The sequence below is a fragment of the Anopheles cruzii genome, chromosome 2, assembly GCF_943734635.1.
Source record: "Anopheles cruzii chromosome 2, idAnoCruzAS_RS32_06, whole genome shotgun sequence".
Classification (NCBI taxonomy): Eukaryota; Metazoa; Arthropoda; class Insecta; order Diptera; family Culicidae; genus Anopheles; species Anopheles cruzii.
Window position 1 is genome coordinate 22,257,645 of NC_069144.1, and position 143,240 is coordinate 22,400,884.

At 47.3% G+C, this 143,240-nt stretch overlaps 6 protein-coding genes across 9 annotated transcripts; 3 read left to right on the forward strand and 3 right to left on the reverse strand.

Moving 5' to 3' along the window:
• Positions 1–5,487: 5,487 nt before the first annotated feature.
• Positions 5,488–7,239, reverse strand: LOC128267493 (uncharacterized). The gene is made up of 2 exons (XM_053004338.1): positions 7,042–7,239; positions 5,488–6,967 (listed from the first exon to the last, which is right to left on the reverse strand). Exons 1-2 carry the CDS (start codon positions 7,132–7,134, stop codon positions 5,999–6,001), a joined length of 1,062 nt encoding a protein of 353 aa, XP_052860298.1. The 5' UTR covers positions 7,135–7,239; the 3' UTR covers positions 5,488–5,998.
• A 527-nt stretch (positions 7,240–7,766) lies between these two features.
• Positions 7,767–17,176, forward strand: LOC128268078 (heat shock 70 kDa protein 4). 4 transcript variants are annotated; one of them, XM_053005089.1, is made up of 6 exons: positions 7,767–8,227; positions 12,202–12,873; positions 12,990–13,848; positions 14,534–14,635; positions 14,987–15,088; positions 15,162–17,176. In XM_053005089.1, the coding sequence occupies exons 1-6, from the start codon at positions 8,121–8,123 to the stop codon at positions 15,858–15,860; spliced, it is 2,541 nt and encodes an 846-aa protein (XP_052861049.1). In that variant the 5' UTR covers positions 7,767–8,120; the 3' UTR covers positions 15,861–17,176. The 4 variants fall into 4 exon arrangements, with proteins under 4 accessions (XP_052861049.1, XP_052861048.1, XP_052861050.1 ...); XM_053005088.1 differs by having other exon boundaries at positions 14,534–14,626; XM_053005090.1 differs by lacking the exon at positions 14,534–14,635.
• Positions 17,177–17,519: 343 nt separating this feature from the next.
• On the forward strand, positions 17,520–22,856 carry LOC128278672 (uncharacterized). The gene is made up of 4 exons (XM_053017403.1): positions 17,520–17,663; positions 17,763–17,931; positions 22,204–22,394; positions 22,851–22,856. The coding sequence occupies exons 1-4, from the start codon at positions 17,520–17,522 to the stop codon at positions 22,854–22,856; spliced, it is 510 nt and encodes a 169-aa protein (XP_052873363.1).
• An 18,206-nt stretch (positions 22,857–41,062) lies between these two features.
• LOC128278028 (trypsin-like) lies at positions 41,063–42,014 on the reverse strand. Its single transcript, XM_053016662.1, has 3 exons — positions 41,539–42,014; positions 41,371–41,477; positions 41,063–41,304 (listed from the first exon to the last, which is right to left on the reverse strand). Exons 1-3 carry the CDS (start codon positions 42,010–42,012, stop codon positions 41,112–41,114), a joined length of 774 nt encoding a protein of 257 aa, XP_052872622.1. The 5' UTR covers positions 42,013–42,014; the 3' UTR covers positions 41,063–41,111.
• Positions 42,015–47,133: 5,119 nt separating this feature from the next.
• On the forward strand, positions 47,134–70,595 carry LOC128278673 (mucin-5AC-like). Its single transcript, XM_053017404.1, has 10 exons — positions 47,134–47,217; positions 59,121–61,103; positions 61,420–61,512; positions 64,313–66,793; positions 67,242–67,424; positions 67,490–68,134; positions 68,205–68,426; positions 68,498–69,433; positions 69,499–69,636; positions 69,707–70,595. Exons 1-10 carry the CDS (start codon positions 47,134–47,136, stop codon positions 69,803–69,805), a joined length of 6,864 nt encoding a protein of 2,287 aa, XP_052873364.1. The 3' UTR covers positions 69,806–70,595.
• Positions 70,596–70,734: 139 nt separating this feature from the next.
• On the reverse strand, positions 70,735–94,586 carry LOC128267807 (CD151 antigen-like). Its single transcript, XM_053004732.1, has 5 exons — positions 94,213–94,586; positions 75,607–75,798; positions 71,712–71,885; positions 71,346–71,519; positions 70,735–71,219 (listed from the first exon to the last, which is right to left on the reverse strand). The coding sequence occupies exons 1-5, from the start codon at positions 94,531–94,533 to the stop codon at positions 71,076–71,078; spliced, it is 1,005 nt and encodes a 334-aa protein (XP_052860692.1). The 5' UTR covers positions 94,534–94,586; the 3' UTR covers positions 70,735–71,075.
• Positions 94,587–143,240: the final 48,654 nt, after the last annotated feature.

Genomic DNA, 143,240 nt, shown 5'->3' on the forward strand with positions numbered 1-143,240 from the left:
CAAAATATGTACGAATATGAACACATCCTGCATGTCTGGATTAATGCTGGATAATTTACGAAATGAATCAATCGCTGTTGGCGGACAGTACGTAAAATCAAGCAAACGCTTCATGCAAGTAAACCGTCATTAAGCGACGGCGATGCTGCAATAGGAACGATTTATTCTCACGCCACACATGTCCACAATGGGTTTTGCGTGAAGCCGCCCGCTATTAAGTATAATTTCTCATCGATTTTTCACCGTTCTCGTCACCAAAAACAGAAAAACGAAACACTCGAAAGGCAAAATTGTACCGCCAACCAAAAGCGAACCGGGTTTTGCGACCTCGATTTTTCCTAGCGGCGCCTCAGCCAAATATCAATCATAGGAGGAAAGAAAATAAAACAAAATCCTGAATCGGTTGCAAAACGGGAACGGAAATTCGGATATGCATATTTCGGCTCCGGATCGGGCGGCATTTATTTCCCGCCCGCGGCCGAGATGGCCATTAAAAACCGCATGTTGGAAAACGTGCCGCCACAGGGTGAAAAGCGGTCGCAAACGCATTTCCACCATTCTTCCCGTGCTTGCGGTTGGATAAAAGCGATAAAAGCATTTGGTAATTTTCGTCCCAACTCGTCACTCACGAAGATCGTCAATGATCTTCGGAGCGAAAGCGAAGTGAACGGATTTCCCTTTGGTCGCCCTGTGGTTGTGATTGTGTACGACATGAAATGTTATTTTTAAGGTTGGTGTCATAGTTTTTTTTATTGGTGCATTTCAATTTTGGTGCAATGCAATGGCATAAAAAGCCAAATTCGTATTTTTGTTAGTTGTGTTGGTGAAGAGGGTCGAAAAGGGTTGAAGACACATGACATCAGCTTAATGCACGCTTAATGCTTAGCACGTCAATGAAATCAAATTGATAAAGAGATAAAATTGATAAATAAAAAACTTAAATAAAGTTTAAGTCATTCGTCTTAGTGGCTTGTTAAATGTTTTGGTCTATTTTTCACCTACAATGGAATCGCCTACAAGGGAGCTCGATTATGGGTCATCGTCCGAAATACCGTCCGAGTTTTATTTTGTTTGGCCTATATTTACGAGTTGCGAACGGGGTGCATCCTTAAATTGCAAAATAACGGTACGGAATCGCCGAGTTTATCGAGCTTCTGGAGTTACAACCGCAGCAACAAGCCGTTGTGGTGATTATTTTCTTTCGCGTTTTATTGTTTTCTTCATTTTGATATTTTCAACTTTATTGAAATCACTTTCCCACACGAGGGCAAGCTACCATCGTATCGTATCTATAACCCGAACACAACGCAAAGGTATCCTTTAGCATGATCACCTACACTCAATAAAGTGTGTGTAACTTCTTGGAGATAGCGAACTGATCATAAAAGGCTCCGACACATTGGACTGTCGTTTCGCGTACCACCCACGATGGTGGAAACCGATGACGGCCCTATTTCTTCCTGTATTATGCCTCTAATTCTAATCGTCCGACTGAAGCGCACACTCCATAACATTGGCACGTGATCATCATTCGCACGCGTTCATTACCATCCTGTCGGGACGCAAGATCTGTCCGGTGGCTCTGGCGGCTCGGTGGGGCGACAAATCCATGCCCACCTCAATGCCAACAATTATCGGCTAATGGCCAAAGCCAACAGCTATCTGCAAGACCACGCGCCACCACCAATGCACGGCAGCTCATGTCGAGTGTCTCGCGCCGATTGATCGATTGATATTGCTTCCTCCGGGCAACATTGTTGTGCCACGTATGCTTTGATTTATTTAGTGTGCCTGCGGCGTTTCGGGCACCGAACACATCGCAAATCAATCAAATTTGCATGACCATCGAATATAAAGTAAGTGCCCATTCAATGGTAATGGCCGCGTCGTTCGATTTTCTACGTTTCTCTAATCCTCTGGCGGGGGCTGCTGACAACTATAACACCCAAACTGAGGTCAATTCGAATTAGAATATAATATATCTTTAAAATAAAATCAAATTGGTCCCACGTTGACCGTCGCACGATGCGCTTCTTTGGCAGGCACGAAGAGCCAAAGAACAAGACCAAACCAGGAAAGCAACAAACAAAACGAAAGTCAGTCGACAAAAAACGAAAACTATCCAGACGACAGCTTGCTGGCGGAGGTCTTCAAAAGGCTCCCAAAGTAGATTATGCTCAATTTAAATGGCGCCATCCAGACCATCCATTCTAGCGTTCGCCACACACGAAACCCCGAATCCAGTCGGCTAGCCCGGCGTTGCTGGTCGCTTGCTACCTTGCAGACATACGCTCCCGACGTCGGCCCACACTGTGTAGCGCACGGCCACGCGTTTTTAAATTTATTATCACGTTTCGCGCGCCCACAACATTAGCCACGCGAAATACGCGCGCCCCATAAACCATTTTGCCTTGAATCCAATTATAATAACGTTTACGTTAACATGTTAACATACCTAACCGTATGCAATCCCGGTTGCTGCAGCTGGATGACCCTCGCTGGACGGTTCGAGTTTTGGCCAAATCTTCGGTCGATTTATCACCATCTCCGTTTACAATTAGAAAACAATAGACTGAACAAACAAGCCGCTCTGGCGTCGGCGGCTCACGAATAAGCATAATTTGTGCAACAATCGCCCGGCCATTGGCACGATTCGCGAAATTTTGCCTACGTGCCATATCTTGGAAGGGAATCTTTCAGTTTTTTTCTTCGTTTCAATGCATTCTAAAAAATAAACACTTATGTTTTATTTATTAGTATAAATTTGACAATGGGCAACGGAGCCTAGTTGACAAAAAAATAAAGTTAAAAATTGGCTGACTTAAAGGCTTGGAATCCGGGATAATCCGGGCTGCCCGATTAGCTTTAAAGAAAATAGTGACCAAAATGAACAAAAGCAAAAATGTTGATCTATGATCTATTGAAATGTAGGAAGCATTTTTCAGTGACGGAATGAAAGAAATGATAATACATTTATGAGAAATGTGTTATTCTTAACGGTGGCGCTATGTTGATAATTACAGGATTTTGTAGGTTAAGATTTGTACTTCAATTCTCCACCCAATCATACTATTGGTTTTTGCTGTGCATGCGTGCATTATTTATCAGCAAGCTCTCGTATATTTCTCAGCCTGCAATTCTCCAAGATCGGCGCTGAGGGAAATCTTCGAATTGAATAATTTATGCCGGATGCATTGGCCGTTTTTAATAATCGCGTAGCCAAACTGTGCGAAAAGTGTAACCTTTCGAATTGTAAGTTTCTATACGATTTGGACATGCATTAGTCACCGGCATAATGCAATCAATCAATTGCACTGCACGCCGAAAACTGCCTCGAGCTCGTGCAGATGAAGAAGCTGTTCCAATCAGTGCCGAATGAAAGCTGTTTCAATCAATCGATCGGCTGCTTTAGATCCAAGATGCGACGTGCACTCCAATCTGCATCTGCACGCGTTTCCCACGGATTGCCGGCTAGACAAAATGGCCAAGAGTGATTGTTCTCCCGAATTTCATTTACATTTTGAATGAAGCTAAAGTGTGCACAATCTGTCATATACTGTTTTCGCAACCTTACCAACCCAGATCGATGCGGTTCTGCCACACGAGCTGAAACCGTTTCGCTTTGTTTCACTGTGACCCTGTGCCACGGCTCCACTGTCGGTCAGCCATCGTAGGATGATCCGATCGACGACGGCGAGGTGGTATCACCTTTCATGCCATAAATCAGGCACCACAGGACCCACCAATCTCTGACGTGACTGCGCACTCGTCCGAGGTGCAGTTTTACGTCTGATGACTTTAAATTGATCGAAAATATGAAAAGCATACATCATCGCAATCAGCGAGGTTGCAGTCTGGAACCGGGCAAAGGCAGGAAGCCACCGACCAACGCCCGCGCTGGCGTGTCAAGGTGATCGCGAGTTAATGTGATCGATTCCATGCCGAAGATTTGGCACCCCATAGTGGAGAAGATGGCCAACGTCCAAGGGCTACGCAATATCTTGAACTACTGATGTTTCCCTACAATGGTGGCGTACTGTTTGTTGCAAGGCAACGAAGATGTACATGATGATGGATATCTTTGGATACGGGATGATCAATGGAGTTGGACGTTCAGTACCGATAAACAAATGAATAAACCACACACACCCCGCGAGGGTAGTACTACCGACAGAGTGGAACACCTCACTTCCTGTTCATCGCGGCATTGCTTCCCAAGCAGCAGCAGCAGTCGGTCGATCACCGTCAATCGCCTTGACGGTAGAACCTGTGTCGGCCGAGAGTAGCCCAGTTGGACTACTTAACATGCAGGATGGGACAGAAACGAGATTTAACTTACCGGCAGCAAATGGAAGCTCCTGGTCCGTCCGATTCGTTCCACACCCCGGAGGGAGAGCATCCGACGGTACCGCCAACGATCACGGCATTAGCATAACATGTTTCGGATGATGATGGTGATGGGCTGCTGCTGCTGCAATCGTTGCCACGAGCAGGCGGTAGACGCAGAACTTAGACAGTTTTGTGCGAAACTGACAGGGTTCTTCCTTTCCCCTTGCGAAAGCGCCCCAAGGCAGCTCTCGGGTAGCTGATTTCGATTAATTGGAATCCAATAACTCAATTACCATTACCCGTCGTTGTGAAGCTCGGACGACCCTCGTTACTACTGTCTGTCTCGAGTAGGTGTATTAAGCCATTTTGAAATCGATACACTGGAGCCGAGCGGGGTAACTCTACCTACAGATGGTCTGAGGATGAGGCACGATCACCGAAAGGGCCGGACCGAGCGACCGCTCAAGGGTTGCAAAACGTGGCTACACTTCACGGTGTTCACCAATAATAAATTAAGGTATTTCTGGCAGTAATCGGAAAGTGGCGCGTAATGGAAGTTAATAGTATGTAACCAAGCACCGTTAGGCAATGCCAACCAGGCGGACGCAAGGAAACGAGGCTAATCAATGGATATCGTCAAGTCATAGCCATATGTGGCCGGCGTAAGTTATTGCCAACCAATTTCAATGGCATTACGCTAAAAGCTGGCCGAACAGCCCGTGTCTTGTGAGGCTTAATCTTTATAATAAAATATGTGACACGTTCAGCACATGTCGGCTTTGTTATTTTTGGTAGGTTCAATGAATTAATACACGAAACAATTCAACGGAAGGGCTGGGGTGTTTTGAGATTGAATTACATGCCGGACAAAGTGTTTGTTTTCGCTCATTTTATGTTTTTGCTCCAACAATCGGTTAGCAAAATGGATAGCGTTATATTTAAAGTTGAAAACGGATTAAGCTGCGTGAATTCTATTAAGCGTTGTGATATATATATTTTCTTTCAAGTTCCTTGATAGACAAGGCTGGTCTGGTTCGTTTATGAATGATCTTAATACATATGGAATAAAAGATTGGGTTAAATAAGTATTGTTCATATTTTAGGCTCTATTTGTAAGTTTTTTGGTTTGTGCAACTTGAAATTTAAAACAAAACCCCTTTCGTTTACGTATTAGAACGATGTTTATCTTGCGCAGGTCGTGATAGTGTATGCAAATTTTATGGATCAACGATCAAAACAAAGCCATTTAGAAACAATTGTTAACAAGTATTCTTCAAGTATAGGTTCTTTGGCCGACGCTACGAATTTAGGCCTATATAAAATCCGTTTAAATTACTACCTGCCAATGCCTTCAATTACTTGCTATTGGTATTATCTGAAACCTGCGCAGGGCCAATAAAACACTATTTCTTAGAAGACGGAGCGATTCCCGGAGATTTCACATTCGTTGAATAGCAATTTTCAATATTCAGCCAATACAGTACCGAATAAACAATACATAGACAGTATGCTCTTCTCTCTGCACCATCTTTGATATTGTCGAGTCGAAAATCCTTCTCGGTACCAACCGATCCGTCGCCATCATAAATTTTATAAAAAAAGTGCCAAAAAGAAAACCGGCTATCTCTGCTGTATCGCAGCGACGTAAAATAAACGTTGGCCATTGAGATTACTGTAGAAAATCTATCACTTCTTCTAATTCCCTCTCTCGTGCCTGCTGATGAGCCCATTTAGCTTCGGCTGACTTGACATTGTTCAAGCCCCATTTATCGTACGTTACTCGCTGACCGCAAGCAGTTTCAGAAGACCGATTTTTGGAAAAACGTAAATCGGATGCCCGTTGGAAGCTATGGGTACGGTTTCTCGGTGCGGGACAAGTTTTTCCTCCCTCGGGAAACGGCGGCTCACTCATGAACCGCTTCAGGCAACCTTGGTGATAGATGTGGCCGCAGAACATGCGCACCACGTATGCGTCGCTCTCATCTTGCGTGACGACTTGCGTAGGACAGACCGGTAAGCAGCAAGTTCGACAAACGGCACACTTTTCATCCGGTAAATCTCGCACGGCTTCGATGATAAACCCTAGCGTCCGCTGCAGGCTGGGCTTTACTTCAAATGTTTCGCTGAACTTCGACTGACGCAAAGGTGCCTCCACACACTGACGCGCGATCTCCCTGGCCTGCCCGTTGACGAACAGCACCAATGACTGCGGAAGATTGCAGTCATGCCCGTTCCATTGGATGCATTCGGCTGGATAGCCCTGGGGAACGATGAATTTGGCGCCGAAGTAGTACTGTCCACCACGGGCGACTAAGCAGATGGAGCAGGTCTTTTGCTTCAGTTTAAGATCGCCAGCATCCGGCAGCATCTGGCGAATGGTTTGAATTTCGTCCAGCACAATGCACAGTGGGTTTTCCGCCAAATATCCGTCGATAAACTGGAGCATCTTCATCAATTGGGGCCTCCCGAGAAAATCGTCGAGCCTGGTGTCGCATATCGCGACGAAACGTTCGAGAAAAACGCTCGGCATAGTTTTGCTTTTGAACTCGACCAACAATTTCCCCATCGGGTAGTTGTCCGGGAACCGAACGCAAACCGTTAGCTGCCGGCTTTTCGTCTGCCGGAGCTCAACGCGGACCTGCAGAGAGAAAAGAGTGGAGTGTGATTATTCAAAGCTCGATCAATGCACGATTTGGATCTGATCGGTCGAACCAGAGACGGCAGGCAGGTGACGAGTTTGGAGTTGGGCAACACATTTTCACACAGCCGGCCAACTTCGGCAACTTCGTCCTCCACTAGCCCCATGACTTTTCTTTCTTCTTTCTGCCACCGGACACAAACACGTAATGCATCAACGAGTGGTTATCGAAAAATGGGGCCTCAACACGACGGCTTAGACAGCTTTAGAATCTTTTTTTGTATCTTTGGAATGTAAATGTCTAAAAAACTGGATTGCGTTTTTCAACATTCAAACAACTTGTTGCTCAACTCCTTGATATTGATTCTAAAAGGTCTGAATCGAATTTCAATGCTCCAAACTTTTTTAACCAACCACCAAAACAATGTTTTGACGTTCTCGTAATCCCGATATTATTAATCAACTGTGGTAACGGTTGCACTGGTTTGGTTTGGCATGGTGAGGAACATTTTCATCGGGTCGCATTTCAAAAACAACTGTAGTGAGTTTAAGGAGCTTAAGACAGAGCCTAACTTATTGCATTTAATGTAATTAATTAGAGTAGAATTTACTACAAAGCTGGCACTGGCTAAAATTGGAACCAGATCATTCGACGAGTTTCTCGAAAGTGGCAACGCGCCGAACATTTGACAGATCGTTCGAGATTGTTCTGGCAACCTTCGGGAAACGTCAGCCGGTGAAGCACCGAACCAAAGTTTCGACAGATTCAACTTTTCATCCGTCGAGGCTTGACCGAATTGTGTTGTGCGTGAACAGTTAAACGTTGGTCAAAACTACTGTGTTTCCCGTGACCGCAGTGCGACAAAAAGTTCAATCGTCGAGCAAATATCCTGCTAAAGGTGTTTCTGGTGACGAAAGCGATAGCTGAGGTGCGTTTGCAGAAGAACGCGATTGAAGAAGAAAGCCCATTGGTTCGTGTAGCGCAGCTTTGCCCTGGAAGAGGAAGTGCTCAAGTTCTAAAGAGGGCCAGTGGCTGTGTCTGTGTGTGTGCACAGTGCGTTAGTGAGAATCGCGAATCATCGCCCGCTTGGTGGAGACTGAAAATCGAGCATTTCTGGTGCACGGACGGGAAAACGACGGCTAAAAGTACACAATGTCGGTGATCGGTATTGACTTTGGCAACGAGTCCTGCTATGTGGCGGTGGCAAAGGCCGGTGGTATCGAGACCATCGCCAATGACTACAGTTTGCGAGCCACACCGTAAGTACACGATGATGCGCATAGGTCGCAGTCCGGTAATGGAGTGTTCTGGAAAAAAATCTTGCCCTTCAAATGGACTGCTACCAAAGGAAAACATGAGTGCGTGTGTGACGGGTCGCCTAACACGCATTCCGTTGCGCGGAGCCTAAGCACATGTTTGGAGGTCTACATTTTGATTATGTAAAGTAACATGTTTGCACAAAGCTTCTTGGCCGTCTCGTAATTGTTACCATGCCGAGGCGGCGAACGGGCATCCGCAGTATCCGCAACCGCAGTATCCTTTTCCGCAATGGGTTCGTTGTTGCTTGACCCTTTTCGTGTAAGAACATATCTTTGCGCTCGTGTTTGACAGTTAGATTCCATCTGTCGGTTCGCCGCTCGCCGCTAACAGAAGGTGCGCCGATCCTGCAGCACATACCATAACCTGCAAATGTTCGAGAAGTTTCCTTGTGTGTGAAAATCGATTTTTCTTTCCTTTTCAATCCTGCGGAGCAAAAAAAGGACCCCCTTTCCTACCAGCTGACTGACTGACTGAGTGTCTCTGATTTTCTATTCCTCTCGCTCTTTTATTTTACTCTTGACTGTAAGCGCAAGAGGGCTTTTAGGAAGCGTAGCATAAGTTGCATTCCCGGTTGCTATGTTCGAGTCAGCTACGCTTACAAAAAGTCTAGTACTAGCATTATAGCTAAGTTCTAGCCAAAACAGCAACCCCTTCAAAAATGCTCCAGAGATCATCTTCTGACTGAGATCATAGATGAGAGCGTTTGTTCTTGTAATTAATGTAAATGCAAATAAAATGATGTTTTAAAGGTGTTGGGCCCACTAAAACAATCCCTTTCCTATTCTAAACCTCCGCATTTTGTCGCTTATCTTGACTTCAACTTACCTACAAGTTGATTAACTACTAACTCGAGCCACCCTTCGCTTACAAAGAATATCATTAAGCTATTACCGTAAACCATATAGAAGAGTGATAAAGTTTGCCAAATGGCCGATTTGATAAACAAAGATCCGGCTTCGAGTTTTTATGGTTTTGCTGTTTAATCAATGCACGGCTGCTTCTTGTTTACAATTTGCTTCTTCATAACCCTTCTCTTTGATATGTTCATTGAAAGGATTCATTATGAAAGTGGTTTAAGATAAACCTTAGCGAAGCACATTTTTGATAAATCATTTCTAGTCTTGCCGTGTTTCAAGGCTTCATATTTCTAAACAGACACGTCACCTGTTGATTAGCACGCGATACACTCGGGGGTGACCACGTAGTTGGTAAGTTTTCCTTCCAAACACTAACGCAGCGAGTGACTAGAGGAGCTGCCTTGTGTTCCTCCTCACCACGCGCATTCCAATTAGCGGATTCGTCTACGCAAAGAGAGCGCAAACATCACTTTATCTCACCCGGTATGGCCGGGGTGTCGATCCTTACATGATGCGTTTCTTTTTCGTCCAGCACACGATGCTGGTGTGTGATTCAATCCGTCCTTGACCACCGGTAGGGTTGCTAGAGGACTCAATCGCGCTTTGCGTATCCTTCTTGCCGGGGGGGACCTATTGATTGATGTGACTTATGCGCGTTCCGCTGCAACGTAACTTTCAGCCCTGCGAACCAGTCGATTTACATGCCGCAGGGTGCTGATCTAAGAAAGCCAGAGAGAGACAGGTGGTCTCAGGCGCGCCGCTCCGTATTCGATGGTGGTATGCTGTTTGGTATTTATGATCGTTGGGCGATAAGCCGAGAAAGGCCGTGGCAAGTTGTCCACAGACGCGTTGCTGCGGGACGTCTCAAACGATCCGTCTCGTGGTGTGTCTCGTTAACAGTTACAAGTTGGGATTAAATGGATGCCATTTTTTTCGAAAAAAAAACATCCCCTATTCCGTTCGGATCGGTCGTAAGATAATCTTTTCGTCGCTTGATGTTTGATACGCGGGGCTAACATGTGTATTGCAAGAGGAGCGCTTATGCTGGGTCACATGGATCAGTCAAACACGTTTTCGGTACGAGAAGCGATGAGAAGTTGCACTAGAGCAACACTGGTTTGTGGTACCATGGCGCAGCAGTATGGTACCACGATGGATTGTCCTTATAAGGCGCGAGTTTTGTTCGCCACAGCCACGCGAACCTTCACGAGCGCCATCAGCTTACTATCGGCGAAATGGGCAGATGTGCAATGTTTTATTTGCAAACTCGCGGTTTAGATACATTCCGAGCATTAGATTCGCTTTCTACGACACTGCAGCGATGCAAATGGTGCATTTGTCGTCATTCAAACTTATTTATATCTACACGTAATGCCGTTCTTACCGCCAAGCAGGACTAAATCTCTTTACTGACGCACTCTTTTCAAATTTCATTCACAGTTTTATATGTTTTTGGGAGCTATTTATTACTCTTTCCAACCTCTGCAGCGCACTGGTTAGCCAGACCTACCGGGACAGTCATGCGTGCCAAGGAAAGGGGTCTTTACGGTGTCTTCAAGACACTCGTCTAACGATCTTCCCTGGTATGCGAAGAAGATCGGCGATCGGCACTCGTTCGTCCTCTGTTTAGTGAAACTTATATTACCTCTCGTCACTTGCTAACATGTTGTGTCGGCTGAAGAGAGTGACCCCAACGGAAAACGAGGCTAGAGAATGGATAAAAAATGCCTCTGTGACCCAGCGATCAATTCGCCAGACCAGACGCCGCGGGTGCTGCGGGACGATCCTCGTTTACCTGTTAAGTTTATAATGTGTTTATGAGTTTGCTGCCATCGATTTACGGCACTGCACACCACACCGGTTCGCCTCCATCCGATGCGAATGGTGGTCACCTCAAAACACGGCAGAAAACGTCATCCGCGGGAAGGTGGTGAGGTGGCCAGCGTGGGGGTGTGTGTAGCGTTATTTTGGACCGTATTACTCACGGATCATTTTTAAGCGCACGGCTCGCAAACTAAGCGGTGCGCCCTGCTGTGACGACCTCTTTCACACACCAAACACGATTCTCTCCGGTTTCTTTGGCAGAGCTGTGGCCACCATCTCGGGTCCGAAGGTTTTCAAGGTACGCGGGTGGTCGCGCGAACTGTAAGATTTAGTTGTGATCGAGTATCCTGTCCGTTTTTGGAACACGCACGCACCGGTTGTCGGTCGCACTCCGTCTGTCTGTCGGTCTGTTTGTTATCTCATCGCTCCAGTAAGCGGATGAGTCAGTTTCACTTGTAGAGGACGATGAGCGTCCAGCAATACCAGCTATCAGCTGGGTAATTTTTATACAGATCGTCGCTTTAGAACCCCAACACACGCAGGTATTGCTACCCTACGGTGTCTGGCTCTTGATCAAAGCGAGCATTCGGACGGATATTTCAAGTTCTAGTGGCGCAAATGATGCGTCCATTTTTCAAATCTAACAACACCGTGTGAGTGTGTGTACTGCGGCGTTACCTTATTCGAGTATTGTAGTCCGATCCCGGCAATACGTTTGGGTAAACATAAAAGGTCATGGATGGTGTCCGTGGGAGGAAACAGAGTTGGTTATAGTCATTCGATGACGAGTTCCCTTGGGCCACGGTTTGTAGAACCTTTTAGGTGGGGCCGACTGAAGGGGGTTCTGGTTGTTCCAGCTATACAGTTCCAGATGATTGCGGTTACAATAATACGCTGGCCACCAGCACATGGTCTAATGCGCCTTTGAACGAACCGCTTACCGCAGGGTGGGCGTGACCTCGGCGATATCGAATTAGTAGTTGTTACATTTTCCAAAGGGGGTTTTACCGTTCAACTGTTATCCTGCTCCTTTTTTTATTTTGAGCCGATAATCAGCGACATGTCCGATATTTTCAAAACAGTATTTTCGGTAGCAATCGGTTCCACAATCAAGATTCCAATCCGAGCGTACGTGCGCACGCTGGAGAGATGCATTCGCTCCATTCACCTGCTGTTTGGTGCTCTGGACGATGTTTTTTCCGACTTTTCCTCACACATCTTTCTATTTTTAGCTCGTTTGTTGCGTTCGCCGGCCGCAACCGTGTGCTGGGTGTTGCCGCCAAAAATCAACAAGTCACAAACATGAACAACACGATTGGTGGCTTCAAGCGGCTGCTAGGTCGGAAGTTTGGCGATCCGGACGTGCAGGAGGAAGTACGTTCGCTGCCGTACCAGGTGGAGGCGACGGCGAACGGTGGCATCGGCATACGCGTCAACTACCTGGACGAGGAGCACGTGTTTACGCCGGAGCAGATCACGGCCATGCTGTTCACCAAGCTGAAGGAGGACGCGTTCAAGGAGCTGAAGACACAGATCAACGACTGCGTCATTACGGTGCCGTCGTACTTTACCAACGCCGAACGGCAGGCCCTGCTCGATGCGGCCAACATTTGCGGTCTCAACGTGCTGCGTTTGGTGAACGAAACGACGGCCACGGCACTCAGCTACGGCTTCTACAAGCAGGATCTGCCGGCGCCGGAAGAGAAGCCGCGCAACGTGGTGTTCGTCGACTGTGGCCACGCATCGCTGCAGGTGTCGGCGTGCTCCTTCCACAAGGGCGCCCTGAAGATGCTCGCCAGCTGCTCCGATTCCGTCGGTGGACGAGATTTTGACCTCATGCTGGCGATGCACTTCAACAAAGAGTTTTTGACAAAATACAAAATTGACGCTTCGTCGAAAAAACGGTAATGAGACAGGACGCGCCACGCGACCACCACCACCACTGTCCGCCGGGGCGGGGAGCTTGTTTTTCGACCATTTGATTACCACCATTTAAATAAACCCGTGTTTGCCTTTGCAGAGCTTTCTTGCGCCTGATGGCAGAGGCAGAGAAGTTGAAGAAAAACATGTCGGCCAACAGCACGAAGCTGCCGCTTAACATCGAGTGCTTCATGAACGAAATCGACGTCCATTCGTCGCTGCAGCGCTCGGACATGGAGGAACTGTGTGGCCACCTCTTCCAGCGGATCGAGAAAACGATGCGCAAGCTGCTGGTCGACTCGAAGCTAGCGCCGGAGGACATCCATTCCGTGGAGATTGTTGGTGGCAGCAGCCGCATTCCGGCCATCAAGCATTTGATCGAGCAAATCTTCGGTAAACAGGCCAGCACAACGCTCAACCAGGACGAGGCCGTTTCGCGAGGGGCAGCCCTACAGTGCGCCATCCTGTCGCCGGCCGTTCGCGTGCGCGAATTTAGCTGCACCGACGTGCAGGCGTACCCGGTGATGATCTCGTGGACTGACGCCGAAGGTCCGCACGAAATGAAGGTGTTCGAGCAGTACCACTCGGCCCCGTTCTGTCGGCTCCTGACGGTGCACCGTAAGGATCCGATGACGATCAACATGCACTACGAGGCGGACAGTGTTCCGTACCTGGACCCTTCGATTGGGTCCTACCACGTGAAGGGCATCAAGCCGGATGCGGCCGGCGAGTCGCAGGAGGTGAAGGTGAAGGTGCGAATCAACAGCAATGGCATCATTTTGATTTCGAGCGCCACGATGTACGAACGGAAGGAAAGCGAAGAACCCGTCTCACCGACGCCGGCGACCAATGGTGAACAGAAAGCTGGCGATGGTAGTGGCCCGCAGGCGGCTACACCTCCGTCACCACAGCCCGGCGACGATACTGGCAAAGTCGGAGAACCGATGGACATTCAGGAGGTACGTTGACGAACCGAGCGCCGGGGATTGGTGCTATACATTGCCAAGTTTTTCATGCCCATGTTCCCCAAGTCACATTGGTCCCTCGTTTTTTTTTGTAATATAAACTCGTTCCGGCGCAATGGCTTTCTTGTTTTTGGTTGCATTTTGTTACCCATTTTCATTCTAAAGCGCCCCCTGTCGAAAAGTATTTGTGTTTTGTGAAGTGTTTCTTGCTGAATCTGTAAAGAACGAGAAAACAGTCTGAAGTTTCTTACGGAAACTTGTTCGACTTTAAGTTCCTATAAAAAAAAAAAAACAAGACCTCGCATATTTGATTTCCATTTGCCCTGTGTACTCTGAGAGGCAGCTTCTGCTTCACGTATTTTGTTTTCTTCTGTATTATTCTGAAAACTGCGAACTTTCTATCCTCTCCACACTTTCTTTAACAAACATGATGCACAGTGCAGGCGATTTTTGCGTGTTGGCAGCCCTAGTTCTGGGCAGTCTTCGGACGTGTTTGTATCGTGCTTATGGTGTTGTTTCGTTAGAGTGCTCCCGCCTTACTTTTCTACATCCGTAATGCAATAGTCTGACCAAAACTCTGTTCTCTTCTCTTCTATGCCTATCTCTTCTTCCGCGCCCCTCTGTGTATCTGGCCGTTCGTCTGCTGCTTTCATCCCGGAAATTTTCCGTGTTTTTGTAGGGTAGCGATGATGAGCAACCTAAAAAAGATCCAAAATCGAACGAAAGTAGTGGAGAGGGTTGGACGCAGCGAGTCACCAGATGGTTCACATCGGTATGTGCTGTCTTGTTTCTTTCCTTCCAATTTGTTGTCGAACAGTTTTACACCATCTTTTACATTTCGTGCAAGAAACACACTGACCCTACTTCCCAGACAATAGCCAGGGTTGCGCGAAACAAATTTCAATACCAATCTAGATGAGAGTAAATGATAGAAGCATAGCATGAAACAATGTACGACATCTATTGTTTGCTCAGTTTGTTGCTAGCCTATACACAACCACTAATTGCTTGAGTTATGCTCCTCACTCAAACCTGATAGATATTTATTAACGATTGCAAAAACGAGGCGCGATCTTGCGATTCTGCTATTAATCTTTATTCTGCTCTTTCTTCTGCCTTTCGAATTTTGTAGGACAAAAAGAAGAAGGTTACAACAAAACAGGTGGAGCTGACCGTCGAGTCCCAAACACACGGTTATGGCACTTCGGAGTTGCACAAATATTTCGAGGAAGAAGTAAGCCATTTGTTTAGTCAGTAATTCGCTTTACGCAATCGATGCTCATACGATGATTTTGGTCCAAAAACAGATGAAAATGATCGCCAACGATCGCCAGGAAAAGGAGCGCATAGATGCCAGAAACGCCCTCGAAGAGGCGGTGTACGAGGTGCGGGAAAAGATTCAAGAGGAAGGGCTGTTGCACGCGTATATCGAGCCGAAGGATGCGTCCGACATTTGCCGCGAGCTGGAAGAAACCGAAAACTGGCTGTACGAGGAGGGTGAGTCGTGCGAGAAGGCGGTCTACAAGGAACGGTTGGAAAAGCTGCGCGCAAAGATGGAGCCGATGCGGGTCCGATATGAGGAGTACAGCGGCCAGGAGCAGGCGTTTAGCGAGCTCGGCCACAGCATTCAGCAGACACTGAAGGCGGTGGAGCTGTACCGTGCGAAAGAACCGAAGTACGATCATCTGACCGAGACCGAGATGATCAACATTACCGAGGCGGCTCAGAAGGCACAGAAGTGGTATGATGAGGCCCGATCAAAGCTGGTCGGAGTGCGCAAAACGCAGGATACGCCCGTTAAGCTTGCCGACATTCGTCACGAAACGCAAACGCTCACCGCGTGCACGAATTCGGTGCTGAACAGACCGAAACCGAAACCTCCAACTCCGCCGGCAGACCAGCAAAATGGAGGCAATGGAGGATCGGAACCGACGGCTGCCGGAGGTGAACAGCATGAATCGCATGGACCCAAACAAACGACAGAGGACTCCATGGACGTAGAATAATTTTCTTAAGCGCCAACAAACGCAAACCAGCACACACACACACACACACTCGTACGCTATTTTCCCCATCAACAAGAGCTCTTCTCGCAAGAGAGCCGTTCGCACCATAAGAGCACCAACTACATCCGGTCAAAGTTCGACCAGGTGTAGTACACTTTTCCGTTTCTGTGTTATGGAGCAACTCAATGTTATGTTTGTACTTGACAACTATCCATCCTACGCCAGCAAAGAGGAGAGTGTTGCAAACCAATATTCAACCCTCCTGGGCCGGGTGTGTGTTCCAGTATGTGCAAAACAATTTGACTTTGTTTCTCATCTGATTCTTGCGCTCAGAACCAGAGCCGCCGCCGCAGACTGGAGTAAAGAATGGTCTGTGACAACAAGGGAAAGATGTGGCTCATATTACGGATTTCCTTCCGTTCCTTTTTTCTATCCCATCTATTCATGCTACATCTCCAAATACCGATGTCTTGTTTCTCATGCTTATGTTCTTTTTAAAAGCTACTATTGGCAAGCGAGGCGAGCCACGTGCGATTGAGCTTTGCCGACAAATCTGTATTGTCTTCTTTTGATAACACTAGCCCTAATGTACGTTACATGCGTTTTCCCCCACGTCAGTTTGCAACTGGCTGTGTCTTTCACTCAGTAGCGAAAAGGAGAAGATGGTAGGACAAATATTATTACATACCGGGAGTAAATATCGAGAGCATTAGGTTGAGCTTTTATGCAAATGCGTTAACTAAACTTTTGCAGTCGAGCAAACGGCCGAAACAACTGCGCGAGGATAGTGGAAAGGTTTGAAGATCGTACCGATAAATATACGTTCCTTTGTAACCCCTCAAACGCAGATGCTATTTATCTTTAAACATACCGAATTGATACCGAGAATCGAACGATAAAATGTTGATATGAGTAGGTACGACTAATGGCCTCACTCGATCGGCACCAGCGCATTCGCACTATTTCAGTACATCACTTCCGAATCATGTGGACAGTGTACTGTTCGTCAGCTGCATTTGCATTATAGTGCAGCTTTTCAAATAAATGCCTTTGAAGAGATTGAAAACCGATCAATAACAGCTCACGGAACAACATTTTACGGAAACTTGAATATCAAAATCGCAAATGTCATATTCGCAATCATCATTCAGTGTAGACTGGCAAATAAGTCGATTGTCTGTTCACATTGAGATCAAGAAAATTGGTAAGATTTAGATTTGTGGTGCCGTGCCAGGTTGGTATAATGCAAAGAAAAAAGTCTCGAACGTCTTATAACGACGCCTTCATGTGCGATTTGGATGTATTGGAATAAAACAATTGTGAACACAAATAACAAATCCATAGCTGTTTTTTTATATTTACATTCCGCGCAGCAAGATACAAGTTCGACCAGCTGGATTTCTTTACCCTTTTCTGTTACAGGTTTGTTTTATTCAGGCTCCATTAACGCTGCTGCGTTACTCAACATACATAACATATCTCTATTTCACCGGGCCGTGCTATCGTTCTTTGACAGCACGGAACTGCTTTGGCATTTGGCGTTGGTTGCGTTTTGTGTGTGCATTGAATCCAAACAGTAATAATATTTGCTTTTGTTAACGTACGCGACTTGGGTGAGATTGTTTGCAAAGAAGCTACTGATTTTAACTAGTTCCCAAAATGTCAGCTGTGTCGCAAGTGAAAAAAAATCTTTTTGAGACATGCTGCCGGCTGTGTTTGGCCACTAGCAATGATCGCACCCTCATCGATGTGTTTACGGTCAACAATCTGAGCACGATCATTAGAGACATGTTTAACATCAATGTAAAGTATTCACGTAGCGTTTTATCATTTATCATCAATATCATTTGACGTTGAAAGTATTAACAGGCAAACTATACACCCCTCTTATGTCTTCACTAGATTACTCCCGTTGATAAGTGCACAACAAGAATCTGCACTACATGTTTGGCTGACACTTATGACTTCAACAGAAAAAACAATAAATATCTTCAGGAAAAGTCTCGTGTTCTCAAGAACTTTGAGTTGTTGAGTCGTAAACCAGGTGAAAACCTTGACATTCCAAGCACTTGTAAGACCGCTGGCTGTGTCGATAGTGGTATCACCGTAGAAAACATATCGCCCATCTCAGACCATGCCTACAGCTTGCAAGAATCTGCAGCAACTTCGAAACGGTTGGGCCAATATGATAAAAATGAAAAATCACGCAACGCCAACGTTCGCACGGACCAGTCGAACATTTCTTCAAAAACAAAGAAAACAACTAGTAAGTTGTTAGTGCCGGGCTTGAAGCAGTCATCGAAACAAGGAAGTCAGAGACCGACACAGGGTAGCAAAACCCCAGAAACAACCGAAAGGGCAAGACTGGCCAATCAAACAGCATTGAATGTGACCACCGAGCAAACCGATGTTGGGAAGAAAGTGGACAATCAAGCACACAGAAAAAGAAAGTCCACTAACGGCTCCGATGAATCGGAAAGCAGAACGAAGGTTGCCAAAGCGAGAACAAATATAGTGGCAAGGAGTGGTTCTAACACGCTATTGAGAGCAGCTGATGACTCAAATGCATCATCGATCTCGAATCGAGGATCCAACCATAAACATAACAAAGAACCAAAGTCCGCAGGTAAAGTGAAGCCTCTGGGAAACACTGCCACACCCGAACCCAGGAATATTGATAACAATAGTGTGACAATGAAGAATGCTGCAAGCAAAACAGATTCTAGTAAAACGATGCGAATTGCACACAAAAATCCAAAGGATACAGCAAATAAAGAGGTGAACGTCGGGAAGTCACCGTGCTCCTCTGTAAGTGCAGCTTTGGCCGATAAAAATGACCAAGAAAAGGAGTCATCAGTCCCCAACAAGCATCGTGCCAGTAGCAAGGTTTTGCAAACAAAAGGACAACAGGACCAAAGTCAAAACAAATTGCAAACTTCTACTTATCGCATACCACGCGTGAAACGGGTGGCCGATGTTTCAATGGAACAGATCGCTGGTTCAAACGTTAAAGCAGCAAACGAAAAAGAGCAACAAAGTATGACTAATTTAAAAACTGTGAGATTAGCTATTGCTCAGAATACGTCCAGTGCGCAACCAGAAAATCTTGATAGTAATATGAATACTCTTGTTGACGCCAACACTGCAACTCAAAAACCATCATCTAGTGACAAAGCATCGCCGGTTTCGGTTGAGAAGCCGTCGGCTGACGACCGGCAACCGTCTGTTGATCAAGGTAAAACGACATCCGAATCTATTGACATCCAATCGCTGGACATTACTGAGGCACAGAACGAAGTGGACCAACTCGGGCAACCGTCTAGCTTCTCTTCGGTTGATAAAAGTTCAGAAGCAACCGTGATAGAACCATCAAGCCCTGCCACAAAGTCTCCAAAAGGTGGCATAAAGCATCGTCGACACAGCACCTATGGTAGCATACGTGTGTCCACGAATCTGTTTGATGCTCCCCAAAAAAGTGTTGAGTTTGCCGCCATTCGGAATGATTTGATGATCCGAAAGCCGCCACCGGATGAACCTTCTACTCTTTCGAATGGTGCAGCAAACAATCGTCCGGATCCATCGACAATCGGTCTGCACCAGGACGATACCGTTGTATCCGTTTCGCCAATGCAAATCTCTGTACCAAACATGTCGGTTGTGCGACCGCCACCACCTCGCAGGAAAAGCGTTTGTTTCGGTATTAATAATCGGCCGATTTTGCCGAAGAATGCTTCGCTAAGCAGTGATCCAACCAGATTATTAGTTGTTCAGCAGTTGGTGAATAATGCTACAGCAAATTCAGTAAGGCCTCTTCAACAAGTTTCAGTCACGAGAGCGCTTCCTTCAGGGATGAACACATCTATGCCGCCAGGGATGGTGCTATCGGCCACGTCACCTGCTCCGCGAAACGTTATAGAGTCACCCATGGCTGAAGCGAATTTTTCAATGCATTCACCTCATCCACAAGCTTCTAGTACGGCAGGCCCTCCTTTAAGAACGTACGGCAGACAAGCGATAATTTTTCGAGCAGTGCCGTTAGTAACAGCGGGAATTGCAACGCCTTCACAGCCGACGGTTAATACGCAAATTAATTTAGTGAGATTCCCTCATCAACAAGTCTCTGCCGCGGGAGCTAGTGTTTTAAGAACATATAGACATATAGATACATCTATACCATCATCGACTGCTGTAACATTATCGCCACCCGTTGCCAGAATCATTACAGCATCACAGTTTGCACCAGGAGCGGATTCGGGAGCGAGTTTCTAGCTGTACCCGTCGGAAACGTGATGGCATCGCAGCTGGTGGTTAGCAGTAGAATTAACGCAGTAAGGCCTGCTTCTAATCAACAGGTTTCTTCCGTTTTGTGTCAGGAACAAACGAGGCGGTGACAATACAATAGATAATAGTATTTCTGTTAACAATCACATAGACGGAGTAGGCTCCCTTTTGTGTAGTGCCTCGTCGTGCTGGTTTGAAACTAAATACATTTTCGAACATCTCGTAACGACCACTTCGTGTGCGATGTTTATGTATTGGAATAAAGACTAGAAACTATAAAGACCAGAGTATGAAATATGTATTGCAAAATACACTAATTGGCATCTGCAAATTCAATCCCTTTGGCGCAATGTCGTGGTGGTAGCGAAGGGATTAGATACCTGTCCATCAACCTTCTACTAGATGTGGCGTTGGTGGGGTCCTGGTAAACTAGCCGGTATTCCGAAACTAATCAGGTCCTCATACAATGATACTCTGGCTGTGCTGACTTTGAAATTGATAAAGCCGCGGTGCGCGAAACTCAATCATCATTATAAGAATCTGTGGCATTGTGAAAATCCGACTAGTGGAAGACTTTTCTCTTCGGAATCCTCCCGGAACAACTATCTCATCAACGTATGAATTCCTGCAAAACGGGGGAAAAGAACGACGTCGATTTCATTCGGTTCGGTTGCTTATGCCTTACTTATTACGTATACCATATCTCTTTTTCACCGGGCCGCGCTGTCATTCTCTGACAGCAAGGAAGCATTGGAATTTGGCTTGGGTTGAGTTTCATTCGTGCATTGAATCCAAACAGTAATTTATGCTAATGTTAACGTACGCGACTTAGCTTAGATTGTTTGGAAAGAAGTTTCTGTTTTTAACTAGTTCAACAATGTCTGCTGTATCACAAGTGAGAAAAAATTGTTTTGAGGCATGCTGCCGGCTGTGTTTGTGCACCAGCGATGATCGCACCCTCATCGATGTGTTTACGGTCAACAATCTGAGCACGATCATTAGAGACATGTTCAACATCAATGTAAAGTATAGTGTTTTATCAATATCATTTGACGTTGAAAGTATTAACATGCAAACTATACACCCCTCTTATGTCTTCACTAGATTACTCCCGTTGATAAGTGCACAACAAGAATCTGCACTACATGTTTGGCTGACACTTATGACTTCAACAGAAAAAACAATAAATATCTTCAGGAAAAGTCTCGTGTTCTCAAGAACTTTGAGTTGTTGAGTCGTAAACCAGGTGAAAACCTTGACAGTCCAAGCACTTCTAAAACCGCTGGCTGTGTTGATAGTACCACCGTAGAAAACATATCACCAATCGCAGACCATGCCTGCAGCTGGCAAGAATCTACAGCAAGTTCGAAACGGTTGGGCCAACATGATAAAAATGAAAAATCACGCACCGCCAACGTCCGAACGGACCAGTCGAACATTTTTTCAAAAACGAAGAAATCAACTAGTAAGTTGTTAGTGCCGGGCTTGAAGCAGTCATCGAAACAAGGAAGTCAGAGACCGACACAGAGTAGCAAAAACCCAGAAACATCCGAAAGGCCACCACTGGCCAATCAAACAGCATTGATTGTGACCACCGAAAAACCCGATTTTGGGAAGAAAGTGCACAATCAAGCACACAGAAAAAGGAAGTCCACTAACGGCTCCGATGAAACCAGAACGAAGGCCAAAGCACGAGGAAGGACGACGACAGAGAGTAGTTCTGGCACACAACTGAACCGTGAAAGTGAAAACTCCGTATCTTTCTGCGTGCAAAGTTCAGGATCTGGATCACTTCAAAAAGATTCACCGCAAGTTATTCCAAAACTCAAAATAATTCGAGTAGTTGGCAATTATAGACAATATAGATCGTCGCCGTCCGTTGAGAATTTGTCGTCTGTTGCCAAAGATATGACGCCATCCGAATCCCTTTCTGCACATTCCATCGACAACACTCGGGAGCAGAACGAAACGTATGAGAGGGGGCATCCTTGTGCTGCTTCCGTGGATGATGGAGATTGTGATGTAATGGTAGAGTCACAATGCTCCATAACAAATTCTCCAGCCGTCGGCATAATGAATCGTCAACAGAGCACGTATGGTGTCATACGTGTGTGCAGGGATCTGTTCGAAAGTGTTGAGTTTGCAGCCATACGAAATGATTTGATGATCCGAAATCCGTTACCAGTTGATGACAATTCCGCTGTTTCGAATAATGGAGCTAACAGTCGTCCATCGGGTCCATCGCCAGCCATGGTAACGTTACCTCGACGGAAAAGCATTTGTTTCGGTATTAATAATCAGCCGACATTGACGCCAAACAATGTTCCACTAAGCAGTGATCCAGCCAGATTGTCAGCTGTTCCGGTAGTGTCATCGCAAATGGCGGTTAACGCTAGTGGGTGTTCAGTTGAGGCCGCACCTGATCAGCGAGCTTTTGCCACGGGAACCTTTGCTTTAGTGGCAAGGCAACCTCCACCCTATCAGATTTACTCCGATAGTGGCGAACCATTGCACTTGCCTAACTATCAGCTGATGCAAACTGGAGCAAATACGTTTACGATTCAACCGGATTCAACGACAACATCTGGACAGCAGAGCACATTTTTGGGAACACCACCTGCTGCATTCAATCAGCAGGATCCTAGACTCGGGTTTTCACTAAATTCTAGTTGATAATGATGATGAGACCCACCTCTCACCCCAACATAGGTCTGATAATTGATCTTAGCTAGTTCTGCGTTGCTCTCAATACTTCATAAAATTAATTACCTGATGATTGAAGTGGACATCAGTGCACTTCTAGCTGTGCTATGTTACCCATTTTTTATCAGTATTCTTAAAGTTTATATTGAATGTACAATGAACCTGAGAGTGCCTTTTGCTAACTGAACTCACACTTACCTGAAGCTATACAATGGCGTAACGATTCCAAAACTTGGTTTTAAAATACGTTAGGAATACATCAGAATGCATTATTATTAATTAATTTTTAAGAGTCCAACGATCATCGCTTAGAAATGCTGTTGCGTTTTATGTACCAATTATCTGTTCCTAAACAGAATTTGCCTTATTTTCGAATGCCATAAAATGAAGAATACTTAGAACCAACTCAATTTGTTTGCGGCCGGAATTGGTGCTGGGCTTACAACCCCATCCGTAAAACCAAATTGTGACAGGAAGCAACAGAAGATTAACATTGACTCTGTTGCAGGCCAACTCTTTTCGGCGGTTGTACCCGTATAAGAAGAAAAAGATAAAAGGAAATATATCAGTATACACGTTTGTTGGTTTGAAAATTATGTTAGCGAGTTATCTGTAGTCAGCCTTGCGTCATTATCAAACCTTTTCGCAGAAGCGCTACCAACGCCACGTAAGTAAAACATACTTGACAAGCCATAAAGTCACAGCGTTTTTACAATTTTTTAATCACAGACCTAGTGTTTTACTAGTGAGGGTTCGTAAACTTTATATAATAGCACCAAGAATCATATTTCTTAAAAAGCAAATTTTCATTGTGCCTCAGGACATAGTTTCTGGGCACCCTAGCAGTTTGTTCGAAATGTGCACTGAAGCGAAAGCTATGTTCCTCTAATGCATTGGGCCATAGTCAACATTGAACTTTAGCTCAGTGGGTTACTGGTGCTTGTTGACCGTCTTAGCCTTGCCTCCGGCCAGAACGGGGGTGTTCTGAAGCAAATGTTGCACAGGTCAAAATGCAACTGAAAGCAATTTGGACAAAATATTTCGGTATGTAGACGACAGGACGCAGCAATCGAAGGATGCATTATGTTGGAAAAAAACACTGATCCACACGCATCAGCCCACGTGGAGGTTTTGATGTTTTCGTGTCTCATTAGACTTAAATCCTTCAGCCACGACTGGTAAGTTATCTTCGCTTTGTGACCTTCTTTACATTTGACTATCAAAGTTTCGTTTAATTGTGTGGTTTTCTTATAAGTATACATTTTTGGAAGATTGAGCCAAACGAACGAACAGAAGGCTATATTGCAAACTATATTGCCGAGCAATGCTTGTTTTAAAGAAATAATACTGTTCTTACGCAGTCTTGCATTTTGTAACGCTCCAACGACGAGAATCTTTTTTGTCAAGTTGCTACCAGCTATAGATACCCTAACGTAAGCAGCTAGGGATGAGTTGGTTACTGTGAAAACTGAAGTTATCTATAAATTTCTCTAGCTCAAAGCTTATAACAATTCTTCTCGTTGTTGGTTCAACATGTTAACATCCCGAAAAATTAGTACCGTTTGTGGACAATCCGATTTTATTACAGAACCGATCGACGAAAGCAATACTTTTCTTTCGCGCTCTCCGTGCTTTTGCTGAACGGTAACTGATGGGGAAGGTGATTCAAAGCGTACGAAGGAAACCCGCGAAGCTTGTGACAAAAAAGCACCGTCGATTTCATCGCACGCGATCTCAGGCCAGTGGTGCCCGGCAGAGCGACCGGCCGAGAGCCGCAAGGCTGTTGCCGGACCCACCTGAGCCGGCGCCAGGCTTAGTAGCGCTCGTTCGTGGACCGATCGCGGTTAGTTGCACTTGACGACCAGCAGCATACGGACGTGGCTTACGTGGTACGGAGCGTCGACGTTAGATCCCTCGAAGATCCGGCGATCGCCACCGATCCCAGCGGGGCCGGATGGTTTTGCGTGGCGTAATTTGGCCAGAGGACCGTGTGATCATCCACAACCGTTGTGATGTGTCGATTGGCAATATTTTCCGTTTAGGCCACCGGTGGCGCCACCCTGTCATCGTCCACATGTCGATCGAAATCGACCAGTCTCCTCAAATGATCAAACCGAAAACGCAAACGAAACGAGAGTGTGTGTTTTGTGCAATGCTTTCCGCCCGATCGGGCGCCTAGCCGAAATCGGGTTCCGGTGATCGTCACGTTTGAATGTTTCGCACGGTCCATTCGCTGATGGCCGGCTAGTAAAAAAAAATAAAAAAAAAACGCAAAAGTGTAGCTAAGTGCATAGTGCTCTAAGTGTTGCCGGAAAAGTGGCATCGATTTCAATGTTTTGGTGTAGTAATTGATTGATCATAGTTTTCGCTTTGCTTTTGACATCCTAGGGTCGAGCGCATCCTGAGTGAAAGGATTTCTTTGCCGAGTGAGTGAAAGAAAGAAATCGCGTGCGGTATATCGAACGGAGGTTTCGAGGCATAAAAAAGTCAGCTGAAGGTCGGCAGGTTTCGCGCTGAAAGTGAACGGAGATCACGCCGTGCTGCACTGGGACACGTAAGTTTTTCTCCGGTGCACGCAATGATGCAGGGAAAATAGATCATCGTTGGGGTTAATTGAATCATTTTTTGTGCCATACGGTATCGAGCTGCAAAGGCAAACCAAGGTTTAGATCAATCGCTGTTGGATTGCTGTAATTACACCCAATGCTTTCGGGAAGGACGATAGTGATTCCGATAAAGTTTCTAATTTTGCAAAAAACCCTACGCCCTCGGTTGAAAAATAATTCCGATTAATGTCCATTTGGCCTGCATTGCTCCTAAACACGCATGATCGCCATGTTTTCGAGCATTCGTTTATAACCCAGGCTGTCTAGGATTGTTACAGATGGTGCGCGATTGTGAGTGAAATTTCGCCCCTTTTACGAGCTGAATGGACCATAGCTGAGCGGTGCATATTGAATAACCACTTCCTGATCGACAATCAGACGCGTTCGCGGTTACGGTGGCTGAGTCAGTCGCTGGGCAGTTGGACAGTGCTCGAAGCAAAGCTAGCCCTTATGCAGCAGGGACTGGTTCGATCCATTTTCCTGCACCGCCGCCGCTGGCCGCTGGACACTTCTGGTCGGGAGTTTCTCAAAAAATGAAACGTTGTGACAGGTTATCTCGGTGGCGTGTTATTAGATTAATTCATCGATCGACAAGTGCATCGAAGGTTTCCGATGGTTCGCGATACGGTCCGAGGGCTTGAGCCGGAGAAGCCCTGATTTAAACCGTCGCGACCGGTCCGAGGGCCCAATTACAAAGGTTACAATAATCACGTTTCGGGCCACCCTTCTCTTTGGTTAATTTAACATTCCGTGCTCACTGGCACCGGCCAGTAAGTAGTAACGTGAGCATTTTATGAATCCATGCTGCGTTGCGACTGCTGGTGGCGGTCGGGATCGTCAGGCAGCATTGCATATTTTTCGTAATAACTTTCGGTAACTTTGCTTTGTGCTTTCAGTTTGAATGGTTAAAATAACCGTGTCCGTGACAGGCTTTTAGAGCACTTCTCGGCTTCGCACGCCTGTGCGTGGCTTGGGTTTGAGTTTGAGAGTCCGAACTCTGGAGTCTCTATCGACTGACCAATATTAATATGGTTTAAGTGATTTGATTGCATAAAGCATGTGGCCCATTCACACGCCCATCGGTCAACGTCGATGCTAGAGGGAACCAGTTTTAATCCGGCCGGCCACTGCCCATTGCTGTTCTCTGACTTACTTTCTCACTGCCACCAACGGCCACTGTATCAAGGGGGCGCAAAAGACCCACGCTACGATAGTATCGGATTACCCCCGATACAACGGTGCCTTGTGAAAGACATCTCCAAGCTTTGCGTGTGCAAGTGAAGACTAGGAGAGAGTAATGAAATTCAAACTCATAGCATTTAGTTCAGGCTTCGTGGATTTAGTTTTTGTTCATCAAGATTCGCTAGCTACAAGCTTTACTTGTGTTCTGATGCTTCCTTGTTACAATCGATCACGCGAAGATGAATGGGGTTTTGAATTTAAATTTTGTTTTCTTGTTCAACGTTTTGATTTACTGTTGATTGACATTCTCGGCTCACTCATGCTGCTAGTGAACGTGCCTTTCAAGCATTCATTAACGTGGTTCGGGTCGTATCGGTATCCGAAAGTAAAAGTGCATTTCGCATTCGAACCCGAACCCTGGGGGTCGCCCCGGATACGGCGACTTGAATTCGGTGGAACGAAAGTAAAAATGTAAATAAGCGCCAAGCGGACCCACATCTTATTGAGTAACTCCACGCCATGTGAAACTGGTCCACTTTGGAAACTGGCCTTTGCCAAAAATGCTTATTTCGTTTCGATGGCGTATCACCGACCGACAGGAAAATGACTAACGCGTGTGGGTGCGTGGAAGAACCCACATCGATTTGGTGTCAATGGCTTTGTAGAGTGGGTTATAGAAATCGACACGAACTGCTCCGCCGGACAGTAACGTTCGACCACCGGTAGTGTGTTCGTGCCCGTGTGACCCGGCTTCGAACTTAACCCTCGTTTACTAGCACACACCGTACGTTTACACAAAAAGTGTACGGTTTTTTTGCGCCACGGCGCGTGTGTGGTTCAAGGGGAAACTCAATTTTATAATAGGACCAATAACACTTTTTTGTGTGTGAATAAATCGCTCGCTTTGAGTCAACGACTTGTCAGATTCGAAACCTCTCGACACGGTCCACTAAACGGTGCCGATCGCAACCGTCAGGTGCAAGCGAGATAGAAAGCGCAGCTTCGTCGAATGTCGATGAGCTGTTCGTAGGCGCCACCCAGCATTTGCCGGAGGTTCGTCGTCTAATCGGGAAGCGAAGTCTTTTGTTTTGCACGCCGGATTTTGACGCACCGGTCTTCTGCCGGTGTCGCCGTGTTTGTTTCGGTTAACATTTTGAAAGCTCTAAAATTTAAAGAAGGTGTTGGATATGAGGAAAAAGTTGAGCGGCCAGACAATGAAGCAGAATCTAATTTCAAATGCCTCAAAGCGGGCAAGCGTGTCTAATTTATTATTCTGCGCGATTTTGCGATGCGTCGTTAGCATCAGGAAGAAACTGGGCCATCTGACGCTGCGGAAGCATTGATGACACAGAGCAAAGGCCACGCCACCAAAAACACAAATGCATTCGAAAGGGTTTTGTTCGATGAAGTGACAAAAGTAGCTGTTTGAAAGGAAGGCTTGAAGTTTAGAGAAAAAAAACATAAATATCACACAAACAGGACTGGCGCAAATGGAAGATACTAAAACAAAATATGCAAATCACGCGAAATTTGGCTGCCACCATGATTACGAAACGCACAACCCGAACCCAAGAGGGTATGCCATGCTGTGGCATTAAAAAGCGATTTCTGTTTAAGATCTGTATGGGAAGTGATCGAATCATTTTTAACGGCAGATGAGCGTTGAAACAAAACGGGGCAAAGTTGTCTTATTCCGCTTCCTTTTAGGATTGCAGTTGTGTAATTTGTCACACAAAAAGTGTGGTATAATAGAAGCGTATCAAATGATGTAACTTGATTTGTCGTAAAACATACTTTCAATTTTATTCTGGGCTTTTCGCATTGTAGCAAAACTAACCAATAGAGGCACAAACTTGATTTACCATTAAAGATTTCAGTGCGTAGATCGTGAGCTGCAGGATTTAAACCATAAAGTTTATATTAACTTAACATTAGCATCGTTTTGAAAGTGTTTTGAGCCCTTAGGTTTTTGTCCTTTTTAATACAACCGCTGTTCCTTAGATTAGTTTGCAATCCCTTATCCAGTAACTTTCAAATTTTTAGAACTTTTGACCCGGTGAATAATCGGAGTTCGTTCTCAAAACTATGGGACGCACTCCCGGTTCGCTACGCTATCGTTGCAATGATTTTTTTGTACTCATCGTTGGAATGACTACACGACTCCATATGACTTGCAAGTCGCACGACTTATTACAGTGTGTCTTTAGTTGCAACTCCAAGTATTCTGCTTACCGTGTAAAAATCTTGTGCGTACGAAAACATCATCGATTAATTTTGGCCAGGTCAATATTTTCACAAGATTTGCACGAGTTTCTTTGCAATGTCGGCTACCCGACTACAAAACCCATACCGCCCAAGCGTGTTCGAAAATAAAACCATAAATCATGGCCACGGGAAATACTGTGAACCTTAGTGGCCTTAAATTGCATGATTCCATCGGACTGGGGTTTGCAAAAAGTGTCCAACCGGCTGACAATGTTATACACGCGCCGCACGGAGCAATGGACGGTGAAATTGGCGATGCCCACACATGGACCGGATCGTTATGGTGCACTATTAGCCAATAATCGGATGAGGTTTCGATTTTCCGTGTGCTCTGCGGACTTTGTAGCCGGACCGGATGCCCCGACAGCCCGGCGGTCCCTGTGACGGTCGTTACTGTTTGAGTTACAGTGTCACAAGTGAGTTGACGTTGCACACGTTTTGCAACGGCAGCTACTGTGGATTTCCTTTTCACCGTGTCACGCGTTCGCCATCCTTCACGGGCGCTCTTCTTTGTCTCCATCTGCGCCGTGACAGTTGTCTTTGATCACTCATTTCACTTCTGTTGTGCGATGAAAGTGAATGGAAAGGAGTCGTCTAGTGGCCACAGTATGGGGCCGATCAGCAGCAACACCGTAGTCGTTGTGTGTGATACTGGAACTGTAAAGTCTGCGAAGCCATGATCGCGCGAAAGTGGATGTGAGCGAATGGCTAATTTCTTCTTGAAATGAGCGGAAGTGGTGACAAATGAGCTGTCCTGCTCGCATACGCTTGTGGACCGAGCTTGTGGGCCGTATAAGTTTCTCCATTGTCGTCGACGAAAGTAACCAGCCCCTTCATTATTCCTATTTCACACCACAGATCAAATAAACCCGTAATCCAATTAACAGGCCGTCAGCCAGGGGCCGTCTAGAAGACCATAGCTGCCACGAGCGAACCGCTGTGGAAATTAATCACTCAAAGGAAAGTGTATGTCTGATTTTGAACCCGAATGGCGGGGCGACCATTGATCACTGGCACTCCAATGGACAGTTTATGCGTTTTCGCCCAGCATAACGCGTGTCGCGATAGTTAAATTGAAGTTATTTTCTGACACGAAACTTATGGGTAGAAGACTGTAATTTTCTGTGCCCTCGAATATGTGTCATAAACAAATCGCGCTCGTGAGTCGTTTTCTTTCTCGGCTTTTGGTCACAGTCACACAAGAAAAAAAAACCGTTTGGTCCATTTTCCAAATTCAAATGAGGACATTCGAACGGAAAATATTGCACCACCGACAATCACTGTGCGGTGGTTGTTGGCTCCAAGACGCGATCGCGGCACACGCACTTGAAAAAACCCGCAAAGGGATGACCTTAAGAAATTAGTTCTTTTCTCGGCCCGACCTCAGCCCGGTACGGTACCTTTCTCTTGGGCTTTTTCGGGTTCGTTACGACGCCGTAATTACCCACCGACCGACGGTAGTGGCTGTCGGTGTGGAAATGAAAACATCGCACGAAAACTGCCGGCACCTTGGCCGGCGTTGATTGAGTTAAAGGTCACGTGTGCGCGTCGCGACGCGTGGTAATGTGCGTTTTACGCAACCACTCGTGGCTCGCATCCTGAAAGTGCGTAGCACGGTGTTGTGTCGTTTGCATTCGCCGTTCGGAGGTGACGATATTAACACCTGGAAGGGTGTCCCGTCTTAAGCGCGGACTCATTGCCGCTGGATGAAAAATGGACCATTAAATGCCAGGTCCATTAGAGAGGGGCCGGCGTTCTGAAGCCTGAACGTTCGTGATGGAGGTGTTTAAAATTGAAAACCTTTAAAGATCAGCCGCTCGTCACCCATCGTGTGACCGATGACGTTGTCTTGTTGCCACCGAGAGTGGCCCCGAGTGGAGTTATTGATTAGTTTACTAATGTGGGAAAAAACCCCGATTCCGGATCCTTTTCCACAGATTGCCAGACACCTGACCTGACTGCCCGGCTGCTGCTGCTGCTACTACTGCTGTTGGTTGGCCACCAGGCGGCGGGCCTGCCGAGGAGCTACCGATGCGATGAAGTGGAGTAGTTTAGGAATAACGACCCTGCTGTCGTTATTTATCACAACCGGCTCACTGGCGGAGGTAAGTTGGACAGCCCTATTCTAGCCCTAAGACTCGTAATCGAAAGTTATAGTGCGCCTCAAAGGCACGAGCTCACAATGCGGTGTTATTTGCACTTTTGAGCGTATTTTCTTTCAAGTTTTTCCCTTGCCGTTTGTTCCTGCTTGAATGAGAGTATCAGTGGTAACAAATGGGGTCCCCCTCATAAGCGGACAACCGTTGACTGGTTGGTTTAAGGACCCAACCAAAGAGGTAGGCAAAAGTTCATTGTCGGATCCCGCCGGCGGATTTTCAATCAAGTTGTGAAAAGCAAACAGCTTGACCAACTCGGAACTCGTGAGCTTTAGATATCAATCAAAGTTAATTTCACCCGGCCAAAATGGCTCGAGCGAGCTCGCAGGCTGTCAATCATCTGTACCAGGCCCGGCGCATAGAAAACGCATCAACACACACACACGGGACAAATTGACACCCCACAAAAATTGAGGCCGTTCCTTTCAGGCGGTTGAGGTCGGGCCATTTGGAAAACCCACAACCGGGCTGCCAATAAAGTGTAACCAGTTCACTGGCGCGTGTGAACGTCGGCAAGGCTTTACAAACCCCGGCGTTAGTTTATGCTTTCCGTCGCCCCCCCCGGTCGCATGGCCTAGGCACCGGAGGGTTCCAATCTCGAACGGCCTTCGCTTTGGTCATCCTTTCGGTTGAGTGAGTCACGGCGGCCGGTAAGGCTCTCATATGGGCCAACTTAAATGCACCGGCCGATCAAAATTGGTTCCCTAATCGTACTTCGGTGTTTGAACGGTAAGATTTCAGAAGTAGTGGCCACCGGCCATCGATCGAAGCACTTTTCAGCATACTAATGAGCCAACTGGAGCCACGGGAGGCCCACCGGTCGGTCGGTAATTATAAACCGGGGACCGGAGTGCACACCCATCGGTGAAACATGGCACGGGCTGTCGATCTGTGTGGCTTCGGGGGTTGCATGGACATGGGGTCCATTCGCTGGCCGCAGGAAATATCCGGAGGTGTTACGTCGTTAAGCCGACGGGGCGGTACCGTGCGTGTTTGTGTGGCGGTAGAAAGTAAAAGTCTGTCCCGGGCCGTGGCGTGTATCGCGTGAAAGAACGAACGCTGAGGGGTCCTCGGTCAACATGTGGCCCCTTAGGCGCCAGTCCAGGGCAGCACCGATCGGAAGAACTTCTGGTCGAGGTGGCGGTGGAATTGATAGCTGATCGTCGCGAACGGTTTGTCCTCCAGCCCTGATCCGGATCTAATTGGCGAATCTCGTGCAACGTCAAACCAAGCTGGCCGGCAAAGTGGAAAGGGTCAACGCATTGCACGCAAGAATCAGATCTCGGAGCTGGGTCTTTTGCTTACTAACAACATGGCCTGGTGGCCGATCGGCCGGCCACGGTTAATAGAGTGCTATCACGCGCCGAAAGTACAATCACTGCCCGGTCACGATCGTGTGTGATCGTACGGCCGTGACGCTCGGAAGGAAAGGATTGTTTATGACGGTTAAATGGGTGGCTGGACCCACCGATCCAAAGCGTTGACCCACCGATTGCTAAATAGCTCCGTTTGGCTGCCCCACATAAGCCGCCGAAGAAAACGGCGGCAAAATCAAAACCACCCGAACTGAGCATAAATGAGAATACTATCGAAACCTGCTGGCTAGCATTAAAGTGACACGCCCTGAAATGAAATCTGGTTGAAGGGGAAAAAAATGAAGGGATTTAAAATGGAACCCATGTCCACAGGGTTGTTTGATTGATGATTTCTACCGTGGGCCGTTCAACTATTGTTTAACGCAGCCGCCGTTAAATGGGTGCAATTCTCAATTTCATCAGTAGGTCGTAGATAGAGATCGAATAATTTGGGCCACGCCAATGAACTGAATTCAGACAGCAGGAAAACTAACAGCATATTCCAAAAAATATCGAAACATAAAATCATGTATCTGAGTGAGGTGAACGACGAACCCAGATAGAGTAACAAACAGCTAATGTACACTAGTTAATGTATTTTTTGTTACCAATAATTATCACCTTTTTGTGTAATATTTGGACATAGGCTCGTTAAACTGTCACACAAAACATTCAGTAATTGACGAAAATAATCACCAAACTTGCTAATACTCGACTCGATTTTTCAGTATGCTCCCTTGAAGTTTATTGTACATTCAATTTGTTTTACTTTTCTCAGTTTTAGTCCATGTGCAGCAGAAACAGCAACATACAGTTGTATGTTGGCGGAGTTGGCGGAGCCTGGTGTGAAAAGTGAACCAATCTGGGTTAAAAATGTTCCCAAAAATCATTCACTCATGCTCCGGGCTGCATACTGATGTAAATTATGTCAGACGAGCACAGACCCGATTGAGATCGTCGAAACCAGACGCTCGGTGCCCCAAATCGGTTGATTTGAAACGCTGCAGCCTGAAGGGCTTCGAAAACAGGCTGCTTTTCGACAATGAACGATTGCCCTTACAGCATTAGGGCCCCCTCGCCTTTCGAGCGAGTTGCTGTTGTCAAGATAAACTGCCAACACGCGCGAAGCACCCGAAGCTTCGGGTGAAGGACTATTTTTCTTATGGCTCCTCCTCGTCAAGCTGCGTGCGATTGTGCAATACGCGTGCCTCCCCGCGAGCAACAGGCATTTGTTGTTACGGAAGGAAAACGAAAGTGGATGCTGGACTGGGCTGGGCTGGGGGCCGACCGGGCTTCCCAAAACCCTGCCTGCATTGAATGGCGGGCGGCCCGAAGCCGGAAGTGAAACGATGAAAAATGAACTTGTTTAAATTTAAACCGAAAACCGCAACCGCCATTTGTTGGGCCGCGGCGTAGCCGGAATGGCCGCGGAATAATGAAATGACTTTTCCCGCGAGTGCCGGATGAAAATCGGGAACGATAAGCGAGCGGGCGTGGGCGCCGTGTCCGGCGTAAGCTTTCCTAATGCGACATTTTTACGGAACACGGAATACTTGCCGAAAGTTTGCCGGTCTTTGGGTGCCCCGAACCCTTACCGGTCGCCGAGAGGGGGGGGACGATGGGTCTGTGGGGCTTCGAGGGGCAAAGTTACACAAAGTTACAGCAAAGTGGCAACTCGGAAAAATTGGATTATCCGCCAAACGTCCGGTGGCAACCTTCGCGTAATTTACTTCATCAATCTGTGCGACCGAGGGACGCTGCGGATGTTGATGATGATGGCGGTGGTGGTGTTTTCCCTTTTTTTTTTGTTTTCGGTTTCGTGCCGAGTTTGGCACACCATTTATGCGACACGGAGCAACGGCATGAATGTGCAATGTGTTTACTTGTTTGCCCCGTTGTTGTTTGGCTTGGCGGGCTGGCTGGCTGGCTGGCCGATAATCGAATTATGATACTTTCACCGGAAAACCGGAGCGAAAAAGGGGTCCACAGGGGCGCTCCGGGTAAAGGGAGGAAAAATTAAGAAATTAGGCAACAAACAGCAACACACGTAATCTGCGTGTGCGGCGTTGCGCTGTTATTGGTTTGCGTTGTGCTTCGTTTTCGCACCCGCGAGCATGGGAGCTTTGTAATGGGCTTGCCACTCGGCCAAGGAGTCTGCCCACACGGACGGGCGGTGGGTGGACTAATCGCGGTGGCACCTTACCGAGGAAAGTAATTAAACCGAAGATTGAAGTTTGCTTTTTCTCGCAAGTTCCCGACTGTCGGGCGGTGTTGGAATTGAACCAATGTTCTGCTGGCAGAGAGAATGCGTATGCTGAAGGGTACTGGGAGTGATACTCGTCCATTTGCCGCACAAGACAACGTCAGCTTCTTTGTGGTAATCAATCTTGCGCACCCTACGAATGATGAAGTTGGCTCGCGGGTGGTGAAGAAAACTCCATTTTCGATTAGATTGGGTACGCCCCGAATGACGACTTAGCGCAGATTTCCTATTTTTCCATTTGTTTCTAATGGAAACAAATCAGTCATCATGCTACAGATTGGGTTCCGTTGAGTAGAGCCTTTTCTGGTTGATGCTTCTGATGTCTAATATACAAAAAACAAGTGGAAAAGTGTATTACTATCGATGATTAACATGCTACAAAATACAAATACTAATATTGTATATACAAAACATTGACTTAGGTTGATGACTTTCAAGTATTGGAAGTAATTTGGACCGCGTTGTTCAATGACTACATTTGCTGAACATTTCCAAGGTAGAAATTGGACTAGGAACTCTTCAAATGCTCCCAAAAATGGCAGTTCAGTGTCACCAACGTTAATATCCGAACATCAGCCTAACTACCTATTGACATAAGCGATATCTACAATGTTATAGATCGACCGCAAAAATAATTAATGCATTGCTTTAGAAAAAAGCGTCAGCTCAGCCGTTCCGAGTTCCAGATTGTTGAGAGTGGCGTGTGCCAGTTTTGGGCTGTTGATTTGTGGTCTGCCAACCACCTACTTTGTATGATGCGGTTTTAATTCTTAAGGCTCTATTGAATTTTGACGCTTGAGTGAAGGCTGAGAAAAAAAACCGCAACAACCACAAGGCTCGGGCAACTCGTGGGCCCACCGACGACTTAGGGTCCCGCTCCGGGGTGCACCGACTCGCACCGAGTTGCGCCGCCTCTGAACTAATCACTTCCTGAAGACATTGGCACGTCCTATCCGTGCCATGGATAGGGCGGTTCGCTTCCTTCAGTGGTCGTGTTGGCTATGTCTTCATAACACTTGGAAAGGAGCCTGTTTCGGGAGGGAGTTAAGGGCGCCACCACCCAGACACGGAACCAACAACGGGTTTGCCCCTGTCCCCTCCCGCCAACGGTGCTTATCGAGCGGACATGCAAACTCATATCCTCCGCAAGTCTCCGTTGGGCCCTCAGCAGCATGGCCGCGCCACCGGTTTCCGAGATGGTTTCGAGCGTGCTGGAAAAAGTAAAAGGAAATCGGGAGAATGAAAGTGGCGTGAAAAACTCGAACCCCGACGATGGCGTCGATGACGGGAAGACGGCGGCGTACGGGGTTGCGCAACTGCGTATCGGGCCGGTGCATAACCGGCTGCGAGTGCATAATTGGTTTAATAGGCCTGTAGGTCTTATTAGGGCGCCGGCGCGCCACGCGGCCTTCCTGGCGGGTTCCCTTTATCTGATAAGGATCACCGGAGCAGCATGCAAATCGTAATCGCGCTGTAGTGCCAGCGGCTCCTGGCAGCGGGTCTATTGTAATTTCGCAGACGCAGAGCAATTAATTGAAAAACACGTAGACGCGGAGCAAGAATTTACTCCCCATGTGGTTAACACTAATCGGAGCAATTATGTGGAATTTAGAGGTGTTTGTGGCGTTCCTTGCCAAATTGCGGACAGCAAAATTGAACAAAACTAATCGAATGTTGTACTAAACACACATCAGCGCTGTTTACTGCATCGTTGAAGTACTTCGATGACGTCATTGTCATAAGATTTAAGGCTGTGCAGGCTTTGCTCAAGGCAGGATATTTGCAAAAAGTTTAACCTACGAACCTGGAACATAGAATTGCTGCGTGGTCGTCTCCAACCGGATATAATGACCCGTTACTAGTTCTCTGTCTGATGTATAATATTTTGTGGTCACTTCTTCACTTTAGTGCTTTTATACCTTCATAGTAACTGTTCCATTCATGTTACTGTTACTGTTTTATTCATGATTCTCTGTTACTGTTTTATTCTGATTCAGGTGTTCTGTTAATATACCGGTTACCAACTTCCTCGTTTTAGTCCTGTAAGTTGTCACTCAGTGTTTTTATTTTAATACCTTTCTTCATTGATGGTACCGAACTCCAGATTGAATGTCGTCAGTTTTTGTTCTTGCAATGCGATACATTTGCTTTGTTGTTTCTTTATTTTGAACTTCTTTAAAAGTCATCTTTCATTTTCACACCAAATCAGAATGCACATTCCGTAAACGAGTCGATGAAACAAGCGTAATTTATGATAAAACAATAAATATAAAAAAGAATTACAGAATCAATATCTACATTCCTTGGAATGTGCCGAGCACTGCCGAACAGGATAAGCCATCGAAACGGCAATATTTGTGTTCGATTCGAATGAACAAGTGCCGCTATTTGTAGCTGGCCAACGTCTTAGAGAAGGGACTGTTGGAAAGAGGTTACAAATTTGTTACTATTTAACATCTTAATCGTTAAACTTTCGCCAAAAAAGGTGGCCACGAAGGTGGTGGCGGGTTGGAAGCAGGCTTGTTACGAAAGCTTTCGGCAGGATTGTTCAGGGCTCCTAGCCGATGGAAGGATTCTCGCGGAACGCCCCGGTGGGATCATCAATCACGCTCGCCAGGGATGGAGGTCCGGATCCGGATTAGCAGATTTTACATTTCGGAGGTGTTTTAAGAATGCGCCACAAGGTTTCCCGGAAGGCATCGGATCATGGGCAGACCTTTTCGGTCCGGTGCCGAACAACACTGTCAGCTCCATCCCATCGATCCATCAATTAATCCGAACCGAAAAAAGCCAGCCAATGCGTTGCGTTAACGACTTCGGCAGTGACTCCGGGTCTTCTGGCGGTAGTGCCTACGTGCCTAGCGCGAGAAAAATTCATCCGTCATTAAATTTTCCACTCAATTTCCTGCTCAAGGGTGTCGATAGGGCCTCCGAGTGCAGCGTCCTGGTGTATACCCGGTACCCGGGAGCTCACCGAAAGAAATCGCCGCTGGAAGGAAGTTCAAAGGCCAAGACAGGGCAGGTTCTTCGTGGGTGGGGGCGGACGCTATGCTTCTACGACTCCGATGCTAATGATGTTGATGACGGTGTAAATTACGTCGTGCAGCGCCGTGGCAGGTATGCACTGGCCCTCGTAGCGATCGTGTCAATAGGCAGCGAACCAACAACGATAGTAATTGGACGGAAATGAACAATTGAATTAGCCGACTGACTGGCTGGCCGGGCGCTAAGCAAAAGGGTGTCAAGCATGGAGGCGCGAACATGGTTTCTGTTTGTTTTATCAATACTTTTGCTAACATTCCTTCGACTCATTCGACTGGAATCTTGCGCGAGCGACAGACACCGCATCTTTCGACGCAGTTCTTGGTACTGCTCGGTCTTCTGCTGGCCCCGCATAGATGCCGAGGGGATGTTGCCAGCTCGTACCGCCCTTACCGGCGCCCGGTGGAGCATGAATTGCAACGCACCAAGCGACCAACGACGCAACCTCGGCGGCGCGCTGGTGGGCCTTGGCTTTTGCAACTCCGCCTCGTGGACCCCGCGGGTGACAGAAGAGGTGATCAGTGTCGGTTCTCTTGGAAATGGGAACATCGCCGGCTAATTGTCCAGCGACGAATTGTGTCTCTGTGACAATATACGCGTATTCGAGGGCGCGTGTGGTGCGGGTGCCTTTGCCACACGCTCGACGTTCTAGTCGTTGGGCTCGTAATGGGTGTTTGCTCTTTCCTTTGCTAATACGCTCTTAACGGTTTTGTTAGTGTTTGGACATTTTTGTAAGAAAAACGAATTTAATGCTTGAAACAACGTTGATTGAATTAATAGTTCCTGCTATTAATAGAATTAATAATTAATTAATAGACCATTGGAAATTTGGAGTTTTCCTTTACAAATAAAATTTTGTGAACTGTTGAAATCTTAAATATCTTCTTAAGCTGGTATTTGGGGAATAATGTAGACCACCGATAAATGCAATCTCATTAGCTTTACTCATTCGCTGAACCCCAATAAGTTCAATTATAAGCTGGCTAATAATCAAACGTTCGCACTGACTGTGTTCGGGAACTAGGCATCCTTTGCGAATTAATAGTATCTAGGGCCTATAGATAGTTGAAACTAATTATGAGAATAACTAAAGCCCTTCCAATACTTGACCGCACCAGTGTTGTCCTCAACCGGCTTCCTGGATCAATTATTTTGAAAACTTGCAACAGAAGCTTACACGATTTGCCATGAGAGCCGACTGACTGGATGAATCAGAGCCAGCTCCCGCCCGATCGCATCCGATGTCTCCTGCTCGGGCTCTAATCTAATCAGCCATGCATAGGAGATTGCATTGGGGAGCATCATGCATTGGAGATAATTTACCATTTAGTGTTAAAAAAAACAATGGATGCAGCTGATCTAATTTGTGGTTGGGTTTTTTTATTATAGAAAAAAGAACTCGCGCATGAATGATTTCGAAATTATGTCAGCAAAACCCGTTGAGCCAATGTGTCACGTGTTTATATAATCGGAACCAAATGTATTGTCAGCTGACGCAATATGACGAGTAATGTGAATCGGACTAGGAAGAGTGACAGTGAAACAAAAACAAAAAAGGGGGTAAAAACAAAAACACCGCCGTGATGTATCCATGTTGCATGCAAAACGCACATTAACCCGACCACGCGGCTTTAACTTCTCGCGAACAAAGCAACAAAAACGAAAATAGTAACTTTACAGCAACAAGGGGGCAGGAAAAGAGCTAATCAAACATATTACTCAATATTCGACGAAACTAACGAACCACGAGCCACCGCCAGTTACGGCAGCAGCACCGCTGGTCGATGGTGGTCCTGAAACTGGAGGAGCATTACTCAAAGCGTAAATGCGATTGAAATCTCTCACATGAGCGCACATGAGCGTACGAATAAACCGCGATTAGCTCTTCGTACCGCCCGCCGCGTGTTTGAGTGAATGTTCCGTTTCGGCATGGAAATCGAAACCAAGGGAGGTTTTTTCAGTGGTTGGGACCCTAGCTATGCTCGTCCCGGCTCGTGCTGGAGCGCTGGTTGGATCGATGATACTCACGTGTCGATCGTTGAACCAAAGACAAAAAAGGAACGGCTCCACGGCAAACAACACTTGCGGTACATAAAAAATGTTGATTTATGATTAGTGAAACAAATGCGTGATATGCGTACGCTTGTTTAGCTTTCAGCAGAAGCATTCAAGTGGGCATGTAAATCTGGTGCACACAAAAACCAAACCGCAAAGGTCCCTACCCATGAGTCCCGGGCAATTGCTACGTGCGGGATGTTGTTAACCTATTTGAAAGTTTTATGTGCATAGTTTACATTTGTTTCGATAGTAACCGCCAGCGGCAGGTTCACTTACTCTGCACGGAGCAGTTTAGTGCTCATTAGTAAAAGTTATGAAATTTTTGTCCGAGTTGACAGTAGAATAAAATGAATTGCTATGCCGGTTCATGCAACTACGATCCAAATAACATTCCCTTTTTTCCCGAGCATGAGCATACAATAATCTGTTTTTGTTTGTGAACCCAGCCGGCCATTCTTCAGCCTAGCGACCGTGTGTGGCAGCTCGCAAACACCGAACTAAATAGATCTATCCTCAGTTATTAACCCTCTTACGGGGGGCAGGCCGCAGCGGTAAGTGGTTCGGGATAGAGTTGTTTTGGAGATTTAACGGTAAACGACAACTCGAATAATGACTTCAGTCTTTCGGGAGACTGTACCTTTCGACGCATCGAAATTGCCGCTTAACGCACTGGTTGCTCATATAATTATACCTCCAGCCGGGGCCGGGGGCTTTATGCAAACGGGGTTTGTTTATGTGCTTTGGTTAGTTGGCAGGAAGCATGTCGAAGCCAATGTTATGTCACAAACGAACGCAGCGGTTTTCGGTTAGTCCGCGATAATCGGAACGATATTTTTAATGCTCATAGCCTAGACGGGAGTCGAGTGTCTCCGAATAAAATCTATCTGGTGATTGTCTTATTTACAGTAACCCCAAGAATTAGTCTTCTAATAAATTGAAGCTGAAAGGGATTCGTCCGTTTGGTAAGATTGGTTGACAATTCGATGTGGCTTACAACATTTTGGCCGAAGCTGAATGGGGCCGATGGCGAGCACCTCCACAAATGTCGATTCAGGTCGAGTCAACATACCGGAGGCTGGCACTTTATTTGGAAGCATAATATTGAGCGCATCAGTAGAGATATCGAATGCGAAGGCTTAATATTCATTTCTGGTTGGAAAAACAACCAACCAAATGAAATGTACATATGTGCGCATTTTGATATGTACATTACGCAACTAGACTTTTGTTTGTAAGTAAGAGTAGAGGAATCTGGATAACCATCTTCCAGAGAGCAAACTGTTGGTTCTTTCCTTCACCAGCATATTTATTCCGTTACTGACATTCCTTGAAATGGGTTTTTACACTCCTGTGATGTTTGTAATAAAACTGCGGATAGACGGGTACCCAATACGTGCGAAAACATCAGGTAGCTCCCCTAAACACTGCAGGGTTCCCCACGACACTATTCCAACCTGCTTGCCATCAATTACCAAAGGACTGCCACTATCGGCGCTACATGGAGCACGCCCTAACTCACCGGCGCACAGCATACTAAAAAAAGCAAAAAACCGAAATTAATAGAAACTACTCCACTTCTTAGCTGGTCGAAATACGTACTCTGGGTAAATCATTGCATTATGCTTCCACAATGAAAGTTTACAAACTATTGTAGAAATGATAGGAATCTCGACACTTTGGAGAATATTTGGGATAACCCAATTTTCCTGCGAAAGAAAATAAGAAAAAATTAATGAACATGTTGCAGTAACGCACTATTTTTCTCACCGTGGAACCCCAGCCACTTAGAATTGCCCTAGTTCCTGGTTTTTGGAATGCACCGGTAGAATCTAGTGGAATCGGAGCTATGTTACGTCCGATCATGTCTGAAGTGGTGTGCAGCACACACACATCATTCTGCATTGTTCGTTCCTTATAATTCGGATGGTTTACAATCTGATCTACGTCGAACGTCACACCACCTTGCGTGTGGTCTGATGTTCCTCCTAGCAGGCGCACGGTACCTGGAGATGGCATCGGCCAGGTGCAGTGGGCAGCAGAAAGTGCCCATCGTGTGGCAATGATCGACGATCCGCAATAGTGTCCTCCATACCGTATTAGTGATAGCTGATATGGGTAGTTAACAATGCTCGCATTAGTTCCTCCGACGATTCTACGTACTCCTTTCCGGGTTCCAGGTTTTTCTATAGACCCTGCTGAGAGTGCGACGAAAACAAGAGCCAACACTGTGCACACTTTCATCTTTACGCCTTCGAGTGGAGAACACAACTTGGGCGTTGCCTATATAGTGCCAGCTTGGTCCGCGGTAACAACGTGTCGATGCCGGTGTACTAAAAAAGCGATAATTTTTTTTATTATGTCTGGTTACTCAATTGTTTCTGAGCACTCAGAAATGAGCTTTCATTAACGCCACATGCAGTTAGTACTTTCCACTAAATATGAGCTAATTATCTTGAGTACGATGCACACTACGCGTTATCTTTTGACCAACTTAAACGATCAGACGGCCTAGGTAAATCGCCTGTGGCGAATTTCCTAACTATAAAGTAGTTAAAAGAATACACATGCATCTTTGATGTTCAACTCTTCTGTCTACCCTGCTAAATATACAAATTATATAAAGTATTATACAAATGAACACTGAACACTAAATGAACACTGTCTAGTGCTTTATTTAAAGAAAATAATTGATTTGAGGTGCAAAGAAGTTCGAAAAGACCACTAGTCCTAATAAAAAAGACACTCCCACCATATTAGAATTAGCACAGCCACTGATTGGCAAATTGGTAGACCCACCTCCGTCACAGGCTAATGAAACGAAAATAATTGCATTTTTTGAACTCAAGAGGCTTATTAATTTCTTCCGACGAATTAGCGATTGCCGTCGACGGCCGGTGAAGCTAAAAATTACGGTAATTGATTGACGCGAAGCGGAGGGACAGGACCAGAACAAATCTACTACCGTCAATGATTTCTTTACTTAGGCTGCGGATCCTTAAACAACGAAGAAGGAAAAAAAACAAACGTTCAACGCTTCAGTCTGGGAAGCAGAGCGGACAAACAATCCGAATGGTGGCGCTGATTCCCGATCGATTCCGCTGGGAGGGGAGGCTTTTGGGGCTTTGATTGGCTAACGAGGTGCTCTGTTAGCCGGCCCACTAATATTGCATTCCAAATGAACAGCTGACTTATGCTGCCGACAGCGGATCCCTTGGGAGCAAAAAAAAAAACGGAAGGACAACATCGATTTGCAGGCGCCGGAGTTTTACATTCCCATTCTCCCGGCCGCCACATTCCGTTTTTGTCACTTTCGTTTTCAGCTACCAAGTAGGAACGGCTGGAACGGTTCACCCTAATGCGCTGTCTCGGGTCGGGTAGATTGGATTCCGTTGAATTAATTAAACTGAACTAATTTATGTTTGGCTTTAATTACGCTTCTGCTATCTCAGCGCCATTGATTTGCATTGCACCAGATACATGTGTCAACTGAAAGGATAATGCAGACAGAATTTGAATTAAGCTTGAAACGGAGGCCGTCAGATAAGGGATGATCCTTATTAGGTAGGTGATTTAATCATGCTCGTGATTACGGCTTAATTGGCCTTCTTATTGTGATTAAGCTTTGAAGTCGGCCGCTTAGCGTTGACAGTGTTTCGGAAGCGTTGCGGAAACTTGATAAACACGATCTGCCGTTTGTGTTCGTGTGACATTAATCAGTGTTGCAAATTATTGTGCCCCTAGGTGTATCACTAACTGAGTCGAACAAGGAGTTTCTAGGAGAGACATGCACATCTTACCTGATTCCTTTCGATTCTGTCAAGGATAGCAGTGTACCAAGTCACACCTCGGCGCTATGAAGCAAAACGAGTCCTGACCCTACACACATATTTGTTCTGGCACCGGTTGGCGAATCTTTCTGGCGCATTTTCTTGCGTATATTACGTTGTATACGTTCTGGGGAAACTTGTTTAAAACTGGAATCCTAACTGGTTTTAGATATTGAATAGCCACAATGTATTTAGTTGAAGATATAAGGAACCAGCGCTTAACATGTTTTTTTACTATTATTTTTGATCGATTTGACAAAACCGTGTTAGAAAATTCATCAAATGCGGCGTGGTCCTATGAAAAGTATATCCAGATACAACGTCACAGACACGATGGTGAAAGGCCTCATCCACTCCATTAACCAATAGCCAATAATTGAATCAATAAGCGAAAATATAGTTGTCACAAAACATGTTAACCCAAACACAAACGGCGCAATCGGCGCAGGAACCCCCCTCGGCCCGCTATCGACAGCATGGCCGTGGAAAATCCCGGCTTTCTAAATTAAATGCTCGAATCCGTCCGTGAAACGGCGAATTGCGCGATCGCTGTGTGACAGCGAAACGGAACTGAAGCGTGGAAATGGCCCGACTAATAGAAATGTATTTCATTTGTAGAGCTACTCGAGAATGCCTCATTTGACACTTCGTCCCATGCAATGGGTGTTTGGTCATTCCGGGTGTTTCCTTCCATCAGGCGTTGCAAGACTTGTTGATTCACTGCGGCTCTCGGGATGAAACGTCGATAGAAGTTAATGGTCCCAAGAAACCTCTTCATTTGTTTGGCAGTGGTAGGTCGTGGGAAATCTAGTATGTCTTGAACCTTGCTGGGTTTGGGCTTGATTCCCTCCGGCGTGATTAGGTGTCCTAAGAATTCGACATTTGTCTGACCGATTTGGCATTTAGACGGGTTGATGACAAGACCATTTTGGCGGAGGCGTTCGAAAACTGTACGGAGATGGAATTTGTGTTCTTCTACGTCTTCCGATGCTATGCAAAGGTCATCGATGTAGGGAAAGACGTAGGGAAGGTCGCTCAAAATGGCGTGTAGGTGCCTTTGAAGAGTTTGTGCGGCATTACGCAGACCAAAGGTCATGAATTTAAACTCGAAAAGTCCGAATGGAGTTGTTATTGCCGTCTTCGGTACATCTTCGGGTGCCACAGGTATCTGGTGATAGGCGCGTTGTAAATCTATGCAAGAGAAAATACGCTTGCCATGCAGGATGCTGGAGAAATCCTGTATATGAGGTACGGGATAACGGTCGGGTACCGTGATGGCGTTCAAGCTGCGGTAGTCGCCACACGGACGCCATTTTCCGTTTGATTTCTTCACAAGATGTAGCGGGCTGGCCCAGCAGCTCTTCGAGGGCTGACATATGCCTTGGTCGACAAGGAACTGGAATTCAGCCTTTGCCTCGTTGAGCTTGTCGATGGGTAGTCGGCGAGGGCGACAGAACACGGGTTGGCCAGTGGTGATGATCTGGTGGATCGTTCCTGCGTTGGAGGGCATGTGCTTCATATTGAGTATCGTTATGTCCTTGTATTCTGCGATAATCTCACCGAAGGGATGGTTCTGGTCGAAGGTTGATATTTTGGGTTCCGATGTGGTACTGATGTTATTGACCTCTAGTCGAGTGGTGTTGTCAATTAGTTTATTCCGTCTGAGGTCCACTAGCAGATCGTAATGTTTCAAAAAATCAGCTCCGATAATGGGAGAATTTACGTCTGCAATAACGAAAATCCACACAAACGACCTTCGCAGGCCGAGATTGACCGCGAGGCGCTTCGTGCCGTATGTTTGTATTCGTGTACCGTTTGCGGCAAACAGTTGGTGCGTTGCCGAAGGTGAGAGACGTTCTCGAGCTGTTGGTGGGATAACGGAGATGGCTGCTCCAGTATCGATAAGGTAACTGTTTGATGATGTGTTATCATGCACGTGTATTCGTTCTATGGGGTGCTTCGGAATGGTGTCGGTTTTGGGTTCGACATGGTTCAGGCTAGTGCTGGTTGCGGGTGCTGGATTTTTCAGGCTTTTGGTGGTTCTGGCTGTCGGATGATTTAATCCTTCTTCGGACGGGCGTATACTTCGGTGCTCCCATCGAAAAAAATGCACTTCACGTTGTGGTCATCTCCTTTTACTTTTTCGCATTTGCGGGCCTGTGCACCGTATCGGTAATGAAAGAAACAAATCCATCGTCGGGATGAACTTCGCGCCGATGAACTTTGCCTGGGTTGGCTGGATGAACGTCCGCGCGAGCGGCTTTGGTGTTGGTTTCTGCCGCGAAACCTTGTGGACAGTGCTTCATCCAGGCGTTGGGATAAGGCTTCTATCCGCTGCTCCAATGAAGATGGTTCCTGGTGTTGGTGGACAGCAGCGATTTGGTCCCGTGGAGCTTCCAAAATTTTGTCCGCTACTCGCGCTTGCTCGTCTAGGGTCGCGGCTGGCATTGCGGCTATTATTGAACGAGCCGTGTTTGGGAGTGCTCGTAGCCACAGGTTGTTCAAAACGTTGTCGGTGCAACCGGCTCCACCCATACGCCGCATCTCGGATAGAAGAATGCTAGGCTTTTGATCTCCCAAGGCCATTCCCGAGAGCAGGCTTGTCAAACGTTGGGTCTCCGATGGTCGGAAGTGATCCATGACGGCGGCTTTCAAAGTTTCGTAGCGATCTTTTGTCTTGGCTTCATTGCCTCTTGTTATCGCCGTAAGCACAAACTTTGCGCGCGAGCCGAGCGCCACGATCACCGCGTTGAATTTATACTTGTCGTTGACAATATTGTTAACGCAGAATGCCGCCTCAAGGCATATAAACCAAGTTTCGATATCGTCTGCATCAAATGCCGGGAAGTTGATTTTGGCTATGACCTGCTGGTTCTCTGCGGCTGGCACTTCGATTGCCGTTTTCACGTTGGTTGCTGGTTCCACATTGGTTGCCACTTTCACATCGGTTGATGACTCTTGGGTCGCCATTTCTTTAAAAACACGTGTTTTTTTTCGTCGCGTTCACGTTCACTGGCACAAAGGGTAATTCGCGTTTCGCGGGATCTCGGGCTTTTTTCACGATAGAGTACACCGTCAGGTGCGTTGAAGTTTACCGGTAAAAGGTAATGTAAATCGGGTAATTAACCGGGTAATATCGGGTAGTATCGGGTTATATCGGGGTCACCAGTTGTAGAGCTACTCGAGAACGAAGTGGTTGGTTTGGTGGTTATCACTCTACTGGTTTTATTATATTTATTCTAACGTGTATTTACATGTGTTTGTGTGGTCCGCCACACATTCGACACAGTGCGGCGCGGAATTAGTGGGAGTTTGTAGGAAAATTTCACAACCCCTTGAAGGCCTGTCAGTTAACGTTCGCTAGAATCCACTTTCGACAAAAGTTGTTGTGTCGTGCTTTCAATTGAAAATCGAATTTGCTAGAAGGGCAGCGGACAGGCGAGTGCCTTTTGGAGTTTTGAATCTCAATAGCTCAATGTAACTGATTACTGCTTTGTTAATAAAACAACGGTCTGGTCGGGGCAGAAATTGGGCAATGAATGGCCGGCGCATGTCGCATGAGGACAATTCGCCCGCGAAAAGAAACATCTCAACGAAAGTACCGCCAATTAGCGTTCCAGTAAGGGCACCATGCGGAGAGAGACACTTTATCCGCAGGAGCTTGGTCACAGCGCTTTTTGGCAACATTTCCAGGTGGCGACGAGGAAACTTATGGTCGGTTTTGCAACAGAACTGACGGTGGCCACCTTTCGCCGGCGGCAGCTGGTTGGGTAATCAACGAAAAGTGCATTCTCCGCTTCAGTTAGCATACCGAAAAATTACGTAGCATCGCGTAGCCCAATTCGTGACGCCCAATCGGTTGGCCCCAACGGCTTTTGATTGGGGTGCGCCTCCGGTTCCCGGGTGTTATTGATGGTGATTATCGATCGATTATAGTGTTTTAAGGCTGCTAGACCCGAAACACACCCCGGGCTGCACTCGAAGCACCCGACAGAGGGATAGCCGGCGTGGCGTGACGCTAAGACCTTGACATTTCTGGTCAGGAAGTGTAGCAATGCCACAGTGTCGGCGAAAATTCGCTGGCCACACATCGGTCAGCAACACCACGCAAGCAAGCCGGTTACACAAGGTAGAGTCCCATTCGAAAGTGAAAGGATCCCTGCCCGGAGGTTAATCAGCTTCCCTGATGCGACCGGGGCATCCCGGAGCCGCCGCTACCAGGCGCTCTTATTGAGACGATTAATCAAGGTATCAAGGTATATTGTTGACCGTGTTGACGATGGTGCAGGCGCACAAAAACGGCTCTCGGCTCTTGATATAAACTCCAGCCCAACCCGACGGAAGCTGATTTCGAGTGTGAATACACACCACTCACATCGAGAGCGACCACCGAGAGTGTTTCTGCCTTCGCTTTGCCGATACCGATCTGTCAGGTACCGTCGAGCGCAGAGTGATGCTCACCACCAGTCAAGGCTTTTCGGCCAAGCCGCACTAAGCCGCGTTTAGAGACGAAGCAGATCCCCGCAATTAGGTGGCGCTCGAGCGTGGAGCGAGCCCTATGGCCCTACACCGTGATAGGGATGCTAATCATGCATGTTAAGTGAATTACATAAATTAGAGAGGTCTCTCCGAGCGAGCCGCCGAGTTGCGAAACCAGAGGGCACTGGTGGTGCATTATGAATCGCTCTGTGCTCCAGGTGCATCAGAAACGGTTTTGCTACTTAGTAGTGCCCTCGTGGAGCCACTTCTCTACAGCCGGGTTTATAACCAGTCTTCAACGGCCATTTCCGTGGCCGTATGATTACGTTGAACAAGTGAAGGGCAGATCAGATCAGTCGCTGAGTTGCATGCTCTTGTTTTAAATATCTTCCTGGTCCCACACACACGCACACATGTCTGTTCTGACCAGCCAGTTGGCGAATCCTTCTGACCATTACCCCGGCGCGGGGGGTGATGCGGTATTAAATGCGATCTGGTGAAACTCGTTTTAAAAATAGAATGCCAAGGCCACAGGATTCAGGACCGAGTGCCAAAGGCTGCATTTATAGGAACGAGGATTTTTTTTCCCGTTAGCAAACGCATGCCATTTTGTAGGCCGGCTTTGTGGAGCGGATGCTGTTGGCATTTGAATTTAGGACACAGATCTGATAAACGTTACACGCAACGGTGACCCCGCTGTAATCCGGTTTTTGAACACCTATATTTCACGGGATCGACTTTTGGGACTTTTTGCAAATACCAACGGAAGACCTTTGCAAAGGCTAGTAGCACGAGGCTATAAAAATGCTATGATAATCGCTCAAGCACATTTCGATTATGGCAGATTAGAGGGTTCATGTTGCCCCCTTTTTTTGTGGAATTATTTTGTGGACTCGAAGCATTCAAATTGCTTGTAGTAAATCAAATGCCACAAGCGACCTGTTCACATTTCGCCAGCTGATTGCCCTGCGCGTGTATGAAATGTCGGCAGCCTATTGACATTTGGTCTTATAATATATAGCCAAGGGCACGGACACGACACACGAAGGTGCATCATGCGCAGACTTCCTCATAGGCCTGCCTCGACGAGACGACGTAGCAACGCTCAACGGCGGACCACTAATGGTCGTGTGGGAGAGACTAATGTCCCTGCCGCTTTTCTTCGCGCGCTGCAAAGCCATTGCAAGATTGAATGCGCCGCCCTATGCCGTCCGTAAACTTAGGTGGCCTTACGTCAGGGGCACCGCGCGGTAAAGGAACAACGAGGATTCTGCATCGGTTTATGGTTTTGGGGAGTAGCGCAAAAACACGTGGAAAACACCGCATTCGCGGTGGACTCCAGGACGTCCCGGGACCCGGTTCCAGAATCCCGGGCCCGCAAACCGAGTTTTTGGTGCAGTGATTTTTCATGCCACCGGCGAAGATAACCTCAAATTTGGAGGGCAACACTGCTGCCTGGGCCGCGCACACTAACCAAGGACGAGCGAGCTCGAGAGCGAGCTGGTGTAATGAGGATTTATTTACTAATTTATAATTTGAGATAATCCCCCCCCTGTTGTGTGTGTGTGTGTGTGTGGCGCAAAGTTGCAGAAACCCGGTAACGCAACATTTGCCGCGACTACCGCGCGAATTGCTTCGAAGTATTAGCCCAAAGTGGAGGTGACCACCGGCGCCTGTTTTATTATTTATCTTTTCCGTGCACCAATTAGGACTGAAATGGTAGCAAAAACCCCCCTAGCCGCATGTGTGTGTGTGTGTGTGGCAACCAACACCATCATCGGGCAGAGAAATGTGGGCCACTTTTCGTCATCGCGTTCCGTTCGCGTTACGTACACGTGGCCGCGCGCGCAAAAGTCATTCGCGTAAAATGGCGCGCGAGCGAAAGCAAAAAAAAACAGGCCAAACGAAGTGCGAAAATTAATGGACGGAAATAAAACTAAATAAAACTGGACTACAGGCTGGACAGCTGCACGCGAGGGTTCGGCTACGGCTGCCCTTCCGTCGCCTTCAGGAGGAAGTTTCTTTGCGCCCATCGTGTGTCACTGAAGTTAGTCCGGGAGTTGTTGGCTTTTTTTTTTGGTTTCGTTTGCAAACCTCCAACTTGCGTAACTGCGTCTTGAACTGATAAACTGGTTTACTCGGTCTCGCATCGGTTCGTGTCTAAACGGTCGTCGGTCCGGTTGGAGCAGCGATCCCCACACTGGGTCCAGTGCAGCAGGGAGAGAGAGCAGTAAAAACGAGATCAGACCACCGGGGAGGGACCCATAGGAGACCCGTACTGTAGGTCGCCTAGGTCGGGCTCACCAAAGGTCCTGTTTTCGGCGACCCCAACAAAAAAATCCGCGTCGCTCCCAGGCCCCGGTGGTGGTCAGTTGGTAGAACAAATACAAAAAGAAAGCCAAACCGAAACAATAACGCAACAAAAACCCATAGCACCCAGCGTACCCTGCAACTCTGCAGGAGATTGCAGCGTGGTAGCGTGCACCGAAAAAAAAAAGAAACACCCAAAGGCCCAAAAAAAGAGGAACTGGAACACGGCCTGCGGGATCCAAATTGCAACACTACAGTCACGCGTGCAACAATCGCGGTAATGTTGGGAAGCAATAGTCATGTGGGATTTCATGGGCCGTTTTGGGGCATTTTACGTAGGGTTTCCAATGAATTGAAGCCGGCATATTGGGGTCTTAAACTGTTAAATTCGCATCGCACAACAAGAACGTAGAACAGCGAATTCGTCAAGCCACACACACACACACAATGGACACGGGACACGGGACTGGTTCGGTTTCGGGTTCCAGGGTGCCAGGGTCCCGAGAAAATGTCAGTAATAATAAACATGATCCGGTTTAACAAACGCCCCGTAGCCGCAGTGTTTGGTGTTTTTTTTCGCCCTAGCCCATTCGGTCCATGCTGCGGCTCCGTGGCTGAGCTGGTGTGTTATGTTGCCGCAGTTATGATTCTCCGAGGGATTTTTCCCGAAAACTCCGGTGGCATTGGTTTTTTGGTTTCCCTTGGGGGTTGAAGCCCCCCGAACTTGTCACGCACTTCCACACACAAGCGTTTGCGACAATGTACGGGATTATGTTTTATGTTGGTCGTTGGTCTTTGTTTTACTTCTGTAGGTCGTGCGTCTAGGCTCGCGTATCTTTCCCATCGGGCACAGGCAGGCAGACACCAGGCGGACTGACTGCAGCAGAATGCGGCGACGTTCACTTTCGGTCTCGTTGCGCCGGTGGCCGGTGCGATGCGTTGCGGAACCAGTTCCGATCAAACGCGATCACGGTTATGCACATGCGGTTCGCTTCATTACCCACAGTGCCACTTTCATTTTCATCTCGCCGCAGTCTCGGGCGCAGTCGACGGGGCCGAAGCAGGTTTAGTTTTATTTAGTTTACTTTGAGCCACCGCATGAGCCAGTCCAGGCAGGGGCTTCGGGCAGTTTGGACCTTTCGAATCGACCCGAGCCGTGCGATCTCTGGGCAGCTTGATGCGTTGGTTTGGCTAGAAGTGCATATTAAAAGGCTGAAAGTATAAACGTGGAAGAGGGATTCGATTTAAAGTTTACGATAATCAGATATGATTGATGAACGAAATAGAGAGTTTCAAGGAGGGATTGGGAGACAAATTAAAGACTATAATAGTTTTTTAAATTCATAGCTTCACTGTTTAGTATCGTGTACACTGTTTTAGAAATTCAGAAACGTTTCCTTGATCGTTTCTGCAGGCCAATTGGTTTGATTTACTTTGACTCACGTTTGTTTTACTTAGTTTCTCACTTTCTTACCTTTTTGTAAACATTTCCTTATTATTGTCTCTTCCATTTATATCTTAGTTGATATTAACGATTCTTTCCTGGTTTGTGTATGACTTTATGTATTGACCTAATTATCTTTTTCAAAGTTTTTAATTTTTCTTTTACAACTTTAATATATTCCACAATTGCATTTTTGTTTACTTTATATATGTGTTTCACTGTAGTTTGTCACAGAAAAATGTTTGCTTTAAGAAGGACGGCTTAATATTCGATTCCCATAAACATCGATTTAACCTATGCCTTCACTCCTTTTTCAAGCTTCTTGTTTGCTCACTTTCTGAACCTTCTCATTGGAAAGCACTCAACTCGTCACTGAACGGGTCGGAACCACAAAATGTAAGACACATTTCGCATCGTTAGCACACAAACCCACCGAGTTACAATCAAAACTTAGCTAACCCTTTTCAAGGTAAATTAATTTACCCATTTGTTAGTCGTGACTGTTGTTACCTTTTCTACTTTCTTTCTTTCCGCCCCAAAAAAAGTAATCAATTATTCATGTTATTCGGCGATGGTCCGCGTCGGGGTTTTTTGGCAATCTCCGACTCTCGGCGTCATTCCTGCGTTTGGTCGGCCCTGTTCCCGTGTATTGGTACGCTCTTCGGGGGGGGGGGGCATCCCACTGAGTAAGACGCAGCCCCAGATGATGATGTGGTATTGTCCGGACACGCCATCTAGTGGTGGCCAACCGCCGACCGTCGAGATGTGCGATGTCCAAACAATTCTCCTCCGTTGATTATCTCCATTCGGAAGTCGACCGGCAGGGCCGACGATTGTCTTTTTTTTATTGCGTCTTCTTTTCAGCCAACGAGGCTCAAGATATTTGAGACTTTCTTCTTTTACACAATAGCCGCGAAACACGGCACGGCTGAGGTAACTCCGGTTGCTACCGTTGACTGACTAATCGACTCTTGCGAAGAGCGATCGCTTGTAGCCATTTTCGCGCCACACTTCCGGAGTCCGCGGAGATGACGATCGGTACCAACGCGCCGGCCTTAGTGCGGCCGGCGAGAAAATCCAAATTTCTCAGCGAACCTCTGTTTTACTTTCCGGGACCAGAAGCCGAGCAGTCGATTTCCCTGTCGACACCCTTACGCAACGCTCAACGCCCTAATGAAAAGTTACAAATTTGGCCAGCCGGCCCTAGCCGGCGTGGAAAACGCGGTACTGGCGAACGAAGGTTCACAGAGCTGGTAACACACCGGAATATCAAAACACCTTTTTTGGGAAAACAACCAGAGCACCTTCCGGGGAGCTGGATAGAGCACCCCAGCGAATTACACTGACCATGGTTAGTGCCGGGCCGGGCTCAAGTGTGGCCACTTTCGTCATAGCGCGTTGCGATTTGTCCGCTGGGCCGCTTATTTCTTTCACTCCGTCACGGAATTCCGTGAGCTATCCAGACAGCCGACTGGAGTTCACATCAAACGGTCGCCGGTGGACCCGGCGAGAGACAACATAATGTTTACGTTTCCGTAGCATAGCCGTGCATGTCACGCGTGTAATTAGTCCGACGCGGGCGCGCCCTTGTAATTGTGTGCTTCGTGAACCGCTCACGACGGGACGGGTTTTTGTGTGTGTGTTGGTGCAAACAGTGGCTTAGGGATCCTAGTTAGGGTTTCACTGGGGCCTTTGAGATGGTCCTCTAAAATTAAACATTCCCAACACTTGCCGGTAACAAGATATAAAAAGCTCTCGTAATTAGCGCCCTCCGTGTTTACAGACAGACTGGCCAAAAAGGGATTTCCAGCAGAATCTGTAAAGGAAGGTGGCAATTTTCACGTGGAAAAATTCAACGAAAAGTGGAACCTCAATACGTCGAGTTTCTAGCGCGGGGTATGTTTTAAGGATAAAAGGTCACATTCATCTCAAATTATACTTATCAGCATATTGATTGCGAAACGGCAATTTGTCATTAGAATAAAAATCGTTCATCACCTCTAGCCACAAACTGCTTTTGTATTGCTTACTTTCTTACTTACATATTTACTTACTTACTTACCTGTTCACTTTTTATGAATTTTCTATTAATAATAACAGTTATATCAAATGCATGAAGAGCAATATAGTACAGGTCATAATGTAAATCATAATTCATGTTCACTTGATACAACATTAAATCACGTACAAAACGTTGTCACTTTGCGTATCGACATCGCTCACAGCAAACCAGTCCCAGAGGGTAAACGGTGGATGTAGTAAGATCGCTCCCTTCGGCTTCGGCTGAAGACCCGCATGATTATGAGTTAACCTGTGCCAGCTTCCCGGCTTCGGAAAGGTTCCTTCGTTAGCTCCGATGCTATGCAAAAGGCTCTGCTTTGAAATAGAGTGGCGGGTCTTAGATACTCCATCGACCGCTAACGGGGCTGGTAGCACTTTCTAGCGGTCCCGGCCCAGCATTAACGGGGCAGCCTCCTGTGTCAGTGTGACGAGGGCGAAGCAATCGAGAATTAATGGTTACGGTGGTACGCCACGTACGTACACCTTCGCGTGATCTCCGTTTCGAACGGTACCGGGCATCTACCGCGGCGTGAAACTTGTTCGAAAAATTGTTCCAAAAGCGAAGAAAATTGCAGTATTATTACCGGCCACGTGTAGAGCGTATGATTACCGAGAAGCTGAGGCACACCGGGCCGGCGCAGGCAAATGGCTGGCGGCAGGTGTTTTGCGATCGTTTGAACGATCGGTAAAAAGATTTCACCGAAAGTGACTGGTTTTGTAAAAAAAAAATCCGGAAACAGATTGGAATCGCAATGAAGTAGAAAGTGCAGATTAATATCATTGAGACACGTACGTTTGAGGTACCAATAGTTGTGCAAAACATGACATGACTTCATACTGTGGGTTGCCAAAACGAAGGGCACGTCAGGAGGGTCATCAAACAAGAGGGCGGTAATTAATTATCGTAATGTGCTTCACAAACTCACGAACAAAAAAAATAGGCCCAAAAACCGTTTAATAATCCCGTTGGCGTTAACGAATCAAGGTCAGCAGTTATGTAACCAGCATCAGCGGCAGCAGCATGCCGGCGCGACTAGAAAGCCCCACGGGGGCCTCGATGTTGGGGGCGCAAACAGCCTGGCAAAAAAAAGTCGGAGCCAAATATAACACGTCGATGTGTAATGAGCATTTAATCTGAGCCCATCAAACACCTATGAAATGAAGCATTAACGCGGCATGTGATGGGTAACGGCTGGGCTCGAGAGCTGGGCCATTTTTCACGTGTTCCAAAACGTTCGTGAAGCTCCACCGTGCGGCCTCCACGGCCCTGGACGATGGATACTGGAATGTTGTCGATTTACATTTAACGCGTGGAACATTGATTTCTGATTTAATGCTGGGGTAAAATTTATGAGCAAGCACCGGTATGAGCTTTTTTAGACAGTTTGTTGGAAGGCACGAAAGTTGCCGTGCCATTCGAATTAATTTTGAAAAATGTACAAATATATTATTATTTTGAAAATGATTACAATTTAAGATGTAAATATCATAACTATAAAAGAGTGTTAAAAAATGCAAAACATTCAATCAATCTTTTGAAAAAATTATTAACACTTAGGCGTCGCTATAAGAGACGCACATTCCGTCTCATGAAGTGACGAAATTTGAAACCCTAACCTTTTCTTAACATTATACATTTGGTCAAAGTTTCGTTCACTTTTCGAGACGGATCTTTAGTCTGGTGTCAAACGACATTCTACTGTACCTTGATCCTGTCAAAAAGAAACCATGGTCGATTGTTTATGAATTTAATGTTTGCGTTGCTCGTGAGCTATGAATTTATAACAGCCCTATCTGCACCATCACTATTTCGGACACAGGATTAATGTGAAAAGTCCGTGAAGATATTACAACTCCATCAGTTTGCTTCTGGTGAATGCTATATTTTCCCGAACAAACATTTTCCAACTTCGGTGAATAGTCCAGAAGAGAAGGATATATTATCAAACTAGTTTCCTCTAAGTAACAAACTACATCATACTTAAAAAACAGTCACCTTTTTGAAACTCAAAATCGCTTTTCAGAATCGCCCCTTTTCAGGCCATGTAGTTGTTTGGCAGGCAACAACAAAACAACTGGCCCTCTCAAGATGTGTGGCCAACTTTTGATTTAAAAACCACACCAACAGGACCACAGCACAGTTTGTTGCGTACATGGTTTCGGTGGGCACGACCAGCACCCGGTCGGTGCGAGATTTAATTGTGAAACCACAAAACACACGATACAAAGTGTGGCCGAGTGGCCCCGCAGGCGCAGATTCGCCCGGTGCTGCACCATATCCGTGCCAATCCGTGCAGAACGCCGTGCCGACGGTGCACAGCAATAGCAACACGCTGTCGCTGCCGCTGCACGGACTCATGGGCACCTCGACACGATGCGTCATTTGATTGCAGTTGCTGTAAATTTCAATAATGGGCTCCCGGGAACACCGGCCGGGTATTAGCCGGCACCGCTTTGGCAAAAGACGGCTAAACGGTCTTAAGGTCCGGGGTCCGTTGGGCCGGGTGAGCCTGCCGAACACATATCGTCCTCCGCGCGTGTCATCCTCGTAGCCCGGCACCACAGAGTGGGGAAATAACCCGGGACCACTAATGAGTGCGAAAGTATGATTGTTTTTACGGCAAGTTGCCTTCGCTGTTGGGCAGGACCTTCGGAGCTCGAGTTCCTCGATCGAACGTCGCACGGAGCAGCCATGTTTTCGTTGCCAGAGCAAGGCCGAGAGCAAGTAACACACCGCTGGGCGGGGACCATTCTGAAAAGAGCATCCTTACGGAGTAGCCTAGCCTAGCCCATCGTCGCAATTGTCCTCGGCGTAGGCAGCGCCGAGATGATGCTTTCGAATTAGCATTTTCATACGGATGACCATCACCGGCCGAGCATAGTGCGATCAGGAAGCGCTCTGAAACACGTTCACTTTTACTTGCACTGGAGAAAGATGAGACCGGGAATCGGTCTTTGGGGTGTTCTGTGGACCGGCAAAACGGCTGGTTCCGGTTGGAACATCACACCGGCGGCACCGGGTAGAAGTGAAATTGAAATTAAACCATCGAAACCTGAGGCGCACCACATGGTCTTGGTGGCCGTGGCCGTGCGGTGTGGCCCTTGCAGAGGGCCGGAATACCGGAAGGACAGGTATCGTCGCCGTAGCTCGTGAGGTTTCTGCGTTTTGTATCTCGTGGTAATGCTATGAAATTACAGATAAAGCTGGCCAAAGCATGCTGCACCTTTGGAAATGGTCTGAAATACGATGCCGGTTCTTCGGCACTCTTTGGCGAACAGTTCGGCCGTTAACTCATTGCAAGACCGTTATGCAAGCCATTTTAATTAGAGGCGAGTGTAGTACAAAAAGAATGTTGAAACAACGAAAATTTAGCTTAAGCATTGTTAAACAAAGGCTGTTGAAGCCATCAAAACTTAGAGGTCCAAAATGGAAGACAACAGACCGATCATAATAATTTCAAGATGAAACGGAAGTAATGTACACAAGGTTTGACAATTTATAATTTTCAACAAGTTTGTATATGAAACATGAGCTGAAATTTACTTGTACTGTGCCTTACGTAATCGAAATGATTACAGGCTCCATTGCGGTAAAAGGAAATGCAAGCTCTTCTATTGAGCATCCGTTCCGTTAGGCAAATCGTATCATTCTGCCCGTATCTTCAGCCGAGATGTCAAAATATGCTTCCCAGCTCCTTTTCCAACCGAACGGCCATCGGCGGTCATGTTTACAGATCCATTTCGAACAAGATTAGGTTCGATTTGCAACATTCGTTATTCATAACTACGGCTTGCTCCAATTTGAATGTCCTTTAGCACACCGTTCCCTGCGGGACGAGTGGCTCAAACACCGATACCGTTCATACACGGTTAGTTGCTTCGCGGCGCGAAACGGATTATGCGCCCGTGCCGTGTGTGTGGTAATCCCGCAGCTCGCAGCTAGTTCCGGTGTTCAGGTGCACCGTGGAGAAAGTGGCCAGACTTATGGCCGTCGGTTGGAGTGAATGTGACACGTGACCGAACCGGGGCGCCCGCATACACGCAGAGGCCACAATCCTTCCCCACCGCGTAGAAGAATGCACCGGTGGTGGGCGGAGGGCGCAGTGCGAGCGCAGTCAATGCTCAGACACCGGTCGTTTGCACCGTTAGGCCCCCTTCGGTGCGAATGTTATTTTTTTATTATGTTGATGCGGTTTTGCGTTTTCCGTGGCGGGCACCGATGCAAAACCGATTGCATAGGTGGAAGGCCCCGCATACTGGACGTGTTTGTGGCGAACGTCAGCGAACTTTAAGGCGAACACCGACGAGGACACGTACAACGGGCCAACTTACACACAAACCGACCGGGTTTTCGTTACATTCTGGCGCTGAATGGGAAAATGGGAAATATTTTGCGCTACAGCTACGTTAAAGTAGTTGTTAAACAAACTCGACAGAGTATCTTGCCTGCCAAATTCGGGAGCGTTCGGTTTAAAAATGTTTATTCTTTTCTTTAGATTAGTTGAAATTCATTCAAACCGCAAGCATTCTTTCAAAAGGATCTTACTTCTACTGTTATATAGCGAATATGAAAAAAATTTATTATTTTAAGGAATGCGAGATTTGATTTTGGTTTTGTTTTGAGAATGTTTTTTGAGTTTTTATAAAACAGTAAAAGTTATATTTTGATAATACATAAACAAAATATTATAAAATATATTTTTTCTTTTACAAAGTTACAATTTTATGCAGTTCTAGTAGAGTTTATTAAATGATTATTATCAAGAAATTGCGTTTTAGTGCAATCGTGTTAGGTAGTATTTCTTTAAAGTTCGTTGTCGCAATCAGCTTCCTTCTGCTCTGCTTTCAATCAATCTGCTCTTCTATATTCTTTGAATTTCCCATGAAATCGTTTCCTTTATTTTTATTTCGTTTCTCCTTTATTTTTCTTCTGTTGTTTTTTCAATAAATAAATAATAGAGTTAAAAAACTCCCATTTCTTCAAGTCAGGCTCTCTCGTACACTATCTTTTAGCTTTGCGCTTAACAACACTTTGTACCCAGCTTTACTGGTTTTAAATTATACATTTACTGACTCAGTGGGATTGACAACAATTCTTAACGTAAAGTGTCAAGTTATACTAAGTACCTTTCCACTCGTTAGAAGTGTCGAGGTTTCTGTATTTGTTTAGGGACAACAATTGTGGCGACCACTTGATACACCTCTTTCTTTTCTTCCTCTCCGTGCAGCCCCAACGAGGGACGGTTCGGTTTTCGTCTCGACCACAGCTTAGCGATGCGTTGAGTTCGTCCGAGCTGCCGGCAGCCTCCGTGGCCACAGTTCGCAATGATCGATTGGTCCGACGTCGCACCACGACACCGCCGGACCCTTCGGCGGCACCGGAAACATCGGCAGCCAGCCCAACCCGCCGAGCCCCGTCGCGCGCCGTAAGACAACGGACGACAACGGCCGGCCGAAGGAACTTCGACAGTTCCGGCGAAGAGGACGACGACGGCGGGCAGCGGACGCCATTTGTTTTCAGTCCACGCTCGACGCAGCAAACGGCCAGCAGTTCGTCTCCGTCGCAGCGCTCGGAAGTGGTGGTCCGGAATTCGTTCGCAAGGCGCGACGATAAGAACGGCACCGCCGCACAGGACACTCGAAGTGGGCCGTCGAATGGCGCGAAGGTGACGCCGGCTGAAAGTGGTAATGGTTCGCCGAACCGGCGTCGTTCGAAGCAGCGGAACTTCCGTGAGGAACCGGCGACCACGGTTGCCACGGTCAGCACTTCATTTGCTGGTCGTGCCGGCAGAAAGTACAATCGATTAACGACCGAAGCGACAAAACTATCGAACGAAGTGCTAGACGATGCCGGGGCACGTGCCTCGGCGGAGACGGTACGTTCGAAGCCAGTCCTTCCACGAGCGTCCATAAAGCGCGTTCCGCAGCAACGCGATGAGGGTGCCTCGTCGGAAGAAAACTATCCCGAACCATTCAAGAAGCTACTTAAAGCGAAACTCAACAACGAAAAACTGCGCACCATGTACCCCAAGAACCTGGACGGAGGTGTGACGGAGAAACCGACCCGTGTTGCAGTGGCGCAGACTAGCAGCACCGCACCGCCGAAGGCAGAACCCACCGATAGGAGCTGGAGAAGTTCTTCCGCAGAAGCAACAGCTAAAAGTGCGGAGCGATTCAGCGGCGAGACTCCGCGGCAAGAGGTCCTGAAGAGCACACGCTACTCGTCGGAACGCGGTGTTTCAACAAAGTCATCAGAGTACACAGGCTCTCGGATAAGCAAAGAACAGTCCTCTTCTTCGGAAGCACTTTTGCAGAGTGGCCGCTCGTCGAAGGAGAGCATCGAATATGAAGCGTCCGGAGAGCGCCATTCGTCGTCGCGTCAACTGAGGACACGCGGTCGGTTCACCGAGACTAAACATGAGTCCGAGCTGAAGACCAAGAGTTTTGTGCGGGTTTCACAGGAGCAGCCACCGAAAGATCTACGATCCTCGAGGGAAAAACCCGACCGGACCTCGGGCTCGGCAGAACGGCTGCAGTCTGTGACAGTCGGTACGCCAAGACCGTCGTCTCGGGGGCGCGGGGTGCAGGTTCTGAGTACGACGACTGCTGGACCTACCACAACCGCCAAGCTGATCACTCCACGCCCAGTCCGGACGTACACAAGGCGCCAGAACACGCTCAGCTACCTGACCTCGACGACGACGGAACCGACCACGACCACGAGGAAACCTTTCTCACCAGCTCCTCGCAACAGCAGCAGCACCACCATTCGGAACGAAGTGGACACGGCAGCGTCGCAGGAGTTCGCCCAGCAAACCACACCGGTTCCGAGTGAGCAAAGCACAAGAGCGGCGTCGCGAGTGAAGGTAGACACGGCCACGCGCAAAACGACCCCAGAGCCACCGTCCGGGAACCACCGGGACGAGGGTCCGCGGAAGATATCGCTCCTGTACACCGATCCCTTGCAGTATCTGCGGAAAGCCACGCAAAGTCCTCCCATCGTCCCATCGACCACGTTCAAGCCATCGGGTGGCTCGGAGAGGGACCACAATTTGAGAGTCCAGACTCCAGTGACTCCATTGAAGCAACCGTTTCGAACCCAGCCGAGAAAGGCGTCAGCTGGCCGATCGAGCAGTGTTGCTGGACCGATTCCCAAAACGACTCCTACCGCGGTCCCGATACGGGCTAACAAAATCGCTTCCAATAATGTGGTAAGTTTGAAGGGCTATTAACTGGTATCGTTCCGCTTGTGGTGCTCGTTTTGCGAAAAGTTCCGGAATGCCCACCCTCCCGAATTTCAATTAAGCAGCTCTCTAGCCAGACCCGACCGACTATCTGTACCAATCGGGTGATTGCCGGACTCTTTAATCTGGTCTATCTAGAGTGTGGCCTTCTTCAATAAATTGTGTGCGCTTGCGAGGTCTATTGGAGCAATAACTTAATCTGGCAACGGTTAGAGCTGCATACGATGAGGACTAACGGGAATTTCGTCATAATTTCAATTTTTTCCCCCTGTTCTACTTCAAGCTCAAACGTCCGCTAACGTTTTCATCGAACCGTGGCAGCAAGAAGTCTGCCGTCTACACACCGACCATTCCATCGTTCACTACACCGTCTCCGGTAAGTACGGTAGTACGGCGGTGCTCGTAGTCCAGAACCCCGATCCGATCGAGCTGGCTCGTTTATTTGGCACTCCGTCGAGTGGGCCGAGCTCCCGAGAATCCCGAATCCCGAATATCCTGATCCCAGGTCCCCGAAAGTTACAAGCGGATTGCAATCGAACGCACACCATCTCGCTCCAGTTGCAATGGATAGTCAAACAACGGGTGGAACAATCTAGAGTCCGCATCCGTATTAACGGGAGGACGCCTAATCTGTCGCGGATCTGACGCACCAAAACACACCAGAAATTTGCACCTATTTCGGCGTGGAAAATATATCTATAAAGGGTCGCAGGTGTTTGAAGTGGTGTAGACTCTGGTCTGGGTCTCTATAGGTTCCTATTGGTACCACAACAGATTTTCGAGAGGATTGCTTTAGTGTTATGAGTTAGAACTCGAACAGTGCCGTTTTGCTAACAACTCACGGTAGGTCGTTTCCCCACGCACCTGTCTGACACCACTGCTGCTGCTGACGAGGCACCGAACGGAACCTAAACTGTGCTCTTTCTTTTCCCCTATATAAACTCGGCTCATGTGTGTTTGTTTTGCCTATCGGTGGGGTGCTATCGCTTCCGTGAAGGTACACCGAAACTACTGGAGACCAGCGTGGCTGGCGGCGCAAAAAGACGAGCCATCAAACAGTGATGAGTTATTTGCGGCTTTACGTCCGCCGGGTTTACTGTCGCGCTACGCACACGACGGCCCCGTAACGGCTGGTGCACCGCCAACTGGGACACCGCTTGCCGGAGTGGCTGGCAACGCTTCCGCAACGTTCACCGGGGATTGGCGTGCGGTTGCTCCGGCCCCAGCTTCGCCCCGGCAGGGTTTCACGGTAGAGATTTTAACAGGAGTAAACGCTGCCAGCGCCCAACACCGTTCCGGTATGACAACTCCCAGCCCAGCGCACGACTGGTGGGACCGTGTGGAATTTGGAGCACCGGCAGATGGCGCTACGGTTCCGATGCAATCTGCTGCAGATTTCGTTCCCGCCACGACGACAACAGCGATGATGACGACGACGAGTCAGCTGCTGCACCGGTCCAAACGCAGGCGATGCCGCGAGCAGCGACGAGCGAGGTTTACGAAAGTTCACAACCAAACGGTTCGGCGGTGGAGTTCTTTAAAGTGCTGCGCTTCAATCTCGGTCACCGCTGGCGCTGACGATGATAATGAGAACATTTTCAAAATTGATGCCCATTATCCACTAACCTGATTTGATGGGGATATGCAACAGCCAGCCTCAAGGGGAAGCACTGATACGCTCTAGCCAACACTCTATAGCTCACTCTCTCCCATAGCGGCGTCGTGGTCGGGAGGCACCAGGGATTCGTGAAGCAATGCATGGTGTGGTGTTGGCACATCCTTCTCCGAAGTGTGCAAACCGGTGGCAAGTGCAACTTTATCGTGTGCGCGACTCGCATAACTGCCATACGCTCGATTATGTTCACTTATTTTCAAATATTTATGTCCCGGCGAGCTGCCTCACGGAGACGGTCTTGGCAGAAACGCCATTTGGGCTCATAAAATTATCACGTTTCCGTTGCCTGTTTTTGTACTTCTAACAAGGGTCCAACAGGTCCCACTCACTCGCTTAACCTCTCGTTAATGGACTGCACTGGTTTGATATTGAAAGCTGCGGTAGTGCGGTGTTGGGATGAATGTGTGTAAACTAAAACAACGATGATTATTGTGTGCTAAAAGACTAAACTTCATTCGTCACCTATAGTCACCCACCCCTTTACACTCTACACCCTCTGACACTAACGTTTAGCCGTACAACAACTTACTTCATGACAGCAGACAGTGCTAGCTTCGCTAGCTTTTTCATATATACCGTTCCGTTTCTGTTTCTTCACGTTCTCTTTCAGCAGATTAATCCCCTAAGATTCATCCAGATTTTTGTGCGAAATCTTTGGTACAATCTAAAGCACGCCATTTTGTATCACGTCTCATCGGTATCGGCCAACTACTCGCTCTATAAATCCAGCTACTAGAATAAAGTCCATCCATCCAAGCATTAAAGCAGTTCGAGCGTTTTGTAATCCAATTAGCACGCACTAACTGGTGTGGCGTTAGAGAAAGCCTTAGTTTGATGTGTTCTAATACCGTAAACAATGTATGTACTAAAACAATGGGGTGTATACTAAATACAGGACGGTTTGTGGAAACCATTTCAGTCAGGTAAGAAGTAATCGAATGACGAATGGCAAAGGTAAGCGCAAACAGTAAGTAGTGTCTCTTCGTTGGGTGGTGTGAACTTTATTGGATTGTTGTTTACTGTAAGACTTAGATTGATTAGCGATAAGTTTTGGTACCTTGACCGGACGAACTCGTCACCAACCGCTGTTTGACTATCTATCCCGCTGGACTGTTCTGCTGAAATGTTCTCCTCAAGTTGTTGGAAGTACATCCGGGCGGTAGAACCGACGGATGACAGATTTGAGTGAAAATCCACTCCGCGATCGACGATGCTTACCACATTCCCCACATCCAGCTTTAATCCGGGTGTACTTCAAAACCGCATGCAACGAGCGACGGTCCTCTTGCGGAAGACCCTCTAGACTAAGCATTAACAAAACAAGCGTTACTGCCGCTAGGTGGACACCGCGATTCCTATTTGTACAGTTCCCCTTCCCAGCTCCTCTGACTGATGCCTTCTGTGAGCTTCTGACAGCTACCTCCTCTGAACCACACTCTCTGAAACCGTTGCGGATTTACGTTTGATACTCACTTTTAAAACCGTAACCCGTTAATTTCAGGTAAAGGTTACACCTGATGGCAATAGTTTGCCAAAGCCTGCTAACTCCAGCACAAAACTGCCAAGCCGCCTCGCAAGTCTATCTTCCCTCTCCTCTACCGCTGCACTAGCTAACGAACTCAGTCTCGACGGCGATGGCGTCGACGCCGCCGACGGTGCCGCCATCCGTCTCGGAGACCCGGAGCAGGCGGAGGATGACTACCGTGAGAACGAGGTGGAGCTGGACGAGGTGCAGTTAAGTCAGGCGGCCAAGGCGGCCATCGCCGTGAACGGCAGCTCCGGCGCGGAGACCCAGATAGATCCCATCTCGTCCGGGCTGACCCAGAGCCGCATCGAGGTCGAGCCGCCGAACCATCGGGACCAGGCCACATCCGGTGGTGCGGTCACCGTCTCGATCTTCAGCGCCCTCTCCGAGATCCTTTCGCAGCCAACCGAAAGTTTACAATTTTTGTCCTCCAGCACCGATGCACCCTCTTCGTCTTCAACAACAACGAGCACCTCTACCACTACTACTACTACCACCACCACCACCACAACCACTACGACTACTACACCACCACCTCCTCCACCTGTACCATCACCAGAATCGTCTCTCTTTAGTAGCAAGTCCAACGACAAGGTACTGGAATCACCGGCCGCCACGGCCGACGCCTCACCCTTCGACGTACCGCCCGTGAGCGTGGGCGATACGTCTGTAAATACTCGCTATCTGGAGCCCGCTGGTAACCCGATTGTAAATAAACCCGATCTAACCACCTCAACAACACCACCAACAACTGCAAGCACCCCGATCGCGGAGGGGATACCGACCACCGGGAGGCTGACCGAGGCCCCGGCGGCCGACGGTCAGTCGACGGAGTCGGATGAAATTTTCTCAACACCGGCCACGACGGCCGCTTCCCCGTCCGACCGTCAGCACGGTGATCTTGACAACGAGATTGAGAACCGCATCCCGACGGCGGATGACGATAGTAATGTTGGGGACCCGCTACTCGGCAGCCACTTTCTTTCCACTGCCTCGCCGGGCGAGTCATTCGTCGGTCAACGTGAAGATGAAGATCCTGATGACGTTCCTTTGTTCACCACACAGAGCCCCGGAGTGCCGGTGGAATCGACGGCGACGGTGACCTCGGGAACGACACCGACACTACCACACACTACGACTGAAGCACAGGACGAATCGGAAAACGCTATCACAATTACTGCTACTGCTACTGCTACTACTACTACTGCTTCTACTGATATCCGTGCGGTGACGAGCGTGCTTGCTGGTGACGTGACCACCAATAACTCGGTCGAGTCGAAGTCGGAGCGCGTTTCCGTAGTCACTGCTTCCAACTCTGATGCGCTACTAATCGACCGTTCAGCTTCAACCACATTCATTCCGCCAGACACTACCGCCATCACTACTACTTCGCATTCCACCCAAGAACCCCATGTCACCACCCATGTCCAAACCTTCCATCCAACCGATCACCCATCAAGTCCGGAGGAGTCGCATCCGGTGACTGTCTCGGGCGTGGCAGGAACCACAACCGACGCCGGGCTCGTAGAGATCAGTTCAACAACCGCCGGCGCTTACACTAATCATCGGTACAACTCGGACACCGACGATCCACGTCCTTCCCTGACCGCAAGTCCGCCAACCGTCACGACCGTTACCAACAGAACACCACCCACCGACACCACCACCACCATCACCTTCACCACGATCACCAACGCTTCCATCACTGATTCGGATCAGACGACTTCCACCGTGTACGTTACGTCAGCACCAATGACCGTAAGTAGGACAGAGCACCCCTATTCAAGCGTTTCCGATGACACCACTCGCCCGCCGGCTCAGGTCGGGTCCGCCGAATCTCCCGAACCTACCAACGACGAGTACCGTCCGAGATTCAAAGTGCGCATACCGATCCTGCCCGTTGGTTTCCACCACGGTTCCACCGAGGGTCCCTCCCGGGTCCCAGCTACTTCTTTCACCCCGTCCGTGACCATGACTCTGCCTAGCACCACCACCACCACCGATTCCCCCAAGAGTACGGCGAGGGCCCGGTCGCGCGGGCTCGTAGTCTATGGCATTCTACCCAACAATACCGTGGTGAGGCGTGTGATCGGCGGCGAGGATGACGAGTCGGCGGCCCAGTCGACGACGGAAAGTGTGCGCATCGTGTACGGCATCTTCCCGAACGGTACCTTGGTGAAGCGCTACCCGAACGGGACGATCGTGCCGGAAGCCAAGAAGCGGACCAGCCGGGTCGAAGTGACTAACATTGATCCACGCGAGCTCCAGAATCCGAACAGTGCCCTCTACCGCACCACGGACGCACCACCGCTTGTCTTGAGCACTACTACCAGCGCTTCCACTACTAGTACCAGCACGTCCGCCGCAAAGAATCCGCCGTCCGCCACTCTGTACAGTTCTGCCACTGTTCTGCCACCTCCTAGTACCACTCTCACTACCACAATGCATCAACCTACGGTACTTGAACACCTACTCATTCAGATGCTCATCCCGCGTTGTAGGCCGCTCGCTAGAACGGCGTTCGCAAGCGCAAACGCCAAGTCCTCAAGTCTATCTAGAGTCTATTCTGCATCTTCCTAGTACGTAGATACGCTTCTTCTGTTTGGCCAGTCCCCGGTCCAAAAAGGGCCTGCATGTCGTCTAAATTAAACGCCTGTTCGGTGGGGTTCCATTGCTTAGCTCCCTGTGTGCAACACTCTCGTGATGAGGCACCAAAGCTCTCCGCTAGTCACTACTGTTACTGCTGTTGTTGCTGCTTCTGTGTGTCTAGTCTGTTTCTGTAGATAGAATTCTTCTCTCCGTTTGCCTGTCTGCTTTTGCACGTAGAATGTAGATCAACTGCTTCAATTCGGTTACGACTCCAAAAAGGGTGGCCTTGTTTAACCGTGTGCTTTACAACTCACAGGGTACCACGACTATTATTGAAATATTGCGCAAGTACAACGAGGAGAATCAGTTGGACGCGAAGGTGAAGTCGGACAACGTGTTTAGTTTGGCGGCGGCCAAACAGAAATCCTCCCGTCTTCTGAATGAGGATGGAACAACAACGGCCAGGAGCCGGCCCCCAACAACAATCGGGAATGTTACGGTAAGATTGTCCTCTGACAAAGAAATGCTATTGCCGTTATACGTTAAGATTTGTCCGCCTTTCAGACCGAGAAACCTCGCGATGAAGTTCGCGTTGCACGTCCTAACGCACCCGATTTGGTGTTCCGCTGGAAACCGCCAGCGACTTCGCCAGCGACACCGAGTACGACGGAAGGTGGAGAACGGTTGGATGCAGTATCTTCGACCACTGAGCCCAGGTACACGACGCTGGCAGCCACTCCGAGTGTATCGGAGAATACCGTTCCGGACATGACGGGCGTAGGGAAAGGAGCCAATGGATTCGTTGGACTAGAGTTGGACAGTGGTGAAGTGTCATTCGACGCACCGCTCAATCCAGATGGTTCAGTCGAAAATGACGTCAATCAGCATTCGAGCAGTCCAGTAGAAGAAAGGGGGTCGATAAAGAAAGAGGTGCCACAGTTATCCTCCATGCCAATCGCTACAGTATCGTCTACGATGATGCCTGTGTTGACTACTACCACTACAACTACTCGCAAACTTTTCGCCACAAGTAGCACAAGCCGGCCCATGGCAGCTTCCACTACTACACCACTCCCAACAACAACACAAGCCCAACGAACTACCAGCCGAACAACTACACGCAAACCTTCTTCTAAGCCGCCCTATTCATCGACCACACAAAGAACGCGTACCACGACCTACTCGGATCAGGAAGATTTGGCATTTTTGGTAAGTTAAGCCCGCAACAGAACCGTCTAACGTTGGACTAACCGTTACTTGGCCCCGCGTATGATTTTAGCGACAGTTGGCCCGATTCTTGAACGTTGGACAAACGCCCTCCACACGGAAAACAACGAAACGGCCAACGACCAAGCCTACAACAACAACAACAACAACAACAACAACAACAACAACAACGACAACAACAACGTCAACGACAACCACACCGAAGCCGACCACGACGCCCAGCCTGAGCACTGTTATCGTCGAAAAGGACGATCCTGCGTTCCTGAACGACGTGGTAAGTTGGTTTATCTGGGCCGAAATCTTGGCACTTGTGGCGATAATCTTTTCCCATACTTGACTTTGCAGCGGAAGTTTCCCAACTTTGCGACTCCGAACCCACTGGTCGATACACCGCTGGCGAACCGAATTTTGCAGCTGGCCATCCAGCGCGACCCGAAGAGCATCGCCCGACAGCCGCTCGCCACGGGCAATGCGTTTGCCACGTTCGATAAGGTCGGGCCGTCGAACACGGAGGTCCAGGTGAGGGAATCTCCGACGTCGACGACGCTGTCACCGGCGGAGATTGAGAAGACGAAAAAGCAGCTCGACCGTGAGCTGCAGCAGTACAACAGTGATCTGAAACTGCTCTCGAATCTGCTCGGCCGTCCCATCACCGAGAAGGACATTCCGAGCCTAACCAAGCAGCTAGGTGGCGGAGGCACACGGCCACTCTTGGCCCCCATTCCGACGACAACAACAACGACGACCCGTCGACCGAGCGCCACGCCCGACGGGGAGCTGCTGAAGAAGTTGCTCCTCACGCAGCAGCAGCAGCAGCACAACAACAACCCGGCGGTCATCGAAAAGCCGGAGTTTTACGGCAAAACCAACGAAGCCATCCTGGCGGCGGTGCTGAAGCAGCGCGGTATAGGCCCGTCGAACACGAACGCGAACATCGAGGACATTCTGGCGCAGATCGCGCCCGAAAGTGCGCGCCCCGTCCCGTTGCCACCCATCGTTATTACGACCCCGCGACCTACACCGCCGCGACGGACGAGACCGCCGCAGCCGCAGCCACCGCCGTTGCGCTCTCAGAATCCCATTCTGGACGGGCTGGGCTGGTTGTGGCGTGAGTGGCAGGCAACGGCACCGCAGCCGAATCGCCAACGGCAGACGGCTGGCGGACCAGCCGGCGGAGGAACGTTCGGGCTGAGCGGTGGAGGTCTTGCTGGTGGTGCCGGGGGCGCAAGGACGGCATCGCTGGCGCAATCGTATCGCGACGAAGGACTCGATCCAGATGCGGTACTTCACGGCGGAACTAACCGGGCGTACTCAGGTACTAACGACCCGAACTTTTCCCATTCCAGAAACCCATAAACCCGAGCGTTACGGAGGAGGCACCGTCATTGTTCGGTGGCTTCGGCATCAATCCCGGTGGGCAACTGTTGAATGCGGCCATCGGCGTGACGCGAGCCGTGTCCCAGTTCCTAGGCGTCGCGCTACAGGTAGGCACCCGAAAACTTTCCGCCAACCCCCGAAATGGGACCATTTACATGTGCTTTCCTTCTCCGCCAGGGGGCTGCCAAGTCGTTCACGTCCGCCTTCCGTCCACCGGCGGCCGGAGAAGAGCCGGCGGCCGATGAGCTGAGCTACTACCGGCTCAGCGGGAGATAATGGCTCCGGGGGGAAGTGAACGGTGTAAATGATGTGTACATGGGACCGGTAGCCGTGCCGTAATGTTCGCCGCACTCAAATCTCTTCTACAAGGACCACTGCTCAACGGAGTATGGTATAAGGCAGACTAATTCAATTATCTGGCTTTCTGCAGACGGGCTACACGCAGGGAACTAAAACAGGTGTATAGAGAGCGAGAGGGAGAGGTAGTTTCTAAAATAACCCGCCCGGGTGGCAGGCAACACACGAAACGTGAACTTATTGATTGAGATAAGACTGTAACATGTGAACACTGTAGTTACTTGTTTATTGTATCTTCTATTTATTGGTAGTTTTGCCAGCTCGAAGGGTTCCAACTCGGGAGGAGGTTTAAGTTTTTGGCTAGGCTTCGTGAGTGCAGGGCGTCGAGTGATAGTCAGTAGGTCGCCTGAGGCGCGAAGTGTTAGGAACTCGGGCCCCTTCACAAACAGAGGTGTGCCGTAATGAAGTAATGCTCAAACAGGCCCGGCGCATAAGGGTTTCGTGTGGGCCCCGGCGAAAACTAGGATTAGTCGAACGTGACCCGTGACTCAAGTTAGTATTAACCGTGTGCGTGTGTGTGCGCCTGTGAATGTGTGTGTGCGTCTGCCATTTCCGAAGACAGACTTCGGAAACGGCCTAAGGAACGGGTTCGGCATCCTGGGTCGCCGTGCCGGGTGCGTTCGGTACCGGCTTGAGTCCAGGCTCTTGTTTTAACGTAGCATAGCATAGCTAACTGGGGCTGTTGGGTTGGAAAGTGAACTCGATTCTTCTTCGGCGATCAATTTCATGTAAATAGGTAACAAAGTATAACTCTTCAAAGTACTTCATCTGTGCCTTTCCCTGTATTTCGGTAGGCCCACCTGGATTGGGCGGAAAGAAACCGTGGCGCCGACCTGTCTCTCTTAACAAACTTCTTTATTTCACTTTGTACACAATCATGGCCTTGCTCAACACTCGACCTTCCCGGTAGGTACACCGGGTGGCTTACTTAACCGTTTCCGTTTTTGGCAATTGTGGATTCACGTAGCTGGGGCACGGTAGCCGAGTAGGGTTTTCCACGAAAACCCCAGCTCTTGGCTCCAGCTTGACGGTACACAAAACTGTACATATATTTACACACACGGCCACTCTGAGGCCGCGCCGGTGCTTGTGGGTGCTTTCATATGCGCTGATCATCGTAACCGTAGATGAGACTGATGTTGTCCGGCAGCGGATCCATTAGTTCGACTATTGGATCCGCTGGCTTTTGTCAGTCGAGCACATTCTTCAGCTTCACGTACAGCGAGCAGGACAGTATCATGCCGAACACCTGTATCACGCTCAGCCCCAGCCCGATGGCGCCGAGCAGAATCAGATGGTACTTCAGGTCATCCGTCATCTCGTAGATACAGCCCTACGGTAACAACAACAGAGAGATAGGTGAAAATCTAAAATTGATCAACCCGCGAAAGGTCGCAAGGAGGTGGCCCTCAGTGGGTTGAATCGAGTGGGTTTGCGATTGGAATTGGACGGTACGCACGGTGTAGTGGATGTTGCTGGGACCATCGCGCAACCCGCACCTCGGCGTGACGGTGATGCAGCACGAGTCCGGCACCAGCCGGCCCTCGGTGGGCCGTATCAGATCTTTTCGCCTCGATCGCAGCCAAACACTGTGCCGCCAGTCCTCGAAACGGACGGCACCGCAGCAGGAAAACTGCACCGCCCGCCAGGTCCAGGGGCAGATTTATTTAACGGCCAGCAGCAGGATGGGACGCCATTCACCGTCAGTGATGGAGAGCAGAGGGATCCGGAAACGGGAAGGAAGATAAATGAAACAACATTTAATTACACTCGAACAGTGTTTGGTTTGGGCCGGTTTAGGGACACCACGGACGACAATACGGACCTCGCGCTGCATACTATCGATGGCCATCGTTTGCCGCTCGCTTACACCGTAGTTCGCCATGAACGTCGCGTTGAGGCTGTGCTGGAGCTCGGTCTCGATTTGCGTTTCGTACAGATAAGCTAATCCTCCTACGATCGCTTCCAGCAGAAACACAAACAGCAGCACGAACGTATACTGGAAGTGAAAGAGAACCACAGATACTGTTAGAACGGGGGCGCCGGGTGGGGAACAAAAAATTGAATGGCATCGTATAATAAAAAGATCGAATAGAAGATGAAGCACGCAGGACACGCAGGAGTTGCGAGGAGCGAGAGAAAGGAGAACAAATTACCATGACACACTATGGGGAATTCGTATGGGACAGGCGGACATATTGGGTTTTAGGAAGAATGTAAGGTCAATATTTTATGTGTAATAGAAGCGTTCAAGTATAATAAATAACCTCTTTACGATATTTTAAGTATTTAAACGCCTGAGTTATGCAATCTGCGTGACTACCAAATGTTTGGTATGGTAAGTAACGTAACCGAACAAATGAGCGCCTAAATGTATGCAATATAATTGCACGCGCGTCAAGCGCGAGCCCCAAATCTTAAGCTTGAAATATTTCCCGAATACGAAAAAGCGCGAATCGATGCCGTTGACAATGGAGGATTTGGGGTTTTTGGCGGCCCAAAACGGATAACTCCCAGCGGTAACGGACGGGCTAACCTGCATTCGGTTTGATTTATTGCGTCATAGACATGGTGAGCCGGGCCTGGGCCTGGGCTTGGGCGAGTCCGGGGATCACTTATCGGTACGTTTATCATCTCGGACGATTTATCAAACCGGAGACCGTTCCGCTCTGTTGGCGCTCGGAGTTCGGCTCGGTCGGTCGGCAAGAGAAGTCAAAGTCGCGTTGGCTGGCGCGCGTTAGGTTAGGTAACGTTGCGTCCAGATCATGACCCCATGGCGCGCCCCTACCAGGCTGGCTGACTGGTGTGTGTATAAATCTCATCCTGTTCGTGCAACGACTTTGGGAGCGGTGTAACGGAACCAATTTGAGTTACTGTACACGTTTCATTGTTGTAAAAATTAGTTCGGTGCATAACTTATTGGCCAATTCTGGGCCATTCATGTGTGGACTCATGTGTGGACGATACCAAGTTATCTATTTAATTTTGTCTAATGTAACATGTAGCGGTACAATTTGATTATTTATTTAATTGCTTTAGACACGATGAGCTTATCTTTTGGGCAAATCTTAATTTTACACAAATTTATTGATACTGTCTAATAGCGCCCATTTGCCCAATGACGCCACTAATGATCAGCCATTTGATCGTTTTACAATCATGATCGAGGAACTACGCGCGTTGCCTGTGGTTGAGTAGACAGTTCGTCACACACAGCGCCGTGAGGCGATGGAAATCCTCCTTCTGATCAGCAGAATGCATTAATGATAAGCATCAACCCTCGAAAAATTGAAGTGCCACGAAGATATAGACCAGTTTAGCCAGAAACCAGAAACTGTGGCCCATTTGAGATGGTAAACCATTTCGACAGAGGCGCCCAGATTCGGACCCGGGTACATTAGCATACGTCAATGTAATCGACGAATCAACTGCCCCCGACGATGACGGTCGATGGTCCATCAAAAGCGCCTCTCATCATCGCACGGTCCTCCTGCGGCAACCCAGATGTCCACCGATTCGGTGGACTATAGAACGACGTTCCCCATCCCGAACCGCGGCCGGCGGCTCCTGCTGCTATCGCCCCGAACCGATCTCGCCCAGTTTGCCTGATTTCAATTCCGAATGCGACGCAGCGGCAGCATTAGTCCGGGTAGCAATAAAATGAAAATCGTGACCGCGTGCGGACAGTAATAGAATTTAATTTATAATCGAACTCCGCTACTTTCTTTCGTGCCCGAGTCCCTTCCCCTAGTGGACGCCGCCGCCTTGTTGGGAGCTCCCGCGTGGGGCGAGGTGTATTGTAATTGAACTGGCCAACCACTCGGGGCCCAACGATGGGCACGATAGAACGCATGTTCCGACCGATGGGCCGATGGTCACCACGTGACAAGGTGTTTATGGTAGGCGCGCGCGTTCGGCAGCCGATGTCCGAGGGGGTGGTGGTGGATGATGAGACCAACCCGCGGCGGGGGGAGGTATATTTTAGCATTCGAACAGCAAACATTAGCCGAGGCGTGAAACAGCGAATGTTTGGTCACGGGGTGGCCTTCGGTACGCGCAAACACGTATCGCACGCACGTACGGCCGACAGCGAATGTCACATTAGTGCCACCGGGAATTTGAGGTTATGTAAAAGCACTTGCACGAGAAGGCGGGCGAGGCGGGCGAGCTCGGGCGGGGTGGTTCGGGGGCCACATAGAATAGAGCGAAGAGCGCATAACATTAATTAATCGATTATAAACTTGTCGCTGGGACGTTTAATTGAACATACATCAATGTGATTAATGGTGGGGCCGGGAATTTGGGCACCGAAATGTGGGCCCTTTCGGCGGAGGATGGTGGGCGCACGGGGTGATTAGCTCCCCGAAAGCCAGAGGAGCGCTGTCACACATGACTGGTTCTGATCCAATTTCGATGTTCGACTTTTGCTCAGTCGCTGACCAGAGTGGTATTTGACGGACGGTCCGAACGGAATCTCTGACAATTCACTGATCTCTGAGTGGTGTGCGTTGGCACTCTTGAAATCATTTGTTATCTTTGTGCTGGGTACACCAGACTGCGCCTATCGAAGGCAGTACGCGAATGTCCGCGGATCAGACGTCGTGTGGAGGGGATCGTACGGGATACGAAACTACTGCGAATCTCCATTTACAGAGGGCATTTAACGGCGTTAACGTCGTGTCTTCTGAGGGCGAAAAACTACCAAGACATTTAATTTGTTTGATAAAACGAATTGATAAAAATAAGGACCAAAACTGGTAACTTCAGCCATTAAGGATAAACTCACCTCTCTTTAAAACAAATTTACAAGTGACGCTGATCTTTAAATTAATCTGCTTAAGAAACTGAAACATGGCAGATTTATAAGGAGTTTGGTGTGCCGAAAACACCGAAAGCATCAAAACTTCTCGGCCAGAAATTAGCATTCCGTTTCGCGCAACTTTGCCCAACAGTTACACTGTTCCTTCCGGCGCCGGTTTTGCAGCGTTGGGCTCGCGAAAAGTTTGGGTTCTCATTTACATTAATCATACTCGGCTCACTGGACCAAACTCTAAACAGCTTTAAACGGCCCAGCAACTCCGGCATCGGTTGCTGGCCACCCCCGGCCAAGTTGGTCAAACGCGTGTAGTGAAGGTGATGAATGTGCGCGATCAAGATGGACCAAGAATTTATATGCACCACGGCCCCGACATTTGACTGTGACCTGTTGTAGTGGCAGTGGTAATTATTCATCGCAACTCAAACGATCTGCATCAAAGACCCATTTGCGTGAGGTCGGAACGGTGAACATACCGGAGATGCCGTCTAGGCAAAGTGGCCAGGTCGAATCCGGTTCAGATGCCACTTCTTATCGAACGGTTCCGTCTTGAGCCGAACGTTTACTGAGCCGTCAGCGTCAGCTGTTCGGCGTTAGTGCTATCCGGAATCAATCGGATGATTAATAATTCATTGCTCTCAACCACAAAGCCGCAAACAGCTGCGAGAAGGAAGTTTGACTGCAAACCAGCTGCACGAATATTTATGAACGTCGTCTTCGAAGTGAACATCCTGGCGTTGCTGGAGTGGTTTCGGATTTTTTAATCGAAATCGTGAGATTGTGGGAATATTTGGAATAGTTCGCAAATGGCCTTCAACCATTTTCGTGAATAATGTGGCGGAATAATGTAGGGCGGGTGTACTTCGGGTTTGAATGACTACTTTAGGGCAAAAACGATACTTACTATCAGCAGCACAGCTCGTTGCTCATGCCAAACGCCACAGCATCCGAGAATACCGCCGGCCACTGCCAGGACGCCGGCGGTCAGCAGGGCATACGTTCCGATGGCATAGTTTGTGGTCGACAGGAGCGATATGTACTGGTGCTTCCAGAGCACGGTCCACAGGGTGACACCGATTATGACCAGGCCCGATATCTGCAATGAACCAATGGTATTCGGGCGGATTAGTTTAGAAATGGACGGAATTTGAGACAAAATTGCTAAATTTATTATTATTTTCTTTAATGATAAGAAGAAAAAATTTAGCTAATACACACAAATTGAAATATCAAAATATTTGAGAAATTGTAGTGTTATATGTTAAGAAAACTTAAAGCTCACAAATAGTATTTAAATTTAAAACTCAACAAAACACCAAGAGAAACGAATAAGTAATTGAATCAAATGGGCAGGTCCGCGGTCCGCCGTACGTCGCATGAAACACGTGTCCTACTTGCAGTTTTTTTTCTCCACCTAGTCGCCTTTTAGGTTATATCAGCTTTAAATTTGCAACAGTAAGATCCTGTAGCGTCTCTTGAGTGTCTCTACAACGGATGAGTGAACTACAATCAGCTGATTTGATTGCTTTCTTTCCCTTTCATTCAATAGAAGATCAAAGAAAGCTTCTAGAATTGAATTATTTCCAGTCGAATTATATACAACCGTTTAATTATACACATCACTTTAAAAGAAATTGCATAAAATCAATTACAAACCGGAGAAGCGGCGATGTTCGATTTTACATGATTAAATCGTACACAGCCTTAGGTCCAAACAACTTCGCATCACGAGACGATCCGGATGACGATCAGGGGAACGGAACCCATTGAACAAATTGAATTGATGGTATTTTAATTGACGGAGCTCCCTACATTTTCCCCACGTTCTTATCTTAACGTTCCCCATTTTTTTTTTATTCGGGACTACACTCGGCGTAATCCAAATTTCCCGGTTCGTTCCATGAATGCTGCAGCTTTCGGGAATGTCGAGATGTATGCTCGATTTGGGTCGAGGCCTGTAAAACCGGGGGCCGAACTTCACCCGAAAACGATTCCAACGATCTTTTCCCTACTGTTCTGTGCTCAATAGACGTTACAGTTAACGTTTACGGTCCCTGGCCCAGGCGATTGGTGTTCCGACAACGAATTCTGAACGATGCTACTTTGCAAATGCCCCGCAAGGCGACTCCGGGCGGCCCTGAATGCGCTCTGGAGGACGCCAATCGAGGCCGTATTGAATTAAGATACAGAGATAAAGATGGCCGACGCCGGACTGGTCCGGTGCTGTTTGCTTTAATCGGGTCGCTCGGCCAACGGTCCGGGACGAGAAAATCTAGAAGATGGGCCGGACCAGAGGCTTTCCACGAACTGACCGTGTGTCATCGATTCTGCCGCCTGTCGTAAAGCTCATCTGAAACTGGTGTGTTACTGGGGAAGGGTGTAGTGGTTCGTGATGGTACAGTATTTACAGTTCGTTGCGTCACCGCACGAGACATTTAGCCATCTTCGGATCGGACCCCATATCGGACCGAGCGTATCCAATCAATCGAATACTATTAGGATAATAAACGTTTACATTCAAATACAAACCAGACTGCGATGGCAATTTCGAAATGAACCCAGAAACCTAATGGTACCAGCCATAAGTAGGTGCATCTTGATAGTGCCAAGCCTTGCCCTCAACTGCAAACAGTTTGCCCGCCATCTGATATCAGGAGGAGCTCCGGTTACCTCTAGACTATTCTGACTCTACCACTGAATGCCTGATACTTCAATAAAGTTTCCATAAAGTAACAAGCATCGTACAACAAACACACGAAACATTATGCGACCGGTGCTAACCAAAGCCGTGTTTAATTTCTATTAAGCTGTTGATATACTGTATTCACAGTGACTGGTTCCAGTGGATTTTCCCACGCCGGAGGCGTATAGCATTCCCAAACCGCCAGCCCACGACGGCATCGAGTGGCCGCTGGTCGCCCGGAAGGCACGACACAGCTGGGCTCCGAAAATTAGGTGCTAATGATTCAGAAAAATAGCATCAGGCCCACGGGTGTGTACATTTCGTTTGCATCGACATGCTTTCTCGATAGCCGCGTGCGTTTCGGGACCCGAAGGCTCATAAGCAGCCCACCAGGCCTTAAGCAGGGCCGGTAGAGATAGCCGGTACCTGTGTGTTGACATTGATATGTTTACAATTTACCGCAAGTGTGCTTTGCGACAACGGCAAAGGACACATCTACGGTACGGCGGCGGTGGACGGTGGATCGGATCGAGGTATCGAGCGTGTACCGCTATGTTGTGTTATGAGAACATTTACTGGCAGGCTCAAGGCTCGTCAGAATGTAATATTACTATATTCCACAAACAATGCCTCAGTTGTGTGCGCCAGCCAAGTAATTATGTGCTCGTCTATTCCAGTGCTGGTAAGTGTTGAATACACTCATTTGAAGGTGAGAGCAAGAATCGATGCTTTTCGATGAGTTTTACTGCCTGTTAGAAACAGCTAGAATAGGATCAAGAATTCAACGCGGCAATATAAACATAACGCATGAAGCGGATAAACATATTTAGATAAAAGTAGGATAATATCTAGATTGGGTAGATAATAACTAGAGGAAAGTACGTGAACTCTTTCTTTTTTGGAAGAGGATCAGAGAGGGAAGTGACACAAAATGTTGATCAGTAAAAGTAAAAAATTTAATTAAAAGGAAAACTGAAACTGAAGGAAACTCGATTCAAAACTGTGTTATTTCTTAAATTACGGCTCCAAAGCCAGCACTGCCTTAAACATTGGTCTTGGCCAATGCTCGCAGAGAGAAGTGGCTTGTATTCACTGCATTCTTTATCAGACTTCATACTTAATCCTGCAGACTTATTTTAAACATAAGAGTAGGATATTTTCACCGTTCTTGTTTCTTTCAACATCTTTCATGGAAATTCTCGTGTTTCGTTCAATTATCCTGAAAGTATTTCTATCGCTAAGAAACGGATGTGTTTGGAAATGCTCAGAACGTAGAATGAAGCGTAAAACCTTCTTTACATTAAGACGGGCAAAAAAACCATAAACACAACACACAACCTGTCTCAGTCGACGGAACATGGACAGGACCGATGTCGGGGCCTTAATCGATTTTGCATTTGGCAAACCTCTTGGCACCAGATCCCAGCTGGCGCAGCAGAATGCCAAAGCCATAAACCATGCGGTTAGCCACCACAACCTCAGGCCGTGCACACACACGACTCATGCAGCCGGCGCGCGTTGATAAAACCGCAGGTCAATGAAGAATCCAATTTAGTCGGGGAATCGGAATAATTCATCGTAATTGCCCCTCAATGGATCCGAGTGACAAACAAACGGTTCTGCATGGGTCCGGCCGGGCCCAAGTAAATTGCCGACCCCGGCCCCGGTGGTGATGCATTCCAGACCTCGCCAGGGCCGCAGCATTATAATGCTGGTAATTCATCAAAAGGCTCGGCCGTAGTGCGGCAACACCACGCCGCAGCAGCACCGGAGCACGACACCAGCGCACGCGCCACGCTCGGCCGGACGGCCCGTCAGAGGGTCTCTGGGTAATAGCAGTGTGCGGGACTGCCTTCAAGTGGAAAGTAAGATCGATTCGAATCTCGGTTTGAATGCACCATCCCGCATGCACGCTTACGTCAGCAGGGTCTCCGGGCCCACGCCCCGGAGGACCGGTTGGCAACGGCGGTTCAGATCAAGAGGCTAAAGTCACGCGGCCACCCGCCACCAGATGCCCGCGGAAAAGGGGTTCTGCTGCTGTTGCTGTTGCTGTTGCTGCTGCGATTGTAACTGATTAGCGCCCGCCGGAACGAGCCTCTCGCAGTGCGCTCCGCCGGTCGCATCCGAAAGGATTGATATCGGCTTGGGAGTGCCAGGCGCCCGTTTGTCACAAGTGCTGCCACTCAGAAAGAGAAAGAGAGAGAGAGAGAGAGACCGCTGGCAAGTGGTTTGCTTTGCTTGCTTAAGTATGCTACCAATTAAGGACGGCCCGGCTTTTACGCGGTCCGCGGGTCTCTGGCAGGCCAAGTGATCGATACGTGCGCCCTGGGCTGCGTACTGTTACTTTAAGTAGCCGATGTTCCGCTTTTTCTTGCCGATCTGGAGCAGAAGTTTAAGAAGGTTCAATGGACGGGAAAGACGAACCTTTGCGAAGGAAAAGCAGCCAGAGATTTTGAACACGACTGAGCTATTAGCAGGAAGCTATTTTTAATACCTCACAGCTTCAGTGTCAAGAAATTTGAAGCAAAACAGTAGAGTAATTTATAAAAATTTGTTAAATTTCTCTTGATTTACATCGATTTACGAATATAACATTTGAATGATTGGATAACGTAAATTGTTGTTTTAATTTGGAATGGCCGTATGGGAAACAAAACAATCTACGACGACGGACACTTTGAGAGAACTAAACGACTTACGCAATAACTCGTGGTCCAAATTACTACAGTCAATTAATCGTGAACCAGCAAACAGCAACAAAATCTGGAAATTCCTTAAAATCATCCAAGGAAGCCACAAATCCACACCCCCTTTGAAAGTGAATGGCGCACTCCTGCTAAACCCCCAAGAAAAAAGCGAAGCCATTAAAAATTGCTTCGAAAAATCCCATACAATAACGCAACACCAAAAAAGCCCAATGGACAGAAGGGTAGAATCCACCGTCAACGACTACAATAACACCAGTTCAAACATAAATCTTCAAACCGACCTGATTAAGCCGCGTGAAATCCAAAACATAATTCAAAACCTCCAAAACAAAAAGTCAGTAGGTCTGGATGAAATAAACAACAGATCGCTTAAAAACCTTCCACGAAAAGCAATCGTACTATTGCAGCACATATTCAATGGATGTCTGAAAATGGGCTATTTCCCACAAGCCTGGAAAAAATCGAAAATAATCGCCATTCCCAAACCCGGCAAAGATACCAGAAATCCCGAAAGTTACAGGCCAATCAGCTTATTAAGTTGCCTTGGTAAACTATTCGAAAAAGTGATCGCAACAAGGCTAAGACATCATGTGGAGAAAAACAACATAATACCCAACACACAATACGGTTTTCAACCGTTTCTATCTACCACTCATCAAATCTACAGACTAACTAGTAACATCGTACAAAACAGGAAAAATAAGAAATCTACAGGACTTGTACTGCTGGATACGGAAAAAGCTTTCGACTCCATCTGGCATACTGGTCTAGTATACAAATTAATCCAAACAAAGTTTCCCAAACAAATCATAAATACAATACAATCGTTCCTCTCCAACAGAACAAACACCGTACACATCGGAAATGCAAAATCGACAGTATTCACACCAACTGCAGGAGTTCCTCAAGGGAGTGTCTTATCTCCACTCCTGTTTAATATATACATCTCGGACATCCCCAGAGCTCAAAACTGCACACAGTATCTATATGCGGACGACTATGCCATCAGCGCCGAAGGGAAATCCCCAAACAGTATCACGAACAAACTAAATGGAGCACTCCAAAAATACTCCAACTATTGCAATACATGGAAACTTAAAATTAACAACACAAAATCTGAGGCCATCTACTTTACAAGATGCACAAGCCAACGCCGAACCCCAAGCCGTTGCCCAATAATTAACAACACCGAAATTCAATGGAAACAATCAGTAAAATATTTAGGAGTACTCCTTGATAAGCGTCTAACCTTCCAAACGCATATCGAAAATATAGGGCTCAAATGTGAAAAAATATTCAGAAGCACTTACTGCTTCATCAACAGAAGATCCAAATTGTCAATAAGAAACCAAATCCTTATCTACAAATCGCTAATCAGACCAATCATGTCATATGCAGCCCCCATCTGGTCCAGCTGCGCTCAAACACACTTACAAAAACTCCAAACAATCCAGAACAAATTTCTTAAAACCATCCTCAACCTACCTCCATGGCACAGAACAACAGAAATTCACAAAATGAGCAACATCCCCACTTTCCACCAACACGTTGCAAAGTTGTCACAAAATTTCCATCAGACAATAGAAGAGGCCAGTAAATAGAACACACAACTACCCAACCTGCTCAACCAAATGTAAATTAGCTAGGATACAAGTCTAAATAGTCCAGGCCCAATAGCCTTAAGTTTAGATAAGGAATAATTAAGTTATGTTTAAGTTATTTTAAGACCAACCAGCGCAGGTTTTTTCTTGCAAATTTTTCCTGCATCTACGTCTCCAGCCACCGACAAAGGTCGAATAACGATAAATGCGTTACCACCAGATTAGGTTGTAAATTTACATGACAATGAGGAAAAGATAATCTGTACCCATTAAGAGCCACTTGGCAAACCACTATTGTAAACTACCATATCAAACATGTGAAAATATACTACTACTACTACTACACTTTGAGAGAAATAAATATTTGGGCCGTCATATTAACATTATTAACATTATTGGGCCGTCATAAGACTTATTGGATTTCTTAGAAACTATCGCCGAACATTTAACATTAAAAACACGTGCTTGGGAGGCTCAATCTCTTGTTCCCGTCCAAGAACTTGTGAGATAAAAGCACGCCACCCGAGTCGTTGTATGATAACCGAGGCGCAGAACGGAACGGAACGTCCACACACCAATCTACCACCGAAACCGGAGTCGTTTTTCAATTCGTTTTCGGTGAAAGGAAACGCGAAAGAACCGAAACTTGTCTATCAAAAAGTCAAACAAACGCACCAATCCGTAATGTTTGGATAGGTTTTATGGTTGGCATGTTCATAAATTCCGCCCAGTTTTTTTCTTCCCGGAAAGTAGAGTAAAGCAGAACTGGAGCTCGGGCACATTCCTAGTCGCCTGTACTGTTTGTACTGTCGTAGGTACATCCTATTTGCTTTGGCGTTTCATGTCGACAGTTTTTATTGTGATTAGGTCTCGGTGACTCGGTCTGACCGTTGACGCCAGCGAGCGGACGAGGCGTTCGGAGGAGCGGCCACGGTGCCACGTTCGGAACATGCTATATTTCACTTAACATGCATATTGATAGCGAAGCGAACGTTTCCCGTTTTTTTTTTTAATTTTAAGAACCAAGAAAGAGAAGAGGCCCCGAAACCCATGGGGCTCTCTACTGTGCCGGCAGCATGGAATCGGGCCACGGGCAGCATATTTTTATCGCCACCCGTAGCATATCATTGACAGATATCGAATGCGGTGCGGTTCTACACCGAAACCGAGCCATCCGTACGCGGGTGGCGTTGAACATCGAATATGAATTTCTTTCAAATTGATCACGACTCGGCAGCGGCGGCAGCCATGGAGCATGATTTAAAGCAATAAAATTAGTCAATTTGGTAGGGGGCCGCCAGCAAGATTCATCACGTGGCTTAGGCTGGTATAGAAACAGTCGTTATTATGAGTCTTGCTTTTTATTGATAATGTAATGCTAATTCGTTGAGTTTTCGTGTCGTGCGTTTGTTCCGCTGCGTTGTTGATTGTTGGAAGAGCACGTGCCACAGAAATTAAGCGTTCCGATTTGGACATTATCCCATTCCACATTCAACGCACAGGTTCGAACCGTGGAAAAATGTTTCGGAATTGGATTTTTTTGTCCCGAAACATAAGGCGTTCGTTGTTATTGTAAAGAATGGTTCAGTTCGAACAGGCAATTTTTTGTCAAAATATTCAACTGTATATCGGTATCTAGATTGCTTCAAGGCTTCAAGAGTATGTTACGTTCCTACAAGATCATCAAATAGAGCCACGGGGCCGCTTCGCTTCTATCGTCAAGATTGTGCCATTCGCACAATTCCACGAACCGGTGTTGTGCGTGGGTATGAGCATAATTTCCCAATTTTCTGCGGTACCCGTCGTGGGCCGGTGTGCGCTTCGGGCCGACAAAATAATAACCCGAGCCCACGAAACAAACGACGTATGTTTTTTGGTGGGGCCCAAACCACCGCGGCATCCTTGACGTCCAACCTTCGTCGGGGCCAATCAAAAGCCTTGCGTAGCGGGACGATTCAAGAGGCTCTTCTAATTTATTCAAGTGCTCTGAAGAGAGATCTGAGAGCAAGCTCCCAAAATAGACGGCTATTTTAGGGCCCTTTTTTCACGACTGTACTCTATGTCCGCCATGCTAGAAAATAGGCATTGTCACGATTTTAATGGATAAGTGGAAGAGCATGTTTTAAGATCGGGATGGCACCGTTGCTGTGATCTTTCGTTTTCCGTTTCACAATTATGCATCCAAAAGATATCCCAAACTGTGCGATAGGAAGGTGATTCTTGTAAAGTGAATACCATTTCTGTGAATCTGTGTTCTGTGTTCTATCTGGTAAAAACAGCAACAAAAATATGTTTGTGGCTATGCTGCGAGGAAACCCATTAAAGGATTCAATGCGAAAGTCAAACTAAAAGACGCTCAAACGAATACAATAATACAATGCCGGACACAATGACTTGAATGAAGCGCCTTTCACCGGAGTCGGAGAAGTTAGGCACCCGAAACGAGTTACACGCGGTGAGGACAGCAGGACATTTCAAGATTATTAAACGACGCGTCAAATGTGCGGAATCTTCCGCTTATTGCGCATCGTTTTTGTTCCCTTCAAAGCTCCCTTCTTTGAAGTGCACGGAAGTGGCGCATGCTGCACAAAACATCGGTGCACCGGCGCACTCAGCACCAGAATGCATTCGTTGACGGTGCATCCAGCGTTCATCGAGTCATCAGCGCCCATCATAAAGATGTTTGCCCGACCGGTTACGTGCGCCCGACGAGTCCAAGGCACGAGAAGGCACTTTAGACTAGAAAGGCTGCCTGCCTGCCTGGGACTGGCCGCGTGAAGTGCCTCCGTCTCCGGTGACGGGATGTCCGTGACGAGAAGCTCGGATATTTCTTCGGAAATATGGGGACGTAAAATTCATCAGCCACGCATAAAACGCTTCAGCATCGTGCCGTGTCCTCGTCAGCGGGCACCAACGAGAAAGCGCGATTTCGTGAAAGAAGCCTTTGCGCCAGCCGCATCAGGAGAATGCTGTTGAATGCGCTGTATAACGATGGCGAACTGACCCGTTCGTCGTTCGTTATTTTCCTTCAAACTGTACGAAATTCTGCTATTCGAAAGGAAGCATAAAATAGAAATAGCACGCGAAACGCTACGTTCAAGTTGTATTGAAGCCATCTTCTGCGAAATTTGATGCAATTCCACGGTTTGCCTTCACCGATGTTGGTCTAGCATTATTTCTAATAAATTTCAAGATTGTTTAATTGGTTTTACATTTCAGTAGGAGTTTCCGGCACTGTTTTATTGTTGCAGAAACAAGACGTGAAGCAATAAACGATTTAAAACTTTCGTATTGAATCCTTTAATGTGCTCTGCTTTGCTATAGTCTGTTTTCTGCTTTATTCACCTAATTCTGTTGCCTCGTGTACCTTATTTGCCTGAGCCGTTTTAACATTTTATCTAATGTTTCATCTGTTTTCAGCCTTTTTGAATGTTGTCATCTCGTTGATCAGTTTTTACTTCGCTGATGGTGATTTTGCATTTGAAACGTAACTTTTTTAAATTTCCAAAATGAATTGCGAGTTTCGTAGAGATTTTGTTCAATTGAAAAGTCAACGTAAAATTCAATTATAGTTTAGTGTCTGTTTTTGCTAATTATCTGACAGCTCATGTCAAGTGTGTAATGTTCGCGTTATGGACGTGCAGCAGCCAGTTCTCGTGGTTTCTCGAATGGCTAATGGCATTTTGTGTCATGTTCAACCGGTTGCAAAGACTGATTGTGGGCATCCTAATTCCGAAAATTACACCAAGGACCTCTTTTGTGTTGTAGTTCTCTTGCGGGCGAGGATTCTATTTTCATTGGAAAGCAATCAAAGCTAATGGAACACGACCCTAAAAATGGCCCAACCTGCCCCGCACACCGCAGTGCTATGCGGGCTCAGCAAAATTTAGAGTCATCATAGAGAGCTTCGCCCTCGCGCGTAGTGGTCTCGATTTCCAAATAAAACCTTTCCGTTTCGTTTAATTATTTGCTTCACTCGAGTTCCATTGGCAGGCTCGAGTTGGGCAGCGCAAGGCTTCGAAATTGGTCCTAATGAATGATGGCAGAAGCAAGTATTTGGCTCACATTCTCCACGAGCCCGAACAGTTTACCTAAGGGCGCCCGGTGGCGCGTATCGTCGTGCCGCATACACACTACGGGCAGGACCGGTGGTCTTCCCCAAAACATGCGCCATAAATAACGGACTGCTCTGGACTTGCCGCCCAGAATCAGGAGAGTCAGAGTCGGAGCGGCAGCAATTGGTTAGTAAATAAAAAGCTTTAGTCTTTCGGTACGATTTATGGTTGACTTCCGTTCGGACACGTGGCACCGTGGTCGTCCGTGCACGGCGGCCACCCCGGGTGTCCGGGTATCCCCAGTATTGACGTCCGTGCTGTCACGTAAGCGTAATGAAGAGTCCGACGACGCACTGACGTACCCGCACGGTGGTAGATTTCGCACTGATTCCCGGGACGAGCTCTTGGGACAAAATTCGAAGAAGCCCTTCCGCGCGGCTCGGGCGAGGTCCTAAGCGATGAATCTCCCACTGTGGGGCGCTGTTGATTGGTACACTGACGACGAGCCCGCACACACACGCGATGCCGCAGAAAAAGTATAACTACTTTCGGACCAAACACACCACCAACCAGAGACCGCACTGGACATCCGCGTGAACTTTGCCGTTGCCGTGCCGTCGGAGGGTAATAATTCTTCATTTGCTGCAGTCGAAGGCATAAATTAGTGGGTTGGTACACTTTTTGGGCCGTTCAGCGGCCGGGAAGCCTGGGCTGGCCCAGTCACGATCGGTCGATCGGCCGAACGCCCATAAATTACACGATTCCGTGGCGCGCTTTCCAACGATGACCGTTAAACTTGTGACAACCGTGGTACTTCGTGTCTGGCCGCCATGTGCTATTACCAAAACGGCTCCGTTTGAGTGAGTTGAAGGAACGGAAAATCGATAGGGGCGGGCGGTCTTCCAGAGCAAACTAGGCAACAAGTAACTGTGGACTTGAATTTGTCTCTGTGAATAAGTCTCTGTAAGTCAATTCAGTATTCCTGATCGTTCGTTAAAGATTAATCACATACAAGATTGTTAAACCTTAAGGCGTTAAGGCGATGGATTAATTTTGTTCTAGTTGAGTTTGTTTGTTTTGAAGTTGAATTCTTCAGCGAGCTTCGTTTACTTTTGACACATTACATTACATTAAAGCCAAACGCTACGCTTTTGAGCATCAAGCTCTAGTCAAGAGCTCTAGTCGTGAGCATTAACAACTCCACCTGTTGCGGCTTCTTGACGCTTTTCTTTCTGTGTTCGTTTACCTTTTGGCCGCACCCGTACACTGTAACGTTGCTTTATTTATGTTTCCTCATTTCATATCTTTTCGAAGGCGGCCCCCAGATAATGTGCCATATGTGCCGGTTGGGTAGTTTGCTATGCGTCACTCGAGAGACAGCGATGAGGCTTTCCGCATTCTTGCGAGCTTGACTCGAGTCGAGTAGTGTGTCTGAGAGCATGGACGGGAAGTTCCACCCGTCAACCGATGCGAGACCGAGGCCCCGGGTACGCCGGAGTGAGTACGAATTGCGGCCCCGCTGTCTGAAGTAGTCGTCGGACCCGAGTTGTCGACTCCGAGCGATGATTTCATGAGCATCCGCCTAGTGGTTCCCCGTGAGGTTCCTTGTTCTCGACGTCAAACGCGTACTCACCTGATGACGACGGCGGGGCACACTTCATGTGTACCTTTTGTGCCGACTTTATGCTTCGTTTGCTTCATAAAACATGCTTCACGGAGGCCTCATCTCTTTGCGAGGCCGCTCCGTCGTCGTCGGGGCGCACGAAGTCAGGCGGAAAGTAAACCAGTCGGATGAGGTAAATCAAATTTATCGTCATTGTTTAATCATTATTTGTTGTCATAATTACCCGGGCGTCCGGGCAAGCGACAATGAACACGGGGCTCATGTTCTGCTCGGCTGCTCGAACCAATCGCTAATGGCAGGATGGTGGCCACCGATACACGATTTATAGGCCATGTGCCCATGGTAGTAGACCGGCGTCGTCCCGGGCTCAGGACACGGACTTACAACACGGATTACGGTAGCGGATGCTGTACAACAAGTTCACCAACGGGCGGTACCGCCCGGCGCATAGAAATCCGATCGGAAACCGGTTACAACCATTACGTCGATAAGCTCGTCCGATAGCAGTTTATGAAGTTGCAAATTATGCAAAATGTCACAGTGTCACAAATGGGCCTGTGACTAGGCGCGGTGGGCCCGAGTCCAAGATCCGAAATGCGATGTAGGATAACAGGGCGATAATCAAATAGTTAACCAACTTATACTAGTAAACCACAAACAGTCGTGTATGGCATTCATCTGTCATGGCGATCAGTAAATTGGATCACAATTAAGATGTTACGATTAAGCATAATGCGCGTTTGAGACGATACTCTTGGGCTCTTTGAAGTGTTCAGCTGTTGTCTGTTACTATTATGTCCCACCAATGTAATCGACACCCACATTACACCTGCTCGAGTGATTGTTTATACTGCGGTAGTTCGAAGGAATCCCCCTATCCGACGCTTGTCCACTAATCGATAACGCTCCCCGTCTACCGCAGAGCACCATCAGGTGGTGGAATTTGCCAAAACAAACTCCGGAATCGGGTTCTGGTGCTGGGACTACTATCGGTATCTGTTCGACCCAGATCGACTCATTAGACTCCGAGAGCAACACTTTATCACCGTCCCGGTACAAAGGAGCAACAAGTCATGAGTATCCAAGAGAGAGCGGCAATGACCAGGGTAGCCGATTGTTCAGGAGTCGCTGGGTAACCTCGTCTCCCATTGCAGCCGTCAGGCCGTTGTAATGGGGCGAAAGATGGTGTTGTTGTATGGAAATGATACTTCAACTTCTGCTAGAATCGAACAGCATTCTCTGGACTTCAAATATTATCTCAATATAACGAAAAACCCCTCACCCTCTACAGTGTTTACCTTACCAGACCATTGTGAAGCGTGAAGTGTTCCTTTCTTGGCAGTCGAATAGCGAGCTATCGATCCTCCACACACCAAAAAAAAAACGAACGGGTACGAACGAAACAATAATGACACAGATTCCTAGACCTAGACTTGTTTGTGGGCCGGGGATGAGGTAACGCACAGCAGGTTTCGATCGGACCTGTCACATCTTTATTTGATCACATTTGTAGTTGGATCGGGGAGTCGGGTGTGACACCTTCAGAAGCCCCGAAGCCTGTCACGGTGAGCGGTTTTCGTAAGCCGGTGTCGCCAGCCGAGGCAAATACTTGGCCCCCCACCTCCGAAACGGCGGGCGGGTTAGCTTAGCGTTTCGAAAACACCAACGCCTGGATCGAATTTCGAGACTTTTCGAGTAGCCCACCCGCCCCAATCGATCGTGGCGTGGGTTGATGGAATAGTTTTCAAGTACAAATCAAACACAGCCAAAACCACACGCCGCGCTGTCGCTGCAGTGTGGTGTGTCCGTGCCCCGGAACTTCCTTTCCCCAAAACCCGGGAACACCGGGTGCGGCAGGCACTTTAGTCTGACGAAGACCTGGTTCGGGTGTTATCGAGGAGCGGACCTGAAAGAAAATAGTTGCACACAAATGTCAATGTTTGTTGTCGTCGTCCCGTCCTTTTGGAGGACTCGTTACGATCCCGGCCTGGAGGACTGTTTGTGCAGCCGAACGCTTCGCTTCGTGTTAGAAGTAGTAATCGTCTGTGTACGGCTTTTAAGACGCGCTTGCGGAAATTATGTGCTCGCCAACTAACGAAACGGGACACGCCGGGCGCCCTCTATCGATGGAATGTGCAAATACATGATTTTATGTTCCGGTGGACCACAAAAAAGTGGACCGAATCGAAAGCGATGCAACACACGACCGGTGGCTGGGGTCACCGATGGCGCCCACAGAACCCGGCCCCGACTAGAGAACAGTGCGGAACGGAAGCCCAGACGGAACGGCGAACTGAAGAAAGCGGATCCGTCGGATTTCAGCGAGATCCAATTTTCTACCAGGCTCAGGGTGGCGTTTCGGCGCTTCCGGTTAAATGATAGATTTGACAGGCGGCCCGGGTGCTGTCATTTGGTGCTGATGTGTGTGGCACAATATTAGAGGGCAGGCGGCACACGGACGAAATTCGATTCGCCGAGCCCCAACACGAAAGTCATAATTGGCACCTACACGTCAGGTGCTGCTGCTGATTGAATGTGCCGAATGGGCCCTGCACTGCAGATAAAATCGGGGGGCCTGATGGGGGGGACCGGGGAATGGATTGATTCTGGGGCTGCGTCCCGATGTTGGCGCAACAATGCGGTTGTTGCTTACATGCAATTTAAGCCCCGCTCAACCCGAATGAACCCGCTGGAATCGTTGGAGTCCGTTTCGTATAACGAGAGAAATGTTCATTTGGTTGAACTACTGTTGACTTCTTGAAGTCGGTTCTTATTAGACGGTCTTATTTCAAACAATGCTGCTTTCAGTGTGACAAATGATAGCTTACAATGGTTTCAATTTATTTATTTGTTTAGAAAAGTCATCAAGCTATCATGCCTAAAAGACCGGCTTAGAATAGGTGCGAAAATCTGGATGTTAAGAGTAACTCGCCCAAGCAACACAGTGATCCAGGACCGCGACAAGTAGACATGCTAAAGTTAAATGAAGACGAAACACTGTTGAAGCATAAGCATGACCAATAGCTATAAGAATTTAAATGAGTGTTGGATAGCACACCAACCAATCACTAACGATACATGTTTTAGCATTTAAAATCAGACAGGGTTTTATTAGTTGGGTTTATAGTTTTTGTCTACAAAGTGTGATAACTCAACTATACTGTCAAAAATAGTATATGTTTCAAAATAAGTTAACTCAAGTTGAAAAATCCTGAAGCCAATCGAAAAGGCTCTGGCAAATCATCTGGCAAATCGATTTTGCGAGATCACTGACACCAGGGACTGTCCTAGGCTTCAGGTCGACGTCAATAACCTTCAGACTAGGTGCAGTAGAAACAGTCTGGCCGTGTGTGTTAGCAAGTGTCAAACCGTTAGCTTCAGCAGAAATAGGAGCCAAACCTTTGGGATTACAAGATCTGCGGTAATACGCTAACTAGGGTTAAGCGGGTAAGTGATCTAGGCGTTACCTTGGACAACAAACTGACGTTCCAGGAACACATCGATAGCCTGATAACAAGAGCGAGGAAGAAGCTAGGACTACTCATAAGCATGACTAGGGAGTTTCGGGATCCCGTATGTCTTAAAACTATTTATTGCTGTATCGTCCGATCGATTCTGGAGTTTGCCTCGGTCATCTGGTGTCCTCACTTCGAGTCGACAATTGCCCGGCTAGTTGCCCAGTGTTCATTTGTGGCTGGTCTGATTACGGGCCAGATTGATTGTAGATCCATTCTCAAAAAATTTGACTTTATTGTGCCGTCCCAAACATCGCGCATCGCGCCTACCTGCCTTTCCGTTAGTTTTAGTCGAATAGTCTCAGAGCAATTCGAACCTTTAACGTTTGCATGCATACAGTTTAATGCTAACTTTAAGTACTTCGACTAAACATATCACTTGACAGCTTCACTTGGAGCTCATCAATTTGGATTGTACAGCTTCATCACTTTGGATTATACATTTACGCTCTTCTGATACGATGCAGGATATTTTGTTTTGTAGCTGTTCACACTACAGTTTTAGCATTTTAGTTCTTACGATACGATGAGCTTCAAATGTAGAGAGTGATCTTCTGTCTACCAGTTGCGCATCGGATCGTTGGCTCTAATTATGATACAACTGCGTTTCGCCGCTCGCCATAACGTTCGGGATATCTTCAGGGAATGTTAATAAAATCTGCATGCCGAGGTAGAGGCTTTCCAAAAAGTTTTCCGAACCGACCCGATAGCAAGAAAGCCAAAGTCGGGAAAGAACTGAATAGGTAAATATGAGCCAACGCCCACGGTATGTTGTTGTTGAGAAAATGTGTCCGTCCGTCCGTCCGTCCGGCCACCCGAGGCGATGGGTGTCAAATTGGGGCAAACAGCAGCAGTATTGTGCGGTATAAGAAAATTGGCGTCCGCTTCGCGTCCGGAGATTTCCGGCCAATAATGTATCCCTCCGGTAGATTATCATCCGCTTCGTGTGGCCCCGCCGTAGCTTATACTGTCGTTTCTCACTTTGCAGTCGGGGAGTCCAAAGACACCGGGCCGGGGTCGGTCGCCCGGCCGCCGAGTGGCACTCTTGAGAAAAATATTTCAAAACAAGGGAATACTCACGATCCTCCCCGGGCCATGCATTCCAATGGTCATCAATTACAATCTGTCAGCGAGTGTTTTAAGAGTCACTTAAGCGCACAAAACGAAGGTGTCCCTCGGCGGGATCCTTCATTCTGATTACGCCACGGACCCTGCCACGGCTGACTGTTAGAAATTGGGGCCGTCGGAAAAAAGTCGGAATGCCTACGAGCATTGCTGATGCGAGAGTACATGTCGGGCGCGATTCGACGTATTTCTGGTCGTTTATCTCCAATGTTTATCGCTTCTTTTGCAAAAAATAAAGCAAAGCCCCGGACACTTTGCATTCAGACCATGGCTCAATTTTGGCCCAAGAGGCTTCAACTTCATCTGGCAACATCGGATGATTTGTTTTGATTTCGTGAATTGAAAACATTCACGGGGACCAAACGGCAAAACATGAACATTCCAAATATGTAGCCACCCGTGGGCTCGGAATTGTGCTGATGTGTTCCGCCGGTTCCGCTTGACGCTGGATTAGATAAACGACAACTTTATGGGGACCGTTTAGCAAACAGTCGGGGAGGAAAAGAATTTTGGGGCCCCCCGCTGGACTCCTTTGCCCGGAAAGTATCTCAACCCTAATAGGGGCACGTTCGGCGGCGGAGGAGCCTTTCGCTCGAAATGTTTCACATTCTGCATGAGTCAGTCGAATTGAAATTATTTAATATGCCTCGGGCGCTTCGATATCGGTACGATGGCCATTTTTTTCCTCTCTCTCTATCGTTCGTTTGATAGGTGGCCGCAACTGTCAGGCGTTAGCAACATGTCGGATTAAAAAAGGCTTGAAACCAGTTCCAATACTCCGGGTGTCCTTCCATGGCCAAGAGCGGCGTTGTCGAGCAATTGAGTGGCTTGACACAGGTGTGGGCCAAAACACAACCTCTAACTCTCAAACGGACGAGCAAAGGGGTTCAGCGGTTCCGATTTATGTGCTGGCCAATATAAGTTGGGATCAAGTTTAATGGCAAAGGTACGAAATTTTATTAGCTGCTCCCTCTCTTTTGAACGTACTTCAGCAAAACGGAAAGTAATCAGCGAGTTCATATCCCCATCGTTCAAAGCTCAGATCTCCGCAGGTTAAACGCTCAGATTAGAAACGCGTCAATCGTTGAAATCGTTACGTGAGGAGTTTATCTGTTGGCAACCGCCAAGCTTGGTCGGCAGATGCTCTTAAGCTCAAGAGAAATTTAGTACATTCAAAGCTAATTAGCGAAAGCTAATGTCAGCTCATTAGACGTAGTTGCGCAGCTCAGCAATTAGCACCGTGTCTGTCCGAACCGCAAAGCTCTAGACACAAGCTGAAACCAACTGTCGTTTCACTTTGGCAGCGAGCTCGGATAGCGGAATGTACTTAGGGAATTTTGCAGACTTATCTTGTTTTTTCTACCATTGAAATCGGGATTCGAAGGTCAGGGCTGAATGTGCTTAAAATAAATATTGTTCCACGCGAATAGTTTATCGCCATATTTCTACCCATTCAAATCAAATTCAAACTAGCTAGAACCTATCCATTTTTGACTGTATTCGATAAAGTGTGATAATTCATTAACTGTGTCAACAATGATATAAATTTTAAAATGAGACGAAATTTTGAACCAGAAAACATGGCACAAGTTCGATACCGATGGAATAAAACAATTACCCATAAAATAATGGAAAATAATAGTAAAAAAGAGTGAAACGAAAGAAACACGGTTACACAATTTGTTTCGCTATTTTAGAAACAACTGAGCCGCTTAAAATAAGATCAAGACTTATTATTCAATAGTTCTATTCTGAGCTTTCTTTAACATGAAACAAGAAATAAACAGTATACGTTACAACAAATATTTAAATATGAATTATTTAGAACAACGAAGTAAATGGATGTGTTGCTGTCCCTGATGCTGCTTTATTGTTGGCATTTTTAATTTTTAATCTTTTTATTTTAAGTTTGTCCTTCCTAATCCTTGTTTAGTTTAATGGTTCAATCAATTGGTTTAACAGTTTCTGCGGGAATCAGTTCGTAAAGCTCCGTGTTTTCCCTAGTAAATTATGTAGCAGAGCATGCCTTGACCAGCATGCAACATAAAAAGGAAGTTAAATCTCTTTTAAAACGAATCACCGTTTTTTAAATAAAACAACGTCACTGCGATACTTAAAACCAAAGGGCTGCCTGTACGGTTTCGCCAACGTCAGTGACGTGTCGTGATAAAAGCACCCCAACCCGGCGTAAATACTTACCAAAAAGATGGTGTTGAATATGTGCAGGGAATACTTTATGAAGTTAATGCTGCAGCAATCGGAATCGCGTGTTTTCAGCTTCGGCGGAGTTCCGCCGGGCAAGGGTTTCCGGCCCGAGCGCGACCCACCGTTCTGCCCGTTGCTGGTACCCGCGCTGACGATGACGGGGCTCGGGGGCTGGTGGCCCTTCCGGCTGCGCTGGCCCACCGTCGACGGGGTGCCGGTCGTCGTGTGGCCCGCACCGTGCAAGGAGTCTGGATCGAACGGCTCGATCTCGGATGCGTCGTCCGACCCGAGAAAGTGTCCCATCGTCGAGGACATCCACGGACCGTCCGGCTACAGCCAAGCTTCACAAAAAGCTCTTTTCTCTCCCACCCACACCAACACACACCGACACAAGTTAGGAAAAGTTCTTCCCCACACACAAACACACACAATCTCGTCGCGTTCGCGCTGGTTATCGGTTATTTATGGCACGGTGAACAACACAGGGCCACAGGCAGCCCCAGTATAATCGATTTGGTTTGGGGTCTCACGGACGGACCGCCGAGTTCTAACGAGTTCGCGATGGTATCATAAATATTCTATCGTGTTTGAGGCACCAGACTTGCCAACTTGGCCGACCGGGGGCGGTCGGGACAACTGCTGCCGCCGATAGTCCGACCGACTTGAGGGTATTACCTTTCTTTTTTACACTTTTACCTCCCGGTCACGGGGATGGCGGGATGGCCCACGCACAACTGTCCCCCCCGGGGGGACGACCTCAGGGTTGTCGGGGAGCGCGCGCGCGCGTTTGCGTAAAGCAATGATTTGTGGGCCTGTTCGGGGCTGGTTGGCCTTCAATTCTTCGAGTCCGGTCGGACGACGCCACGCCACAGTCGACCAGTGCCGGGCGAGCGGTTTTCAAGAGATTTCGGAAACCCGGACCGAACGCCGGAAAGGTGGTCAATTAAAATCTGCCATCAGCAAACGGCCGCCACCGCAGGTCTTGTGTCCTGTGGATGCCCCGGAGACGTAGCAGGACATTATAGGCGTTTACTCCCCGCTCCGGTTGCGCACCGGGCATTGTTTTAACGATTGTTTCGTGACCGGCGGTCCCACTGGAACCGTGGAGACGGCACCCCAAGTGTCACTGGGAGCGTTTCTGGAGCGCTGCGTTCGGCGAGCTCCGGGGACTCCCCGATCGAATCGAATCGAATAAAGTGGCCGTGCTTGGCCGTGGTTGGCGATGGTGATGACGGTTGATTGAATGCGTGGTCGCGTCGTTATTAAGAGGCACCGCTGCACCGGCGTCGTCTTCGGTCGTCCGGACAAGATTTTGCTCGACCGTGGGGCCTTCTTAATTCACGCCGGTCGATGCGTGTTTTCGTTTGATGTCTTAGTGGCTTGGGACTTGGGAGTGGAATAACCTTCTGCCAATGTAGTCGTGTAGAGATTTTTCGAGAATCAACAATCCCCAGGTCACACGTCACGAGGATCTGAAATTAAGTTCAAAAGAGAAACAATAGGTAGTTGTTCAAAATAAGACTGGATAACTAAAACAATATTATTTTCTATGCTCTACAAGACGTGGACCTGGCGAGCAACGAAGCAGCAGACATGAAGCAAGTTTTCTCCGTTTCTGCACCGTAAGATGAAGGCTCAGAAAAGAATTTAAAAAATGCAATGCTGAAATCGCATTTTATACCGCCCGAGAGTTGAGTGCATCCAGGGCCGCCGCCAAACAGTTTGACTCATCATAACTGTTGATTCCGTCGAACGTTGATCACCGGCGATTCATCAACGTGACTGCCACCATCAAAAACCGGGCATGGCAAGCGAGATGATAACCATCGCCAAAGTCATGCTTCGATCAGCAATAAAGAAGCCGCCCTTTTTAATCATCATTACTGAGAACCGCGACCGACCGAGGTCCGAGCTCCATTAACCCCGTCGCGGTCGGTCGCGCTGACGAAGTGCCACGTCTCGTGTGAGAACCTTGCGCCACTTTAAAATGGCCTGGACTCTTCCGTTGTAGCAGGAGTTCGGGAGGCCTTGATCACGTGTTTATTACAATCGTGCACAGCCAGCCAACGGCGCGAACGGAACCTTTTCGGAATTCCACCGTATAAAGCGCAGCCTGACGCGTTGCTTCCCCAGAGTGGAGCATCGATCATCAATGATGATTGGCGGAATCAATAAATTTGCGGCGAAACACTGTATGCGCCCTAACGGTACAATGCTGAGCCCGAGGCACATAAGAACAGAGACGAGCATAAGTGGAACTACATTTTACAAACTGAGGAAATAAATAAAATAAGTAAAATGTTACCATAAGTAAGGTTTTGCTTTCAAGACGAGCGCAGACATTTGATCTACGGACGACCCCCCATCGGAGCAGTGCGATTTCAAAGATTTTAAGCAACATTGATTTTTCGTAAATACTCGTCTTTTGCTTAGCACCTTCGTACTGGGTGCTCTTACTTGAAACGCTATGCTTTCTGTCAGATTTTAAGACGCCATGGTGTCTGCACCTGCACCTTAAAGCTTCCAAACGCCCAACACCAGGAGCTCCGTTTAGTACGGTAATTATCGGTGAAAAGTGTGAGGTAAACAATAATATTTGACATAACATTTAACTACCCGAACCGGGCAATAATGTGGTATGAAAAGTCAGTTAACTGCGAAATGTAAAATGTCACATAAACATTATTGCGCATGGGCTACACCGCGTGACGGTGTGAAGCGTGTCATTTGAGCGTCATTGGACCATAACGTGGCTCGCTTATCGGACTGCTGAAGATGGTGACTCGAATATCGCATAAAAATGGGGCTTTACACTTCGGGAATTCGTTTCTGTGCGGTTGTAATCAGCATTTGGAAAGCATAAAAAACCCACGTACCCGCTGGAACACTGCACTCAGCCGAACAGAAGTGAAAAAGTTTTTGCCGCCATTAAAAGCGGCCAAGATTTGACATTTGAAAAAGCGGACCAGAGCACCAGGTCTACAGGCAAATGCACTGTTCCATTTCGTGTAGATGGATTACAAAATCTCGATAGCGTCCGAGAAGCTGTAACAGCCTCTGGTTGGTCTAGTGCCAAAGCCATTTCTCATGTTCGGCCTTGAAAAGAGGCAAAACCAGCGTTTCCAACATATGATCAGGGAAACTTTATCAACTCGTCTGATTCCAGCGTTTTCTTGTGCAGTTCAAGCGTCCAGCGTGGTCAAGCGCCGCCAGACCGTTGGACCAGACAGAAAGCAGACAGTCGCTTAAAACTTGGACCAACATAAACCACCGGCACCGACAGACCTGGCTGCATCTGACTGCCACGGATGCTCCAGCTTTTCTTCTTTACGGCCGACGGAGACGAAAAGATTGTAATTCCTCGACGCATTACGGCAACACCCCGGGGTGGCCGAAAAGAATTCCGAACAAACTGCTCTGCTCGATGGCCAAAAGCTAAACAAAAAAACATATAACGTTATGTTGGCGCCCGAGTTTTTCGCCCGCCGGAAGCGGGCGAAAGAATCGTTCGAATTAAGAAAAGTGTAAATGCGAAACGTATCCGCCCCAACTTTGGCCAACCAATCATCGCGGGCGGGGCCGAATAAAAGTTCGGTTAAATTAACGTTTATCACAAATAAATCTGAAAAGTTTCACCGAGCGAGAAACGGCCGCACTGGAAATGATGGGCACAGGGGCCGAGTAGGAAAATTCTTAAGCAAATAACGATTTCACGCCTTCGGGCCCGGAAAGTCTTATGTTTAGTGTTTGCGTGAGTGTGTGCAAGAAGAAAAAGCGAACCAAGTTGCAAAGAATTGCCTCCGTCGGGCCCTCCTGGTGGCCTGCTCGAAGCTCGATCGAGAGCCGGCCGTAGGATGAAAAAGTTTTTCTATTACAACGGAAAGGTGGCTGGGGGGTCGTTTTTTGTTCGTGTTCGGTTCTAGAAGCCCTGCCCGCGAGCCGAGTAGAAAAACTGTAAGTCTGTTTCCTTGTACTTGCTGCATGTTTTTGGTGCATAAGCTTCCTAGAAGTCAAAATTGTAACATTGGATTTTATAGTTTCAACAAACAGAGAAAGTAACAGGAATCAAAGAATGTTCTTCAAAAATGTTCCACTTTTGTCGAAATGCGTGAAAATAGTGTGCCTCTTTATTATGTGTTGGATGTCAAAGAATTAATGTCAACGAATCCATTTCTACTAAGGAAACGATCTGACGTTTTGAAAAAGGAGCAATGACATTTTTCATTTCTCATTTCCTTTCGTTTCGATCCCCATTTCAACGTGCATTTATTTAAACGTTCCATGAAACGTTCCATGAAATCGCGGACGCTAATGTTTTCCCAGAGGCGAAAAAAGTGTTATCAACCATGTCAACTGCTCATTTGGTGAACTTTGCAGAAAATGCACTTCCGAGCGAAAATGCTGAACCAGGCGTTGATAAACAAGTTGAACTTGTTTGCTTATCGCTCGGAAACGAGAGAATTAAAGAGAGAAGTTTGTCTGGATGCAGCAATGCCACGAACCCGGCAGAAGACGGTCCACAGCGAGACGAGTGGCACTGCGGATAAGTGCAAAGGCGAAGAAACCATCGGCTAAAGTTGGCTAAACAAGATGACATGGGTGAAGCTTGGATAATGTTTCGAATTTACACAGAATTTACAGTTGACGGCAAAACCGAGTGAAGAAATCCTGTTTCTGATGTTGGATACACCACACTTAGGTACTCAATAAGGCATATTTCTTGTAAATCGGGTAGATTTTATTAAAAGTTCTAGTCGAGGAGATTATCTTATTTTTTTTAAACTTAGAATGTACGATTTCATATTTTTCTATACTTTCTCGGTTCAAATGAACAATGCATAGCAAACATTTTGAGGCATGGTTTCTATTTAGAAACCGTGTTCAAAACCGTCAAGTCAATAAAAACCTATGCACTCGGTTTGCACCAACATTCTAAGCGATGGGTAGTCTCAAAACTCAAAGAGACGGTGAGCCCTAGAGTGTTTCATGTTTGTACTATCTCTTTCGCTGCTTTGTACTTTTCCAATCTCCTAAAAGGCAACCTTCAAGCCAGGTCCTTCCAGCCAGTAAACTAACCCCTGGGGAAAACAGTACAAAGAAGAAAACGGTGCACACTTCACGAATCAGTTTGCAGATTGCTGGCTGAAAGGATATCAACGCAAAGCATACCCTTTCTATACGTTCTAGTTCGGGAACTAGCTGCTGGTCTCCGGCTCCGAACGCTCGCTGAGCGTTGTGATGGAGAGGCTCATTACAGACGTTCGGCTGTGTCATTAAGTGAGATCGTCTGCTAATATGGCGTACGAAACGTTTAAAAGTACATAAACTAGAATGCTGCGAAGGGACTCGTTTCGCAAAGTTGTCAATCATAAAATGTACTAAATCAAGTCAACAACTTTTTGATCTTATCATTTTCCTTATGTCAATAGTTTCTTTTTTTAGTTGGTTCTTTGGTAACTAATCAGCTTAGTGATATTAATTTTATGGTTAGTCCCACACATATCTCGAACGATGTAGGAGAACTAGGAATTCTGATTCTGAAGTGAAAATCGTCAGTTAAAGGAAACAGAAACAGTCGTTTCAGTTTCGGAACGGAAATACACACTCGAGCCCGTGCTAATCTTTTGCTGCCCAGCGAGGCGTGTGATGAAAGTTTGCCTCACGCCCAACAGTTGCCCAATTCATTTCGGCTAAATCGCTTGCTTTCGTCAAAATTTCCATTTTCTTTCACCTGGTTTCCATTGGCGATGCGCTGAAAAAGGCCCCCCAAAAAAGTACTGCCGCTAAGACATTCTTCTAGATGCGGCTTCTTCCGTCGGACTTGGGAAATAGAATCGTGAATTAAAACCGTGAATTAAGCGCACCGTGCTTGCTCCGAGTGCATCCTTGCAAGGAGCACCGAGTTTTCAGATGGTTTTAAAGGATTGTTCTACCTTTCCACAGTGTTCTACAAAGTACGTGTCGTTCTTTCCTACCATCAATGTCGAAACGAGACTTAATGCTTGGCAACCGATGCTGCTAACGATGATCGGAACATCTAGACAAATCGTCAGCATACCGCTCTATGCTGCCGCGCGGGTCGATGATTAGAGCGAAAGTCCAAAAATGGTGGCCCCACACTGAAACGGAGCGCGCCACCGGGAAGAGAATGGAATGCAATTTCGCCCCTTCGCTCTCATGGATTCAATCGATTAAATTGGAAATCGAATCCATTTTGGCAACCGACTCGCCGGTGTGCTGCTAAATGAAGCTGAAATTGAAAACTAAAGCACATCGACACATAGTCGCCGCATAGCAACCTTTCTACGACCGGGTGCGACGTGCCACGGTTGGCTGGCCCGGCGCTGAGTGCGACCAGGGAAGAAAATCGAAACACGTTTCACGATGGTGTCGCTTAGTAAATAGCTTTCGCCGGTTAAGACGTTCCGCCCGGCATTGGCCCGGGATGGAAGAAATCACAAAAATCTGTAAAGTGCTGAAGAACGAGCCACTTTTCTTGAGCAGCAGCGGACCGGAGGTGGTCGTAAGCCTCCAACGAACCATGCTGAAAAGTTAGTTTGCCAAAAAGGTTGCTTCCTGACGGTTGGCTTTCTCCTCGGGGTGCAGCACCCCACGAGGTTGATTCTTTGGGCCGCGCTATTATTCTGCTTGCCGTTCGTGTTCGTACGCCGGAAGATTACTACATTTTGCTAGAGGTAAGTCAAAAACTTGACTGTCAACTCAGTAGCATCAACTTTGTGGATGAAAATTTTACATTTACCGTTAGCTATTGAGTTTCGTACCGAGGTTTTCGAAAACACTAAAAGTAAACGCGTTAACAAAAACCGTGAAAGTCTACTAAAATTTAGATAAGTGACGTCATTGATGTATAACAAAGAATCCCGTAAGTTAAAACATTCATTCTTTCAAATCATGCATAAGGCCGGTCGTCTGTATTTAAACTAATAGTTATTATTGGCCTTCGTGTAATAAATTATCATCTTGCGCAATTGATACGAATTGACAACACAATTTGCATCATCTTTGCGGCCAACTGCTTATATTAGTTTTTGTAAACGTTTACGAAAAGCCTGTGGGATAAATCGATCTGTTTGATCGATAAAAACTAGGTTACAAAAATTATCAAACTCCATTGCTTGATGTCGTAATGAGCTCATTTGTAAACTTTTTCGAGAAAACGGTTTCAACGCCAAAGCCGTAATGTTCCATGCACAAAACTATCGATATAAAAAACATTCCAACTTTCAATGCACCAGTCACCAGCTTCGGCTGAGCCATTTCCATGCTCATTGTTCGTCGAGTATGCTGATTGTAGCATACGCGAGGGTAGACAAACACGCGACAAATTAATTATCGTTATTGTGATGCAGGTCGAATACGTTTGGATGCCATGGCGACGGAGCTAGTTACCGGTCGGTCCTGCAGTAGGATACCTCCCGGTTGCCAGTGGTCTCGACTTCCCAAGCGACCATAACTGTGCTAATTAACGGTAAAGGGGGTCATCGATTTACCTTTCACTCGCAGGTGGCCAAACTCGAGTCAGTAAAACATGGTGGTTGTCGATATGGTAATAGTCATTAACTGCTGGTATGCTGCGATACGTTCGAGGGTTAATTTATGACAACCGAAATGCATAAAAATTTGACGATGCTTTGGCTTTATTACTGACTGCTAGACTTGAGCCGGCGCAGACGATTCTTATCATTTTATTGACGGATTCATGCAAAGAATAATTCGTATAGAAACTCAAAGGTAGTCTTCTCCTAAATACTGATTCTAAGAAACTACATGATCACCCTTTGTGATCGAACAGACAGGAATTGAAAGTAAATTGATAGCCCGATAGTAGGAGGTTTTCAGTCACGTACCAGATTGGGTTACGTTGAAGGACCTGACGCGTTGTTTAGTGTGGGCCAGCAACATCTAAAGTACGAAACCACGAGCAATAAAATCAAGACACCCGAATGTGTTTGTGATCATAGCAGGTTCAGTTGACTTGACGAACATCGGACAAGTCTGTTAACGCTAAAGGGCCGTACACAAATAACTTCAGCTTCTACATTTAGCAGGATTTGCGTTAATCCTCCGAAGTATAAGAGTAAAGCATGCAAGTCACTTCCTGCGCCTTCACTATGCTGTATGCCCGTCCAGCCCTGGAGTGTGGGCTTAATCCGTCTCTCAACAGTGAAGTCTGCCACGAAGCTGGACCGGTTTAGTTTAATATTGAATGCAAAATGTATTTATGTAGCACATCGTACTGCAAACTGCATTTTTTACTCATTGAAGCATAGTTCTTACGTTGCTTCGCATAATGCAGGGTCTCTTTATATTGTTTATTCGTAGCATTTTGAATTTAAAATCTCCCCAAAAATGGTAGCTTTTAAGGAGTAGTTTTGTAACAATGCAAATGGCAACGTATCTACTCTTGAAAAAAATGGCCACGTTCATGCGATTCGTGTAAAATATTCAATACTACTATTACTGTTTTAAGGTCTCATACAGCATCTCGAAGGATTCTGCTCAAGATAATCCATTGGAATCACGCAGTTCTTGTCGAACTTTGTAGTCAAGCATTAAAGCATTAATGCGATGGAGAAACGAAACACTGGAACCCTTACAACGTTAAAACCCCTCAAACATCTTGATGATTTTAGATTGTCTTGGAAGCGCTCAATACCCTCACAGAGTCTTAAACCGGAAAATGCAGCGATTTTTACACTGACACACAGGACACGATAAGATGCAAGATGTGCAACAGGGCACGCTGGGCGCCGCAGAGTAATTTGCATCCCGCGGCAGATTGATCGGCAGGACACAGCGCTGTCTTCGGCCGCACACAATCCGGTTCCGATCCAGGCAAAACCTGTCAGTTGGTCAGGTTTTGATTTATATTTGCGTAGCGGTACACAACGCACCGTCCGCGCGAGATCCGGAAAGAAAATGTCCACCGCCCGTTGGGGGGGAGCAATTTCGTTCGGGCTTCTTTCATCACTTGAAGGCGCTGTTTGGGCGTCTTTCGACTTTTAATTGTGGTGTTCGGAGCGACTGAGAGGCGTCGAGGCAATTTGGCTTCACCTGCACGGTAGCAACGGTGCCGGCATAATGTTTATCATTATTATTATGGCTACCATTTCGTTCCATAAGTCAAGGCATGGCGTAGGCCCGTTGACGGTATGCGGTAATGATGCTGCTGGCAGGGACGCTACTCTCTCTCTTTCACTATCCCTCTCTCTCTGTCGCGTGCAGGTTGGCCGCGTAAATGGACATCAGTTAAAAAGAAAATACTGACGGAAAAGCGGGTAAATAATTTAGGACCCACCGGTTGGCGCTGGAAAATGTTGCTGATTGGCCCTGGCCGCCGGGCGCTTTGATAAATAATGTTGGACCGATTATTTCGCGTCGTGTCCTGGACGGACGAGTCGGAACAGTCCGGAGAGTTGTTTGAAGCGAACGGTCCAAAAACAAGCCACAGAAACGCTGGCTGGCAAACGTCAAATTTTATGCTTTCCAGTGCGATAAATCTCATAATTTTCGAGTGCTTGGCGCTTTGAGGGCGAATTTCGGCGAAAAAATCCCCGCCCACGAAAGCATAATAATCATCACCCGGGTATAGGAATGTGTTTGTTCCAGACAAATCGTAGCTAAGTAAAACACAGTCCGGTTCGGTCATTAGTTAATTAAAGTGAGCAAGTGTTCGCACTTTGGCTGGTTATATGGTGGATTATGTACTGCTGGAAATGGAACATCAAATCGGGAACAATACATTGTTTAGCTAGATCCAGTTCACTAACTGTGGGTTCGTTTCGTTCAGGCTCCATTGAAAACTCGCGGCTGCTGTAAAAAAGTCACTCCGAGCATTCCAGCCCGGGGAACCATTTTTCTAGCGCTTCCGTTCCGATAATGCCCATTGTGGTGGAGCTATTTTCCCCCAGCCAACCAAGGGGAGTGTCTGGTCGCCCGCGGCCTTCCCCACAACGAGACGAGATTTACTTTATTTAGTTTTCGTTTTCGGTACCTCGAGCGATCGATCGAACGCGCCCGCGCACCACGTGGAGAGAAATTTCCCATAAAACTCCCGCAGCTGGACCGCAGACGCAGACGCAACGTGCGTGCGTGCGTGCGCGTGGGCGGACGAATAAATTTGATTTTTCGATCCCCAGTTTGGCGGTTGAAAATGCGGTTAACGAATATCGACCGTCTACAGCGCAGCGGACCCCGGAGAGGCCCCACGGAGAAAAGTAGCAGATTTTGAAATGTTCATTGTAATATGCTGGCGCGACCCCATTCGAGAGGAATGTAGAACCAAGGTGCAGCAGCAGCAGCAGCAACAATGGTGTAAACAACAAACCGCCCAAACCGTATGCGCAGCCAGAACCTGATGTGATGGAACGCGGTCACTCTGTTTTGATTCCGGTGTTCGGGCGATCCGATCCAATCCTGGCCCGACCGGCGCGTCCGTCTTGAAGGCAGGTTTTATTGCGGCTCAGCGAAACGCCCGGGACACAGATTTTGGGCCGGGTCTGTTATTTCAAAACCCGCGGACGGATGATTGTTTGGGTTACGAGCTGACGGAAATCAGAACTTATGGCCATCATCAAAAAATGGACAAATGGGCAGGGTCGAAAAAAGGGGTTAGCGGTCGGTGGCTTCGGAGGCTAACGTCTCGCGCCGGGCCGCAGCTAATCAACAGAAGGTGTCATTGTCGTGCGGCACGACCCGAAGGAAACAGGCGGCTGCACGTGTTGGGCCCGGGGAACTGTCAATAAATTAAAACGCGCTGAAAGTGAGCCGTCGGGCGTACTGTGTGTTTCTGCAAATGATTTGTGTTTCTGCAAATGTTTATGCTCTTAGGCGGTTTGGCTGAAGGAAAGAAAGCGCGAACAAAATCGACCCACCGACCGACAGGGCGGGTGGCAACATTGCGAGAAAGCATAGACATAAACAAACACCACCATTCGCGGGTCCGGATCGCATCTGCAGCGGGCAGCGGCCATGTGCAGCCATGGAAAACGTGACTTCAGTGGTAAGGAGGGATGTGGTTTGTTTTTTGCTCGCTCCTTGCCAGTGCCAGTGAGTCAGTGGATATTTCTGGCGTGGACAGGCGATTTTGTTGTGCCGATTCCAAGATGGAAGTGGTTGCCGTGTTTATGAATCGAAATCGAGTTGGCGTTGGGTATCAGTTGAAGAGCACGCAAAGGTTTCAGTGACTTCCAGCTCCGGTTCCCGAAGGTTCCAGTGTAATTTCAATAGCAAGAATGTTTCAAACAATGTCCCTTCGGAAAGCGGGGATTCGCCAACCGTAATGGTTTTGGCTAACGTGCGCTCAGTCGCTATAAATTAATGACGCTTTAAATTAATCATGAGAATATCTGAGGCTAACTTAGGAGCAGTAAAGCCCACCGCAAAATATTCACTAGCGACACTGGATTAAATAATTCACTTCGTTCCGGTGCCATTTTATGTTTACGCAAATGAGCCGCACACACCGGCCACGGGTAATCATTCATGGCGGAGATTGTATGCTACGGCCGGAACTTTATACGTGCCTCCCTCGTCGACACTCCGATCCGAATCCGATGCCGACGACCCTCGAAGATTCATCGGATTTCGGGCCACTGGCGCGTGGTTTCAATTACTAGCGCGCTCGCCCCGGTATGTTGCGAATTTTGGGCCATTTATAATTATTATTACTACAGGAGCAACAGCAGCAGCAGCAGCAGCGGTGGCGGAGGCGACGGATCCGCGAATGAATTGGACGCGATTATTTCACCGCCCGACACCCGACGTGCGAGGCCACCAAAAATGCAATGTCCACGGCAGACACACTCCACGGCCGGGGCCGTGTGTCGGCCTCTGATCAAAGATTTATCGTCGCCACTATATCAATATCAACTTGAACGTGAAATATGACGATTGGCGTGCACCGAAAGGTTGGACAACCATCGGACACGCGGTCGGGGAAGGGACCGCCAAAACCCACCGAGTGGCCGAGTGCGCCATGCTACATGACTCCGGAAAGGGGTGCACCGGACGTCCGATAAAAAATCCTAGCAGGTGGTGCAAATCGGTATGAAACTGTGGGCATGGGTTAGGGTACGGCTTTTTGAAATTTGTCGGTTTTTGTCTGTCAAATTTCCATTATAACGATTTACGGAGCTGATTAGCGATCGATTTTGGGGGGGCAGGTGTCCTGCGCACCATTAAAATGCTAATGACGATGCTAATGTCACGCGTAAGCAGGATATTCCGTGGCTCGGCAATAGGAAGTCAGCTTTAAAATTTTTGGGTATAGAAAAGAGATTTTCTAACACATCGATGTTAATATTGAAGAAATTTGATCGATATGCAAATTCTCGAGGCTGGTTAGTAAGGAAGCAGTAATAAATGGAAATAACACGAAGAAAAACAAAAAAGAAAAAAGAAGATAATTGAATGCACGAGTACATAAACCGAATTTACGCAATTGGGATCTCGATAGTCTTCAAGCTTAAATCAAAACACTGTAACGCAATTTAAAAAATGATTTAATGGAAGTGGTTCAATGGAAATGGTCGATTAATACATGATCGAGAACTACATGATCGATCGATGATGGATGACGATGGCGCAACTAGCACTCGGTTGTCAACTGTCACTAATATTCCCAACACAATTTGAAGTTGTTTCATCATCAGTTGGGAAAGTTACGTCGAATTAAGTACATGAGTCTCTCAGAGTGTTAGTAATTTTTTAGAATTCTAAGAAAAACATTGTGTTTAAAAATATTTCACCGGCATAACTATTTCAATCCTTTCAAATTTTGGGTTTCCGCAACGATGCTTTAAAGAAAACGTAAAAACTAGCCGCAGAAACTATTAGCCAATCCGAGACGAAGACGGCAAAAGACGGCATTGGTCAATGGTTTCATGGATTACCACGGCGTGTTGCATAGTGAATGCTACGCCAGACGAACAGACGACTGTCAACAAGTATTAGGCTGTTTTGAGACGTTTGGAACAACTCGTGGATTTTGCACCACGATAACGCACCATCGCACAATGCCTTAATTGTACGCGATTTTTTTGGCAAAAACACAACACAAACACCATCCAACAACCACCGAATTCATCGGACTTGGCCCCCTGTGACCTGTTTTATCGAATCAAAAAGACACTGAGAGAAACTTGTTGGAACCCTAGTGGCTGGAACACAGATGGCCCCAATGGAGATGCCAAACGTTGAGTTTAAACAATATGTTGAGCATCGCATCAAGCGTTGGCATAAGTACGGACTTTAAAGGAAACAATATCGATTTTGAACAATAAACAGATATCGTACATTTTATAAATGAATTCTGGGAACATTTTGATCAAGGTCTATAAATCATCCTGAAGGTCTATTGCCGATTCATGTTCTTTATGTGTGGCTTTAATGAAATATTTCGATTGCGGGTTTTAGCTATACCAAATGCATGTTTAATAATGTTATAAACTGAGTGAGGCCCTGAAAACAGTACTTTATCCTAATCTACGACGTTTCAAAGCTCTTTTAGTAGAAAATATCCGTGGCGCATTTTCACGCGGCAAACAACCCAAGCAACTCAGCTGACTATTTTCGAACAGCCTCATTTAACGCCATCTTGCTAAGACTCTTTCAATCGATGATGCTGTCGATGCTGGATGACCCACCGTTGTTCCGTCCACGTACGGGGTGCTTAAAAATGATAGTAAAAACATGAAACACCACCCCATTGGGGCCGGGCCGCCGGAACCAGAACAAGTTTGACGAGTTGCGCCGCGGTCGGTGAAATGAGAAATGTTGACCAGTTTTGGCACGTCCAACGGCCCCGGGGGCGCGGGACCTGGGTACAGGGTGGGGGCCCGCCGTCACGCCGAGCCAGCGTGCGATGTCATCTGGCGTGGGCCTCCGGGTTTTTGGTTCAATAACCGTAATTTTCTTCACGTGTGATAATAACCGGTTCCCGGCGTGCTTTTGAGAGACCAAGAAGAAGAAGGGCTAAGAAAGCCTTCATCTTGATAGGAAGCAGCGCTGTTCAAGATTACGACACACGGTGCTCAGATGTCCAGATAGGCAGGCAGGCAAGGCAAGCGCTGGCAAACGGGAGAGATAAAATCGTGGCCTGCCAATAACTAGGACACGGCCCCACACTGCCACGAGGTGACACGGTTCCGGTGGAGTTGTAGAGGTCGACTTTGGAAACTATTTTTCTTGCCACCCCAAAAAGGTAGCCAAGTCGCGTCCGGAGTCGTAGACGTCCCGGGAAGTCGTAGTACCGTAAGATTCCTTGGTTGCAGCGTTCTGGAAAGATGGCGATTTGATTTAGATTTATCGCCACTGTAAGCTGCGGATGACGTGAAAATTTGTATAAAGCGCGAAACACGGTGGCGGTCCTTATTGATGGTTGTTGTTTCGACTTTTCGGCGCTGTGGAGTGGCGGCCCTCGGGGTTGGAAGCACGTGGGCCGCAAGTTGTAACGTCACGCGCAAAAGCGACGCCGAATGACGCTCGAGAAGCAATGTTGAAACAAAGCAGCCCGGGGGTCTGTATCTGTCATTTCGAAGAAGAAGAATTGCGGGAACATTGCTGGGAATGGGAGTAGCAGAAATAATTTTCCAACTTTTTGTACATTTTAGTACAAGTATTTGAACAAGCCGTACTTTTCCGAGAAAGTGTTCAATTCTGAAGACAACTCCTGCGACCGGGACAAGAAATGAGCCCGGAAAGTCGCAAACATGTCGGAGGATGTCGCCCATTATTACACATTCGCTGAATCGCTGTGTCGAGGATGTGGAAGATAAAATCGGTACCAAATCAATGGCGGGCCAAGGGGCTTTTCGTGCCAAGGTTGATAAATGTGACGGTGGTAGCCCTAGCTCTAGCACTACCTAGCGCGTCCCGGGCACGTCCCCGTGTGCGATGCCACAAGACGCGTAAAAATCCAAACGGATTGTCTGCGATGATACGGCCCAGTTTGCGGCATTTTATTAGACGCAGGCCCGGCACCGCGAGACCGCAAAACGGATTTTATCTGCTACTGGCGTTCGCTACTTACACTTGGGTCCGGGATGGCACGTTTCCTGCGAAGGAGATCTTACGTCACTTCTACATTACGGATCCGGGAAGGCAAGGAGCGCGCTGATTTAGCGTAGGTCTCATTAAAGTAGATCAATCATCATCCGTAGGTCCGTACGCTGGTCCAGCAACCGGAGCCCGAGTGCCACGTCACCGACCCTGCCCGCAGAGATTGATGACAACAGATTTTTTCGCTTTTTCTCGTTCGCCTCTCGTGCCCAGGTACTTAAAGGGGGTATTCCCGGTACCGCCGACATCGCGCTATCCAGATCTCCGAAGCTCAGCAACAACGTACGACGGCCCCCCTGGGGGGAAACCGGAGATAATCGAAAGTTAAAACACCGAACACCGTGGAGCCCTAAACAATAATCAAGTTGCAGATTTCAACACACTCCTGGCCGCAGGTCGCGCAGGTCTTCCGTGACCGAGCGCGCTACCACCCTAGGGGCCACCGGCACCTCCGTAAAGTGCTTACCGTGTGCAAAATCCGTTTTTCCACCGGACTCGCGGCACAGGTAGCGACGGCCAAGGCCAACCGAAGGTGAGCTCACGGCAACACCCGGACATGGCCAAGAAATGTTCATTCATAGTCATGCCCGTAACCTTTCCTAACCTCAAAAACGTGACAGACCAGGACAGGACGACATTCGATGGGCGTGTGTGGCGAAGTGTTGCGGAACCCGAAAAAAAACACCCCACACACACACACACGCGCGGACTGCGACCGTCGTAAAACCGTGTACCGTTGCTTACCTCTGTACCTGGCACTTCCTTCGAGTGTCGCGTTTCGGAGGGATTGAAGGGTTCTACGGGGCCCTTCGGCGTTCTTGATGGAACTAGAACTTGCAAAAAAAAACACACACACAGTGATCCGTCGTCCGTCGTAAACGGACCTCGAGGCTCGAGAACCTGAGCCTCCATAAATTATGTGAAAAGGGATAGCGGGTTTTGTTTTCGGTCCCCCCCTCTGCCCAATACTTTGGCTCTACAATGGCAGCACCTCGCACTTATGGCCCTGCACCCCTAGAAATGACCTTCAGATTATGAGGAAGGGCACAGGAAAAGTCGAACCAGCGGGGCAAATGCTCACACGGACCTGGCCAGCAGGTACAGGGTGCGGGCAGAAACAGGTACGGGCTTATAAGTAGCGGTAAATAACTTCGATTTGAAGGTTAGGACTGACTTTTTCAGGGGTCAGGTTCATTGCGGAGCGGCCCACAAGGCGTGCACGATGTGTCGATGAATGCTGGTTCGGAAGTTGCGGAATTATGAAGCTCACGATTCCACTGCCCGAGAGGTGCAGATCGTAGAGCAACTTTGACGGTGAATTATTCATGTTTTTTTGCTCAAGATTTTCGTTGCCGATCAAGTGGTTAAGTCAACCATCGTAAACATTTCCATCCTGTGAAGTGGAATGGATATTAAAATCGTAGCAAATTTATGCTCGTTTGAAATCTGTTTACACTGAGCAGTTTCAGACGATAAAATAATATAATTAAATTAACAAGAAAGTAGTACCCGACAATGAGGCTGTGTGGATAACTCAACCAACGGACGAAAAATCATCTAGGGTATTTAAAAAAAATATGATCGATCAATTCTATTATGTTTTTCAGTTACTTTCTCAAATTATTTTTAGCTTAATTCAAAATGTTCTCTCAGTTTTATGTATTAATTAGTTGGAAACGTTTTAAGAGTTTAAAAGTAAGGGTTATTTTCACTACAAATTCTGATCAATCGTTTGAATGGATCGGTTGTCGGTTTTTGGGTAGGTTTTTGGGTCTAACCCGGACATGATCATTGCGATTATTAAGATATTGCCTAGTCCTAAGTATGTGTTTATTATGTTACTTTAGTTGGGTAGTTTATTAGTCAATTAGTTTTCGTATTTTTAACCTTTTATAAATTTCTACAAGCTTTCGTTTACTTCGATTATTACAGCTTAACAGTCTTGAATCAGTGCATCAAAACTGTAAATCGCACACTTTCTCCATTCACTGTTAAATACGAACAAAATTTACATAAAATTGATTGAACATAACTCTAACTCAGCGATAACCCCGGAGACCCAAACGAAGGACTTTCTCACTTGTAAAAAGCAGCCAGTGGTTTATGATATTAATAAAAGTTAATAATATTAATAAAAATTTCTCACGAAAGGAAGCAATTAATCAATCAGGTAAGAGGGCTAGGGCTGTACGAGCGAAACGAGGCGGATGCGCCCTCGCACACGCCCATGGCCGCGCGTTCGAGCATAAAAATCATTAACAGGATGAACAGGAATTTCACAGCCACACGTCGCCGTGGTTACCACCGACCCGGCAACCGCTTCGCATCGAGACCTGGCGGGTTGGAGAGCCGTTGTAAAAATCGGCGGACAGATCCTGCGGGCGAAAATTGCCAAGATGAAGGCGAAACCCACCTCCGCCACGAGCACGACCCACACACACGTTCGACCTCACAACGCTAGGCGTGTGCGTGGCGAGAGTGTGGGTAGACCGCACCGCATCTCCGCCGCATGTTGGAGCAATTTACTGCAGCCCTGCCCCCCTATCCGCCAAACCACCCAAAGTGGGCGGAAAGTGGATAGAAAGGATTCAATCGGTCTGAAAACTTATCGAACCAGAACAGTTGTCGCGAGCCGAGACGGGCGCGCAGTGCCAATCCGTGAGTCCGTCCGACCATCGGTGCCCGATAGGTGCAGAGAGGCCCCGGACTTCGGGTGGGCGGCGATGGCCGACCGCACATGCTACGGGGGTCGGAAAGGAGTGAGACTTTTATTTTTGAATGGCCGTTTGGCTATTTTGATGGAGATTAATATCTTGTTAAGTTGAACTTTCTCTCCGACAGCTATGTTAAATTTTTATAGGACTGTTCGAATATATGAAGGGTGCATAATCATTCCGGACGACCACGCATAACAACTGACCAGCCACACGGTAACCAAATGAATGAATTGGCGCTCGGAATTGAAATTATTGAAGTATCAAAAGGGTCAGTAAGCTAAAGTGACCGAACGGAAACGAAGAAAGTGTCGACAGAGCTTGGGCGGAAATAGAAAAGGATTAAAGTAATATTTCAATTTGGATCAATGTTTCATCACTTTTAGCTCACTGTGCGATAGATACGTGCATCGAGTTTTCGTTGCTTTGCTGCTACGTCGTCGCCGGTTCGTGTAATCCGTTGTGGTGTGGTTGGTTTTCGATCTGTCGATTGTTGGCGTATTTTTTTTCCCGTGCCAATGGTGAAAAATGTAAACCGATAAAGGAAAATTTCCGGCTTTCCGGTGATGGTACTTAGCGTCGCTGTGCCGTGTTGGAGAGTGAAAACCGCGATCCCAGTTTTTTATGTTTGAATGGAAATTATGTCAATATGCTGCGGAGTGTAAAACGTTTTAATGGGCAACTTTTGTGCGCACTTCATTTCAGACTTCCTGCTGCTGGTGTGTATGGTTAACTGTGGGTACCGATCAACGGCCAGCAATGAGCGTACTATTGAATATAAGCATGTTTTTTGCCTCGTGTACAGCCAGATCAAATCTGTTATGTAGTCCCAGATGAGTATAATTTTTATCACTCTCCACTGCATCATCATTATGGGAGCCGGTTCGGCAGGAAGAAAGCCTCCGAAGCCAGGCCGGGCCGGGCCGGTAACATCATGCAAATGCACTTAAGTGCAGCCGAGAAAAGCTATGCTACACCGAGCACCCATACCCTTGCCGCGCTCGAGGGGGCCAACAAATTCCTTGCTTCCAACACGGAGAAAGACTTCACCGTTGGGGGCCGCCGGCAGCCCGGCTTTCCGATGGCTTTGGCCATAAAACGTTGGCAAAAGCACACGCCGGCTCGGCACTTATCGAACTGTGCATACATGCATAAGTGAGTGAGTGCTTGTATCGGTTGCCAAAAACTGTGCCAATATTCATCTTGCTCCGGGGCCTGTCTTTGCGCCGAAGAAGCTCCGACTCCGACTCCGGAGCCGATAATAAATTATTCAATTTAACACTCGCCGTGTGCGATGTACGGCTCCAGGGCTCCGAGCCGAGCCTGCCGCTGCCGTGGCTCTCGGGCGGCCGAACGCGACATAAGAAGGAGCAAATCATATAAATTAAAATTTAAAACGCACCAAATCCGCACGCCGAGAGAAAGAAGCGAAAAAACCACATCCTTCTTAAGGTGGTGGTGCTTCGGGAACGATCCCGCGCGGAGTCCCGACGAAGTTGGAAAGAAGAAACTCCGAACGAAGATGATGTTACTTCCGGAGGGTTTGCTCGTCGAGCTGAGCACACACCCGAACCGGAACGGGGACAATTACAACAAAGATGGAGGTCTACGGAAACGGAAAAAAAATTGGCGATTCAATAGCACAAACAAGGGGTTGCGTCGTCTGGCGGACAAAAGGCGGAAATGTCGGCTCAGTTGGCACACGGCCCATGTCCCAAGTCGCGTTGCGCGAAAGCCTGACGTTTGCGTTTCTTATTACCACAGCATTTCCGGTGCCTCGGGAAACGGTTTTCGCCAACAACGGTAGCGATGGCGGTTTTCGATGAACGGTGCGCTCGTGTGGCTGTCATTATCCATGCCGGTTGCTGCCGTGCTTATCGGCAAATTATGAAACGGAATCGGTTTCTGGCTGCGAACCATATTCTCACGATCGGGCAAGATTTCAGGCGGCCCTCTGCTTGCGTTGGCATTAAACTGTCGTTCACGCTCCGGACAATGATTTTCACGCGAGTTATGTTGCGAGTCGCCCAAGGTACCGGTGTCGCGAACCGTTTATACATGCCACTGCCTTCGGGCTTCGGCTGGGCGTGCGATGCGTGAGTGGAATTTCCGCCTTCATTGCTGCGCGCCGCACGTGGGAGGCCAACTTTCACGCAGCTCGCCGAGAGGCTCTAACATAAATCAGCATAAGGCCGGGCCGAGCCGGGCCGGGCTGGGCGCGGACGAGGAAAAGAAGCGCTTGGCTATAAGCTGTGCAACGGCGAGCCTCCCTCGGGCGAGATCTTATTATTTCAAACCGAGCAACCGAAGAAGGCCCGCTCACCTTCGCTCTCGGTCTCGTCGCGGGCACGGACCGTTAATTGGGAACCCGCAACCTTCGGGATAACAGCGGGAGCGGGAACACAATCGACGCGGATTTCAAAAACGGATTTGGACAATTATTAATCATGAAATTGGAGAGGACGGGATGGCAAAACAAAACAATAACGATGACCGTTTTGGCAAGTATTTTTTTGCTTCGTTTACACCCAAATCTACGCTAAAGGAACGATTTGTATCACGAAACGAACAGGAAAACGAAATCACCCGAAGCCCCAACGCCCAACAAGGCCCGATGAGTTATGATTCAACCGCTCTCGACAAAGACATATTCGAGGCCCGCTGGTGCGCGACGAACGTGGCCTAAGAGTGTGTGGCGACTCGTTTGCCAGCAACGTTTTGCTCCAATTAGTGGAAGCTATTTTACCAAATGGGGCGTTTGCAGCCACAGCCGTGATAAGGAGGCTGGGTACCGAACACTGACGATGGCCAGCTGGCTGTTGCACATTGACGGATGTTAGGATTCTTTGTTAGGAGCTCATGCGATAATAAGTCCAAAAGATGACACATACACCGCGAACCAGTTCCACATACCGTTTTGAAGCTGAGCCCCAAAAAGGCTCTAATAAAAGGCTTTGCTGGTTAAAGCGAAAACAATAGAGCAATTGAAAAAAATTATGTTCTCTTTGATTTGGTTATATTTTCCAGATTTGACCCCCAGCGCAATTCTTCAGAGGTTCTTAGACCCTAAAAAAGATTTGGGTACAACGATGAAATGGTTGCCTGTCTGTGAATGCGTATCCCGCGACTTAAGAAATTTGTTCCTTTTAATAATTGGATAATTCTGTAGCAAAATTGAAAAGAGTAGGAAAAAATTTTAAAATTCTTGCAGAAAGAACCAAGGTCAAGATGGATGAAGGTGAATTTTAAATAAATTTCAGCAGTGTTTCTTCGACAAGTTCTTTTGGGCTTCCGATTTGTTCCTAGAAAGCTACTTAAATTTAAGATAATGAATGTTTAGCTTCGTACTTACCAACAATTCGTCGTTCGGCTTGTCTGCGATATCTGCAACATTTGCCACAGCCCGCAGCTTCGCTCAGCCCGCAATTAACGCAAAATTCTTTTAATTCCGTTGAAGCAACCAAAGCCTTTCGATTGCACAGCTGCGGCCCCATTCATGGGTGGCGCGTTGCTAACCGCATAATAGTATCACCTCTGCTGGGACCACACATTAATCACAACATGGCACTATTGGCATACACACGCACTGATTTCCATTTTCCATCATAAACCACGGAACGGGCAACAACTGAATTTAATCTTAAAAATCGAGCCCAATCGAAAGGGATAAAAATAATCGGAAAACTCCAAACCTGCGGACTCGGACCAATCGGCGCAATCCAAACCAACATCAAACAGAACGGCGGCCTTGATTTATGTGGCGGCCCAGCCTGCCTGTGAGTGTGTGTGTGTGGGCCGTCCGGGACCCGGTGTGTTGGTATTGTGTTAATTAATAGTCATCTGCCGTTGAGATACATCGTTGTTGTTTTTTTTTTGCAATTTCCGCAATTTTCTCTCGGACTCGGACGCACGGGCAAGGGCCGCTCGGCATTCCGAGCGCAATTAAAAGGCGGATTGTGAGTTTTTTCTTCTCGCTTCCTGCGGACGCTCCTGTGGACGCTGGCGCACGCCACACGCACGGACCTAATTTTCCACGCTCCGATTTGTTTTCCGATGATTTTGTTTTCGGTATTTTTTTGTGGTGCTCACTCCTCCGCGTAGATCCGCGCCTCGCTAACTCGCGGTTCGTTTCGGGTCGGGAAATCAATATCGGTTGATTAAGCCCGGTCCTGGTTACTAACTCCTGTGGAACGCAGCGATTCTCCACGGGCGGGTATCAGTGTTTAATTACAATTAATTATTTTCACGCATATGCCTGTCCGGTGGCAGCCTGCTTTTGGCATCCATTCACTCCACCAACCCACGGACGGGAGCGTTGGAATCCAACTTTGCAATTATCCCGGTTTTATACTTTGATTTTTCGGTTTCGCTTCCGTCGGCCTGATGGGGCTCAGCGTCCAGATAAAGCACGATTTACGAGTACCGGCAGCCATCTCATAACAACAACGCGGTTTGTTACTGGCCCCAATCTCGAAGGCCTCGGTCGGCCGGTCTGTGGTGTGGTTTGATATGGGCTCAGCTTTGGCTACGATAATAGAGGCGCCCGCCACTATGTAAATTATGTGAATAATAAAACTGAAGCCTACTTTGGTGTCTGGGTTTGGTGTCGAGCGTTATACGCAACCATTGTGCATATTTGTTTTGAAGCTTCGATCCTTGGTCCATCGGATGCACCCCACCCGAGTGGTGGATAAGGCCTAGGTGTGAAAGGTTCGTGCCCCAAAACAACTGTCAACCTTTTGTAGATAAGCGTGTCCGACCTGATCGATGTCTTCATCGCGCAATGTATGCAGAACATCGCTCTTCGTCAAGAGTTGTTAAATGACTATGTACCAGTTGGTCCAGCAACTTAATAAAAAAAAAATGAAGCTCAGGGAAGTAATTAATAAAATGCGCGACATGTTTTCAGTGTCCTTTACTTGAAACTGCCTGGTCTGGCTCTTTCTACTGTTTGAAGAAACTCTGCCTCAGCGTTCGCGGAAAGATCGCATCCAAGAAACATGGACCGCCAAAATAGACACCACTCACACACAGAGTCAAAACTGATGCGGCATCATATATTAATGTGTACCGTTAGGATTTGGGCCACGTTTGAGTGAAAATCTCGACATTCCAACGGCGGTCAAATTTTAACGATCATCTATAAAAATAAAACTACCGAACGGTTGTTGTGAGCCCCGGCCCGGAGTGCCCGTCCAGCGGCGGAGGTCCGCGGAATGCGAAGCATAAGCCGCCTGGCGGTCCCTTCTGCATGACGCAACAAGCGGACGATTTCATGGTTCCAGTTCGGTTTCTGTTTTCGATTAGTTAAGTTACTGATAGATTCCATCGGCGCGATAGTGCGCCACCGTTTAAGCGAGACAACTGGTCACATCGGCGTCCCGAAGGCGCTGATTGCTACTGACGTCTAAGAGCTGTTGATAAATGGACTTGCCGCCAAACGCACAGTTTGAACTGCCTGAATGATTGGAACATGGGAGCATGCTTTGGCTTACGAGCTTCACCGAAACTGACGCCTTTTGCACGTGCACATGCATCGCCGACGATCGTGTGTGGGTTCCGGTTAAATAACCATCTTGGCCACGGTTTGGGAAGAGTTTTTTTTCTTCTCGCATGTTTCTTTCGTTGCCACACACAAAAAAAAATGGTAATTGTTGCTTCACGTCCTCGCGCGAAACACAACGATCAACAAGCACAACGAATAAAAAATACCCATCACGAGGCCACTCATCCACACACACACACACACGCAGAGACTGGCGGCGCCCACTGGCTTGGCGATAATGAGCCGGCCCCGCCGAGATGAACCGATCTGTGACGACTCATCTCGTCGTCGTGGTTGTTGTTTTCCATCCTTTTTTCCGTCGATTCCTGTTTTGCGCACACCTTTCGTATGACATCAGCATCTCGTCGGGATCGGGATCTTACGTGTTGATCACTTTTCGGCGAGCGGCTTTCGCGAACCTAAACTTTCCACTGGCCTTAATTATAACTCACACTAAACGCCACAACCTGCGCCACCAACTACGCGCGAGCCAACTCCGTTTAAGCTTTGAGTTTCTCGCCGATGGCGTGCGCGATGTTTTGACGACCGTCCGATCGCGGTTTAAGTCCGATGGCGACTGATCACGTTCCCAACGAAACTGAATGCTGTGAGAGAATAACGAGGGAGAGAGAGAGAGCAAGAGAGAAAAAGAGAGGGAGAGTTTCTCTCTTTTCACATACTCTCTGCCTCTCGGTCGATCGCGCGTCTTGTGCGCAGCCTTGTATGCGGGTGCATCGGATCGCGTGCGATCAACATTTGTTGTGTGCAATTTATGTTCAGCAGGCGAGACAACTAGCAGCAGCTGGGCGTAGTCGTGAGAAAGAAAAGGACACAGGATACGTGAATCGTGAAGCGCCATTTTCAAACACACGATCGCGCAGTTGGTCGATCCGATTTGAAGACGATCAATTCCATTTTGGCGTTAATTTCACCCACATGTCCAGCATGTATCAAATGTATTAGCATATCTCGTGATGTTCAAGCTCGGGCAACAATTGTCTACATCCTACGTATTATCAAAAATGTGCGAAAGATGGTTTATTCATAAGCAAACTTCGCTGATGATCTGATAATCTGTAGTGGAAAGAGGAACAGGATCAACTATCTAGAACTAGACTGCTGGTGGGATTCCCAGGAAATGGTTCGATGTGTGTTTGTTCAAAAATATCTGGTAGATCAATCATAACTTTGAACTTTGGTTACTAAATTTCATTATCTCGGAATTGATGGTAGTGTTCCTCCCTTCGTCGTTTTCGAAAAAACAGGGTCCTATGGCGCCAGTCAACAATGCGCACCATAACCTTTTCACCTCACCTTTTCTGGATGTAACGGCCTCTCTTCAATCGATTGAAGTTTATTTAGAATTTTCCGTTTCGAATCCCACCTTTGGAAGAGTCGTATTTTTGAAAAAACAGCCAACAAAAAGTTTATCAATAGGTTCAAAAACTGTAAAGTGCCAGCCCTGTAAATTCAAAACTACAAAGTGGACAACCCTGTATTATTAAATGTTGGCGAAGCTTCAAGCTTATTTCAGTGAAAGGCGTTTGTTGCCAACCGAAACGAACGAAAAGTTCAACCTTTTTTTTTGCCCCAAACTCAGCACAATACGGTTACAAATTGCACGCCATAGCTTCGGCCTAAAGATTGATGGAAAACTATTTATTTTTCTCATAATTCAGCAGGCACAGCGGGCAGGTACCATAATGGATGCGCAGCGCCATAAGTTTGCGCTGCGTTTTATGATGTGAATAAATTCGCATGGCCTCGATATCGATGCTTATCTGGTTGATGTACAATTTGTGCTTCCGGCGCTGGCAAAATGTGTTCAGATAGCGGCGGGCCCAGCTTCCGTTTTACATTTCCTCGCCCGCGGCCGTCGTGCTCAAATTACACCACTTGTTAGGTGTGTTAAGTATGGCCGCAAGGTGCAGGAAACTGCTCCCCACCACACACGTGCGGGCCCCCCGTAAATCGAGCGGTACAATAACGGTTAAACGAACCGAGTCAGCCAGCCGGCCAAGTGTCGAAGTGACACTTTAAGCATATTCCCGACCACTTCTCTCCTGCTTGGGTGGCTGTTTGAACAAGCGTCTTCAAGAGGCGCAACGCATTGACGGCGACGGCGACGACGATCGGGAGGCCACCGCGGAAGCGAAAACTTTTCAGATTAATGGCGAAACTTTCCCCGGGCGGGAATTCGCACAGCGTCTGGTGGTCTATTTGACTTTGCGCGTATCCTGCCAGGGGCCGGGCGAAGCGAACCGAGCGCTTTCGGCTATTTTAACAGGGCATTGAAAAGTTAAGAGGCTGTGCTATCGATTCGTTTACCGATTTCCCGTGTTCTCCCGGTCGCATCACTCAAGCACGGCGCTCAAGATCCTCACGGCAGACGTCATCCGGCGGTGGAGATGCCTCGCTGGAGTGGCCTGCCGGTTCTGCGAGGAAGGATTCTCGAGACGCGCGCCAGGCGTCCAGTGCCAATTTCTTGAACAAGCTCACCCCGAGTGCCTGTTGCCGCAACACCGGCGGTAGGTGGTGGAAAGAATGGCGCCACGATCCCGGCGAGTGCGGCCGTATGAATGAATAGATATGAAAAATGGATGAGCAAAAGGAACGCAAAATTAACGCCGTAAGCTGCCGGAGCATGAAATGAGCGCCGGTCCAGAATGATCAACAAACGAAAACGAAAAAAATAGAAATAAACCCCGGTGACCGGTCCTGGCGTCCTGGCAGCTTTATTCTCGCGTGGGGCCCGGTGTTTTCCACCGTGTTGCTGGCGTGGAAAACGCGGCCCATCAAGAAGTTCATAAATTTCTGATGAAAAGAAAACACCGTTCGCCGTTCCCGTGTCTGTAGGCGAACAATTTCTGCGTGCTATGGGAGTGTACATAGACATCTGCAAAGTTCATTTAAATGTAAGCCAATGTTTCTTGTTTGCCTTTCAGTTTATCAAAATATTGTTGTCGCTTCAAAGGATTCAGAAGGACGCTACAAAGCTGTTAATTCGCTGTTTTGTTTCATTTCATTTCACCGTTTAGTGGTTTATTGGTAAAAAGCATATTTTAACTATGCGTCAATTGCCTTTACTTTAATGCCTACACTACTGTAGGGGTTGTTGAGTTTGAGTGTGAGCTTACGTAATTGTTTTGACTTTTAGGGCTAATCCAACCAAAACAAAAACAGAATTTGAGAGGATCCTTGACAATATATTTCCTTGACGTTCCTTGCCCAACTATTTCCATGTCTGTTATATTTCATGGCATTAATGCATTAAAACTGTCCCGAAATACGGAGCCTGAATAACATTCCCTCTGCACTTCTGAATGAGCGTCGATCAGCGTTGGCTGTCGCACTACAGTTGTGTCAAGTCCAGTCCTGCTCTAAATCTGACATCTCTGACCAGCAGCACGGCTTCGTCTAGCTCAAATCTGCACCTACAAACCTTGTGAACGGTTGCTACTCTACTTTTGACATAGGTCCGCAGGTTGATACAATTTATGCGGACTTCAAGGCAGTACTTGACAAAGTTTCACATCAGCTATTGACCTCGAAACTGGTCAAATTGGGTGTCTGTCCGTTGCTTGGAAGATGGTTCGCTCCTTACCTATCACACCTTGTCATTCGTGTTAGGGTGCAGACATGGCCTTTGTGTTCTCAAATATCACTAGCATTCCCCAAGGGTCCGCTAAAATAATATGTGCTGTTATCTTGTCCGTCCGATTCTTGCGCTCACGGTCATGCCGAAAATTACTGACAAAAAGTCAACTTATGGTTTTTTGATTATAGATCAATCGTAAAAGTTCCCATTCCGGTTGACGCAAACGAGACACGGTTCGCCCGGAATCACCCGGTTTCTGATTCTATGCAAAACACGCAAATTCTTAATTTAATTTTTGTAGAAGATAAAAACGGACTCCGCCTGTTTCCGAAACACCAACGCCACTGATTCATGTTACGATTTTTGCAACGGTTTTATTTGGTTAGGTCCAGAATCTCGCCGCATCGAATAAAGAGCGGAGTCATTCGCCCGTAGGCACTTACCGCGTAGCGCAGGCAAGCTGCTACAATGTCTTCTTCTCCAGGACGGAGCATTCGGTGTTCTGGCGCTACTTTCCTGGCGCCCACCGAAAGTGCATTCGGTTTCAGTGATCAAGTGCAACTATTGACATTCCGAACGTCTGCTGCGTCTCGGGAGAGTTCCAGCGAGGCGCTCCAGCCAGCCCGCCAGCCAGCCAGAGACTGCTGATTTTATGCACAGGTTCATTGTCAAGGCAGAGCATGTTTCAGCTGCCGGGAAATGCGGTCACGTGCCTGCGTGGAGCGGCCACGGAATGCAAATGTTTTTCCCGATATCAAAAAATATTGAGCAAAGAGTGGCCCCTAGCCGAAGGAGAAAAACCGAAAGGAAAACAGTAACGAACCGTACACACACTAACATAACAGCAGCGAAAATGGCGAGAAAATTGTAAGCACATACCATAACCGTGGCCGGGGACCAGAATGTGGTGTTCACTATTGCTAACGACATTTTGGCCGAAGCGCTACGGAGCGGACGTAATTGCTGGAGTCTCCTGCGGCAAATCTCATGTCGCTGCTGCCGATGCCGCTGGGTGTTTACTCGAATGTGTCCAGGCAGTCGTTGTCGCCCATGCAATAAGCATTAGCGTGGAGCTGGCGTGGAGCCCGTTGTTATTGGATTGTGAAAAACAGCAATATTCATGCAGTTTGTTAGTTTATTTAAATTCCGTCACCGGGAACTCGGTGTGTGCGCGGCCGTTTGACTCCTGCCCGGGTCGAGGCGCAATCGAGGCCGGCCCGCGAGCCGAGGATTTGAACGAATTTTGCAAAACACCCGCTCGTTGCCAACGGCGGCCAACAAATGGCCTAGATTGTCTTTTATTGAGCAACATGCCGACGGGAGTCCGATAGGGTTTATACTTTGGGAGCTGACATCAAATTGCCGTAAATCGGCTTACGTAAGATGAGGTCTAAATTGTCTGGGGCAGTGCCAGGGCAGTGCAACAACTACCGATTACTGCCCCGTAGTTGATCCTTTCCGGGAGGCGATGTTACACTGTAGGCTTTTTGAATCTATTCTGAAAGAAAATTAATCCTCTCCAGTGTGTTAACCTTGAATTAGTAATCAATTGGTTATATGTTGTGTTACACCCATATCGAAGACGGATAGTAAAGATAAAATCTGGAAACAATTGTTTATGCCCAGTGCCATGCGCCATTCGCTAGGTGGTGCCGTCCTCTTCTGGTGGGAAAATTCGCTTCCTAGGTGCTATGTCGAATAAATCAATAAATCTGCATCACTTCCCGAGTAAGCTCATTAGTACCGCATACCTGCGATGTTGGCTAGGCTGAAGATTGCTGCCTTTTCATGCGAAGAAAAAACAATAATCCAGATATCAACGCGCCGGGGCGTTGAAGCGGACAGCGGCTTGCGGCCTGGCGGCCATCTGCTGGCCACTGCTCGAACCCGGCACAGCACGGAGGCGTACGTAATCATTTCTACTCATTTGAATTGCATGAGCATGCGGAGAGCAGTAGGAAATGGACCGTTATTTTCAGCATAGCTTTCCGGCATACGGGTCCGAAGGTTTATTGGCTTCCAGTTTCTGGTTAGTTCAGGGCTCCTATTTTGGGTTTTTTTTTATTTCATCCTACCAGGCCCGTGCGACGTTCCGTAGAACGTGGGCTAGATTCGACCATAAGCCGCAACGCCTCTTAGGGAGCAACGTATAATTTAGCTTGCTGGGGACCTTCCTTGCGCGGCACTTAACTTTCGAGACGGAAAGCAAAATAGTACGGGACCGGACACTGTGTGCACTGAAGGTGCCATTGACACACACTTTCTTGTTGGTGGTGCTGCTTAGAACATTAATGGCTACTTTAGAGGGCACCATTTTGATTCGGCACGCAGGATACCGTTGCTTCGTTTTGCGTTATTAATAATCCTCATAATTTTCTGGAACTCAGGTTTCAAAATTCACGTTATTCGTTCCGCAGTTCTGTTTTTCAATCCGGAAGCTGATCTGAAATTATGCAACGTAGCTCATCCCATAACCAACGACAACGCTCGGCGCACATCATAGAACAAGTTTTCATGGAAAGTGGTCCTCATTTTGAATTTATAATTAATGACCTAATCAATATTCTTGCCATCGGTGACCGATTGTATGTGACCAAGGCACAGGGCGTAGGACAAGCGATCGTTAATGCCAAGTCTATGCTAGTTCATTTGCCACCATGTACAGTACTTTCGAAAATGGAATATATAAAATAGATAACTTTATTCATTAATTGATAATTAACTTATTGTTTTCAGTTACAAATGGGAAAATATTTTTCTTTTTCATAAAAATCTCAAACTTCAAGCTGTCTTCTGAGTACAAGGCATTATTTTTAGTATATTTCTTTTAAGTTTGTTTATTATTATTCCTCGGTAACCTTAGGATTATTGTTGCTCTCAAAGTAACATGAGCTTGAGCAACAATTTCAATTCGTAAACTTCGCTCCTAGCCAGCAGAAACGAGTGAAACGAAACATTCAACAATTCCATGGCAGCTTCAGCCATTATGGAGAGTGGTCAAGATGTGTCACTAACATGGTGACTAATCAAAACCCCGCCCGAATGGCCCATGTTTTATGACGTTCTTATAAGTTGCAACAGCTTATGTAGCCATTTGTAGGATAGCTTCGGCTCATGAACTGGTCGTTCTGTAAATCCTTTGAATCGCCAATGGTTGCCGGCCGCACACGGCATACGTTCTTGCCTCGCCGGAGCACGGAGCCAGGCTGTACATAAAACAGAATGCTTGCTTAGAGATTGTCTGAAATAATGTTTTGCTGCTTGCTGATGGCCTTATGCCCGTTTGCCGTTGGTGTGTTTATCCCGATCATTGCATATTTTCCTCCGCAAAAGCATTCTGGCCGCACTGGGGCAAGACGCCGCACTGGGGCAGCTCCCCCGGAAGGCCCGAAATTGTGATTGCGTTTACATCTCGGGTCGGCCTGTTTGAGCAGGGGAAACTGATTGGTCTAAATGGTATACTCAGGCCAGCAGTGCCATCATCAGAACGGGCTCAGCTCTTAAGATTTATGAATTGACTAGATTCTTTATGACTAGTGTTAAAATGTATAGCAAAAGGCTGAAAGCCACTCTGTTGCTAGCAGACGTCAGCAAGATGGAGAGCGGTTCAAGATGAAACGGAAAAGCTGTACCGCACCAGTGATCAGTAGTTTATTTGGTGTCTTACAGCCCTATCCGGGATAAGAAACAACATAATCGATAAGAAAGTATCACAGTTCATAAAGAGCGTTTGCCGGGCTTTGAAAGGGTACTTTTCGTGCAAACATTGTGAAAGAACCCAACAATGAATGTAAAACACACCGAACACATTGCAGATGACTTACACTTACGGATTAGCATAGTGTTGGAAAAAAGTGATTACCACCACGAATTCTTCCTAATTTGCATCATAATCGTAAGACAGGTAGTGGCTTGGTAAAGGTGAAAGGATTCGAAATGTACAATACTGGGGTTGATTGCTCGTTTGGTTTCCCAATCATTCCGGAGATAACAAAGCTCAACCGCGACTGCAAAATAGGAACAGCATTCCGAAGCATGGTGGGCTCGTTTTCTGAACCACGGGCACTGATCCTTCTGCCATCTGGCCTGGATTTATGTGGTCTATAACTAACCTACAGGGGTGCGAAGCTCTGCATTGCAAAATCCTTATTTATGTTTTCCATCATCGTAAAGACAGCGAAATCTAACCCGGCGTCCCTACCTTGCGTAATATGAGTTTGCGAAAAAAAGTGTAACGCGTAAGCATAAGCAAAACGCTTCTGGGCATGCTGAAAGCCTAACTGACGCTGCTGTTTTTGAAACTATAGTACGGTACAGTGTTTTTTATCGTATTTGTTTACATACATTCAATCCCATAACAGACTTCGACGCTGGAAGCAAATTAAACACACTATCGTTAAGTTGAATTAAATCCCTACCAAAAGTGGCCTATACTTGTGACGTCACGAGGAATTTTGAGTGAATTTTCAGAAGTTGAATGTTTTTAAAATATTTTTATTTATTCCCCAAGAATCTCCAAAGTTGCGCCGAAGTGTGGAGGTCGTAGGCATGTAAAACTGATTTACTTTTTTTAGTGCCCCCTTTATGCAGCTCTCCCGGTGCCGTGTATAAAGTTTCGAGCCAAAAATGTTCCGGTGCTGTGCCAGTCGGCCATGTTTTTTTTCAATTTGGATACGTACAATAACTGTTGGCAATTTTACGAGTTGTCGTCATTCAGTGAAGTATCTCTCTCCGGTGCCGAAAGGTGCCGTCCCCGCCGCCGGCATCGTCCCAGTCCCGGCAAGTCCCATGTCGTCACTTAGCACGGATTTTTGCATCGGGCGCTTGATGGCGCACTACGCACTTACTCGGGTTTCTTTGGGAAAAGTTTCCCAGTTTCCCTCTCGGAAAAGTACTCGAATTTCACGTTCGAGTGTTCGGGGAGAACCGCCAAATGGTTCCAGCGAGTACATCAAAGCTGTACCCCACCGAGTTTCGGAGTACGGCCATTTCGGTTGCTTCCTGCGCGCGCGAACACTTGCCCCGTTTTTCATCGCTAACTCTCCGGGATCCGCTGGCTGGCTCCGCTGCTTGACGGTTTTATGGTCGGTTCATAATTTATGCCCTTTTTCTCTTTACGAGGCTGTTGAGTTTTCCTCTCTCTCTCTCTCGGGGTAGCGAAGTTTTAACCCACGGCGTTATGGAGCGTGGCATAAATGAACATATTAAATTTATTAATCAGCCAAACTTGGCTCCTGAGGCGTGAATAATTAGCCTGGTTCAATGACGATTGCCCGCCGGGACGCGGGACAGACGGGTCGGCCGGTTTTCTAAATGCTCGTGTCAAACTCGGTGATATCGAGGGTTTTTCACATCCGCGTTCTAAATTGGCTAAGAAGCCATTTGATTCCCCGGCGCACCGACGATAAGAAACTGTAATCAGCGTGAACGAAATTGCTTTTTTATGGTTGCGCAGTGATCGATTGGCTCAACGGTTAATGTTATGCCGTGTTTTGTAGACCAAAATTTCTTCGCGTTGTATCTTTATTTCTTCGAGAAACTGGCCACACAATAATTGTGTGGTTCTGGCGCTATTGGAAGACTATGCTTAAAGGTTTCTATAAAAATTATTCAGTTATGGGGAACCCTCAAAAGTTAGTCAAATTAGATTACCGAATGTGAACCGTTGCATTGAGCATTTCGAATGTCGAGTCGAATCGAATCTGTTGAAATTCGTTAAAATTGTTTTCGAGAGCCTCGACCGTTATTTCCGGCCAGAGGACCGAATATCTGATCAATCGAACCATCTTTTGATGCGAATGTTGTTGTCCCCATGGGCCTTGCATCTCGTATTCGGATACGGTGGGGCCTTAGATGAGAATTCGACAACTTTCTTCTCTCTACCAACGATGAGGATTAATGCAATCAAAGACCGCCCAGTGATGTCATTTCGAAGATTCTGAGTCCGCCAAATAAATGTTTGTTTAAAATGTTTGGCATCGGAAAAAAGTTCTAACAAATCATCCAGCAATAAAGGGCCGTTGCGATCAGAGATTCTGCCTTTGCGAAAGTTTACAGTGCCCTGCCAATAAACTGCGAAAGTGTACAAATCTAAACATTTCTAAATGCATACGTGGGCGCAAAGTGGCCCAAACGCTAGGAAGTGATAAGGTCAAGTGGCAAACAGCCAACCCTTCGAGGCTATCGAGCCAAGAACTCTATCAGAGAAACTGAGGCCAACTAAATCTTAGTACAGCGACCGAGCGTCTGCAGACGCAAACTTGAGATTTATGGCAAACATCCAGCAATGTTAGCTTGGTTCGACCATCGGTTACGACGCGCAGCCTTGAAGTGCTTTTCTGAATGAATAATTTTGCGAATGTTATACAATAATGTGTATGTAATCGTTTCTGGTAGGCCCTCGGAGGTTTCCAAATGGGATTTGTTCATGTTTTCTATTTTTAATCGTACACAAAACACGCTTCGAAAGCAAACAAAAACAACTTGTTTGCTGTTTGCAGCGACGTCACGACGTCAAACAATAATGAACAATTCATAGGAAAACGGTTCAAATTCACTGTTAACGTATTTTTACAATACAATTACAAGACAATTTAAGCTTATCGATTAAATATTCAAAACTGAATTTGATATCAAGATAAATGATTGAATTGTTAATGCACAAATAATCAATGATGCATTTATTTAAATTTAAAATGCAGGAATATGTTAAATTGAATATTCTACTTGATCTGTTTTTTTCATATTCAATGAATAAATAGTTGAATCGGCGACACCAAAGGGTAGCAGAGTGAAAAGTAAGGATCATATAATAGGCATTGAAATATTAAGAAGGTCTTTGCGCAAAAAATCAGCTCATAAGTCGGCTAAATCAACACACAATTCGGCACAAAAATGTATATAAATGTAGATATAGAGAAGGAAAGGTTTGTTTTTTCTAATTTGCACAGATTTTTTAAGGCATAGTTATGTGAAATACGACTTCAAAGATCCCTGCTGAGATCGTGCACGTCACTGTTTCTTTGCCCTTTCAATCTGTTGCTGCAAGAAAATCGTGTTTCTGTTCCGTTATCGTCGAAAAGGCTAAACAACAGATTCAGTTAATGAGTCTATTAGGCTCGGTGGGTCACAATCCGCACTAAAAAAAGAGCGTAAGACCCCCAGAATGGTTTCGTCAATTCCGGAAAAGCGCACTTTCAAGCTGCTCAGCTGCTTGTTTTCATTTATCTTTTTCCCTCATCCCTTGCGTTCGAAACAATTTACCAGTCCTGGCCACCGTACCCGATCTGATTTGTATTTATCACAACGTCTTCTTCTGTCGTGCGGTGTGCGGTGCCTCCCGTTGTTAGCAACCAACCCAGAAGGCTTCCCGAGACTTCCGCAGACTTCGGCACACTTTTCCGGCAAACTTTTCGGTCCGCTTTGTGCTGGTCGCCCCGAGCTAAGGACACAATTTCCAAATCCCAGCCCAGCCAGGACCACGGCCCTTAAACACTTCGCAGTGTTGCGTGCGTGAAACCCGGCGTGGGGTCTCGGCCGAGGGGACCATCGGGGGGTGTACCCCGTGTCACCCCTTCTCAGGTACCCCCATTATCCAGCGCCGTTTTTTTGGTGGCTTAACTTTTGAAGTTTGACGTGCAGCTCGAGGCTCACCGGCGGTAACGAGCGTCGTGCGTTGGGTACGATGGTGATTTATGAGCTGGAAAGCAAAAGGGGCCCGCCGTGCGTCGTCCGAGTCGACCGATCGTTGTTGGCGTAAAAATCCGGCGTATTTTCATCCGCATTAGGCATGGCATAATTAATAGCAGCCAATGCCGGCGGGCCTCCGGGCGAAAGCAAAGAAAGTCGCCTTTTGGGGCGGGCGTTGGCCGCTGGCCAAGCTTTGTGGCGCGAGAGTCCTTGCGTCCCCGGTTAAAGTCCTTGGTTTTCAGGTTACCGTCCCCGGGGCCTGGAAGGGATTTTGGCTTTCTGGGAGGTTCCCCTTTGCTGGCGAAAAATTACGCCAACCGACGACCACGCAACTCTGGGGGCCTCTGGGTTTCGCTACATGCCTCCATGCTTAATGTTTCGCCAGCGCTCGCCATGCTTGCGCTTTTGACGAGTATGCCCGGAGTTCGCGCGAAACGGTAATTTATTCCGGCGTGTAAACAGCACGACGACGGCCCGGCGGTCTCGCAGGGGCCAACTTGGCACGGACCCGGCCCGGTTTTGGACCCGGCGAAAAGGCCATGAAAATAAGTTTCGACGTTAATCATTATCACTGGCTTACGGTTGGTTGCTCCGTTTTTCGGGAGCCCAGCTAGAATAGGGATTCGGTTTTAATTTTCACTTTTACTTTTACTACGCCGTCATCTCGCGGCTGCGGCAGATTGTCTCATCTGGTCCGGCCCGGGACTTTTCGCAAACATAATATTTAGTTCGCAATCATTGTTTCCAGATAACCGGCACTCGGCCTAGATCGCAGTTCGAGGTTAATAAGATCGCTACACCAAACGCTGTTAGAAAACGGTGATTAAAATTTGTGAAAGCTGCTACGAAATTGAGTCAACAATTAGGGAATCTAGCTAATAATCAGACAGATTGGTTTCTGGAATGAATTGCTCCCTTGCTGCCCGATCAACATTGCTGCCGTTTGGAACATTTTAGAAGGAAAGAAAAACATAAATGGAGCCATCGGCTAAGAAAGAAGCAAATTCTTTCCGCTTTCATGGAAATTTATAAAATTCAGAGATGGAGTACACTAACGAAAGAAATTATTTTTTGACGGTTTTCTTATAAACAAAGGATTGTGTGAATTGCACACTATATGCACTTCTGCAAATTTACAAGTCTTCTAGACTTCCAACGGCTTGGCCAAGGCTCAACACCAGCCCCACATAAAGTTTCTCTGCGTTTCATTAGGCGTAACCGCCCGTACTAGGTCGGGTGGGGTCTTGGCTGCAATCAAAAAGGGGTCGTAAAGAGAAAGATGAATTTCGCCACTCGGCTTAAGTACGGTCCGAACGACTCGTTAAAGTTCCCTAATAAGGGTCTAACTAAATTAACTTCCACTGTAAAGTATTTCATTACACTCAATATTCTTGTGTGCATCTCTTGGGTTCAAAATTTCACCACAGTCCGACAGTGGCTCAGGACAGCGTGTAAAAAGGGCTTACTGAAGCATGACAGGGTCTTAGAACTGTCCGTATGTTTTGCTCCCTTTGAATTAAAAACCGCAAAACAATATTCGAGAGAGTAAAAAATAGGTTTTTTAAAAAAGGGAAGCCTTCAGATCGCATGACATGCACTTGATATCTTAAAGTAATGTTTATTTTTCGTAAATAGGTAAGCAATAATATCAGTTCCTTTTCTCCTCTACAAACACATTAATAGAGATCAAAATAGTGATTTTAAAAGAAAATCATCGACATCTTTAAAAAAATCGCTACTTATTTAAGCCAACAACTTGGTAAAATTATGAGGAAAAGATTGTAAGACGTTTTTGCAATCATTTTTCAGCCCGTTTATGATGCATTCAATATCCACCCCATTCTTTTTTTCTTAATTTCCTGTTAGCTAAGTGAACGGTCTTGGCGGCAACTATCTCGCAGCGTCGGTGGACGGTGGATAAATCGATCGACTATGCAAAACAATCTTGGTGCCCAAACCGCTCAAACCCTGATTAAAGCTGGCGTCGAGACGGATCAAGATACGCGGCCCATTTTCGTTCACTCGCTCGCTTTTCGGATAACCGGCGTGCTGCGAAAATTTCATCTCTTCCAGGCCGATAACATCTTCTTCTGTGAGGGGGCACTCGAGGTTAGCGCGTCTCGGCCGAAAGTGGTTCGATAAATCGACAGGGAAATTGCTTTATTTTATTCAGACTATATCAGAAAATGTGGATCAAACATTTTCACTACCTCTCTCGAACCTCTGCGGATCGTGTGGGCTCCGTTCCGCACAATATTTACGACCGATTGAGAGGAAATGAAAAATCCTAGATCGAGATTCAAATTTGTTTTGCTGTTCTATTTCTACGGCCCACTATGCGCTCCGTCAGCACGAAAAACGGGGAGCTAGCATATTGAATTAAAAAATCCAACGTAAATAATATTAAAAAGGACATCCAACTAACGAGCCGCCGGTACGAAATTCGATCGGCGAAAGGCGCAAGTGGGTAAGTTTCTCATCGCTTATGGAATAACGATTCCAGCTAGACACGTGACACGAAACCAGAACCCAGATTCGGTGACAAATTTACGCCAAGCTATCGGTTCGCTAATTTACATTCCTCTTTCTCAAATTACCCGGCGCGCAATGGCGAAAGTGTGCTGCGGGCTCATTAGCATCAACCACAGTGACAACGTAGTCGGAGAGTCAAACCACTAGCTTCTAGTGGCTCCGATCGCACGGTGTTCATTCCACTCTCTTTTTCTCCCTCTCTCTCTAGCTCTTTCTCTCTCTCTCTTTGCCCAGGGAAGAAGATTATTTTATGGCAGACTCTTAATTAATCAATCATCAACATAAGGTACATCGACAGAGCGATGGAAAGCGAGAAGCTGCAACTGGAATGAATATTTATGAGATGAAAATGCATCTGCATTTTCCGCCTCGAAGTGCGGATGGAACAAATCAAAGCATTGTTTTGCTGCTCTACTTTGCCGTTTCATCCGGGCGACGAGTGCCACTTGTCATACCGTGTAGTGGAATTAAGACTTAAGATCTCGACGAGCTTCTTTATTAATTGTGCCCCATCGCCGACCGGTTTGCTGTTGCAATTTGTTAGCAAACAAGAAAGCAAAACAAAGTGCACGAATTAAGCAGCTTGCCAATGTGCCACGAACGCCAAGGGAGGAGTGCTGAATTACACTCCCGAAAATGTTCTACTCCACGTAGCGCACGGTTTAGAAAAATTAGATGCATAACTGTGACGGAAAGTCTCGGATTGTGCATGTCCAGCGTTTATTTTCCACTACCGCCCGTGCTGCTGCTGCTGCTGCTGTCCCTGAGGGTATTTTCTTTGCGCAACGACGATAACAAAGTTTTAATTAGCTTAAAACCTTGTGCTCCTCAAGACGGTCGTCGCCGGCATGGTAATGAGCAGCAGATTCCGCATTTCCGACCGGGTCCAGTGCCACCACGGTCAGAGTTTTGTTGATTTTGTTACCGACAAAAAAGTGCACTTAAATTAAAGGATAATCTTCCAAAGGGGAAAACCAAGATGCGATAAAACGAGAGCAAAAGCGAGCAGCGAAAGTAAAAGTAAGAGAAATAATTTGCGAAACGCTGTCCGCGGGTCATTACGCGCCGTCTCCTAGGGTTGACTTTAACCATTTTGGCGAGCTTTATTTTACTTTTACTGCAGTTCTACAGCAACAAATCTAATTTATGCATTATTTTTACTTTCCGAGCACAGTGCTGATTAGTCTCCATTGTAATTCTTACTCACGCACTTTTCGGTAAGCACCCTGCAATAATTATCATCGTTTAGTAAGTGCACCTCATACAGAAATTTGCTATTTAATTTAAGACACTTTGTTACGACGATTGACGATAAAGTTTAACATTGGTTTGAAAATTTTCTTATATTTTCTTTTTAATTATTCTTAGTTTGATTAGTTTTTCACCACATCACACCAGTGATTCGAGCGATTCTGACTTTTTTGGCTAGGAATGTGTGCCATTGACACCACTCTCATTTATTGTAACCATGCAACACCACATGATGCTCTGTCCAGTGACTTTAGGATACAATTTGGAACACAAAATTCCGTTGTCACCAAAAATTCCTACCTGTTTTTTTTTTATTCGTGAAAACTACCATCCAATTTTCCCTTAGCAATTTTTTGTCTCCTCTAACTGCTTCTGCTAGATTCAAATTCTTTCAAATAAATTTGCTGTTCAACCTCCAACCTGATCGAGATAAAATGACTAATGAATGAATTGTAATGAAAATTGCACACCAACTTTAATATTATTCATATTCCAACTAGTGGCTCGTCCGTAGATCATCTGTCTCGCTGCACCGATTAATAGATTTCTAAGCGTAAGACGTCATTTGGAAGACAGAATCTCAATTTGAGTGCAACACTTAAACATGGAGAACACATAATTTATAAATACATAAAAATAATAATATTGCCACTAAGACCTTATTGAATTGGCGTAAAATACAAATGTTAATTCCAACATGAAACTTTTCTGTAAACTGACATCACGTTAACTAAATCTTAGTGATTCTTTAGAAATGTGTTTTCAAGCTTCTTCAAAAACCTCAAATGATTGTGGATAGCTAAAATGGAATTGAGGAACGCGGTTGTTGCAACGAGAGTGCCAAAACTTCCATAAATCTGCTTTGCTTTTACTCAAATGCTGCGCAAACGAGTGCCATTAAAAGAGTTAGTCGCTCGTTTTGATGTTTACTTGTACTCGCCACTGGCGCCATTGGCTACATAAACACAGCTAAATTCGGTCATTTGCCCGAGCTGTTTCGGTGCGATAGTATTCTCCTAATATTGATTTGATTCCGGCAGATAAACGTTGTACACCGATCGGCTTTACTTCTGCCTTACTGGTACTTTAAGGGGCCCAGCGCACCAGCAACGTGACGGCGGTAGGCCGGTAATAGATTTTACGTGATTTGCACGAACACCTTTTCGAGTCACCGATTCTGCGCCCACAAACGAACCGTTCCTAGAGCTGGCGCTGATCATTATGGGCCGTAATATGTTTGCAATAATCATGCTTAATGTGCTGCCTGTTCCAGCGGCTGGCAATCAATAAAGAATGTTTACCTCGCATCTGTCTCGGAAAAATATGGCCCGAAGGTCGTTCATCCGGGCTTCATCCGAAAGGTTGACATGCCCGAAACGGAATGGTCGTACTAACAAGAGGTAGCGCAGAACTGTAATTCTTCTCCTTCGTCCTTCGTGTAGAATGGGTTCGGATGGACCTTTAGGAACCTTATCCTGCCATGCTTCGGTCTCCATCTGATTCCTGTATACGCCTTAATTTCCTATACAAAGGTCCATTCGCCGCATGAAGTAGTTACTGCTGGCTGAAGTAACCGCGTGCTTTCCGTCCAGAGGGTTGTACCGTCCTTTTGATCTGCACAATTGATTCACAACTCGACTACTAAATAAATCATCACAACATTACTTAGCATCACATTCTGTACATTGATACCTCACAGTTTCGTCACAGCACAATGGGGTTCGTGCCATTGTTTCGGGATTGACAGCGCCAAGTGTGCGCCACATCTTCACCGGACCATCCTTCTCCCAGATACAGCTGTTGCGGTCCGCAATGGGCCAACCATTCGTGCGGCGAAATTCCAGCGCAAACCAGCGTGCGTTTCCGAGGAACGAACTGCCTTGATGTCTTGATGCTGCCGCGCTCCACACGAACTAGAGAGAACCATAATACCCTTGCCGGCCGTGGCTCGACGGACGTAACGCCCCGGGATAACGGGAGCCGTTCACGCACAGCCGTTTCTTCCGTGACGGCAGATGAAAGGACGAAACATCCTTCGGTGCTCGCGGAGAAAGGTCTCGGGGGCGCAAATTGAAGGCAAAAGTCTCATCCATATTTAATATTACTTCGCACTAATTAAAACTCGCGAAATGACTTCTGAGTTGTTGTTGCGCCGTGTGGCCGTGGCTCTCCGTGTGGCTCACTCTCTGCCTGGAGTGTTTATTGTTCGACCAAGCGCACCGAGTGTGGTACACGGCCCCGGGACCTTTAACTCCTTAACTCAAGCCCTGGGCCTGGCGGTTCCGAGGCGGTTTGCAGACTCCCCCACATCGGGCGGGTATCCGCTTCACCTGGATGGCTTCTTTCCGTGTGGCGGCACACTTGCGCGTGGCTTTGCCGAGTCAGGGTCGGAGTTCCGTTTGTCTTCTTGGTTTTGTTGGTGCGACAAAGAACTGACACTGCTGAGGGACTGGCAGTCAAGCTGGCAATGGCAGCTCTTGCGAAGCGTCAAGCACGCTCTCTGGCGGGTTTGAAGCTCTCGACAGTCTGTGAAGAAATTAATTTTTCAGGTGGTTCTGCTCGCGATGGTTCGTGTCACCGCGAACGTGACACGGTTGGTGGGGCCGGTGGCACGGTTTGAGAGTGCTTACGAAAACTATAACCAGATTAATGGTGTTTAGGAAGGAAGTCTTTCGCATAGCTCAGTCGAGCCAAAGTCAAAATAAATATGATCAGTATTTCGATTGCTGAACTCAAACTTTGATTCATTTCCGAACTCAAATTATCTGTTGGCTATTATTGGTAGCACATTCGGACAATTTCGTAAGAAGCTCATTATGTCATTGATGAACATAATTCGGGCGTTGTATAACCCCAAATGAATTGCTTGAAATGTCTGGGAATGTCCTGCTTATATGAATACTTTAGAAGAGTTAGAATTGTTAATAACCCAGCTGCCAAAAATGCATAAATTTGACACCCGTTTAATACTGATGACACCCGTTTAATGCTTTTATTTTTGACAACCGGCTCTAGCTTGGATTTCAATAGCTGTCAAAGTTTCACATCAATGGCAAAAATTATATACTAATTACTAATATCGAAGCCCATTTTCTCTGTTTTCGTTTACATCATACGGTGAAGCTTCAGCGTTTACAACACAGTAACATCAGAATGCATCGGTATGAGAAAGTATTTTTCGTCATTTATCGGACACCCAGTTACACCCAGACGGGTTTTTTCCAATTCGTCCGTTTGCTTGCGAATGGTGCTGTTCCTCCGGACGTTCCTCCATAAAACAGTAATACAGTTTTCAAACGTTTAAATCGTCGTTATCGTTATCGCACTGCGTTCATTGAATTATGAAAGCGTTGTTTATTGATGGAGTGTTTTCTCCGTTGACTCCATTGCTGGTTTGTTTGATCTCCATTTTACTTTCTTTTGAGTTGATTTTGTGACAATTGAAGCAAATACGATCTCGAAAATCTCATCACGCGAAATTGATTACTGAAAGCGAATAACAAATTTTGCAGAAGCCGTCGAGTGACTGTATCTAAATATAACTTTGTTTTTCCCTCACAAGTCCGGGAAAAATTGTAATTTTTATTGTTACGGACACACAGCTGTACAGGGTAACAAGAGTTCCATTATGAAAAGTAATGTTTTTTCGAAGAATGCTCCTTGTCATATTTTGAAGCAAGTGTTTTAATCGAACAATAAAGCAAAACTCCATTTTTGAGATTAAAATGATGCGTTCGTTGACTCGTTCGCTCGCCAAACCCTGCGAAACCATACGTAACGTAACCTTGCCCAACTGCAGCGACGTTGTCCTGTCGGTCTCTCGGCTGCGAAGCTGACGTAAGCTGCGCTTTGTTTACCTTTTCCATCGAAGGGTGCAGTGCCGTCGGTACCCCGATGGGCCCCAAAGTTTACGCTCCCAACGGCACCGCAAAAAACTGAAAACCGGACAACATTGCCCCCCTGAAGATGCAGGTCGCGCAAAAGAAGAATGAAGTTCGTAGCGACAGTAAAAACCAAGCCAAGCGGAAGCTTTTTGGGCGGCTTCCCTTCGTCGTCGTCGATTTTCGAAAAGCCGAATCGGTGAACTTTCGAAAACGCGAAGTTCGCGATCATGCGCAGTGTCCGCCGCCGCCGGCCACCAGGGGTTCACTGGACGCTGTGTTTTGCCATGGCAGGATGTAATGTTTTGAATGAACGAATGTCAGGCGGTTGTTGCTTCGGACGGAGTCGGAGACTACACGGGTTCATGCTTGCCGGCTTTCGTCGTCGTGTTGCGAAGGACACGAAGCTCCGACGGGTTAGCGGTGGGTCCGACCGGCCAGTTCCGTGGTAGCAGCTGATCGAGTTGCCTCGAAGGGGCCCGTTGTAGATCGCGTCCGTCGCGTGAAGTGTCGTTGAAAATTTCGGTCCCCCGGCGTTACGTCCCACTACGGGTGTGTACTGTATTGCTCGTTGGGTCTGGGTCTTGGATTTGACGCACATCCTGAGTGTTCGCCGCTCTGGCTACGTGGCTGACCATTACGAAAGTTACGAAACGCAGCGATCTGTGTAGCAAGAAACAATAAAAAGGCACGACATCTCGGGGACAGGAAAACAACACCAGATTAGTTCGCACCATAAAACCACGCACACATATTCATGGAACCTCTGGAGCAGTGGAATCGGTCGAAGGAATCCATCCATGGTGTTGTGTGTGTTGGTGCGAAACAGCAGGGCTCATAAATTATTCAGCTACATTCGGTATTGATGAAAAGTGTCCAACGATCATTCTTATAGTGTGTTGTGAATTTGCGTTGCAAATTGGAATGCGGCCCCGACCGATCCACATGTGAGCGCGACGGTTCCATGCCGCAACCGAAACGTCAGAAGCGTAAATCCCGTGACATTTAGTGGCAGGCTCGGAGCATTCTTCCCATTTTTGTACGACATTTTACACGACGCGACCGGCAGGCAGGATTAAGTGAACGAAAGAGCCACAACAGAGCGCGCCACATCCGTAATTGGCCATCCGGAGCGCCCGCCCGGAGGTCCGTGAGTGCGTGGTTTCAAGGCGATGTACCGTGCCGTGGCACTTACGTATTGAAGCTCATGTTCGCCGCTCGAAAAGAAAAGTTACTACCTTCAGTAAAAATCGATAAACGCCTTCCGGCGCGAGCGTGTGGCTGCAGCGTTCCGTCTGCAAGTCGAGACCGATTCGACGAGATCGTTCGCTCGCCCACGGGCCAGATTCTGTAACATTTTGGCTAAAAATGGCCCGTACCGGTTCAAAGAATTGGGTGGCCTTACACCACCGAGCAGCCGCAGCAGCTTGGCCCGCAGCAAGGTGAACAAAGTACAGGCCAAGCTGTAAGGTGTAAATAACGTTGAAGTCCGGTCCGTTGAAGTGTGGGGGTCGATCATCAAACAGAAAAACATGCAACATGAGCACCACTCGAGAGAGAGCTCCATTCTTTAAAGCCACTCGAAGTCGAGTATTTACTGGTTGCCGTGGCTCGTGCCCCGTTCTAATCTTTCCCATGTCATATGTTTCCTTCCCAGTGTTGGTGTGTGTTCGTCAGAGTGTGTGTGTGTGTGAAGCAATCCGGGGCAAGTGAATGTACCAAGTGGCCCAGTGGCCAGAAGAGTCCCGTGGTGTTGTGTGTCGATAAAGGAAAATAAAACGTTCGCCAGGATCGTGTCTCGGTGTCGGTTTCCGGGACCGCCACCAAGCCGCCGTCCAGCTGCTTGCATGTGCTCGTGCGTTGCACTGTGTAGTGGTGAAGAATATAAATAAAAATGGCCCGACCCAGTGCCCAGCCGATAGTCGTCCGCGTCCGCCGTAGGGTTTTTGGCAAATATGAAGATTGTGTTACACTGTTGTGTCCTTTCGGTGCTTCCGACTCCGGCTGCTGTTAAGCCTGACAGCGTGGCACTTAACAGCATTGTTTAGTGTTCGGTTCATCGGTCCATCGGTCCGCGGGCGGTCGGTGGCCCGCTTCCCACTCTGACATGGAGACGCCTGGTGGCTTGTGAATTTTAGGTGATCGATTTTTCGCCGGCGCTGACTACGCGAACGCGCTAAATAATTGAACACCCAATTAGTGCGGAAATGAAGCAATTTTGCAGCCCGATGGTTCGCTTAAGTGTAACTTGAATGCCGCGAAAGATTTCGTGCGAAGTCTCCGAAGTTGCGATAACGAAGGTGGGCGCACCTTGCGACAATATATCAAAACCCGTGTGGTGTCAGCCGCGAGCAAGATAAACCGGTCCCGGTGTCAGAATGCGTGTTTTATCGATGGTTTTCGGGAAACTCGTCCTGTACAAACGCCGTTACATTATTTATGGAATGTGAAGAATGGTGCCATGGTGATCCTTCGAACCGGCAGCGAACCGGCCGAGTCGTGTCAATATTGAACGAAACTGAATTGTCTGCCAGCGCCCTTCCCGGGAACTGTACTGCCTGCTGCGAGCAAAGATTTACACAACGGTAAGTAATTTCATTACGGCTCAAGGTCCCCGAAATGATCAAAACAGAACCGTTTAAAGCGTGGCCCTCGCGGGGCTCGCTTCTCTTTTCGGATGAAACTTCGGACGAAAACAAATTCATTTTCCCCGGTGCAAAAGAGGATGATGGCGATGATATGACTTTTTATCATTATCATAGCCGCCCGCACCATCGGTTATTTGTGGGGTGCGGCTTCATTATTTATGGTTTTCATTGCTCGCTCCGGCACCGAGCTCCGAGCAGCGAGCGGCATCGATAAATCTTTCCGAACGATTGTGCAATGGAAAACGATGACGGATGCTGTGTCGCGAAATTTGAATTTTCCTTCTCCCCAATTCAGCCCGGTGGCTGAATTTCAAATCATCAATTATCTGCATCCAAATCCAACATTCCGGGTTCGAAGAAGACGACCCCGCGGAAGCACTGACTTTATTGAGGGGCTCCAGTGGTCGGTGGGAAATAATTTGGTGGACTTCTCATCTTCAGCTGTCAGCTCGGTTTTTGAAGTTGGGGAGCTTTCGGTTGCCGTCCGGCACTCGTTCTCCGGTGCCCCTTAAGTGGTTTTCCGTCGTCTCCTTTATCGGTCTACTTGCTCCGCATCGGCTCGGCGATTCTGATGAACTGGAACTCGGCGGTCGCCGGAATGGTCACGGAAACCTTTCAAACTGCGGATTGCTCTTCCGCTGGGCGGTGGCATTTGGACTGGGTTTCATAAGAATTCCAAGAATCTACGATTCGAGCATCAACCGCTGCCGTTCCGGAACATCAATTATAGCGGTATTAGAGTGAGTGGCACACTGCGGCAAACATGTTTGGCCGTTGGTGGAAATTACCACTTTAGGTTGTAACAAATTTTGGAATTCCGTAAGACTAAGGCCCAAGAAGCCCTGCCCTGTTGCATGTCGTTGTGCTGGCGAACGAATTTGTGTTGCAAACCACAACGAGCGACGGTTCGGAGGCAAAATTTGATTTTTATTATCCTGGCCCAGAGTAGTAGAGCTGATTTTTATTGGGCGACCACCCCATTAACGTCCCTCTCGTCCTGTGTTCATCAACCTTTCGTTACGTTTCCGATTTGCTGCTGCTCTGGTTGGGGGGCGGGACAGAATGCAATGGACCTTGAGCATATTCTCGAGGAGCTTCTAGGGCGCACGTAAAGTAATAAAAATCAACGTTTCGAGAGGCTACGATGAAAATCAGACGCCAGACTACATCATCATCAGTGACCCGTTTGTGCTCCGTGCGACCTCCGACGGCCGCCCCGAGGTTTTGCTGACCAAACAGGAGGAGCGCGTGGCGTGGCAAGGCAGCGCAATGTGAATTTAATATCTGCGTGACTTGTCTCCGTTTCCTCTGCGAGGATCCGAGCGAGCGAGAGCTAAAATGTGTGTACACAGAATACCACTACAACTGGGATATTGAATACGTCAAGCTGGTGTCCTTTCGCTACTGTGGTTCGCCACTTTCGAAGGCAACTTTACGCTGCCTTAGCGCGTGTGTAATCATTTCTCGTTTAATATGAACACTAATTGATACAATGATTTTTTAATTAACAAATGGACTTTTCTTTCGCATAAAAGTTGTATTTAATTATTGTCTGTTTCTTACGTGAAGCCATGTGAAGAAACAGCGAATGGAGAACAATGCTTTTCCACTTTTTTGAAAGAATAAACAATTCGTCCTCTTTTTTCTAAGCAATGCATTAAGTAGCATTAAATTCTGAAGTGATACGGAAACTTGTAGCTTTCAGTGCGCCGCCAGAAAACCCTATGACCGTTAGTTATGCTTCAACGCCAATTGCTCCGTGTAACACAAAGACTGGCATTTCAGCAAGTGGCATGCTCCAACAAGTCCCGCCACTAAAACCCACCCAGAAGCTTACGGTAATCAATTTTCATGATAAAAGCTAATTTTCGTTTTTATTTATGCAAAACGCTTCGGTCTTCCCAACTCCCCCCGGCAGGTTTTGGTCGCTTTTTGGTAGGGTGCGCAGCCAACAAGGCAACAATCGACTGTCTGTTTTGCATTAAAACATTAAACTTTAAAAGGAAACGCAACCACCCGGCTGCTGCCGGTGGCCAGAAGTTCTGCTTGGCCAATGCTCTTCAAATCAGAAGTTATTTCTCACCGTGATTGCATAATTGATTGTGGCTTCACACATCGTATATTCACAACTCAATTACTTTCCTTACGTAGAGGGCAACTTCCTGCTATCGGCAACCTGGAGGCCGTGGTAAAATGCCATGGTTGGGCGCTCGAGAGCCGAGCCGACCTTCGCCGAAGCGTTTGTTCTAATTATCTTGAAATGTGCTCCGGACCCTTACAGGAGGAACGTAAGAAGTTTGTTTCGACCCCCACAAAAACACCGTCCGCACGGTCCAGTTGGTAGTGCGCTGCAGCAAAAAGTGCTTAATTTTTCTACCAAACGCCGTAAACAATCTTCGTCACTCATGTCGTCGTCGACGGAAGCGCTCCGTGGAAATTTGCCTCGCGCACTCGTGCGCCTTTCGGCCGCCCATTAGAGATCTGAGCGAATAAAATTTTCATCGCGTAAATCATGCATAAGCTTCGAATAATCTTCTTCCCGGCTGCCGGTTTTCCGACTGTTGCTGTTTGGTTTGGTTCGCTTGCCCGTTGCGTGTTCGGCGCTGTATATCTAATTTGCTTACTCCCTGATTATTGCTTTACGCTAAGCAGGCCACCCTGCTGGGCTGGAAAATTTCTCATTTTTCACTGCCGGAGGCTGAAAACGTGTGCTGAACTTCGGGAAGCTGAGCCCTTGGGGCGGGTTCTAATAATAAACAGAGGGAGAATGATGCGATTGTTGGCTTTAAGGAAACAAAATTCATGTACTCACCACCGGTAGCTGACTAACATTTTGTGGCTCAGTGATCAGTAGCTCCATGTTTTAAGCTTATATTTTTTTATCAACTTCTTATAACTTTTCCTCGGATGTCTTGCGTTTTGATATTCTTAGTCAATTTAAAACAGAATCGATGGAGGTCACAGTTTGAACCAATGAAATGGACTTATTTTGGAAGCTTTCTCTTTTACCCCAATGGGACTTGTTATATTAATTTAACGATTTTGCGATTTCTTGAGGTCGTCAACACAAACTAAATTTGAGTTTTTCTTGAACGATTTTGATTTGAATATTTATTTGCTAGCAATGTTTGCCAACAATTGTAATTGAATGACCTGTTTTAACGGTGCTAAGCCATTAATCTAGCTTCCAGTACCAGACAAAGAGTCTCGGTGCTAAATAAGGCTTAGAGTCAATTGTCACAACACAAATAAACAGGTAAAGAATGCAGGCATTTCTGGTTAATGTTTCACCCTTTCGCTGGAAGATGTGCTCCTGTTGCATAAAAAGAACCTGTTATCGCCACGAAAATGTCTAGTCTTTTGCCCTATGCTAAATATGATATAAAATTCATGACAAAATACAACTTTTATTCAAAGATGTTGATGGTGAGGATAAGTTCCTTTTGTGAAGTGATGAAAATCAATACTGTCATAGCAGGTGGCACTAAAACAACAAATCGAAAAGAAACAGTATTTAGGATCGAGTTTTCCACCATTTTTATTCATTTAACTTTACTATAGTTGTTCTTCTTTATTTTTCTTTATTCGATCTTGGGTCAGTTTAAGATACAAAACAAAACATATCTTATCAAAAATAGTTCGAGCCCGCAAAAGAGACCACCTTTTGCTCATCACAGTTTCGGAAGAAAGCTAATTAAAAGTCTATCAAATATTCAACTCACCATTGCGAGCCCGATGTCGTTTGAAAGATAAATAGAAAACACACACAACCAAACGTACGTCACATTTGGCAGGCCAAAATAAAATAAAGAAGATCGACAAACTGTTGTACAACAAAATACACACCGGAAACGGCATCAGCGAGCATCTCGTGTGCGAAGTTTACCCAAACTGCCGCCGCTTATCGGCGGCAGTCTAACGGCCGGAGCGCCCGGAATCAAAGTCTCCAGTTCCCAGTTCAGGGCCTGGCCCAACCAGGCTTGGAAAACTCATTAGAAGCCGGGCCGGGCTGGAATGGCCTCCTGTCAGGGTACGACGGCTCGACGGCGTGGCCGCACTTGACAAAACTTGGCACCGGTTGGC

What these genes read in the sequence shown, in the direction of transcription:
- LOC128267493 (XM_053004338.1), bottom strand. Translation starts at nt 7,134, where the DNA reads ATGGGGCTAGTGGAGGACGAAGTTGCCGAAGTTGGCCGGCTGTGTGAA. An exon ending in TCACCTGCCTGCCGTCTCTG is followed by an intron (nt 6,968 to 7,041) that starts GTTCGACCGATC and finishes TTCTCTCTGCAG; the next exon opens with GTCCGCGTTGAGCTCCGGCA.
- LOC128268078 (XM_053005089.1), top strand. Translation starts at nt 8,121, where the DNA reads ATGTCGGTGATCGGTATTGACTTTGGCAACGAGTCCTGCTATGTGGCG. An exon ending in GACGCTTCGTCGAAAAAACG is followed by an intron (nt 12,874 to 12,989) that starts GTAATGAGACAG and finishes TTGCCTTTGCAG; the next exon opens with AGCTTTCTTGCGCCTGATGG. An exon ending in ACAAATATTTCGAGGAAGAA is followed by an intron (nt 15,089 to 15,161) that starts GTAAGCCATTTG and finishes GTCCAAAAACAG; the next exon opens with ATGAAAATGATCGCCAACGA.
- LOC128278672 (XM_053017403.1), top strand. Translation starts at nt 17,520, where the DNA reads ATGTCAGCTGTGTCGCAAGTGAAAAAAAATCTTTTTGAGACATGCTGC. An exon ending in GAGACATGTTTAACATCAAT is followed by an intron (nt 17,664 to 17,762) that starts GTAAAGTATTCA and finishes TGTCTTCACTAG; the next exon opens with ATTACTCCCGTTGATAAGTG. An exon ending in CCTTGACATTCCAAGCACTT is followed by an intron (nt 17,932 to 22,203) that starts GTAAGACCGCTG and finishes CAAATTCTCCAG; the next exon opens with CCGTCGGCATAATGAATCGT.
- LOC128278028 (XM_053016662.1), bottom strand. Translation starts at nt 42,012, where the DNA reads ATGAAAGTGTGCACAGTGTTGGCTCTTGTTTTCGTCGCACTCTCAGCA. An exon ending in TAAGTGGCTGGGGTTCCACG is followed by an intron (nt 41,478 to 41,538) that starts GTGAGAAAAATA and finishes TTTCTTTCGCAG; the next exon opens with GAAAATTGGGTTATCCCAAA. An exon ending in AATGCAATGATTTACCCAGA is followed by an intron (nt 41,305 to 41,370) that starts GTACGTATTTCG and finishes TGCTTTTTTTAG; the next exon opens with TATGCTGTGCGCCGGTGAGT.
- LOC128278673 (XM_053017404.1), top strand. Translation starts at nt 47,134, where the DNA reads ATGAATGGCCGGCGCATGTCGCATGAGGACAATTCGCCCGCGAAAAGA. An exon ending in CCACAATGCATCAACCTACG is followed by an intron (nt 66,794 to 67,241) that starts GTACTTGAACAC and finishes TACAACTCACAG; the next exon opens with GGTACCACGACTATTATTGA. An exon ending in CAACAATCGGGAATGTTACG is followed by an intron (nt 67,425 to 67,489) that starts GTAAGATTGTCC and finishes TCCGCCTTTCAG; the next exon opens with ACCGAGAAACCTCGCGATGA.
- LOC128267807 (XM_053004732.1), bottom strand. Translation starts at nt 94,533, where the DNA reads ATGTCCTCGACGATGGGACACTTTCTCGGGTCGGACGACGCATCCGAG. An exon ending in AACGAGCTGTGCTGCTGATA is followed by an intron (nt 71,886 to 75,606) that starts GTAAGTATCGTT and finishes TTTCACTTCCAG; the next exon opens with TATACGTTCGTGCTGCTGTT. An exon ending in TCGATAGTATGCAGCGCGAG is followed by an intron (nt 71,520 to 71,711) that starts GTCCGTATTGTC and finishes CGGGCGGTGCAG; the next exon opens with TTTTCCTGCTGCGGTGCCGT.